The 130,481-nt window shown below is 32.4% G+C and overlaps 7 protein-coding genes, 1 long non-coding RNA gene, 1 other non-coding gene and 1 pseudogene across 18 annotated transcripts; 5 read left to right on the forward strand and 5 right to left on the reverse strand.

The window, feature by feature from the left end:
- The first annotated feature begins 8,473 nt into the window (after positions 1-8,473).
- LOC149493573 (small nucleolar RNA snR60/Z15/Z230/Z193/J17) lies at positions 8,474-8,566 on the forward strand. Its single transcript, XR_016322761.1, has one exon. It is a non-coding gene; the product is annotated as a small nucleolar RNA snR60/Z15/Z230/Z193/J17 (small nucleolar RNA).
- A 761-nt stretch (positions 8,567-9,327) lies between these two features.
- LOC149493574 (uncharacterized) lies at positions 9,328-12,522 on the reverse strand. The gene is made up of 3 exons (XR_016322588.1): positions 12,251-12,522; positions 10,716-10,776; positions 9,328-10,135 (listed from the first exon to the last, which is right to left on the reverse strand). It is a non-coding gene; the product is annotated as an uncharacterized LOC149493574 (long non-coding RNA).
- LOC149493575 (transcription termination factor MTERF15, mitochondrial-like) lies at positions 10,828-12,253 on the reverse strand (annotated as a pseudogene).
- Positions 12,523-14,327: 1,805 nt separating the features above from the next.
- Positions 14,328-23,933, forward strand: LOC105640940 (uncharacterized). Of its 7 annotated transcripts, none has more exons than XM_089726221.1 (14): positions 14,328-14,577; positions 14,660-14,725; positions 15,575-15,640; positions 15,787-15,862; positions 15,975-16,052; positions 17,559-17,621; positions 18,221-18,290; positions 18,879-18,966; positions 19,056-19,213; positions 19,482-19,524; positions 21,910-21,975; positions 22,602-22,679; positions 23,251-23,362; positions 23,675-23,933. In XM_089726221.1, the coding sequence occupies exons 1-13, from the start codon at positions 14,479-14,481 to the stop codon at positions 23,323-23,325; spliced, it is 1,026 nt and encodes a 341-aa protein (XP_089582347.1). In that variant the 5' UTR covers positions 14,328-14,478; the 3' UTR covers positions 23,326-23,362; positions 23,675-23,933. The 7 variants fall into 7 exon arrangements, 6 of the variants coding, with proteins under 6 accessions (XP_089582347.1, XP_089582348.1, XP_089582343.1 ...); XM_089726222.1 differs by having other exon boundaries at positions 15,975-16,046; XR_016322660.1 differs by having other exon boundaries at positions 14,329-14,577; positions 17,524-17,621; positions 18,217-18,290; positions 23,251-23,391.
- Positions 23,934-61,731: 37,798 nt separating this feature from the next.
- On the forward strand, positions 61,732-63,304 carry LOC105640939 (protein ROH1D). Its single transcript, XM_012225358.4, has one exon. The coding sequence runs from the start codon at positions 61,860-61,862 to the stop codon at positions 63,027-63,029; it is 1,170 nt and encodes a 389-aa protein (XP_012080748.1). The 5' UTR covers positions 61,732-61,859; the 3' UTR covers positions 63,030-63,304.
- A 6,991-nt stretch (positions 63,305-70,295) lies between these two features.
- LOC105640949 (uncharacterized) lies at positions 70,296-71,999 on the reverse strand. Its single transcript, XM_012225373.4, has 2 exons — positions 71,763-71,999; positions 70,296-71,498 (listed from the first exon to the last, which is right to left on the reverse strand). The coding sequence occupies exons 1-2, from the start codon at positions 71,908-71,910 to the stop codon at positions 70,429-70,431; spliced, it is 1,218 nt and encodes a 405-aa protein (XP_012080763.1). The 5' UTR covers positions 71,911-71,999; the 3' UTR covers positions 70,296-70,428.
- Positions 72,000-89,836: 17,837 nt separating this feature from the next.
- On the forward strand, positions 89,837-90,710 carry LOC105640946 (protein TRIGALACTOSYLDIACYLGLYCEROL 1, chloroplastic-like). The gene has a single exon (XM_037640251.2). The coding sequence runs from the start codon at positions 89,888-89,890 to the stop codon at positions 90,326-90,328; it is 441 nt and encodes a 146-aa protein (XP_037496179.2). The 5' UTR covers positions 89,837-89,887; the 3' UTR covers positions 90,329-90,710.
- Positions 90,711-94,529: 3,819 nt separating this feature from the next.
- On the forward strand, positions 94,530-97,942 carry LOC149493576 (uncharacterized). The gene is made up of 6 exons (XM_089725943.1): positions 94,530-94,763; positions 94,881-95,573; positions 95,683-95,882; positions 95,967-96,106; positions 96,198-96,286; positions 96,617-97,942. The coding sequence occupies exons 1-6, from the start codon at positions 94,530-94,532 to the stop codon at positions 97,940-97,942; spliced, it is 2,682 nt and encodes an 893-aa protein (XP_089582069.1).
- A 2,965-nt stretch (positions 97,943-100,907) lies between these two features.
- On the reverse strand, positions 100,908-104,654 carry LOC105640938 (Cupredoxin superfamily protein). 2 transcript variants are annotated; one of them, XM_089725911.1, is made up of 4 exons: positions 104,350-104,654; positions 104,088-104,203; positions 103,113-103,430; positions 100,908-101,103 (listed from the first exon to the last, which is right to left on the reverse strand). In XM_089725911.1, exons 1-4 carry the CDS (start codon positions 104,468-104,470, stop codon positions 101,047-101,049), a joined length of 612 nt encoding a protein of 203 aa, XP_089582037.1. In that variant the 5' UTR covers positions 104,471-104,654; the 3' UTR covers positions 100,908-101,046. The 2 variants fall into 2 exon arrangements, with proteins under 2 accessions (XP_089582037.1, XP_089582036.1); XM_089725910.1 differs by having other exon boundaries at positions 103,113-103,523; positions 104,350-104,652.
- A 4,363-nt stretch (positions 104,655-109,017) lies between these two features.
- Positions 109,018-114,635, reverse strand: LOC105640937 (Basic-leucine zipper (bZIP) transcription factor family protein). 3 transcript variants are annotated; one of them, XM_012225354.4, is made up of 5 exons: positions 113,565-114,635; positions 113,377-113,448; positions 112,143-112,172; positions 109,591-109,646; positions 109,018-109,507 (listed from the first exon to the last, which is right to left on the reverse strand). In XM_012225354.4, the coding sequence occupies exons 1-4, from the start codon at positions 114,369-114,371 to the stop codon at positions 109,602-109,604; spliced, it is 954 nt and encodes a 317-aa protein (XP_012080744.1). In that variant the 5' UTR covers positions 114,372-114,635; the 3' UTR covers positions 109,018-109,507; positions 109,591-109,601. The 3 variants fall into 3 exon arrangements, 2 of the variants coding, with proteins under 2 accessions (XP_012080744.1, XP_012080743.1); XR_002285204.3 differs by having other exon boundaries at positions 109,471-109,507; positions 109,591-109,653; XM_012225353.4 differs by lacking the exon at positions 109,591-109,646 and having other exon boundaries at positions 113,565-114,634.
- Positions 114,636-130,481: the final 15,846 nt, after the last annotated feature.

Consider the following 130,481-nt stretch of genomic DNA (forward strand, 5'->3'; position numbering starts at 1 on the left):
TATATGAATATCCTTTTAATTTATTTGAGAGGATGCAAAATCCTAGCATTTGAATCCTTTAAATAAAAATTTTTAACTTTAAATTCTATATAAAAATTTAAACCAAAGTATGGATCCTACCATTATTCATGCCTAATCGAAAATTTTTTAACTTGACTAAATTTACTTTAATTATTGTGTAGCCAAGTGCAACTTTAACTAATTGTTATCTAATCAGGTTTCAATTTGGTTGTCTTAATTTAATTTAGTTCTAAGTATGACTTCATCGATCACTACTTGATTTAATTTCAAGTAAATTGATTTACTTTAATTTAATTCAAATTAGATTGTCTAATTAATTTTATTCAAGTGTGACTACTGAATTGTTACTTCATTTAACTTTAATTTAGATATCTTAATTTAATTTGATTTTTAAATGTGATTTAATAGAGTGTAAATTCCTTTCAAAAAAAAAAAAAAAGAAGAGTTTATATTAACCATTCAAGTTTTATCTTTATCTATATGCATTAAAATTTATATGTAGAGAACGTGTTGTAGACTTATTATAAGAAAATGCATAATAAGTGTCAAAATAATTTGTCAAGGGATTGATCCTGAGATTTTACTTATACTCATGCCAAAATGTGTGCTTAATGTCATTTGAGTTATAACTCTCAAGTGTGACATAATCAATGGTTACTTAGTTTAATTTAATTTTAGGTGTAATTTAATTTAATTTGAATTAGATTATCTAAATTTAATTTCATTAAAGTCTGACCAAGTGTGATTTATTTAATTGTTCCTTCATTAAATTTCAATTTCAATGTACCTTCAAAAAAATTTTGAATGTAATTTAACTTAATTGTTAAATATGACTTCATAAAGTATAAGGTAAACTTAAAAGGTTAGTTTAGTGGAAAGGTTAGTAGTGTGTTAATCACTATTGCTTAGGTCACGAGGTCAATTTTTTATTTGCTCATTTTTTTACAATTTATTCACCATTTTGCCACCCCACCTACAAACAAAATACCTATTTTTGTATTAGGTAGTTAAATTTTCAATATATGTTTAACATACACTTTTTATCACAATAATTCTTAATTCATCTAATTTAACAATCTTTACACACACAAAATTTCATAAAATATTTAGAATTTTTTAATGCATTTCACAACTTAATTATTTTTTAATGCACTTAGCGCAATGAAATTTATATGTAGAACTAGTTTTTAAGTATAACAAATATTACTTATTTAATTGTTACTTAATTTAATTTTAATTTGAATGTCTTAATTCCATTTGATTTCAAATATAACAAAGTGTAGCTTAAAAAAATCAAGTTAAAAGGAAAATTAAGTAGTACTCCCTCTGTCTCAAAATATAAGTCATTTTTGGATGATAATTTTGTCCCAAAATATAAATCGTTTTGAATATTTTAAGGAGTAATAAATTATATTTTTCCAATATTACCCTTTTTTAGATTAATTACAATAAATACTTTAACAAATAACTATTGATTTTGAATAAAAGATAATTTGGTTAAATTATCTTTGAGTTTGTTATAATTTATGAGAATTAATTGTTTCCTTAATCCTTGTCTAATAACCTTAAACGACTTATATTTTGGGACAAAGGGAGTATATGATTATTTATGCCTCATAAATCACTAAGACACTTGGAAGAATATGATTTGTTAATTGATAAGGTAAAAACAAAACAAATGTCATGCATGTGTATTGATAATCTCATCTATTTAATGCTTTGTCTGGAGTCATTAAATAATGAAATAGAAATATTTGAAATTCAAATTTTAAATCTCTCTCCATGTCAAACTTACAAATTTTAAGTGAGGATGAAAGTGACTTTTGATATGCTAAATCTGGATAAAAGTGTCATGGTCTTGGATCACCATGAGCCAAAAAATTTTTCCCTTTTATATATAGGTCTAAGACAAAGTTTAATGCAAAAAATGCCCTTCATCCGTCCAAAATGATAGTCCACTTTCTATTTTCATATAGATTAAAAAATAATAATTATTATGGTTAAAGACAATTTTATTCATATAGCTTTCCTATTCTACTAATCTTAAATAACACATATGCAATTATTATATTAAAATTATAAGTAAAAATTAATAAGAGTTATTGAAAATAAGATAAAATTTAATAAGGCAGTGCTAAACGCCTTATTATGATCCGGATTATAACCACCTTTTGGAAGAAAATCACTTTAGTATTTAGTTAAAAGTACAATTTTATCCTTAAGTTGTTTTGCATTTAATATCATAAAAAAAGAACCTTTTCACACTAGAGAAAAGCACACACGTGCTAATTTTACGCTACAAATAGTCACACTCACGTACGCATATCAAGGCTAATAAATTAATGAAACAAATTAAATTAAATGATTAATTTATTAACATGGACGTTAGATGTGAACGAAGATTTAGTTTACACTTAATTATTTTAATCAAATTTGATTTAAATTAATTTCAATTAATATTATTTTAATTTAATAAAATTTCAAGTGTAACTTAATCAAATGTGATGTAATTTAGTTCTAATTTTAATTTAATTTAGTGTGTGTGCATATATATATATATACATATATATATGTGTGCATATATATGTGTGTGTGTATATGTGTATTACTTAACTTCAATTAGGGTATTGCAATTTAATAAAATTTCAAGTGTCACTTAGTAAAATTGAATTTAATTTAAATTCAATTAGGATATCTTAATTTAATAAAATATCAAATGTAACTTAATCGAGTTTAGTTTCAAGTGTAACTTAATTAATTTTTAATTTAATTTTAAATTTGGGTATCTTAATTTAATTTAATTTAATTTGAAGTTCTATTCAATTTAATAAAATTTCAAATGTGATTTAATTTAATTGATATTATAATGTTTTAAATTAATTTAATTTAATTTCAAATGTGATCAAATATAATTTAATTTAATTTCAAACGAGTGCATTAATTTAGTTTAACTTTAAGTGTGAACAAGTGTGATTTAATCCAATATGACTTAATTTAGTCACATTCAATTGTCTAAATATAATTTGAAATGAAGGATAACTTAATTCAATTCAATTAGCTTGCCTTTATTTAGTTTAATTTCAATTCTGACCAGGTGTGACTTAATTTAATTTCAATTGGGGTGTCCTAATTGATAAGATTCTAACTATATATGACTCAATCAAGTAATTTAATTTAGTTCATATTCAAATATTTTAATTTAAATTAATTTTATATCTAGTTTGACTTAATTTAATTTCAATAAGTATATCTCATTTTAATAACTTTTCATATGTAACTTAATTTAATTCTAATTAAGGTGTCTTGGTTGAATTATAATTTTGTTTCAAACTTGACCAGATGTAACTTAATCAATTATTACTTAATTTAATTTTAATTTGGGTGTCTTAATTTAATTTAATTTCAAATGTGACCAAATGTGGATGAATCAAGGTGACTTATTATCTAAATAGATTTTGAAATCAAGTGTGACTTAATCAATTGTTACTTAATTTAATTTCAGTTTGGGTATCATAAATTAATTTAATTCATAATGTCACTAAATGTGACTTAATCAAGGGTGACTTAATTTAATTCAATTAGAATGTCTTGATTTAATTTATTCTCAAGTATGACTAGGTGTGATTTAATTTAATTTAATTAGGGTATCCCAAATGAATAAAATTCCAAGTTTGGCTAAATCAAACGATTTTATTTAGTTCCAATTAGGGTATTTTAACTTAAATTAATTTTATTTCAAATATGACTAAAGTTAATCTCATCTAAGATATTTCAATTTTATAAATTTTAAAGGGTATCTTAATTTAATTTTAATTAAGGTATCTTAATTTAATTAGTTTAATTTTAAATATGACTATCCAATTAAGGTGTCCTAATTTAATTTAATTTCAAGTGTTACAAGTATAACTCAATAAAAGTAACTTAATTTCATTTCCAAAATAGAACTTAAAAATAAGTATAACTTAATGAATTGTTACTTAATTCAATTTTACTTTCGGTATCTTAACAAATTTCATTTCAAATGTAAGTAAACGTGATATGATCCAAGTTGACTTGATTAAATTTAAATTATAGTGTCTTAATTTAATTCAATTCCAAATACGACTAGGTATGATTTACTTTAATTTCCATTAGGGTGTCACAAGTTATTAAAATTTCAAGTGTAACTTAATCAAGTGACTTAATTTAATTCCAATTAGAATGTTTTAGTTTCAATTGTCTAAACTCAAGTATGACCTAATTTAATTTCAATTAGGATATCTCAATTGAATAAAATTTTGAAGTATAATTTAATAAAATGCGATTTAATTTAGTTCAAATTAGATTATCTTAGTTTAATTTAATTTAATTTCAAGTGCGATCAAGCCTGATTAGACAAGGTACAAGTACAATCATGATATTTTAATTTAGTTTTAAATATAACTAACTATAACTTAATCAATTAAAATTTAATTTAATTTTAAGTAAAGTATCTTAATTTAATTTTTTTTATTTTAAATATCATCAAATGTGATTTAAAGTCTAATATTCACTGTTCTAAATCGTCCTTGTAAATATGAAGATAATACATATTTTTATTTAGCATGGAATTGCCAATAGACTATATGTTTTACTCTTTCCATGGACTAATTTTTCCCACTTCCCGTGGACACTATATAGTCCAAGTATATGTGAAATGAAAATATGAGTTTCAAGACAATTAATGATAATATTTGCATGTTTGACATTTTTCCTATTGCATTTAATGTTATCTAGTCCTATACATTTTACAATGACACTTTAATGTAGTTCTCAATGATATATGAGTAAATATATATTTTAAATTCAAATTTTAATTTTCAGGACACAATATTTAATAATGGTAGTATTGATATTGGACATTCTAAAATCACTCATGACTTGATCAAAACCATTTATTATCCGGATCATTATGAGGTAAAAATCTTTTTCAAATTTAACAAAGATATAATAGATTAGGTAAGGATTAACTATAGAAAGTGGATTATATTTTAGGACAAATTAGAAAAAAAAGATGGACTATTTTTTTGAGACGAAGGGAGTAATAAATGAGATTTAGTGCATTTCTATATTTATTCGTAGGTATATTACAGAGTTAGAGCCACAACCACCTTAATGCCAAGTGGCAACAACTCTCAAAACATTGTACACAATTTAATAGCCCATTAAAAAAATAATCAAAACCCTAGGTCGATTATATTTGGGCCTTCAGGCCCATGAGTCTTTAACCCAGGCCGGGTAGATAATTTCTTTCATTCTATCGAACGACAAGGGTATTTTGGTCACTTCAATACCTCTATATAATCCTAACAAGACTACAGTGAAATCAGTAACCCTAAAAATTTACACAGTTAAGCATTGTCAATTGGTTGAAGAAATAATTGGTAGCCGATTTATCTCTCTTAATTCGCCATTCTTGCTTCTTTCTTTCCCTCCCTTTTGATAGATCTGAGTATTTATTTTCTGTTTTTTTTTTTAATTTTATTTTATTTTTCCCATAATTTGCCCAATGATGCACACATAAATTGTATTGAACGGTTGCAAATGGGTGTTTTAGTTCGTCATTAGCCTTCGCTAGCCGCCATGTTCCCCACCGCCACCATTTCCACCTCTTTCTCCTCCTCCTCCTCCTCCTCCTTATACACACACATATATATACATACAAACGTACACACATGTTGTGGTGGTGTGTGAAGGCTTTTGATGGACGCCATTTGCGCTAAAATCGTAGATGATTGGTTTAAGCTATGAGATCTGAGGGCTTTTTATAAATTGTTTCACTTTTTTCTTTTCTAAGAAAACCCATATCTCCATTTGATTTATGGCAACCTTTTCATGTTAAGAATTTTTGTTGATGGAAGTTGGTTTTTTAGCTAGTTTAGTGATATGAATGATACACACTCATTGTATGTTGGCTATAAATCCAAGGGATTGGTTTGATGGTTTCCTTTCCTGATTCTTGTTGTTGGCGTGTTTGTTGCATTCAGTGTTTTTAATCTTATTAGGGTTGTTGTTTATGCTTCTTCTGTTTAGAGCATGCTATGGCTCTTAACCTGATAGCATGCATTTGTTTATGCTCAATGATTATACCAGATAAAATAGGGCAGTTGCTTTGGTTTTCACTATTTAGCCTCTATCTTCACTTTTAGCCCTCCGGTAGTCTGGAATGCTGGCTGTTGGTGGTGGTTTTTGTTGTTGTTGTTGTTGTTATTTCTTCCTTAGTGAAGATCTACGCCCTGTTTGGAATAAATGAATATTACAGAATTTTGGAAGTGAATATAAACTGGCTTTTAGTGAAAATCTTATGCTTTACTGCGCAAAGATACAAAATATTTTAGCTGAGGGCTTTGTGGGTTCTGAAACTTGTCCAAAATGGCAATTTTTTGAGGTTATATATAGAGAAGCACACTAATTTTCATTGTATTTTTCCTTTAATCTAAATAAAGCTCGACAATATGATACTATTATTGCGGTATGGAATCATCTTTTTTAATATGGAATTTGGGTTGCTGGGTGCATCCGTGCATGGAGCCTATTCTTGGGGTTGGTAACTTTTGTGCATTTTCTTTATTTGTAAAGCAAGGTAGTCATCTATTAGATTAATGTGCCCAATGATGTTAACTCATTACAGAGTGGTACTTTGTTTTTCAATTTGAGCCTCTTATATCTCTGTCTGCCCCACTTGCCACTTCTGTCTTCTTCTTCTTCTTCTTCTTATTGTTATTATTATTATTATTATTATTATCATCATCATCTTTGGTGGTGGTGGTGGTGGTGGTGGTTGTATTGGTGGTTTTAGATGTATGGAGGCTCTAATTGACAAATAGTAGCTTTGCCAACTATGAAAAGTTAGAGTTGTAAGAACTGAGGGCATCATGCCAATGCATCTTTCAAGTTCTTGAACTATAAAAATTTATTTTTGGTAGTGTTTAATTTATTTCAACAATTGCACAAGGTATAGCTGAGTATTTCCCAACTGGACTCTTTTCTGAGGTTATCTTTGTTTCTTCCCTTGGAAAGAACCATTGTGATAAGTTCAAATATACTATTCATGGATTATCATAGATTTTCTATAATGCTTGTTGTACATGTTTTTCTTTTTTTCATTTTTATTTATTATGTAGTTATTGCAGCTTGTTTTCTCATTTTTAGCAGTTGGTATTGTTGCTCTCTATTCTTTTAGCGTTCTTTCTAACGACATAATAATAACTTTTTCTTTTGTCTCTCAAATATTACCACCACTCTGATTATATCATCAATAGTTCATAGGCTTTCAATTGGAATTCACACAATTGATTCCCATTGTGCCCAATGATGGATAAATCAATTCTATTGAGTGGTTGCATTGTTTTTTATCACCAGTGTTTCACTGCCACTTGTGTGTGTGTGTGTGTGTGTGTGTGTGTGTGTGTGTGTGTGTGTGGTGGTGGTGGTGGTGTGGTGAAAAACATTTGCATTTCACCACGTATGATATATTGAAAGCTATGAGATCTGAGGGCCATTGTCTGAAATTCAGCTGTTATGATATTTTCTGAATGTATGTTTTCTTGATTGCTTATGTATTTTAGATGGTGGCCATGTTCTCAGAAAATCAATGCAAATCATACTGCGGTTGTTTTTGGGATGTTATTTTTATTATTACAATTGCTAGTTTTATCTTCCAAGTACTTGCTGAATAATTGATTTTTTGCCTGTTGAGGAAAATATTTATCCTACACAAGTCAGGCTAAGATGTTTCGTTTTGCAGTATTTTTATTAATTTGTCATTAGCACTATGCTGGGAAATACTCACTGGATTTTTAGGATAACATGTTCAATGTGGTTTTGTTTATGGATTTATCTTCATACAAGTGATTGATGTCAATTCTTTAGTGACAAGGATTATTTTTGAGTTTGAAATAAGGCAATGGATAATTTTCATGTGGTTTTTCATTATTGCATAGTTTGATTTTAGATTTGCTGTTGTTGTAATTGGCTATAGAAAGGCCTTGACGATCATCCTGATATATCAGCACAAGTATTCTGAGTTCTTTTTGATTCTTTTAATTATCGTCGCCCTTATTTTCATTAGCTTTGGTTTTTATATTTATTATTATTATATTATGATTGTAGATTGGCCAATGATTAAACAATATTCAAAGACAAGCATATGTCTGAAATTTTCCATGCTGATTAACCTAATCTTCTCTATGAGGCTGATTTTGATCTATCTCTGTTGAATTTTTTTTATCAAATTGTGTTACTAGTTTAATTTAAACTGAGTTTTTGGTTTAATCTATCACTTATTTGGCAAGTAATGAAAAAATTGGTTTTATAGTTGCATGATAAATTTGTGATTATGTACCTACCATTACTGAGGCTTGTTTTAATTTTAATTTTTTTGTTTTTGTTGTGGTTTTTATAACTTAGAAGATCAGCACCTGTCAGATCACAGATGGGTCAAATGATGATTTTAAGCATAGTTCAACTGACAATCCAATGTGATTATTAAACTTTTTTGGTCTTTCGCTCCTATCTGATGACCCTTGTTGCTTATCATTGTGCAAATCAAATTGTTTTTCAATTTGTGCGGCTAATCATTTATATTTTGTAGCTTTTACATGCTTAATTAAAAACGCATTCGTTGTGTGTGTGCTGTCAGACTAAGGATTTTTTGTATTTTTTGGATTGATGAATAGAACTAATGTTTGAACCAATCTACTTTGTTTCTTAGGGCGATGGTTGCTACTGAGATTAGGGGTGTAAATGAACTGAGGCTCATGCTGGCTGCTTGAGAAAAGTTCAAAAAAGTTTTAGCTTGAATTGAGCTCTGCCTAATGAAATTTAGCTTGAAAGACCCTTGAGCTTTCTCAACCACTAACAAGCTTTTTTGTGTATATATATTTTAAATTTATGTGAAGTTTAAAATTTTCAGACTTGAGGTATATTCTATTGAGCTGAGCTTTGATCATTTACACTCCTAGTTGAGATAGGTTGATATATGGTCATTTTTCGGCTGTATTGCTACATTCCTATTAATGAAAGACCTGGTATCGTAGCTTTCAGTTCAAGGATACCTGATATGTCTAATTATCTTTGTAGTGTTGATATATGGCCATAGCGTTACCCTAAACGCCGTAATTAAAGTCAAATTTATTCTTTTCTTTTTTATTAAATAAAAATAAATAAATTTGATTTAAAAAAATACCTATAGTTAAAAACTTCCCTCCAAATTACGAATCCTAATTATTGTTTTCGCTGAACCAAATTTAGTCACGTTAAATTATCTTAGGAAAACACTTATGGCTTTACTAGCTACTAGCTTGAATAATAAAAGAAAAAAAATAAATTTTTACATAAAAATCCTAAAATATTTTTTGAATATAGAAATTATATAATCAAGAAGCACAAGAAATGCATGCTCTCGAGTATCCACAGGAAAAGGTATCAATAACTTCCATGGGTTAATGCAGCAATCCTTCCAACAATGGTATCAATAACGCATATACCTAGCAGAAAATTCAAATCTAAAAGTCTTCACGGTAGAAATGGGAATATAGCACTCGGTAATCCTTATTTACAGATGTTATTCTATTGCTTCTGATGTACATTAGGTGTTCCATTGATCAAGAGGGTTCTTGCCAATTTTGGCTCTCCCAGGATCTGCCTTTGACCCTATTCCAGATATCGTGCTTGAAACCTGTTAAGTCTGAGATTGGTGACTTCAAAATACGATTCCACTCTTTCTTTTTTGTAATTTCTAGTAGTAATCTATTTTGATGCTTTCCTAGAAGTAAACAAAAATAATTTAATATGAGACTTTACCCCAGTAAGTTGTTGATAATAAGAAATATGGCTTTTATCTCAATTTAGGATCCTCTTGAGGTAGTGGACAAGTTTCTCGTACCCATACCATATATTGCAGCTCCGCCCACTTTATTCGCCATCTGTAGCAGATTCAGTTGCTGGAACTATTGGACACTGGAAATTATAGCAGCTGAAAAGAAGTGGTTCATTGCTGAGAAAGTTATGCACCAGCACCAACTATGATGAATTGAATTCACCTTTGCCTTTGATCTTCTTCGATGGCTTTCGGTCACCAAATCACCAAGAACACCTGCAGGAAATCAAAGAAAATTAGCAAACATAAGACACCTGGATGGACAAATGTAAAAGGTGATGCTTCACCTTCATCTATCTCGTGTTGTTTATTAGCAGTCAAATTTTGGGTTTTGTTTAGTTAAAATAAAAGGGGAAAGGCCATTGTTGTACCTTTTGGCTTTAGTCTTTTTATATAAATGGAGTGTGCACATTCTGAGTAATTTTAAGAGAAAAGTTGCTCTTTTGATAATGATGGCCACTAGTATGGTTCTTGAATGATCTGCATAGTGCTTCAAGGTATCAAGCTAAAACGGTTTTCAGCTTTCAGTTATAGAAAAGCATACTAATAGAAGCCTACCCTTTTCTTTTGACCAATCAACCTAAAGAATTGTTAACATGCTATTGAAAGGGGAATTGGATGATTTGCAAGAACATCGAAGACAAAAAATCGAAGCAGCAAAATATTCATGCGCCTCAGTTTTTATTTAATGTGTTCTTTAAATGCCAGAACAAAATTGGCACAAAAAGTGTGCAATTTCATACTAAAACAGAACAGAAATAAGTTGGCAGGTGAATTTTTATGCGTAAACATATACCTTCTCCTCCTATTGTCTTCTTTCCAGGTTGCAGTGTCTCAACTTAACAAACAATTTTCAACTGAATTCCCATAAAATTGATATAGTTTATCAGTAACAAAATTAGAAAAGAAAATAATAGATCTTGAAAAAAGAACAAACATCCCAAATCAATCCTTGACGAATCAGAAAGTTTGTTCAGAAATATAAAATAAGCCTAATCTGATCCTACCATCTGTCCTAAATTCTACCAGCAATAAACACTTCTCAATATAGGGGGGTTAGCAAAAAAACAAGCTTAAGATGCTAAATCAATCTGAGATGCATTAACATTGATTAATTGCTACGTTTTAGAACTATAAACAATTGTTTTCTTTGTGATCACCTCCAGTCTCAACTTGGTATGCCTTGATCAATTCAGGAAATTCCTCCTTCAAGTAACCGAAAAACTTATTCTCAAACTGCTTATTATTCATGATTAAAGCTGATATAATAGCTGTTTTCTTCTTAATCAACTTTTTTGACATTATTATTTCCAAAACAGACCATCTTGGCATAATCCTTCGCTCCAAATTGAACAGAAACAGCTGCGGCCACTTAGCAATATCAGAAGGCTCAAAATGTATTTTGGTTAAATAAAACCCCATTAATTTCTTGATCTTCTCCTCTGAAGTTAGCATTAAATTAGGCTGTCTTCTAAATGCAAAAACAACATCTTTTTCAGACCAGCCAAAGTTTAACAATAGCTTCTTTTTCCTTTCCCAAGTTGATTTGCTCATAACTGACATTTAACGAACAGCATATACAAAAGATTTGCGAATTGGTTCAATTCCGATTTCTTTGACTTCTCCAACTGCTTCTTCAAACAAATCAGCCCTAAGCAATAACGATCGAGGCTCCACTTTTATTAAATCCTAATACAAGATTCTGGCACACCATGAGCCCTTAAAATGCAGATATTGGACGCCATAAGCTCAGTACCAGACGTAAAAACAAAAGGGCATCGTTTAATTGCATAAGCAACATTCTCATCAGTATCAAGAAAACCCCTTAGGAAATCAATAGTGGGCAAAATTCGATTCTTTAAACTAACCTTTAGAATACCTGGACATGCACATAAAATCTGAGGCAGATGTGTATTTCTTAACCCCAGTGACTCCAAAAATTCAATCTTTGGTTTTAGAGTTCTCTCTGGGTCAGCTACAAGACATGATGGGCGGCGTGATATTAAACTAACAATTTGAGATTTAGAAAACCCATGGTCCTTTAAAAGTTGAAGAACCAAATCTGGTTTCTGTGTGCTATAAATATTGACATGCTTAGCGGCTGAAGTAGCTTTCTGTAGAGATAACCCACATGAGTTCATGAGGAAAGAGATTGTTAAAGATGGATTACTTTTTAATTTTGTGACTGAATTTAGAGGTTGTAGCGTTTGGATATAACGAAAGGAACAAGCTTTCAAGTATATAGAGCTATGATTTTCAGTAATTTGGAGGAGACGAAACATTTCTTTGAATTGAAATACGAAAAGGGAGAGTTCAGCAATACCAACTTACCGAATGTGAGAAGCGGATAATGCTGGTCAAGTCTATAAGTGCAAAGCCACTGGAAAAATGGCGGAAAAGAGCTCACTTTTCGGGTTTCTCATTTTGTCATTTTGACAGTGGCCGGTTCGCCAAGCCAAGTATCGTGGGCTTTCCCCAATCTTCTCGACAGTGGGGCATTCAAGTGGCTAAGCTATCAATGTAGGTCACTCCCGAACCTTTCCCCAATCTTCTCGACAGTGGCTGGTTCAGCTCTTACTAGAGGTATGGAAAAGTAATTTGGGCTTCCCGCTTCCAAAATGGTCTAAAATTTTTTTTAAAAAAAAGTAATTTCTTCTTGATTGCCACAAATGATATGGGTAATTTTGACGGAATGAGTAAAATTGCAACATATTTTTTAAAATAGAATAAAACAGTCTGTTTTTGAGAGCTTTACATATAGTTGAAATTTTTCAAAAATTTTAAAACTACGCAGACTGAAATATTTGCAAGAAAAATAAAATTGAGGAAATAATAGGATTTTAGAGATGGAAGCGGGACAGGTATCAGCGAATTTTAAACTACCTGTAACCGTATCTGTATCAATTCTAAATCCGTTTAAATATCCATTTAAGTACTCATATCTGAATCGGTTTAAAATTTTACTATCTGTATCTGTCTCAAACCCGTTGAAAATACCTTTAAACGAAGAGGGTATCCACACATTTTAAACTATTAAAACCCGAACTTATTTAAAATTCATTTTTTACTAATAAGTGGATAGGGTACTCATAGGTGTCCATGGTTAAAATTCATATTCGTCTAAAACTCATTTATAATTATCTATATTCTCATTAAACGGATCGGAGTAGAGTGGTACTCTAAAATACCCGTCTCATTTCCATCTACAAATTAGATTAAGGCTCAATTTGTTCCTTAAACTTCAACGCAACATACAATTTGCCAAAAATTAACTTTTTGTACAATTTGCTTGTTGAGCTTGCCCCAAAAGAACCAAATACCCAATTTTTTAAGAAAACTTTTTTTATATAATTTTAACTAATAAAAATTTAATTAAACAATTTAAAAATTAGAAAACAAAAATATAATAATAATTATAAAAATTTACCGTTTTGATTTAAAAATAAGTTAATAAATATTTTATTCGAAAAAATTATAGAATTAGAAAAATATTTGATTATATTGAACAATTTGATTAGAAAAATATTTATCATTATTTTTTTTATTTTTTTTATTTTTTTTAATTATATTTGATTTCGATCAAATATTTAATTAATTTTTTAATCATATTTATTTATATCAAATAATTTATTTTGGAATTAAGGCTTAATTTGCATCCAAACTCGGACACAACATAAAATTTGTCCAAAATTTAATTTTTTATAATTTGGTCCTTGAACTTGCACCAAAAAATAAAATGTCCATTTTTTTAAGAAAAAACTTTTTTTTATAGCTTTAACTTATAAAAAATACTTCAAATTTTAAAATTAGCAAATAGTAATTATTTAAAAATATAATAATTATTATAAAAATTTACAGTATTTTCATTTAAAAATAATTTAAATATTTGATTTGAAAAAAAATTATTGAATTAAAAATTTTTGATTATATTGAAATATTTAGAAAAATATTTATTATTTTGTTATATGATTATTTTTTAATTATTTTTGATTTAGACAAAATATTTAATTATTTTTTTAATCATATTTGATTTGTATCAAATAATTTATTTTTGAGACAAAATTGAGCATTTTGTATTTTTGGTACCAGTTTAAGGGATAATTGATTAAAAAAGTTAATTTTTAGATAATTGTATATTGTATCTAAATTTAAGGGACAAAACGTGCCTTATTCTTTTATTTTTTGGGACAAAAAGATGAGCAGTTTGTATTTTTGATATAAATTTAAAGGGTAATTTATCAAAAAGTTAAATTTTAGCAAATTGAATGCTGTGTCGAAGTTTAAATGGTAAATTGAGTATTATTTCTAAATTATAATAAAGTTCGGGTGGCATTCCTAAATTATAATAAAGTTACAAATCGAGCTTTATTCCTAAAGTATAATAAGAAGTAGAAACAAATTTGAATAAATAGAAAAATCATCGAACCAAAGAACTAAAGAAGAGCCTAAACCCCTCCCATTCAAACAGCCTTAATAAAATGTCAGCCTTCCGATAGCTGAAAAACCCTCTCCTTCATTTTCCCCGCCACAGCCGATACTCGCCGGAGAACCCAAAAACAATGTTGGAGGCAAGAAGCTTGAGCAAGGCAGTAATTCCATCGACTCTATTTGAGAACCCTTCTCCTGGAAATCTCCAGCCAACTCGCCTTGCCCTCCATGTATCTCCTTTTCCCCTTCTCCATAGCCTTTTTTTTTTTCTTTTATATATAAGTTATTTATAAATTTATTGTTGGCATTCAGGTTAATGAGGATAATTCTTCTTGTTGGGTCTACATGGCTTCTGGGTGTCATGTCTACAAACTGCAGGTTCGACATCAATTTGTTCAATGTAACGCTATTTGAGTTATACTGAGAGGACAAAACCCATTATTTGATTTTTCTTTCTTTCTTTTTTTGTTCTTTTTAATTTTAACCAGCTTAAGGGTTAGAAATTCTAGGTAGTAGGTTGATTGTACTCTTTTTTCTTTAGATGTTTAGTACATTGCTTATAGAGTTGACTTTTTGTTGGGTGTAAACGATTTATTTTTCAAAATATTTGCTTTAGATGGCAATTAAGTTTAATAGTAAGGTTCTGGAAGCATTTCATTATTATTCTGGATTTAATCAGGTTTAGTGATATGATTTTTGAGAAAGAAGAAATGATGGGAATTTCTGTAGATAACATTATGTTTGAGTTTAATTTGGGTGAGATATTTGGTATCCTATGATGACATCTGTAGTTGCAATCCAGCAATATTGTTTTCTAGCGTATTTTATGAATATTCTTGTTGAAACAATAGTGAGAATTTTCATAATCTTTTTTTTTTTTTTTTTTTTTTTTTTTTTTTTTTTTTTTTTACGGATACTTTTGTTTTACAGAACCTATAGCATTTTCTTTCTCCATTATAGTAGTATTTTTCTTAATATCTTTTTGACCTGGGGACACAATTCTTGGAATTCATGTCATTTCTTCTTCTGATTTTTGTAATTTAATCTCCTTAAATATAATTCTTTTTTTTCACATTTTAACTGTCATTGCACAATCAGAAAAGCCAGATTATTATTCAGGCACTGATCTAGACTTGCTAAAAGGTTGTCATGGTTCAGACCTTTTAATGTGTGCCAGTTAAAACTGTTTTTTTTTTTTTTTTTTTTTTATTATTATTCTTTTCATAGATTCCATTGCAAGATTCTTCTATCAGCAAAGGGAAAGAAAGCCTCCTCATCCCCATACAAGCACAGGTATCTGTTGTTATGATTTAAGCAGTTGATTATTTGTCAATTTGTTAAAAGTATGTCTCGCCAGTGCTTGGCTTACCAACTTAGTTGGTTGAATCATTTCAGTAGTAATGTGTTCATGTGGTCATGTAATATTTTACTTTTTAAAGGTCATGGACTCGTCAGTAGTTAACCGCTGCCCTCATCGTGCAGAGATCCAGACCATAGTGCTTTGTGAAACTGAAAGTAAGTGATTTGTTGTTTATATTAACAGCACTTATATACCTTTCTTCTAGACCTTATAACTTTGTATGTATGATATTTTTGAAGTTATATGGTTTCACCAACTTATCTGCAGGTCCTGGTTACTTGGTATTGGGAAGTGTTGATAGTTATGGTCATCTCATAGTCTCTAAACTAGATAGTAGTGGTAAAGGTACTCTTCTCTTTTTTTTAGATTTCCTTATCCATGTTGGAACTTTAAATCATTCAATCCTTTGTTGTTGTTGTTGTTTTTTTTTTTTTTTTTTTTTTTTTTTTTTTTTTTTTGTATATATATTTTTTGTGATAATTTAATTAATAACCAGAGTTTAAGGTTTATTTCTCCTTGAAATTTAAACTCTAGTATAAAGCCCTTCGAAGTAAATCAAGTTATAGTTTTGCTTCTTGGCAGCTTTAGTTGATAGGCTATTGATGGTGAATGCAGGCAGTTGGGACCATGTTGTAGTGATACTCAATGCTTTCAAAATGAAAAGAGTCAAACGAAACAATAATAAATATCTGAGTTAATGACCCAAAAGACCTAGAACCCTGTTCCAAGAATTAATTAGTAACCAATGTTTTCCCCTATCAGTTATATGCACCTGCTTCATTTATCATTATTGGTATCAACTATGGTTGATCGAAAATTATGTGTGTCGAAGTACCCTAAGCATTAACGTATAATAAAATTTATGAATAACATATAAAAGAAGATTAATGACATTACATTTTGAGCGTATTATAATAATTATTCAGAATTTTTCCAATACTACTTAATGTGCAAAAAATTGCTTAGAAAGGAAAAGGAAGTTTTTTTTTTGCACTCTCTGTTTCTCGTGTTATTTCATGCATAAAATAGTCTATTCAGTATCTAGGATGTTTTAGCACATGCTTCCTTTAAATTGGTCATGCTTGACACAAATTTTGAAGTAGGCTTGTATAATTGATACACAAAAAGAAAAAGACCATAATTGATACCTGGACCAAAGTCTTTTAGTTTTTGGGACCATCAGCTCTAAATACAGCCATGAACTTTTGTTACTTTAAAAGTTGTTTCTGGCCTTCCACCCTATTCTGTATCAGAATGAACTAAGGTGTCTGTTGTGTTTACTCATCCTGTGTCTTGTTTTTCATTGCTGTGTTTAAGATAGCATGCTTGGGTAATTTGTGTCTAGTCTATTGGTCACATGCCTAGATTGTTACAAAGCTTGCCATTTTAGGTTTATTGCTTATGTAATCTACAATGATATCGGAAGTTCATGAGAACAGTATATATGTGCTTTTTGTGTTTTAGGCCTTGGAAGATTTGATAATTTCTTTTCCAATAGTGACATCTATTTAATAGATATTTTGGTAGTCTGGCTCTGGGGAACCAACTTGTTGTTTGGTTAGTATATATTCCATAACCGCCCGAAGCTATAGGGCTAAGGCCTATAAAGAAAACGAGCAAAATCTTCCCCCTTCAGGTGTGGCTTAGCATTAGGAAGTTCTTATAGAATGCGTTGTGAGGGAGGGAATATCCTCTCTGCATAGTAACTAAAACTATTAATATACTTATTGTTCTATATTGTTTTGTGTTTCATCTTTTTGCGGTTTTAGTTTCCAATGGTGGAGATGCCTTAGTAACGTGTCTTCTGAAATTTCAGACATTGACAGGCTTACATATTCAGTACTGCCACAGGATTCAGGTGTTGGAGAAGGGAGTTGGGCAGGGCTCTGTTTCAGTCCAACCCAATGGTCAATTGTAAGTAATGTTTTTTTTTCCAAACCAATTTGAACTCATAAGTATTCAGTCTAGTGCTTGCCAATATCTTTCAGATCTAGATAATTGAATTAGCAAGACGCTGTAACTATCGAATGTAAACTAGTGAATCATTAATCGCAGACGAAATGATGAACTTGATGGTAATATCTTTGAGCTGTGCTAGTCAATAACCATCTACAAGTTTCTTTGTTGCTTGTATTACACTGTTTGTGCATTGTTAATGTTCATTTGAAGCAGTGGTAACAGGATCTTCTAAATAGTTTAATGAGCCACCCTTCACAATAAATTTAGTCTAGTTGCACTTAATAATGAAATGCTTGAAGATTTTGGTTGATTGTATGGGTATTGGGGTATGGCTATGAAATTCTTTGCAAATTATGACTGAACTTAATTGGGCCTCTATTTCATCATTTACCAAAGATGCATTTATGGACATCATCGGAAAAATTTTGTTAGTGGCATCTGAAGTGCTTTATCATATCTATTTCTTTCTCTTGAGCCCCTTTTTCATGAATATGAAAATTTTTCCTCTCCTATGCTATTTTTTTTCTTTCTTAAATTTGCTTTGGTCCAGGCAGCTGTAGCACGTAGCTTTTGCAAAAGCATTGATGTTTATGACCAAGATATCCACCTGCAAACTTTACGTACGTAAGTGTTGTGTATGCTTGCTTATTATTTTTTCTCCTTTCTGGTTGCTTCACACACACACACACACACACACACGCACACACGGTTGTGATCTGGGCTGGTAGACACTAGGCATGTGTTGTTATTTCAGGTAAAATGCTGCATTCATTTGCGTGTATACCTCTACGTCAGTATCCACTCCTTACATAAACACCCATGCACACATGCAATTTTATTTTGGAGCTGCAGCCGGTAACAGCTGAAGGCCTGCTGTATGGTCTAATTCTAATCAACTGTCAAAATTCAACTTGACCTAGTGTCAGTCCCAAATTAGCTGCAACAACTTGGATCTTTTGCTCCACCATAATTGGTTAGAGCCAAACTTGCTTAAAATTACCCAGCATATGCTAATAAACTTGCACTTGAACCCTTTGATGTGCCTCCCATTTTTCATTGGTATTATAACCGTAAAGATGTAGCAAGATCTGCAGGAGCTTTACCAGTGTCCTGTTGAATATTTATATGGAGATATCTGTAAAATAGATGGGATGAACTTAATAATTCTGGATTTGATAATTAATTATCTATAATTATGTGTCTCTTTTGCAGACTCTGGTATCCAACATCATTGAGCTTCTTACAAAATTTAAGTCATGGGGATGAAAGTTCAATTTTAGCCATCACTGAGGGCTGCCAGGTAGAAGTTTGTGTACTTCTATATTTGCATAGTTCCTCATTGTTTGCTAAACAAAAATTGTTCCACTTTATCTTGTGGGATCACTGCAGCTGAGTATATGGGATTTGAGAATGAAAGAAAATGGTGGCTGCCTACATCGAATTTGTGGTTCTCTTGGTGATAATTTCTATGCTGTCTGCAGTTCCTCTACTGGTAATATCGCAGTGGGAGGAGCTGATCGTTCTGTGACCATATATGATCCTCGCAGGTTGTTTGCTATTGGTTTGCTATAAACTAAATAGAGGAGATATCAACTAACAAATAGACTGGAAGTTATAGTTTCTGACAAGTATCATCTTTTTGCTTAGTCAAGTTAATTATGTTTTTTGTTTGATTTGTAGAATATGCATGGCTAAGCATACCTCTTTTCCTAGTTAGTGAATTTTGTTGAACATGGATATAAAGCACATGGGACGTCAAATTTTTCCTCCATAAAAAGAATAAAACCTAATTACTAATTTTTTTCTTGACTGTAGATGGGCTACTCTTTCAAGATGGGTGCATTGTTCAAAATATGAGGTTAGTTTGTATTTTAATTGCCACCCACCCAACAATAAAATAGAAGTAAAGTAATTTTTTGGGTGTGTTTCTATATGGAACTGTTTTGAACATTTAGGCTCCATTTGTTTCTGGAAAATAATTTATTTGCAAAATACTTTCCAAATCTTTTTGATGTTTGGAGTGCTCAAAAACGTTAGTCAACAAAAAATATTTTTCTGGTCAAAGGAAAAAAATTAAATCATTTCAAAAGAAAATGATTTTCCTTTTTCAAAACAGGAAAATATTTTTTGGATATTGACAAACTTATTAGAACTTTATAAACACATACACACATATATTAATCTATTGATCATGGTAGTCGCCATTGTCAATCATTGCTAATCGTCATCAGTCATTGACAGCCACTATCAGTCACGGGCCACAACTAGCCACCACCACTGGTCACCAGAAAATATGAAATCTCTATAATTCTAAATATTTTTGTAGTCTTATAAATTTTAGATCTCAATATATTTTTTGCTAATCTTAATATTACAACCAAACAATAGAAAATAAGTTGTTTAGGAATATTTTCCAAGGAAAATGTTTTCCTTGAAAAATACTGGGAAAAATAATCCAAGGTCCTTAAAATTATATTGAGATTTGACACATAAGTTTTGCAATTTGCAAGAATTAATTTTGAGGTCCTCAATTTTTGCTTTCGTTCCTATCTCGTCCAAAAAGTTTATCTTTTCTATCTAAATGTAAGGAAAAATATAAATGGATACCTAAATTATATCGAAGTTAACACTTAAGTCCCACTACTTTCAAAAAATAACTATTTACAATAATTTTTGAATTAAAGTCTATTCTTGATGAATTCTCATAGATTTTAGGGATTTCTTTTATTACCATTTATGTGCTTCACCATTTTTAACCATTTTTTTATTAACTATTTTTTGGGATTCTTGAAGATTTTAGAGATTTTTTTTATTCACTGATAGTAATTTTTTTTTTTTTCAAAGTAGTGAGATTTAAGTGTTAAATTTCAATATATTTTAAGAACCCATATTTATATTTTCCCGTGGCAATTAACAGAAAAAAAACCTTAATTTTTGGATGGAAGGATCTAAGATTGGGACGGAAGCAAAAGTTGTGGACTTCGAAGTTAGTTCTTGAAAGTAGAAAGGCCTATGTGTTAATTTCGATATAATTTAGGGACCCCAAATTATTTTTCACACAAATTTTTTCTAATGGTAAGTTATTTTTCAAAATCAAATAGAGCCTGAAGGCTTAAGGGTTGTTTTAGTTTAGTTTTTAGGCAATTCTTTAGAGATTGTATTCTGTAGTTTTTTATTGTGCCAACAAAAATGTGATTTTTCTACATCATTCTTTTGTTCTCTGTATAAGGTACTCTACAACTACTGAATTCTAGGAGGGAGACAAAATTTTGGTTTACACTGCATTTTGTCTCAATAATTCTAAATATTTTTAGTCTTATAAATTATAAATTTTAGTTTTTTTACTAATTTTAATATATTAACCGAACAGCAGAAGTTGTTCATAAAATATTTTCTAAAAGTTATTTTTGAAAAAATTTACTGTAGTTTAGAGGCATTTTTCAGAAGTTGTTATTTTATAGTTTTTTGATTTTGCCAATGAAAAGCTGATTTTTCTACATCATTCTTTTGTTCTCTGTATGAGGTCCTCTACAACAACAGAATTCTAGGAGCGAATTTTGGTTTTACACTCCATTTAGTCTCCTTTTCTTGAAATTTGGAATGTATTATATATCTGGTTCTTTACTACCATTTTCTAAAATTTTGAATTATGCTTAATGTATTATCTGCATTGCTACATGCTTCCCAAGTTCTACATGGGCAGAGAGTTTGAAATTTGTCGATCGAGTTGATTTTAATACAAAAGAAAACTGAAAAAAGCAATTGAACTGTGCGTTTAATTTAAGTTTGCTTCTTACAAGCCTCTTCCATTTCTTTCCATCACTTAAATTTATCTCCCCGGTTTGAATTTTTATGATTAGGTTATCCTGTATGAGGTGTGTTGTTCTTATCAAAAAAACAATATGATGGGACTGTTAAGATTAAGCCCTTGTTTGGTAATGAATGAATTTCATGAAATTTTGTGGAGTTCATTTGGACTTCTTATTATGAATGAAAATGTTCATTTTACTCTTATGAGTTTAATTTTATAGAATTCAATATAAAGCAAATTTTATCATACAAATGATACAATCTATACTTCAAATTATTTTATACCAAGCAAGGGATAAGAGAGGGTTTGAGAGGTTTTTAGTTATATGTTTTGATCTCTATTAATGTACTACTATGAAATTGACATTTCTTCTTCTGAAGTACCAGGCAACAGTATCTCCTTTGGGTTTAATATTTTAGCTTAATTTTGCAGATAACTGGACTTGCATTCTCATCAATGGACCCTAATTACATCTATATTCAAGGCATTGACTATGAGGTGATACTTCAGAAGCAATCAAAACAAATCTCGTTTTCCTCATTCGTGCATCTCTTGCTTGATAATTACAGATTCAGATTGTCTTCCACTTTCTGTCTTCAAAATTCAATTTGGTTGTTTGGGTCAGTAGAGTGGAGATGTCAATTAATTTTGATCTAGTTCTAATTGCTCTTCTTTCAGTCACTAAACTTACTCTTGAGAAGAAATTTAGATTAAATAAGCTGTTCTAGTAATTTAAATTCTTCTCTCAAATATGACAAGGGGCATTCTTCTCTCAACTGAATGGCATACAGATGTCATGTAGTAACATAAAAGGATGCTTTTTTTAGTTTTGTTTTTCAGTGTCTAGATGTTGAACCATGAAAAGTGCATTTACATTTCAAGTGTTGAGCTATGTTGAACCATGAAAACTACATTTACATTTCAAGTGTTGAGCGATGTTGAACCATTAAAAGCACATTTACATTTCAGTTGTTGAGCATAGTAACTTCATATTATAGACTCTCTGTGATGTTTAGATGCCAAATAATTCAGAGGGATCTTTCTATATTGTCTTAACTTGTATGAATCTCTCGATATATGCTTGCGTTTCAAGACCTATTGGATTAATCAATGTCTATTTTCAGGTATTTTGTGGACAGTGGAGAGAATGTGATAAAGCTTTTTCATTTAGAGGAGACTCAAACTGGCTTGGGTTCAGTAAGGTATTAGTTGTGAAATTCTGTGTAAAACCATGTTGACATGCCCATTGGCAATATGTGCACATACACTAATCTGTTGCAAGCATGAACCCAATACTGTGCCTGGGGTTGTGAATTTGGATTCATTTGGTTGAATAATAATTTCTGTACTTCTTTGCAAGAGGTTGAATAAGTTGATTTAGTAACCAAACCTAGTAAAATAAACATTGGTTCTCAACTGAAGCATTCATGTATTAAACGCGATTCTCTGTTTTAGAAATTGAATTTTGAATTTCTGATGAAGGATGATAAAATGGAAAAGGAAAACACAGCGATTAAAGTGTTTGACATGGAAAGGCCATCACCCAATTATAATTCTGGCAAAGCACTGTCCTGAAATAAAAATCTGGAAAGCCCTGACCTTCTAATAATTTTTACTGCTCATCTAATATGATATAGAATTATAAGTTTTTGCTATTCTGTCAGTTAGGTTGGACTTACATCATATTAACTCTCCATCAGTTGATAGATCCTGTGTTAGTTTTAGTAGAACGTGTCTTTCTCACAGGTTTATAATGTTAGTTCTTTGCTGCAGTGCACAAACAGGGATATACTGGGAGGATGGTGTGATTCTGGCAGTGTATTCCTGACTGATGTTGGAGCGAAATAAACAACCTGAGTAATTTTGCGGATGGATATTCCAAGTGGTGATTTGGCTGCTTTCGCTGTGTTTGAAGTCAGCTTTTACATTTTGCATGCAAGGAATTTTGTTAAAATCAGTAGCCTTTTACTATCATATGTGCAAGTAGTTATTTCAAGCAGCCAATGTTTCCAGTCAAGCCATCATATTAATGAGCCATAACCTATTCAAAAAGAAAAAGTCAAAAAAATATAATCTACTCATATATATGTTTCCTGGAGACCAGCATCCACATCAATTTAGGTTTTACTATCCATGTTGAAGTATGCATATTGAAGACTAAGAATTTTTTACTGGATATTTTCAATGTTCTTTGCAGGTTATCCTTAACAAAATGAGTATGCCGGAGTTTCAGCTGCAAAGGGTCTGAGCTCTAAATTCACACTATCCATTTTGTAAGTTACTCGAGTATAGATGATCCCTGCTGTTTACTTATGAGATATTGTTCAAGAGTTTATCCAAGAAAGATCTCGGATCGATTTGAATAATGTTTTTATTAACTTGACTGAGGCCTATGGCTGCTTAGAAAATTGTTACGTTTATTTGAAATATGATAGTAAAATTTTTATTATTTTTAATTGAATTGCAAGTTGATGCAGCCATTTTGGGTTGGAATGGTAGTTGCTTGATTTCAAGTTTCGCTTATTGCTTGTCAAACAATGAATATAGGTTTTTTGGATTTTAAGCAATTGACCACAGCATAGTTGGGAAGATGGTGACTTGTGACATGATTTTGTAGACCTCTTCCCTCTTTTGAGTAAAATATTCTGATGAATTTTTCAAAGTCAAGGTCTAGAATCAAGATCAAGAACAATTGGTAGATTATGGTTTTTGATGAATTTTGGTTGGTTTTGATTGATAGGGGACCAGAAAATAGGCCCCATTATTTATGAGATCATCAGTCCAATCAAACAGCTTACCAACTGCTATATATTAAAGATATATGTATTTTTTTTCTTTAATAATTTTGCATACCATCTCATATGTGCACCTCATATTTTATTACCAAACAATAACCACCTCCTGACATGGATACATCATTTGAATTCAAAGCAAAATTTGAAGCATTTCATAATTTTCTAAAACAGAAAAATATCATTTTGACAATGAAACAAACGTATCATGTCCATTTTCACATGCTATCATATTTCTTTTTTACCTTAAAGGTAAATCATTATGTATATATATATAATCATTATTTTCATTGATATAGTGGTAGCTTAGTTTATCTTAATCAATATTCATATTAATGAAATTGTACCTTAATCTTTATTAATATTTTTAAATTAGAATGTCTTACCTAAATTTAAAAACACACTTCTTATGTCTTAGGTCTATGGATCCAAGAATTAATTTTAAGTATAATTCATTTTGATATTAAGTATATTTTAATTAAAAAACTATAAATAATATCAACATTAAAGAGAATTTAAAAAAAGGTATTGGAGGGGAACATATGTAATACTAGAAGTTCACTTCAGTCCATTCATTTTGGAGGTGGCTATAGGCCATAAATTAGTGATGTAATAATTTTGACTTGACTGATGAGTGCTGAAATAGCCCCACTCCCCTCTTCAACAATTGCCCAAATAGTACAAAACGAATCCCACTTTTCAAGAAACTACCTCATTTCTGCATTTTCTTTGATGCAAGAAAATGACATGATCTTTATCTTTAGCCTGATGTATAAATTTTCCGCTGAAATATACCAGATTTGTTTTATGGCACTAATTTTTCCGCGAATTTATCATGACTCTATATTTTTAAATTTTAATAATAATTATGTCTTTTATTGAAAAAAAATAATTTTAGAAGAGTTTAATTATGATTCTCCACCTTTATATTTTATTTTGATAAGGGATATAATTATTATTGGAATATGAAATTGTAGGATAATAATAGATCCCCGTAAAATTAAAAGTGTCATAAGATAAATTATGTAAATTTTAGGGACAAATTTATATATTTGGCCCTTTTATCTTTAGCCTCAAGAATCAACTGGGAATAAAGAACTTACTTATATACATGCAAAAGAAAAGTATCTATTCCGTTCCGATTTGTTTCGACTGTCTTTCTTTTTTAGATGTTTCAAAATATTTATATAATTTTTAATTATAAATATAAAAATAATTATTTTTTTATAATAATTTTTATAATTATTTATAAAAAAATTTTATAATATTTTAATAAATTAAAAATAAAAAATAACAAAATAATTTTTATCGTCTAAATTTTTAATATGTGTTGTCGAACCACGGAGTAAAACGGGACAAAAAGATGTTTTCCCCCACTTATTGCATGTGCTAGAAGTTGATGGAAACATTTCTACAACAGAAAATATATAATCTATTAATTAACTGAATGAATAATGGTTTCTTGCTTCTTGGGCTCAGGACATATCCCTAATCTTCTTGATTATTTTATAATTATTATATGATAATTATAAATGAAGAGACTGAGAGACGTGTGAAAAGAGCCCAGACTGTACAATTCACAGTGTCAGCCATGTGTGGCAGTGGGTCCAAAGATAGCATTTTCTAAGGACCACATCTTAAGCCCCAATCAATAAATAAATATATATAGGGACTTCAAGGCTGAGGCTACACTAGATTATAGGTCCACTACTTGTAATGTATATTTTTTTTTCTTTCTTTTTTTATTTTATTATTATTATTATTTTATACTGATAGTTAAGGGTGGTCAGGTTCGGAAATGGTCGGTTCCGTAACTGATGATTCTGGTTTTTAAAAATTTAAAATTAAAATCGAAATAAAATTTGACGATTTTAATTATAATTTGGAATCGAATGATTACGGTTCTAATTTCAGTTCTTTTAGGGTTTTAAATCAACGGTTCCGGTCGATTCTCGTATTAATTTATTGACATTATAAAATCAAAAGTTAGACTATTTTTTTTTTGAAATTTTAAAATTTAAATATTTATGAACTTAAAGAAAAAAATTGAAAAAGGCTTAACTTAATTTATTTATTAAAAAAAAGGTTTGAGCTTTTTTTTAGAAAAAGGGCTTGAATTTAATTTATTTTTTTAAATGCAATGAGGTATTTATAGTAAATCTAAAAAATTAATTTTCCACAACTACCCTTAAAACTAGCTGTTATATAGTTGTTATGAGGGTTAATTTTGAGATTTCACAAAAATATTTGAAAAAATAAAAAAATTATTGAAACCGGGTGGAACCGCCTGTTCGAACCGTCGGAACCTGTGGTTTTTTCGAAACTGTCAATTTTAACCGGTTAGAAAATCCACCGATTTATAATTCCTCAAAAGATAAAACTAGAACCGAACTGCAGATCCCTAATTCCAGTTCTGGCTCAGACCAATTCTAGTTCCTCGCGGTTCTCACTGATTCCGAACTGGCCGTTCCAGTTTCAAAACCCAGAAAATGGCCACATCTGCTGATAGTGATAGTTTAATAACATTGCAGTATCCTTTTCAGTCATTTACATCTTAATTTCTTCTTTTTTTATTTTATATAATGAAAGTTTTTGTAAAAAAGATAATTTGATTTCAATTCTTAGTGAAATAATGATATAATTATAATCTCCTAATTACAATCACAACTCGGGATAATTTAATTTTGTTTCGAAAGTGTAATACATCAATAGTAAAGGTGTTAAAAAGAAAGAAATAGATTTAAAACAATATAAAGAAAATTAGTACGGACTAATAATAACATTTAAAATGAAAAAATAAGAATAATTATAGGATTTAATTAAATCACAAGTTGAGGATAAAATGAAAAAATGACGTTTAAAATTATATATTCAGGTCTTACATAGACGTTTATAGGTAGTGCGATGCATCAATTTTATAAGGTATAAAAATGACAAAATTAGACTTAAAACAACATAAAGAGAAATTATCTCAAAATACCAACAACTTGGCATCACTGCAGACTTAGCTATAAATAAAATGAAAGGTAAATAGAATATCCGTATATTTAAATATAATACTCTCATCTATTTTCAAAATATAAATCGATCTTAATTTATTATTTTGGTCTTAAATATAAGTTAATTTTATATATTTTAAAAAATAATTAATGATATTTTTTTGATATTATCTCTCATACACTAAATATAATAAATAATGTATAAATAACTATTAATTTAAGAAAATATAACTTAATTAAAGTATTTTTGAATTTATTATAATTTAAAAAATTAATTATCTTTTAGGTAAAATCTCAAACTATTTATATTTTGAATTAAAAAGAAAATACTGAGGAACAGAGATGGTACGTCACAATGTGGCTCGCATCGCAATGCCAATTTCTCGGAAGATGAGACCCACAAGTGGGTTTTGTGAGATCTCGGCTTTGCGGCAGATAAAAGCAGCTTTTTCTAATTTTCTTGGAGAACGGAGAGGTAATAGCCAGAGGTGTGTATTTTTAGGTTCTCTGAAATTTGTGTTGTCTGTAAAATTGTGAATTGTGAATTCCAATAAACCATTAAAGCAAGAAAGATACCTAATTCTATTTCGGTCCCATACTTTTCATATTCAGAACTTCGCATCTTTTGAAAAACTACTAAATTTATTTAAATAATAATAAATTATTAAATAAATTAATTATATTATTTTTAATTTAATATTAATTTTTTTAAAAAATTATTAAATTAAAGTAATAATTATCAGTTATATACAAATGATAAATATATAAAAAAATATTTATTACTCTTTAAAATCACAAATGTAACAAATATTTTGAAACAAATTATTTTATCAAATATTTATAAATATTATGGAATGAAAATGATATTATGTTTAGAGTAGTGTTATTTACCTCACAGTGATCCTAGAGCATTGCATTTCAAATGTCAGATATAACCTTGAATGATTTTGCAGTGACATATAGATGAGAAAGAAACTTAATTTTACAAGAAAATGTATACATTAAATACATATTTCCACAATTAATAATTTTACTTCACTTCATGATATAATCAATTATATATGTCTATGAAAATGATAACAATCATTAATTTTTCACTTAAAAATATATTTTTTTGCATCATCATGTTTATTGGTCATGGTTAATTTGATTCAAACTAATCAAAATAATTTATATACTTAATAAAAATTTTAAGCCTATAATAAATTCTATAAGGATCGAACATTACCCAGGTAAGTATAAACTGGACTGGCAACCGAATCGGTATCATGATCTGATCAAGATTGGATCGGGTTGGATTAATTCAACCGGATTCTTAATCTTTAATTTTTAATATTTAATATTTTTATATAAGTGTGTGTATATATATTATATATTTCAACAAAATAATTTTCAACTCAGTTTTTATTAAGAAAATTCGATTTTTTTTTTCAGTTTTATCAAGAAAACATGGTTTTTAATTATCACCGGTTCAACTTGATTTTCTCAAAAAGTTTTTTTTTTTTTTCAAAAATCAGTCCAACTTGATAATTGAACCGAACAACCACTTGATTTCAATTTAACTAGTTCGACTGGTTAATCCGATCTAATTCCAACAGTAGTATATGAATACCCTTTTAATTTATTTGGGAGGATATGAAATCATAACATAAGAATCATTTTAATAAAAATTTTTTAAATCTAAATTCTATATAAAAATTTTAACCAAAATATGGATCCTACCACTGTTCATGCCTAATCGAAAACTTTTATAGTTAAATAAAAATTTTAAATCTAACATCAATATAACCATACTGAAAATCAATAATCGACTGCCTTTTACAATTAATTTAAGCAAAAAAAAAAATCCAAACAATTAATGACCATTGATTAAGAAATTAATTTAATCAATGACTTCAATAATATAATAATACAAAGCTGTTAACTTTCCTCCATTATTGATAAAAATACAAATAAATTGTGGGAATGCATCTAATTTGAAGTGTGACTTAAATTATTAAATATAATTTTTAATAATAACTAATAATATAGTATGAATTAATAGTATGTAACTTAATTTAATTCAACTTAGCTTGTCTAAATTTAATTTGATTTCAAGTTTGATCAATTGTGTGACCGAGTGCAACTTTAACTAATTGTTAGTTAACCTCATTTTCAATTTGGTTATCTTAATGTCATTTAGTTCTAAGTATGACTTAATCAATCACTACTTAATTTAATTTCAATTAGAATATTTTACTTTAACTTAATTTTAGGTGTGACTTAATTTAATTCAAATTAGATTGTCTAATTAATTTGATTCGAGTGTGATTTACTCAATTGTTAGTTCATTTAACTTTAATTTAGATATCTTAATTTAATTTGATTTTTAAATATAATTTAATAGAGTATCAATTAACCATTCAAGTTATTGTTCTTTATCTATATGCATTAAAATTTATATGTAGAAAAGTCTTATAGACTTTACTTATATTCATAAAAAAATGCATAATAAATGTCAAAATGATCTGTACAATGATTGATCATGAAATTTTACTTATATTCATGTCAAAATGTGTGTGCTTATATGTCATTTGAATTATAACAGTCAAGTGTAACATAATCAATGGTTACTTAATTTAATTTAATTGTTACTTAATTTAATTTAATTTCAGGTGTAGTTTAATTTGATTCAAGTGTGACCAAGTGTGATTTATTCAATTGTTACTTCATTTCATTTCGATTTGAAAGTCTTAATTTAACTTCATTTTTAAATGTGACTTAATAAAGTATAAATTGACTATTTAGATAAAATTAACTACTCCAATTCATTGGCTCATTCTTTTACTACTTATTCACCATTTTGCCACTTCACCTATAAACAAAATACTTATTTTCGTGTTTGGTAGTTAAATTATATATTTAACATACACTTCTTGTTATAATAATTCTTATTTTTCTAATTCATGATTAATTTTTAATTCATCTGATTTGACAATCTTTATACACATAAAATTCTAGAAAATATTCACAATTCATTTATGCATTTTACAACTTAATTATTCTTCAATGCACTTATTAGTGCAATAAAATTTATACGTAGAACTAGTTTTCAAGTATAACAAATATGACTTATTTAATTTTAATTTTAATGTCCTAATTTCATTTGATTCCAAATGTAACCAAGTGTAGCTTAACAAAAAAAAAAAAAAAAAAAAATGTCAAGTTAAAGGAAAACGAAGTGGCATATAATTGTTTGTGCCTCATAAATTACTAAGACAATTAGAAGAATACGATTTGTCAGGTAAAAACAAAATAAATGTCATGCATGTGCATTGATAATTTCATCCATTTTGTCTAAAGTTATTAAATTATGAAAGAGAATGTCATGCATGTGCATTGATAATTTCATCCATTTAATGTTTTATCTAAAGTTATTAAATTATGAAAGAAAAGTATTTGAAATTCAAATTTTAAATCTGGATACAAGTGTCATTTTAAGTGCTATGATCTCAGATCACCATGAGCCAAAAACATCTTCCCTCAGTTTGTTTGTGTTGTAATTTACTGTATTCGTTCCAAAATACTTGTCACATTTGAGGTTTTAAAGAATGATAAATTTTTTTCCATGTTTACTTTTGGTATATGAACAATAATTGTCGGTTCAATTCTTCAAAAAAATTTTCTCTCTTTATTTACTGCTACCTTTATGTATTCCCAAAATCTCTCCACCATTGTGGTTGAACAAAATGTGAGAATTGAAGCGTCTAAAATTTAAATTTGGTGTTAAGATATATTAAATTAAGGTAATATAGTTAATTTACTCAATAATTTATTATAATCTAGACAAATTTAATGATTTTCTTAAGGGATGTAAAATTTCAAATGTGATAAGTATTATGGAATAGTGATAGTAATTTAAAATTGATTAAATGTATAAATTTATCTCAGTTATAATTGATTAAATATATAAATTTACCTCTTAGTTATTATAATTTTAATTTAGTAACAGCTTAAATTATGACAAAGTTTATTATGTGCTTGAAATTACTAATTTTTGTAATATATATATTTTTATATTATTAATAATTTTTAATATTTTTATTTTTATATGTAAAATATTGATTTGATATACAGTTTAATATAATGTTAAAATAATAATTTTTTTACTATTTAATATATTTATTCAATCTAATTTAAGTTGAAATATTCAATAGAATGATTTTATAAATTACACTGTTATGCAACTTTATAAGTTGAAATGTTGAATTAAGTCAAACAAAAGTAAAGGGCCGTTAAATTTTTCTTGTTAGTTCAAGTGCCAATTTATTTATTTTTCCATTTATAATTACTAATTTAACATATCTATTTAACTTTAATTATAATATATAAAGGTTTTGCTTAAATAAATTACTATACATGTCATGAAGCCTCAAAGCTTGTAGTAAGCTTAATTTGAACCTATAGCAATTTCTATACACAAACCAACTATAAGGCTCAAACCACAATTCATTATCATATATATTCAAAATATGGGCCTAATTGAAACAATCCTTAAATTTATTTTTAAAACTTTTACAATTAAATTAAAAATAAAAAATTTCAATCTTAATATTTTATTCCCAAATAAAAAAAAATTATAACATTAATTTTATAATGTTATTGTTTGATTTACAAATCTTAAAACAAAAGGATTACACCAAATAAATCGATTGAAACCAACCTAAATCAGTGCAAAACTGATCAAACCATCATACCTGATGTAGAACATTCTAATCAATGGCGAAAAGAGAGAAAATCGATTTCGCTCGATAGAACAACTATTTTCCAATCAAAATCCAGCGAAAGAAACTGGAAACCACTCCTCTCCAACCTCCATTTAAGTTATCTAACTCAAAAAATTTCTACTTTCATGGCCTAAAGTTGCAGAATATATAGAGAAACGAAGCTACAGAAATAACTCCGGCCAAGAATTCTGACTCTAGCGAGCTACAACTAGTGAGATAAGTTGAAAATGGTCTCTCCTCTGCCTTTAAGTGATTTCCCTCGATTAATTTTGAGTTTTATTGAGTTTTTGGGATTAGATTAGTAGAGTTTGGTAAAATTTAATAAAATAAAATATGAATTGCTAATAAAAAAAAAGATAATTAGAGTTTGAAATTGATGCTAAAATGAAATTCCAATCAAATGATTCATTAAAACATCATATTCATAATCCATATAAGATTTTGGTTGATTTGAATATACATGCAGAGTGTATTATAAATTAACGAGCAATTTACATATGTGAACTATATAGTCATTATACTTTATTATTATTATTATTATTGGAATTCATATTGATGTACAAATTATAAATCATATTGTATAAATTATGGAATGTAATTGTAAATAATTTTATTGATGACGACATTGAGTGAATTGAGAAATGGATTTAATATTAAGACATCGTGATGATTGATGAAATTGAAGGATGTGAATTACGCCTATATTTTTACATTTCAACCATAACTGTTCCGGTCAAGCAATTTTTTATTAACATAATGACACCGAGCCCTTATTGGAGTCCGTGTTACTGAATCCGCTGCTTTCGGAGCTCTACCAACTGAGTTATATCCCCCCAGCTAAGTGGAGCATGCATGAAGGAGTCAGATACTTCTTTTATTCTCTTTTTTGGAACAGCTGGGCCATCCTGAACTTGAACCAGAGACTTATTTGTCGAAATAAAATATAGAATGCAAGTTCATGATTGAACTATAGTAAAATTATTTTATTTTAGTGAGAGTTATAATTATTATTTAAATGTGAAAGTGTAGGGTCGCGATGAGTCCTTTATAAGTTGCTTTTCTTTTTTCTTTTTAATTGTGTTACTCACCAAATGAAGATTTGTTGCCTAAAATAATGTAATCTGACAATTGTCTGCTTTTCGTCCAGTTTTGTTGATCTACCATTTGGTTTTCGATTCACTGGTTGTTATCTTTGGGCTGACATGGCAATTTTAAGCATTTTATATTTGATCATTCCACAGTAAGAAAATGGTGACAGAAGTATCAGGGTAGGGGGTGGAATTTCAAAGAGGAAAATTAAATAATTTTAGTTGATTGTTAATGAGGGTAAGAGCGTCTTTTGGGATTAAATAGCATGTGAACCGCATGTGACTGACTGGAAGATGACTATATAAGATGTCATCTGCTGATGTGGCGAAACGAGTCCTATTTTGACCCTCATGTCAACTCCAGCGTGCCACGTATGTAAAATAACATCTAATTAGAAAATTATTGAACATTAAACACCTGATTGAAAAAGTTTATTCCAACACCAAAATAGCAAAAATAAAAAAAAATTCAGAGACTAATTGTATAGTGAAACCTAAAATATTTAATAACCCTGAGGATGATAAAATACTTATTATTTATTTTTTTATGCTTACATTGGCGGGGATGATCAATTTATTCAATTTGATCCGATCTGAATAGTTCAAATAATATCCAATTCAGTTATAAATGAATATATGCTAATCAAATTACATTCTCAAATTAGATTAAATTAATTCATTTTTCCCTATTCTTTTTAAAATAACTTTTTTTTTGTTATTATATTCATATTTAATTTAATATGATATGATTTGAATTTTCGACTGATTAATTGTAGAGTGAATATATATATATATATATATATATATATATATATATTAATTTTTATTATCGAATCCAAATCCAATCCATGATCGGTCTTAGTCTCACGGAAGAGGGTTTGATTCCCACAAATATTGCAAGAAAGTAATAAGAAAATAAAAGCACCATCTGGTGCATTTAACGCATAGAAAACCTAACCAAACATGTTTATAGATTTAATAATTCAAATATTATATGTTTAATTGAAAAAAAACAGAATTTGTGCTGAGAATAATAGTGCCGAACCAAAAGAATATGCCTGAAACAGCGTAAAGAACAATGCTTCCAGATTTTGTCTGTAAAAAGGGAGACTTTATTTCTTCTTCTTTCTTATTTTTAAAACAGTTAATATAAAATACAATAATGATAATAGAATTTGTATATTCTTTTTATTTATGAATCTTGGAGAATTATAAATTCTTCTGCTCAGCTGTTCATTGACTTTGGTTTTGTTAAGTTAAGTAGCACCGTCGATTCATACGTGAACTTATTTTGTAATAAACAATAATATTTAATCAACAATCTAATAACCTTTTTTTTTTTAAAAATACTTTTTCTCTCTTCAACAAAAGAAAAAAGCCAAAATTGAGGAGTGTAAAAATAATTTATCACATGCAACATAAAATTAGCGAATTAATACCGAGTTTTAATGGATTTGTATTATAAACGATTTAATTAAATATCAATTGGTCTAGTCGAGAATGCCTTAGATCCTTTAAGTAACGTCTTGGTTCCAACTCTGGCGTTGTGATTAGAAAAAACTGAATTGGGAAGGTCGCCCCATAATGAGTTACGGTATAATCCAGATTAGTTGGTTGTACTGAATATCGGAAGATTAAAAAAAAAAAAATATATACATAATTTAAAATAGATCATGTAATAATTTGATTCCTGACATTCTAACTTGTTTAATTAAATATATTTTGTGAAATCGGGTACACAATCTAGTATATTGACAATTCATTTAAATTTATTATAATATTAAAATAAAATAATCATTTATTTCTAATATATTTATACATTTTAAGCAAAAGTGTAACAAGGGCAAACAAACAACATGTTACGTATGTATTAATTATTCATTTTTCTTTTCAGTATCAGAGAAAGGGATACGAATCTAATATATTTTTTGGTTGCTGCATGCATTTATCACTATGGTGTACCTTGGTATGCCATTTACTTACTATCCCCTTAAATAAACATGTTATACAATATCGTGTTCATGTAATCCATTAAATTTCTTATCGTATTAAGGTTTTAATATTTTTATACAACTAATAAATAGATAGTATTTTTATTGATCCTACTCGTGTTATTATATCAGGTCAATCCGACATGAATATAATCCATCAATATATTTTGACGGTCCACTAAATCGTCCGTTTCATAACTAATTAGATTTGAGAATGAGACTATGCATGACCATGAGTTAATGAGTTAATTTCAAATCGAAATCAAAATGTTTATGACATTCAATCATATTAATTTAAGGATTCCCAGTTTTAAACTGTACTAAAATCATGTTTCAATAGCTATGGTTTCCGTTATTACTTTTTAGAGTAAAATATGTTGTTCAAGTTTGAAAACAGAGAAAACAGAAAAACAAAAAAGGAAATTTGAAATCAAAGACTTCAAGAAAGATTTTGAAAATTTTGTTTTATAAGTTTAAGACTTTTGTTAAACTAGTTTTTTTTTAAAACTATTATTTATGATATTATTACTATTTTATTTATTTATGCTACAAAATTGAAAAATAATTAAAAAAATTGAAAAAGTTATTTAATTTTGATTCTAAAATGAAACTGGTCAAAATTGACATTTAAAAAAAACCTAAAACTGGTTTGTTTGTAATTCTATCTTTCCTTAGGGTCTGATAAGCAAAATTAGCTGTTTTTAGCAGCTTTTAGTTGTTTTAATAGAGGTACCTGTTAGCTGTTTGAATAGTTTTTCATTAAAAGCTAAAAGCTAAGTGTTACATGGTTAACTTCTCATAAAACGCTACCTTAATTTCTAAAAGTTATTTCAAATACTATGTCAACGAACACTACACAAAATAATATTTAGAGCTATTTAAAAAGTTGTTGCCGAATATAGTCTTAGAATTGAAGTTAAGGGTTTGGAGACCGTAGCCATGCTTATAGGAGATACATTTAGTCTTTTTGATCATAGATCTCCTCCTCTCCTTTCTCTTATAAATAAAAGTTGATGGTGACATAATTACAAAATTTCATAAATTTAAGGCCAACGAATAAATGTACTTTTGTATTTTACGTAAAAAAACTTTGTGACATTCTCAACTTTTACTTTCACATATTAAATACTTTCATTTATAAAATTGTAACAATTAAATACTTCAACTTATAAAAATTATTCTATTGAATATTCAATTTTTTAAAGTTAAATTGATTAAATATTTATTAGATGGTCGAAATAAAAGGATATAAAATTTACAAAAATAGGTATTTATGGAAAAAGAAATGTGTATGAGAAGTAAAACAGAAACACATGAAAAGTAATGATGAAATTAACAAGATAATATATTTTTTATATGTAATAATATATCACATGCAATGAAAAGAGTTTGTAGGTGTGGACAAATGTGGAGTGAGAAACCCTCTTTTTGTTATTTTTTATATACTTTATTTGTTTCGTATACGTACAAAATACGTTATGTTAATAAACTTTTAATGCAAGCATAAATTAATCTATTCAATTATTTCAACTCCAAAATAAATTTTTTCTATTAATTTATCATTCAAAAAGGGCACTCATTCATGGACTTCGACCAAAAATTAATATAGGGTTTCATATAATTATGAAGTTATAGATCTTGTCAATGCTGACCTAAGATTTAAAGTTTAGAGAGTAAAAGAATTTCAAAAACTGAATAATAAAATAAAAAATTTTATTAATAAGCCACCGTTACTTGCCACTCTTTAATCTCGCCATATGCCATGTTTGGTATTTTAATTAGGAACGGATCCAGAATATTTGAAAATGGGGTAATGGATAAGATTAATAATTTAGAGGAGATAAAAGAAAAATTAATGAAAAAGAAAAAAAAACACATTTCGACACCGATATGCACTAAAATGCAAAAAGGAAAAAAAAAAAGTTTTACCTCACTATCCCTATTAGGCATCCATTACCGAGGTCCATTTAATCTGACTTGGAGTTTAGTTCTTTGTTCCACTTTGTAAATACGTTTAGTGGGGATCGAATCCAAGAGCTTTTTACACATGTTCAATTTATATTGCCAATTGAACCACAATTTGTAGGTAATATATAATTAGGATTTTAATCATTTAAACTCGAGTTGAATATTTTAATAATTATATTTATTTGAATATGATTTAAATACAGTAATCTCAACTTTTAGCATTTACCACAAAAAAAAAACAATTTATTGATATTTTTATGATTATATCCCTATAAATGGTTAAGCACGCCTTCTTGAATTTGGGCGGAAAATGGTGCATTGTAGGAGAGAAAAATAGCAATGATTTCTTGCATTTGGATAACATGAATGTAGATTTTTCACTTATTATATATAAAAATAGTGTAGACTACATGCTACACACATGGCATGAGGATAAAGGTACTTACTTTCTACCTCCGATGTGACATTATTTCTTCTACACCGGCTCTAAACCTTTTTTCCACGGCTTTCAAATTTAAAAACCCATTTGTTACTCTTCTTTTGTTCCTTTTCACTTTCGATATAATCCATGCTAATAATTTCTTTTTGCTCAAAATTTATACTTTGGCTGCTAATTTTTAGCTTGACTTCAAAAATATTTATTTATATGTGTTAGCCGCCTTTGTTGAAAACAGATAAAAAAAAAAATAGTTTAGCTCAATTCCACATCGGGGAGATTGAGATTTGAGGGTAGGTGGATTGGCTATAAAAAGGAGCCAATGTTTAGGTTTCAAAACACACCAAAAATACTTGAATGTGTTTTATATTAGGGATTTAGAGCAAGTCTCTTGGAGTATAAAATATTTGGGGTGTTTTGAGGGTGTCGGGTAGAAAAATATTTTGTAATTGTGGTTGTAACAATTTGCCGCATAGTAAATATTTTTCTTGGTTGTCGTTTGGCAACGATCGTGGTTTTTCTCCACTTAGGGAGTTTTCCACGTTAAACTATCGTGTTCTCTTTAATTTCTCAGTCATTATTTTATTTTCTCATTTATTCCTGCTTGAAGCCAATCCGAAGGGCGGGAAAATAGCGATTTTCCCAACAAGTGGTATCAGAGCCTAGTTTGTTAGGCGGAGCTTTTAGTGTTAAAATAATTTCTTGTAATTTAAATTATAAGTATGCACTGTGGTGCGGTTTAGTCTGATCTTCCACATCAGAAATACTGTTGTTAGAAATTATTTTATTTTAAAAGCAGGTGGAGTTTTGGAAGTCTTGAAGCGGGTGGAGCTTTGCTTTGGCGTGCTTGAGTACCGGTGGTAAAGGTCCTGACGATAATTATTGAAGTTATTCTGGTACGAAAGTTCTAATAATATACCGTACATGTAACTTCTGTCTAGAAGGCCAGATTTTAAGTGGAACCACTTGTGACCCCTCCGCCCAACTGGGATTTTACGTGGAATGGTAATATTGTTTATGAGATCATTGTGGTCTTTCCTGAGTATTGCCGAATCGGTTTACTTCACTAATTATTGTGTTCACTGATATAAGCACAAGTAAGCATGTCGGCTATGAGATGTGAGATTGAGAAATTTGACGGGAGAATGAATTTTGCACTGTGGCAAGTGCAAGTCAAAGACGTGTTGATTCAATTTGGACTGCATAAGGTTTTGCAGGGTAAACCAGTCAGCGGAAAGAATTCAGGAAAAGACAGTGGCAGTAGAGACTCAGAAAAATCCAAGATTAGCGATGAAGAATGGGAGGAGCTGGATATCAAAGCGGCAAATCAAATTCGTATGTGTTTAGCAAAAAATGTTCTTGCTAATGTGCTTGGATTGTCCACGACAAAGGAGCTGTGGGAGAAACTGGAAGAATTGTACCAGGGAAAAAATATATCCAACAGGTTATATTTGAAGGAGTAATTTCATATGTTGAAAATGGCGGAAGGTACAAAGCTGTCAGATCACCTGAGTGTTCTTAACAGCATCGTCTCTGAATTGGAAACTCTTGGAGTGCAAACCGAAGATGAAGATAAAGCTCTCCGACTCATCCTGTCACTTCCTTCGATATATGAGAGCACATGAAACCTGTTCTGAAATATGGTAGTAAGGAAGTGGTGTATGCGGATGTGGTTAGTAAGCTCCTTACTGAGGAGAGAAAACTGAATGAAATGAAAAATAAATCATATGAGAATTCAGCTTTATTTGTCGGTACCAAGAAAAAGAATAAAAGCTCCAGAAAGAGGAAGGTTGTCTGCTGGGTTTGTGGTCAAACTGGACACGTGAGGAAGGATTGCCCGAACGGTGGAGCTGATTCGGCTAGAAGCTCTAACGTTGTTGCTGCCAATGTGATCTCCTGTGGCGAAGGAGATGATGTGTTCTCTCTGTAATTGAGAGATGTGTGTCCTCATGGCATGATTGCTACCCGTTAGGATGCCATGGAAGAGGACGGATTATTGGTAGCTGGTTCACGGAAATGCGCATGGCATTGGTTGACAGTTGATGCAAAGTGTGTGGTGGAAAAAAATATGTCGATAGCTAATGAACTCTCGGAAAAGTCAACAGGAGGGTTGCACCATAAATTATTAGCGGGATCTGACATGGCCGATGGAAAATTCTTGGAGTCGGTAAATTGGTTCCAAGTGGCGATACTCTTTTATGGTGGAGTATGATAATTCTTGATGATAAGAATTATGATTGTCGGTAGCAGACAATATTGTGTTTTTTTTAAATTGTATTTTCAAGGTGGAGATTGTTAGCCACCTTTGTTGAAAACAAATTAAAAAAAAAAAAAAGTTTAGCTCAATCCCACATCGGGGAGATTGAGATTTGAGGGTAGGTGGATTGGCTATAAAAAGGAGCCAATGTTTAGGTTCCTAAACACACCAAAACACACCAAAAACACTTGAATGTGTTTTATATTAGGGATTTAGAGCAAGTCTCTTGGAGTATAAAATATTTGGGGTGTTTTGAGGGTGTCGGGTAGAAAAATATTTTGTAATTGTGGTTGTAACAATTTGCCGCATAGTGAATATTTTTCTTGGTTGTCGTTTGGCAACGACCGTGGTTTTTCTCCACTTCGGGAGTTTTCTACGTTAAACTATCGTGTTCTCTTTAATTTCTCAGTCATTATTTTATTTTCTCATTTATTCCTGCTTGAAGTCGATCCGAAGGGCGAGAAAATAGTGATTTTCCCAACAATATGTATATTTTTCATTAAGCAATTATAAACAAAGTCTGAGGACATCTTTGGTTATCAACTGAAGCTCTATCTTAAAACATCACTTGACATCCTACTTCATGTTCTGTTGTCCAACAACTTTGGCCGATTCAGAAATGATAAAATGACCTGTTTAGTAGCTAATTAATGAAGAATAGCTTTTATCATTACCAAAGAAGAGGGAAAAATAAGACCAATCCACCTTGTTGATTTTTGGTTGGCAAAATTTCAAGCGGGAATTTCTCTTCTACATATATAAGAAAATGATCGCATAATATTTCTTTTGTTGTTAAAGAATCAACCTGAATTCAGAGTTGTAAAGTTTCCAGTGCATACGCAGATGTATTCATATTCCAGAAAAAAAAGAAAGAAAAAATGAAAAAAAAAGAGAAAAGAATTGAACATAACTCTACAAAAGGAATTATTCTAATAGCATTATTTGTACATTTTAATCAATAGCTATCTGATCTTGTTAACCAGAAGATTTTAGATACCGTCTTTCATGAAGAACTCGAGTACCATCTTTCAGGTCGTGCTACAATAGCATTTCACAATTGCATATATTTCTCTAGCCAATCCTATAGAATACAGATTTTTGGTGAGTTACAAGTACATTTTAATCAATAGCCATCTGATCGTGTTGACCAGAAGATTTTAGATACCGTCTTTCATGAAGAACTCGAGTAGCATCTTTCAGGTCGTGCTATAATAGCATTTCACAGTTGCATATATTTCTCTAGCCAATCTTATAGAATATAAATTTTTGGTAAGTTAAAAGTAGAACGTTGTGAATTTTTTTAAAAAATAATGAACCCAAAAATTGTTTGATTTTATCACCATCTGAAGTCCCGTTGGAAAAGTCACGGCAACTTTAGATAGATTGAACGACTTAGAAACCGCAAAATAAAATGATGAATTTCTCAAAAAAGCAGGACATATGAAATAAGATGAGATTTTTATTGTGTCAGGTTTAACATGAACCATTTAATATTGCTCCGGAAATAAATTAAAATTTATTTATTCCTTATTACGTATGGTTCTTTTTTTGATCTTTTGGCCATTTTCCTGAAATCTGACATGAAATGATGTTGAAACTGAACTAGTACCTGAAATTCGGCAAACCATAATGCTTATCACATGTTTAGTATTTTTCTTAAAGTTAGGATTTCTTTTATATATTAAAATAATGTTTGACTTTTTTCTGTCGTTTCAAAAAATTTTCACGCAGTGAGGTAATTATGAAAATAAAATTCTTATTCTATTATCTGTTTATATAAATGTGAAAAATAATATTTATTTATTACAGGGTAAGAAACTATTTTATAATTGCACATATTAGAATTTTAATCCTTAAGAAGTTTTCATCTCTTTTCAATAGTTTGATATAATAATTTTGTGTAAAAAAATTATTTTTATATTAATTGAAACAATAGAAACTATTTTAAAAACAAAAAAAATATTATATCACTATAGATTTTTTTTATTTATTAAAGTAATTAAATCGAAATAATATTTAAAGTTAGATAATAAAAATTTCCTAATATTGACAGAAATTGCAAACATAAAATAAATCTCAAATTCAATATGATTAAAAAATTAAATCTGAAACTTTTACATTTAGAATCTCGGTATTAAATTTAAATATTTGAATTAAGTCTGGTTAGTATATTTTATTATTATTATTATTATTATTATTATTTTCAGATGCTCTATTTTATATATATATAAAAGAAGGAAAATAATGTTTTATCCACTAACTTAAGAACGAAATTGAAGTGGTTGATATAAATTAAAAAATTGTTGAGAGAGACTGTTGAACTCTCGAACAATAATAAGAAAATAGGCACCGTCGTGCATGCATGCCAAACATCTCCTTATCTTTAATTAATTATATTTCATTAAAAATAAATAAATGGAGAATAAATATTATTATACATTTAATGCAGCCCATTATACCACAACACAAGCATGTCCCACGTTTACCTCACCTTGATAATTAAGTGAAAAATAGATAAACATTTAATTTTTATTTTTATTTTTAAAAAAATATAAGTTCATGATTATTTTAAAACATTATGCTCCAGAGAAGTATAATCTCTTTTTTTTTTTTTTTTTAAATTTTGGTACTTCAATCATTTAAGTCACCATATGAATACTCCTATAAAATATTTGGATTTATTATCTATAAAAAGTTAAAGAATAAAAAAAATCCAATACAGTTTGGTTAGAGTTGCAATTTCTCCATTTATAAAGTTTTTCAATAATTAATGCTCAGTTTGCTGTAAAAGAATTTTTCATATTTGAAATAAATTTAAAATTTAAAAATTTATTTACTTTTGTTCTTAAAATACTCTTGGCAAAAGATTTTAGAAGACTAGAGGATCGAGAGTTTATTTATAAAATTTTGGGTTATTTTGAAATTTATTTAAAATTCCATCTTTTCTGTTAGAATTTTGGTTTTGTTATATTTAAATTTATAGAACTGAATTCGAAAAATTAAAATTTTCATTTTTTTCATACTAAACACAAAAATTTAGATTGATAAATGAATTTTATAAAATTTTGTGAAATTTATTTAAAGATTGCTTTTAGTGGACAACTAGGCTGTTTGGGAAGAAGGAACAGTTCGAGATTTGCAAACAGGGGGTTACAGAGACATTAAAACATGAGCATTGTCTTATATTGTTGTTTCCATCATATATTGGACTATTTATGTTCACCCACGTTCTGTAAAATATGAAATTTTATTATAGTGATTTAGGAATAAAATAACATTGTGTGACTCCCTTCCATTAATTTTAATACTTTTTGACTTTTTTTTTTTTTAATTTTTGGAAGGAGCATGTTGAAGCGCTGCATAAAGGAAACTAGCCTTTCATTCCACTTTGTTGATTGTTGTAGAAAGAACAAAATATAAAATACTTGAGGCTGGGAATGTAACATCCTCTTGAGTTGAGTCGGGTTGAACCAAACCTGGTTGGGGTAGAATGGATGATAAGTGGACTTATTTGCATGGAAAGTTTAGGACTTGTTTGCCTCCAAACATATAGCTTGGGTAGTAAGTTGCAGCCTTTGTATACTTGAGGTACCAATTAGAGAGTTTACACAGCCAAATCACTTCTTCTAGAGTCTACCCGTTCCTATCATTTTCACTTTCCTATTTTCACGTTTTTCATTTTCTTCTTACGTTTCCCTTCCATTTCCTTGCACTTTTCATGCAAGTTACGCAGTAAGTCCACTCCAAGTAAGTAGAATTCCTTGAAGTTATATGTTATTCACTCTTTAATTGAGTTATATTGGAGATGAGTTATGAGAATTCTTGTGTATAGGAGAAGAAAGTTCAAAAGTTGCAGAAAAGAGAAGCTAAAACAGAGGTCAAGCCTTTTGACGTCAAGGTTTGATATATCATGCTGTCTACTATTTTCTTTGCATGTAAATTGTGTGGTGTGTTGCCAATGAGATGATATGTTGCTTGTTGTTGGGTGGAAGTACTGGAAATGATGTGAAAACAGGGGATGAATATATGAAGCGGAAACAGAGTTTGCTGGAAATGTTACCAGCAACTTCATCTTGATTTTGAACCCATATAATGATGGAATTAGGAATTGTCATAGAAGAGTTATTTGTTCCTTTCTGTGTTAGCTTTACATGGGCTTTTGAATCATTCAATTTGGAGTTAGCTATTGAGAGTTATGGCCAAAAGAACACAGACTGCACAGAATCACGTCGCGCGCTCGCGCATACTGGAAAGCAAGTCGCGCTCGCGATTTCCTATTGCGCGCTCACGACTTGAGTCAGGTAGCTCTCTGACTCTCAATTGCACAACTCGCGCTCGCGAGGATCACATGCGCGGTCGCGACTTTGGCCAGAAGCTCTCTGACTCTCAGTGTGCGCATCTCGCGCTCGCGAATCACACAAGCGCGCTCGCGACTTCATCTCGCGCTCGCGACTTGTGCTGCGCGGTCGCAACTTCAGCTAGAAACACACTGACTCTTAGGATGCACAAGTCGCGCTCGCGACTTTCACATACGCGGTCGCGACTTGTGCTGTGACACTCTTTTGCCTTTCATTTGCTATGTAATCACATTCCTTTGCTCAACATGCATGCATCCAATCATTTTACAACAAAAATACAACATAAGAACATGGATTAAAACAACATGTAAGCATTTATATGGTGTGAAATCAAATCAATATGATGAACTATGACGTTGTGGAACCATTTATGTGCTATTGTGTTACATTGTTGACATGCTAATCTTAAGCTCCATTGAGGTTAGGTAGAAACCATGTAGATAAGGCTATGTCGCGACATAGAATAGCAGATCTGCGCCCCATACAGTTTGGAACTCCGGCTACAGGCCGTTGAGTGGATATGATTAAACCGTGCGGTGCGAATCCGGTTAGGGGCACCAAAACGGACAATATTGGCATAGGCGAATCCGGTTCGGGGCCTATAGCATACAGTTTCACCCAGTTTCATACAGTTTATCTTATCACTTCGGTTTCACTATAACCTTATGGAGCCATTCAGATATCTTGACATAACATTTCATGTATTATACAGGATTATAAACAGTACAAAAGATAATCAAGATATCATGAAAGTATCATAATGTGTGAGCTTATATGTGCCATATATGTTTCCATGGTTCTTTCTATATATGTATGTGTTTAATTGTTTCTTTATTATTGAGATATCCACTGAGCATTATTTGCTCAGCGAGTTACCTGTTTAACTCGCAGGTTTTGAGACTGGTCCATAGAGAGTCCGCGTACAACTGCTGCAGTTCATCTGTAGAAGACTCGGTCTTCAGGGTAGAAACTCATTTTGTTTTTCTTTTTATGGCATGTACAGGGCACACAGTTGGGCCCATTTCATTTTGTAAACTTGTATCATGTTTTGTAAATTACATTATTTTTGGAAACAGTACCAGCATGTTATTATATTCAATATACAGTATGTTTTCAGCATGTCAGACCATACAGTCAACCAGTTTGTAGCATCTCGACTCGGTGCATTCGGGTTTACGGGTGGACCGGGAAGGGGTGTTACAAATTTTGGTATCAGAGCCCTAGGTTTAATTTCCCCGGGCTTGAATGCATAAGTCAGTATATGTACATGCCATGACTACCCTGATGAACTAAGCAGTTGTTATTATTTTAGGAGGATGTCTCAGGAAGGTGAAAGTGAGTCACACGCCTCCAGAGCAGTGGAGGGTGAGGCTCCAGCAGCACCAGGTCAAGCTAGAACAGTGGAGGGTGAGGCTTCAAGAGCACTAGGTCAAGAGGTGCTGTTAAAGCAACTTGCAGACACTTTTAGACAAATTGCAGGAGTGATGCCTCAAGCACCCGTAATAGTAGAAAGAGAGAGAAAGCCCCCACTGGAGAAGCTTAGAAAATATGGTGCAAAGGAATTTAAAGCTAGTAAAGATGATAGTCCCGAAGTAGCTGAGTATTGGTTAGATGGGACATCGAGAGTCCTAGAACAATTGCAGTGTACAGCAGAAGACAAGTTGGTTTGTGCCACTTCATTGCTGATAGAGGAGGCATATACATGGTGGACCACTGTGCAACAGAGAGTAACAGCAGATCAGCGTACTTGGCAATTCTTCTTGGATGAATTCAAGAAGAAGTTCATTACCGAGGCTTACCTAGATGCGAGAAGGAAAGAATTCTTATACCTGCGACAGAACAGAATGTCTGTAGCTGAATACGAAAGAGAATTTACTAGACTCAGCAGGTATGGTAAGCAGATAGTGGCTACAGAAGCCGAAAGGTGTAAGAAGTTTCAAGAAGGCTTGAATGATGAGATTCAGATGGGAGTGGTAGCTTCCAGATTCAGAGAATTCTCAGCCTTGGTAGAGGCAGCTCAAGAGATAGAGCGAATACAGGCCAATCAGCGTTCTAGACGCCAGCGGTCTCAGCAGAGAAGAGACCAGACTCAGAGTGCACCCAGTACACATCAGCCGGAGAGCAAGAAATTCAGAGGTGCAAGTAGTTCATCTGGTTCTAGACCTTCTTTTAGCCAAGGCATAGCTAGGGGTGTTCATGCACCAGCAGCATCAGTTGTGGCTAGTTCTGCCGGTGGTATTCGAGGTTCAGGCAGAGGAACTGGTAGAGGCACCGGTAGAGGTGCAGAGTCAGCCGGTTATCCGTATCCACCTTGTGAGCATTGTGGTAGACGACATGGTGGAGATTGTTGGTTGGTGACCGGTAAATGTTGGACATGCGGAGCATCAGACCATCAGAAGAAAGACTGTCCGAAGAAGGCAAGAGTTCCTACCCAGTTCATAGCAGGTAGAGGTAGAGGTGAGCCTTCCGGAGTGCAGAGACAGCAATCAGAGACTGTGGACAGACCCGATACTAGGGGTCCAGCCAGGGTTTATGCTATGCGAGCCAGAGAAGAGGAGGAAGCCCCAGATGTTATAGTTGGTGAGTTTTCTTTATTTGAGCATGTAGTTTATGCTTTGATTGATCCTGGCTCATCTCATTCATACATTAGTGTACCTAAACCTTGGGTTAAAGGGTTAGCGGTTGCACATGTGGGTCAGGGTATGTTGGTTACCAATCCATTAGGAGATGTAGTAACAACTCATACAATGATCAAAGACTGTCCAATTGTTATTCATGGAAAGGCGTTTCCAGGAGATCTTATGGAGTTGCCATTTAGGGAATTTGATGTTATTCTGGGCATGGATTGGCTATCTAGACATAATGCTCTAGTTGATTGTGCAAAGAAAAGGGTGACGTTATCTACACCAGCAGGGGAAGAGATTACAGTAGTCGGGAAGCGGCGAGATTTTTTGAGTAATATGATATCAGCCATGGCAGCAAAGAGATTAATTCAGAAGGGTTGTGAAGCCTACTTGGTATGTGCATTACACGCAGAGAAAGAAAAGTCGAAAGTGGAAGACATACCAACAGTGTGTGATTATCCAGATATATTTCCAGATGAGTTACCAGGGTTACCACCAAGGAGGGAAGTGGAGTTTACCATAGATGTCTATCCTGGAGCAGCACCAGTATCTATTGCACCTTACAGAATGGCACCAGCAGAGTTAAAAGAGTTAAAGATTCAGCTGCAGGAGTTATTAGACAAAGGCTTTATCAGACCCAGTGTATCACCTTGGGGAGCACCGGTATTATTTGTAAAGAAGAAAGATGGATCACTCAGACTGTGCATTGATTACAGACAGCTGAATAAACTGACAATCAAGAATAAGTATCCATTGCCTCGAACCGACGATTTGTTTGATCAGTTAAAAGGTGCAGGTATGTTTTCTAAGATCGACCTCCGATCAGGACACCACCAGTTGCGGATAAAGGAAGAAGATATCTCCAAGACTGCATTCAGGACCCGATATGGTCACTTTGAATTTTTTAGTAATGCCATTCGGTCTCACAAATGCACCAGCGGTTTTCATGGATCTTATGAACCGCGTGTTTCATTCATACCTGGATCAGTTTGTGGTGGTGTTTATAGATGACATTTTGGTCTACTCCAGAGACAGGGCAGAACATGATAAGCATTTACGGATTGTACTTCAGACTTTGAGAGAGAAACAGCTGTATGCTAAGCTCAGTAAGTGTGAGTTTTGGCTAGAAGAAGTTTCTTTCTTAGGACATGTGGTGTCATCAGAGGGTATCAGAGTGGATCCTAAGAAGATTGAGGCTATTGTTGATTGGAGACCACCCAGGAATGTCACAGAAGTTCGAAGTTTTCTGGGTTTAGCCGGTTATTACAGAAGGTTTGTAAAGGGATTCTCCATCATTGCATCACCTTTAACAAGATTATTGAAGAAAGAGGTTGTATTCCATTGGGATAATAGATGTCAGCAGAGTTTTGACACTTTGAAGAGAACGTTGACTGAAGCACCAGTGTTAACTCAGCCAGTGTCAGGTAAAGACTTTGAGATTTACAGTGATGCCTCTCATATTGGGTTAGGATGTGTGCTCATGCAAGATAAGAAAGTGGTCGCCTATATCTCCAGACAATTGAAACCACATGAGTTGAATTATCCAACCCATGATTTAGAACTGGCAGCCATTGTTCTAGCATTCAAAGTATGGCGGCATTATCTGTATGGTGAAAAGTGTTACATTTACACAGATCATCAGAGTTTAAAGTACTTACCAACACAGAAGGACTTGAATTCAAGACAACGGAAGTGGATGCAAATTCTGGCTAATTATGATTATGTCATTAATTACCATCCGGGCAAAGCTAATGTAGTAGCTGATGCCCTTAGCCGAAAATCCTTGTATGCTTTGAGCTTAATGAGAATCAGCATGGAGTTGCAACAGCAAGGAGCTATTCTCGCACAGATGCAAGTACAACCATCTTGGCTTCAGGAAGTTGCAGAAGCACAAAAGAAAGATGCACAAATAGCACTATGGGTTAAACAAGTACAGGAAGATCATGGTGGGAAATTCAGATTGGATAATAGTGGAGTCTTATTCTATGAAGACAGAGTTGTTGTTCCACGGACAGGGGAGATCAGACAAAAGATTTTGCATGAAGCTCATAACGGTCTATATACAATGCATCCAGGTAGCACCAAGATGTATCAAGATTTGAAGAAAGGCTACTGGTGGTCAGGCATGAAAAGAGACATCGGAGATGTTGTAACAAGATGTTTAACATGTCAACAAGTAAAAGCAGAACATCAACTGCCATCCGGGTTACTTCATCCAATAACAGTGCCAACATGGAAATGGGATCAGATCACGATGGATTTTGTTACTGGCTTACCTCAGACACAGCGGAAGCATGATGCAGTATGGGTAATTGTGGACAGATTAACCAAGTCAGCTCACTTTCTACCAGTCAAGACGGACTATTCTCTCGACAAGTTAGCAGAAATTTATGTTAGTGAGATAGTTCGACTACATGGAGTTCCATCATCCATTATCTCTGATCGTGATCCAAGGTTTACATCGAAGTTCTGGGGTAAACTTCAAGAGGCATTAGGAACGAAACTGCATTTCAGCACTGCATTTCATCCGCAGACAGATGGGCAATCAGAGAGAGTGATTCAAATCCTGGAAGACATGTTGAGATCATGTGTTATTGAATTTGAAGGCAGTTGGGACAAATATGTATCTCTCATGGAGTTTGCCTACAACAACAGCTATCAAGCGAGCATCAAGATGGCACCCTATGAAGCATTGTATGGTAGAAGATGCAGAACACCTGTATGTTGGACAGAACTTAGTGAGAAGAAGATTTTGGGTCCAGATTTGGTGAGAGACACAGAAGAGAAAGTAGAAATCATCAGAAGACGGCTAAAGGAAGCAAGTGATCGACAGAAATCCTATGCGGATTTAAAGAGAAAAGACATTGAGTATTCAGTTGGGGATAAAGTATTTTTGAAGGTTTCACCATGGAAGAAGATCCTAAGATTTGGACAAAAGGGTAAGCTAAGTCCTAGGTTCATTGGTCCATACGAGATTGTTGAACGCGTAGGACCATTAGCCTATCGCCTAGCATTACCTCCAACCTTAGATCGAATCCATAATGTATTTCATGTATCCATGTTGAGAAGATACAGATCAGACCCCTCACATGTGTTATCAGCAGACGAGATTGAAATTCAGCCGGATCTCACGTATGAAGAAGAACCAGTTCAGATCCTAGCCAAAGAAACTAAAGAATTGCGGAACAAGAAAATAGCATTGGTGAAAGTTCTTTGGAGGAATCATAAGACAGAAGAAGCAACTTGGGAATCAGAAGACACCATGCGACAACAATATCCGCATTTGTTTACAACAGGTAAACTTCGGGACGAAGTTTTTATTTAGAAGGGGAGAACTGTAACATCCTCTTGAGTTGAGTCGGGTTGAACCAAACCTGATTGGGGTAGAATGGATGATAAGTGGACTTCTTTGCATGGAAAGTTTAGGACTTGTTTGCCTCCAAACATATAGCTTGGGTAGTAAGTTGTAGCCTTTGTATACTTGAGGTACCAATTAGAGAGTTTACACAGCCAAATCACTTCTTCTAGAGTCTACTCGTTCCTATCATTTTCACTTTCCTATTTTCACGTTTTTCATTTTCTTCTTACGTTTCCCTTCCATTTCCTTGCACTTTTCATGCAAGTTACGCAGTAAGTCCACTCCAAGTAAGTAGAATTCCTTGAAGTTATATGTTATTCACTCTTTAATTGAGTTATATTGGAGATGAGTTATGAGAATTCTTGTGTATAGGAGAAGAAAGTTCAAAAGTTGCAGAAAAGAGAAGCTAAAACAGAGGTCAAGCCTTTTGACGTCAAGGTTTGATATCTCATGCTGTCTACTATTTTCTTTGCATGTAAATTGTGTGGTGTGTTGCCAATGAGATGATATGTTGCTTGTTGTTGGGTGGAAGTACTGGAAATGATGTGAAAATAGGGGATGAATATATGAAGCGGAAACAGAGTTTGCTGGAAATGTTACCAGCAACTTCATCTTGATTTTGAACCCATATAATGATGGAATTAGGAATTGTCATAGAAGAGTTATTTGTTCCTTTCTGTGTTAGCTTTACATGGGCTTTTGAATCATTCAATTTGGAGTTAGCTATAGAGAGTTATGGCCAAAAGAACACAGACTGCACAGAATCACGTCGCGCGCTCGCGCATACTGGAAAGCAAGTCGCGCTCGCGATTTCCTATTGCGCGCTCACAACTTGAGTCAGGTAGCTCTCTGACTCTCAATTGCACAACTCGCGCTCGCGAGGATCACATGCGCGGTCGCGACTTTGGCCAGAAGCTCTCTGACTCTCAGTGTGCGCATCTCGCGCTCGCGAATCACACAAGCGCGCTCGCGACTTCATCTCGCGCTCGCGACTTGTGCTGCGCGGTCGCAACTTCAGCCAGAAACACACTGACTCTTAGGATGCACAAGTCGCGCTCGCGACTTTCACATACGCGGTCGCGACTTGTGCTGTGACACTCTTTTGCCTTTCATTTGCTATGTAATCACATTCCTTTGCTCAACATGCATGCATCCAATCATTTTACAACAAAAATACAACATAAGAACATGGATTAAAACAACATGTAAGCATTTATATGGTGTGAAATCAAATCAATATGATGAACTATGACGTTGTGGAACCATTTATGTGCTATTGTGTTACATTGTTGACATGCTAATCTTAAGCTCCATTGAGGTTAGGTAGAAACCATGTAGATAAGGCTATGTCGCGACATAGAATAGCAGATCTGCGCCCCATACAGTTTGGAACTCCGGCTATAGGCCGTTGAGTGGATATGATTAAACCGTGCGGTGCGAATCCGGTTAGGGGCACCAAAACGGACAATATTGGCATAGGCGAATCCGGTTCGGGGCCTATAGCATACAGTTTCACCCAGTTTCATACAGTTTATCTTATCACTTCGGTTTTACTATAACCTTATGGAGCCATTCAGATATCTTGACATAACATTTCATGTATTATACAGGATTATAAACAGTACAAAAGATAATCAAGATATCATGAAAGTATCATAATGTGTGAGCTTATATGTGCCATATATGTTTCCATGGTTCTTTCTATATATGTATGTGTTTAATTGTTTCTTTATTATTGAGATATCCACTGAGCATTATTTGCTCAGCGAGTTACCTGTTTAACTCGCAGGTTTTGAGACTGGTCCATAGAGAGTCCGCGTACAACTGCTGCAGTTCATCTGTAGAAGACTCGGTCTTCAGGGTAGAAACTCATTTTGTTTTTCTTTTTATGGCATGTACAGGGCACACAGTTGGGCCCATTTTATTTTGTAAACTTGTATCATGTTTTGTAAATTACATTATTTTTGGAAACAGTACCAGCATGTTATTATATTCAATATACAGTATGTTTTCAGCATGTCAGACCATACAGTCAACCAGTTTGTAGCATCTCGACTCGGTGCATTCGGGTTTACGGGTGGACCGGGAAGGGGTGTTACAAATTTATTGTCAGGGTCCTTGACATGGCTGAATATTGTCCGCTTTGGGCCCTTCCGTACGAGGTCACCCTCACGGTTTTGTTCTTGGGGGAAATGGGAAACTTCCCAGGAGGTCACCCATCCTAGGATTTCCATTAAGCGAGCACGCTTAACCCTGGAGTTCTTCCAACTCTCCAGCCATTTCACCACCAAAACGCGTCCAACCATTCAAGGCATCACCCCTCTTATGTACTGTCTGAACACCCTGTGCGTAGCCGATGTGGGATTCGCCTAAGGTGTAGTGCCCCAAACCTGGGATGTCACATACACCCCCCCTTAGGGACTCAGCGTCCTCGCTGAGGTTTGCCCCACCATCGGCCAGAGGGACAAGGCTCTGGCTCTGATACCAATTGTCAGGGTCCTTGACATGGCTGAATATTGTCCGCTTTGGGCCCTTCCGTACGAGGTCACCCTCACGGTTTTGTTCTTGGGGGAAATGGGAAACTTCCCAGGAGGTCACCCATCCTAGGATTTCCATTAAGCGAGCACGCTTAACCCTGGAGTTCTTCCAACTCTCCAGCCATTTCACCACCAAAACGCGTCCAACCATTCAAGGCATCACCCCTCTTATGTACTGTCTGAACACCCTGTGCGTAGCCGATGTGGGATTCGCCTAAGGTGTAGTGCCCCAAACCTGGGATGTCACAGGGAAAACCCTACTGAGAATTAAGAGGTGAGAGGGCACAAAAGCTACCACCAGACTAGCGAAAGACTTCCCGATGAGAAGAAGGATGAGTGAATGACATTATGTATGAAATTACCAACCCATTGATTTCGAAAATCAACTCCTTGCTACCAAAGCAGAAATGCTAGTAAGTTCAAGGGCCTTTATTATACCCAAAGGTGGAAGCAACAATGAAGACCCATTAAATAAAGATCTTCATTGTGATCCTAGCTATAGGTCAAAGGCTAAAGACGAATTAGGCACCGGTTAGGTCAGAACAGGGGACGATGAGTTTCTAATTTGTTGATGAATCTGTTCTAGACTTATAAACCATCAACTATTCATTTTCTTTAGTTTGTTTCAACTTTGTAACTTTATGATATGCCTATGGATTGACCAATTCCTATTTGGAAGGCTATAACTTCTTAATTGCCACTGTCTCTACTCCTCTACTACAAATAGTTTAGCACATTCTTTGTTATTTTTATGGGGTCCTAAAGCACAAGGAAATTTTACTTGCTATTGTTAATTAAGTGGTTTGTGGACTTTTGCTGCTTTTGGACTAATAGGTTTTGTTTTATGTTTAACTCTCGATCTATACAATTTGCAACCTTATAATTATTAGCATAGTAACAGGATATTTACTGGCCAAAAGGATTAGGCCTTATATTAACAGAATTATATTTCAAATATTCTTTGTATTTGAACTTAGTCTTTCAGTTTAAGGTGCAGCCTAGTACATAGTAATTTTAGTTGTAATTCTTATATAAATTCTCTATTTCTGCTGTATATGAAATACAGAAAAAATACAACAGCATTTGGGAGTTCTTTCATGGTATTGGAGCTTAAACCATTCATTAGTTATCAATTATGTCTTCCTCTAACACTACATCTACCATTAACATCCCTTTCAATTCTATGTCCTCTTCTCATACCTCTTCACATTCATTCTCTATCAAATTAAACACCAAAAACTATCTTGCATGGAAAATGCAATTCACTCCTTTGCTTAATTACCAGAAACTTCATGGCTACATTGATGGTTCTAAACCAGCACCACCAAAAAATATCACCAATGTTGGGTCTGCTATTTCTGTTCCTAATCCTGAATATGATTTATGGTTCAAAAAGGATCAAATGCTTCTATCTTGGATTCTCTCATCTTTAACTACAGAAATTTTTCATATATTTCTAGTTTAACTTCATCTTTTGATGTATGGAAAGCATTATCTCATGCCTTTGGTTCCGTTTCTCAAAATCGGCAACTTCAAATACACATTGAATTGCAAGAATTGAAAAAGAATGATCTATTCGTATCTGATTATCTCCATAAAGCAAAAACTTTGGTTGATGAGTTACAAGCAGCTGGTCACCCCATTTCTTCTGCAGAATTCAATGCGATTATTTATCGCAATATTGGTTTCGAGTATCATTCAATCATTAGCTCCATGATTCTCAAATCTAAACCTGTTTCCTTCTATGAATTGTATGGGCAATTGGTTGCACATGAAATTTTAATCAAGAGTTCACAAGAGCCACCTTTAGCCAACATTGTCATGAAACAAAATAATACTACGCCTATTCTTCCTACTCCAAATAGCCTACCTATCTTTTACAATTATCGGCGTCAATCCAATGGAGTTAGACCTAAAGTATCATGCCAAATTTGTGGTCTTACAAATCATACTGCTGACCGTTGTCGTCGTAGATATAACTCTAATAATTCCCGGCCTCGTCCTAATTTCTATCCACAAGCTAATTATCACTCTCATGGGCAACCACCAGCTCCTATGAATCCCTCTGTGCCTAACAATCTGCCCGTTTCATGGTTCCCTGACACTGCAGCAAATTATCATGTCACTCCTGATCTTTCTGCTCTAAGTACTGCAGATGAATATAAAGGAACTGATCAACTTCATGTGGGTAATGTTAAAGGTTTGCCAATAACATATACTGGTATAGCATCTATTCCATCTCCTTTAGGTTCTTTAAAGCTCAAAATATTCTTCGTGTTCCATTTGTTATTAAAAATTTATTATCTGTCCAAAAATTCACAAATGACAATTCCTGCTTTTTTAAATTTTGGCCTTCTTTTTTTGTTGTTAAGGATCAAGTTACCAAGAAGGTTCTACTTCAGGGACCCAGTGAAAATGGTGTGTACAAATTTTCAAGTCCAATAAAGCAAGCCTGTGTTGTGAATCGGTTAAACATGGATGAATGGCATTCACGTCTAGGTCACCCCCATACTAGGACTGTTTCTAAGATTGTCAATAATTTTCAACTTCCAGTTTCATCTTCTTCAATGTCACCATGGTCTTCATGTTTGCTAGGCAAACTATCTAAGATTCCATTAGCTCCAGCTCCACATAAAAGCAAATCTCCTTTTGATCTTGTGTATGCTGATGTTTGGGGTCCAGCTCCAATGCTATCTTGTTTAGGACACCGTTACATGTTTCTTCTTATTGATGATTTCACTCGTTTTTGTTGGATATTTTTCATGAAAAATAAAAGTAATGTCTTTCAATTATTTCTTAATTTTGAGAAATATGTTGAGCGTCAATTCAATTCCAAAATTAAGTCCTTTCATTCAGATTGGGGTGGTGAGTTTCAAAAGCTTCACAAATATTTCCAAACTTGTGGCATACAACATCGTATTGCATGTCCTTATACACATGAACAAAATGGCACAGTAGAAAGAAAAATTCGACATGTAGTTGACACTGGACTCACTCTTTTATCTCATGCCTCAATTCCTTTTAAATATTGGCACTATGCTTTTGAGACAAGTGTTCAATTAATTAATCTTATGCCTTCTCCTATCACCAATCAAAGATCCTTATATTCCATATTATTTCAAAAACATCCAAACTACTTAGAATTAAAACCTTTTGGCTGTACCATTTTTCTTCTACTTTGGCCATATAACAAAAATAAATTTAATTTTCGTACTCAATAGTGTGTTTATCTTGGTCAGAGTCCTAATCATGCTGCTTATCGTTGTCTTGATCCTAATTCGGGTAAAATTTATTTCACTCGTCATGCCAAATTTCATGATAAGCATTTTTTGTTCCATCATATTTCTCCCGTGTACAATTCACCCAAGGACAATGGTTCCACACCATGGCTTACTTTACTTGGAACACACGCTATTTCCGGTGGTCCTCAAGTAGCACTAGGTACGTTTTCTTTTGAAAATAATGGTAACATTTCTAATGCTTTTCCTGCAAATTTCAATTCCAATCTTCCACCACCCACTCCTAGTTCAATTCTATTTAATCCAAATGTGTCCACCTCTACTTTACCTAGTCCCATTAAGACTAATCAACCAACGCCACCTATCATATCTTCTCCACCACAAAATCTTGATATTGTTACTTATGTTTCGAATCCTTCCTCTTTTACTGACATTCCACCAATCCTTCTTTAAGTTGCTTTATCAAATTATGCTTCCACCACCGGTCAATCCAATCAAATTACTTCTTCACAACCTTGTCCTCAAACTCATCCCATGACCCTACGTCCTTCCACTATGCATAAGAGACAAGATAATTCTATTATTCGAAAAATTGATTTTCTTCAAAATGCATTTAATCAAGCCAAACCTTTTTCTCAATGGTGTGATGCTATGACCAAAGAGTTCAATGCACTCCTTGAAAACAATACATGGACTTTAGTTCCCAAACCTGCAGGTACAAATATTATTGGCAATAAGTGGATTTTTTTGTATCAAAAGACATTCTGATGGCACAATAGATCGATATAAAGCCCGTCTACTGGCCAAGGGATTCACACAACAAGATGGCATTGATTTTACAAAAACATTCAGTCCAGTAGTCAAGATGACTACCATTCGTACTGTTTTATTATTGTCTGTAATACGTAATTGGCCTACTAGACAACTTGATATTTCAAATGCATTTCTTCATGGTTTTTTGGAGCATGAAATATATATGTCTCAACCACAAGGATTTGTTGATAGTACTCACCCAGATTATGTTTGTAGATTGTAGTGATCCTTATATGGTTTAAAGCAGGCTCCAAGGGCATGGTTTCATCGATTGGCTACGTTTTTTCTTGAACTTGGTTTTCAATCTTCAAAGGCAGATCCATCATTATTTGTTCTTTGTATTGGTTCTCATACAATTTACATACTGATGTACATTGATGACATATTAGTTACTACATCTTATGACTCTTAATTACAATAGTTTCTTGGTCATATACAAAAGGTATTTCCTATTCGTGATTTAGGCCACCTTCATTATTTTCTTGGCATTGAAGTTAAGACGTTAGCCACTGGAATATTGTTGTCTCAGCATAAGTATATTCTTGACATTTTAAAGATTGCTAACATGGATACTTGTAAGACTTGCTTCACTCCTATGGCCACTAGTCCTCCTTTGGCCAAGTTGAATGGTCTTGCTTTTGATAATCCCACCTTGTACAGACAGATTGCCAGCAGTCTCCAATATTTGACATTAACACGACCCGATATTACATTCTCTGTAAATAATCTTTGTCAATTTATGCATTGTCCTACAGAGGATCACTGGAAAGCCATGAAATGACTTCTTCAATACTTGCAATATACCTCTTCGAATGGTTTGTTTCTTACTAAGGACTCTAATTTATAATTGCAATGTTATTTTGATAGTGATTGGGGTGCTGATCCCAATGATCGACGATCCACAGGTGGTTTTGCAATTTTCATGGGTAGAAATCTAATTTCGTGGATGGCCAAGAAACAACCAACAATTGCTCGGTCTTCTACAGAAAGTGAGTATAAAGCTATTGCGAATACCGTGACTGAAATTTTATGGCTCAATAGTTTATTAACTGAACTTGGTTTACCTCTCACATCACCAGCTGTTTTATAGTGTGACAATGTTGGTGCAATTTATCTTAGTGCAAATCCAGTGTTCCATGCTCGAACCAAGCATATCGAGCTTGATTACCATTTTGTCAAGGAGCAGGTTGCAAGCAAAGCTATAATAATTCGATTTATTAGCTCTGCTGATTAAATTACAGATCTCTTTACGAAACCATTATCACGTTCTTTGTTTGAGCAACATCGTGACAAGCTTCGGCTTCGTTCCTCTGCACCATTATCTCCTGGGGGAGTATTAGCGCAGTAACAGGATATTTACTGGCCAAGAGGATTAGGCCATATATTAACAGAATTATATTTCAAATATACTTTGTATTTGAACTTAGTCTTTGATTTTGTAATTTTCAGTTTAAGGTGCAACCTAGTACGTAGGAATTTCAGTTGTAATTCTTGTATAAATTCTCTGTTTCTGCTGTATATGAAATACAGAAAAAAATACAACAGCATTTGAGAGTTCTTTCAATAATACAATCGGATTTTTGACTCCAATTAATTTTCTTTTTTTTTTTTTATATTCTTGATTTATCCATTATGCTAATTTGGTTGATTTTTTATGCTTTCCTTTTGTGTAGCAACTATATTTCGATTCATCTTCTTTTTCCAAGAGTTTTATAACTAGATGTTGAACCCATTTCATATGACGGGAGTTGCCGGCATATTGTATTGGGCACTGCTCTGCTATGCACTATTCATAGTGTTATTGTAGAAAAGACTTTATCTGAAGATGGTGATGGTGTAAACACTTTGCATACCTTTAAACCAACTCAATCTGAAGAAACTTATTCAGTCGTCACTGCCAACCACTTTTGGTCTCAAATCTTTGGATTGCTTTTTCTAATAAATGTTGATTATATTTCTTTATGTTATCTATACCAGTAATCGATTTATAGATGAGTGCTCTTAGAATAGTCGATTTGACTTTCAATCTATGTGCCTATGACTTTGCTTCTCAAGAAATCTATAAGAGGAAAATCCTGAATTCAGACTTTCTACACTAAAAATATTCTCTTACTTAGCTCTCATAGTTGGGTAGTGAGAGAGCAATACTAGAGTTAGGAAAGATATGTTAGGTAGTTACAAGGTAAGACCACTAAGGACGCTAATCAAGCATATGTTTTTGACGATCAATAAAAAAAGGGGTTGCTAATGATGAAATATTATAAAGTCAAGGTAAAAGGCCTCCTTTCTTTGTATGAAATACTAAAAAGGGGTTACTAGAAAGACCTCTACTACAGTGGAAAGTAGCATGAGAAAGTATGAAATACCTATTTGCTAGTTAAGTAAATCCTTTGTAAAGTGTATTCCTTGGCAGTACGGAGAGTTGTATTTATAAGGAAGTCTCAAGGCTCCCAAGTACATGATTGTTTAGGTGCATGCAAAATGAGCTTTTTTTTAATGCTAGCCTGTATGTGAACTCCTTTCCATATCTTGGAGAAGGTATGCAAGCAAGTCATTTGTGCTAAAAAGTTCTTGCCTTTTATTTAATAGGTAAGATACGAGGCAAGAAATTGACAGAGAAGCAATAGTCTAAAAGACATTTTTTCAATTAAAAGTTCTCCTCTTGCTTTTCTTGGATTGTGTGATTGCCTCGCTAAGAATCCATCTTTTGATTTTGAGGTTCCTACTTTCACCATTCCCCTAGCATTTAATTAATTAACTCTTGTTCTGTAACAGACTGATTTTCTTTTAGTATCGGTAATAGTGATTTACCGGTCTGTGAATAGTACCATCGGTCCGGGACTTGGTATTATTTTAGTCCGAAAAAATTACTATGCCTCCTTATGAAAATCTAACCACTTCTAATTTGTGATCTAGCTTTAATAAGTGACATAAGACGGTGCTCCGGCACCGACTGTGGCATCTGCCATCTGGTTCTCGGGGATTGGCCCGTGGGTGTTGCATGTTCAAATCAAATAAGGACCAATTCCTTACTCTAACAAGTAAGCAAGTATACTACATTTGCCCTTCTCCTTTTTATAAGGATAAGGAGAGGAAGAAGAGAGTGTCTTGACTTGCTCTCTGTGTCTTTGACCAATTCCCGTAGTCTTATAATAAATCCCTTTTCATCTAGTCGCACTTTGTGGCTAAGTCGATCATTGCAAGCCTTCAAACTCTTCTAGTCTTTCTAGTTGCATCTGAATCAACATCCTTATCCATATTTTTATGCGTAGGGGCACCTAGATTCGAATTAGTAGAATTAATTGGAGAATCCCCATCCGCACCCAAATTGGCTAAATCTAGTATAGTAGGTGTTGTTCCGATGCGGGAATAAACTATTTTTTTAAAGAGATAAGGCTGCAACCTAGAGAGGAGGCATGACTGAAAGAAGAAGAAAGAAAGCTCAAGTTTGTGAAAATGTTTTAAGAGGGAGGAATGACGAAAACTTAGAAAAAAAAGAAGATTGAATGAATTATCCCGAACCTGCCTCCGCCGCCGTCGCACGAACCATTTATGATGGCCGCGTCTAGGTGGATTGTGGTGCTACCATTCCTTTAGGATACCTTTCGGCTTCAGTAAAAACTCTTCCCCCTTAGTTTTTATAGATATTGAGTTTGTACGGTAACTCAACTTTGAGTATGGAATTTACTTTGTTGGTTGAGTGGAGTTACGGTAGTTCAATCTATAAAGGAAGGACAATTGACCGCAAAACCACCGTTAGGTGGCTCTTTACTCCCTAAAGACTTGCTTCTTATTTTTCTTTCACCCTTTATCCCCTTTTATATCAATAGGGAGCTACGAGCAAGTCTGCTCCAGAAAGAAAAGAAGCCAGCAGGTCCTTTTCCGCTTGATCGCTAACTCATGGGCAAAGCCGTCTTTTGCCGCCCCTCATGCAGCATATGAGCGGATCTTCACTAAAACCGGCTCTATTGGCGGATGGATAGCACCCCTCACTCTGCCATGAGAAAAAAAAAAAAAAAAAAAAAAAAAAGAGAGCCATACTATCTCCTTTAATGGAACCATGGCCAAATAAGCATGCAACAGAGTTGAATGCTTTTGGATTAGCCATTACATCTTTAATCAAATAAAGAGGGACAATAACGGCAAAATAAGAGAAATTTCAATCAAATCTAAAATGTGTTTAACGTGTATGGTTTTATCTCTTTATTCCTTAATTACATAGGGATTTTTAATTTTTAATAAAAATTAAAATCGAAGAATTAAATATGAATAAATAAAAATTAAGAGGTTTAATAGATAAACTCAACAATTTCAAGTGCAAGATATTTTATGGGAATCACATTAATCATCCCTGAATTCAAAACTACAGTCAAACCCAGCTTTATCCTGCTGGGTTTGACTGAACAATTACCAACTGCCCTAAATAATTGAACAGAACATGCCCTCTAAATTTATCTTTCTCATTAAATTATAAAAAAAAGATAAGTTAACAAAAGAAAAAAGAAAAATATAAAATTCGAAGGGGCAATTTCGTAAACCTGGACAAACAAACCATACACGTCATCGTTTCTCGTAATTCTAGTTCTAGAAATAGTTTTTTTTTTTTTTTTTCTTTTTGAAATTAGTTCTAGAAATAGTATCAGTAAACCGTAGTATCAGACCATTTCTTCTACGCGCCAACCAAGACCAAGCTGTACCCTCCACGTGTACACCCCGAAAGAATGACCGTGTCTTCCAAAATCACAGCCGCGTAACGGTAACCAACAACCCACCCTTGTTCATAGATAACGACAGTATATTCCCATCCAACGGTTCTCATCTAAATCAATCCAACGGCGCATATTGATTACTGCTACTCGTACAACGTAATTCGTGTTCGCTGCGTGTTCACTTCGCGTAATATGAAGTGTTTTACTAAAAACAATTGAAGCTGTTAAGTAAGAAACATTAAATTAATCGTCTAATTATGGTAATTAATTTTACCTTTTCTTTTAGAACCGAAATATCAACATTATATAATCCCCTTCGCTTCCATTAGGGTTTCTCATCTTCTTCTTCGTTTCTCTCTTTCCAATCGACTCCTCCTCTGATATGCTACTGTTGAAAACTTAATCACTTCAAATTGGACTTAAATAAACGAAATTAGGGTTTTGAGAATGCCAGCTACGGATTATCAAGGGTCATCTGCTTCCTTTGGCCGTGCAATTTTGAGTCTCCGCCGTGACCAGGTTCATTCGATGGAGGCTACTCATGAGATCTCCGGTCATGAAATGGAACTTGAAGCTTTTCAAAGGAAAGTAGCAGAAAGGTTTATGGATCTATCTGCAGTCGGATCGGATGATTTGCTTTCTTTATCTTGGATCCGAAAGTTGCTTGAGTGTTTCCTTTCTTGTCAAGAGGAGTTTAGAGTTATTTTATCGAACAACAAATCGCTTGTTTTAAAGTCTCCGTTGGATCGGATGATTCATGAGTATTTTGAGCGGAGTGTTAAGGCTTTGGATCTTTGTAATGCGATTAGGGATGGGATTGAACAGATCAGAGAGTGGAAAAAGTTGATTGAGATTGTTCTTTGTGCTTTGGATAATCAGAGAATGTTGGGAGAAGGTCAGTTTCGTCGAGCTAAGAAAGCTTTGATTGATTTATCTCTTTCCATGCTTGATGAGAGAGATACTGCTGTCTTAGCTCACCGTAACCGCTCTTTTGGCCGGCAAAATGCTGCGTCGTCTAAAGACCAACATCACAGGAATCTTGGCCATTTTAGATCATTGTCATGGAGTGTGTCGCGGTCCTGGTCGGCAGCCAGGCAGTTACAGGCGATTGGGAATAATTTATTAGCACCCAAAGGAAATGAAATTGTAGCTACTAATGGTATTGCAGTTGTTATTTATACTATGAATTCAATTTTGCTGTTTGTAATGTGGGCTTTAGTGGCTGCAATTCCTTGCCAAGATAGAGGATTGCAAGTGCATTTTTCAATTCCTAGGAATTTTACATGGGGTGCAGCTATACTGTCTTTGCACGAGAGGGTGCAGGAAGAGTCGAGAAAGAGGGATAGAAGAAATGCTTGTGGTTTGTTAAGGGAGATTTATCAGATGGATAAGTGTACTAAAGGGTTGACTGAATTAGCTGATTCAGTTCAATTCCCTTTGACAGAGGAAAGAGAAGCAGAGGTGAGACTAAGAGTGCAAGAGCTGGGAAGGATCTGCGAAGCAATGAAGGAAGGATTAGACCCATTGGAAAGACAAGTTCGAGAAGTGTTTCATCGGATTGTTCATAGCCGTACTGAAGGGCTAGATTCTCTTGGTAGAACCAATCACAATGATTGATTAATATCATCGTTTGTTGTAAGTATTGGATGGATGCCATGATTTTGAGGTGCAAAAGAGGCTGATTTGAGGCATGCTTTCACAATAAGAAGGGTAAGGGGGAAAAAAAAAAAAAAGAAAAAAACAATCTTGTATTTATCAACAAATATATTGTGTAAAGGAAATTTGTAGGATATGAAAATTGAGACTCTTTGTGGTCCATGGGGCTGATCTCCAGCTAGCTGTTGCGATTGTATAATCAAAAATTTCTTAGTAAATTGCTTCTTGGTGTGGTAGCTGACTTTGCATTTGCTATGTTTGATTCTTTTCGTTTTTGTTTGTTAATGGCATCCATGCTTCTTGTTTTCATTGCAATGACCAGTTATGTTTGTTAGTCTCGATTAAACAATTAGATGGTTGAAGGATGATATAAACATAAAGTTTTTTCAATTTTTAATGTGATCAAATCTTCTGTTTCATTTCTTGTTTGTTGAGCTTGCAGGTCATCAAATTTGTCATTTGTTTAGCTTGTGCTCATCCTTCCATTTGTTCTACAAAGAAATGGTGGCTGGCCTCTATTTTATACGAGCCATATCATTTAGAGGTGATTGCCTGCACCAGAAATCCAGCTGCTGCTTTCTAAAATATTTCAGGATTATTTAACTGGGGAATGCTGCATCCATTAACTGGTTTTGTAAGGCATTCGCCTAATTTCTTTATGTATGCTCTTATCCTCTCTTACCTTTGTTGTCTCCGCAGGAGATGACAGAGCTAGATCTTGTTTGTCCTCTCATATATTCTTTATATATATATATATATATATATATATAATTCCAATAATTCGACTTTTCCCTTTCTTTTAGCAATTTAGGAGTAAAGAATTAAATTTTGAATCTTTCCTTCAATTTCTTAAGGTTCTGACCGTGGAAAAATTTCTGCTTGCATTTTCGCAATGCTGTCACTCATCTATTGCATTCAAAGCTCCAGCTTTCCTTTGGTAGACAGGTTCATTTGTGATTGATTTGCTGGCATATTGAAGTTCATTGATCTTATCATGTTCTTTTTTATGTTAATACAAAAAAACAAAAAAAAGGTCCAATTTCATAATATAATATCGTTGAGCTGGAGTCTATTACATCTTTTATTATAGTTGACTTTGATTCAGTCTCAATTGATGTCCCTGAAAATTGCATCTAGAATAGAAGTTCTGCAGTGATTGCATCTAGAATAGAATTCTAGTTTTGGTGGGATAAATTTTTTATTCCTTTTTTGTGCATCCTTTTCTTGACAAGAACATAGTAGTAGTACACTTAAAAATGCAATTGAATCTATTCTGTTTGGAAAAGATTACATGAGCTAAGTTCTTGATTTTGAGTGAAAGGTATACCTGAAGCAACACTCTGCTGCTTACCCATGCTTTCGCAGAAAAGACGACTGTTATGAACATCACTGAACTACATCAGATTAACAGTTTCTGTTAATTACCAAGAAGAATAGCCATATGAAACCATTGAGAAATCTAATATTAATGAATGGATTTTTCACTTGGATTGCAAGGAGAAACATTATTGAAGTGGTAAGAATGTTGGATTAAGATGTCGGTACAGTAGATAGAGTCCAAATTTATTCTGATTTTTACATGTCAACTAGCATTCACAAAACTGTCTTGACCTCTAGTTTTATGATACTTCGCTTCAATGTAAGGATTCTAAAGCTTCTGTCACACATTTCTCTACCCCATTTCTCTTTTTGTCTATTATGATCTGTGGTCAGTCTTTACTTTATCTTTGCATTATTCTTTTCCATCACCATCTAATATGCCCTTCCCTTTTCATAAGCGAAATTAGTTATCTTTTCTGCTGAAATTACTAGAACAAGAACACTTGACAAATGGGTTAGGTACCTTTATAAAGGAAGAAATGCTTTGTTGATGCTTGTAGTTTAATAGGTTGAAGTAATTTCTTGCTGGAGCAATCTACAAAAGTGACGGTGCTCTTTAATCTTCGGGCAGGATTTTGATATTAAAACTTTTACCTTTCATGTGAAAAAAGTGGGCATAATAACAGATCCAGATAGGTCGTTGAGGTATATTTAGTTATAGTGGTTCTGAAGATTTGTGCTGTTGCTTTCAACCAGGCAGCAAAATGTTACTAATTATTAATTGGCACTTGACATTCTGGCCACCAAGAGACCTATTCGTTTTGGGTCAGCGGTAGAATTGACTATAAGGGTAGTACTAGCTTTGTCCAGGAGTTTTGAGACTTTGAGTCAAGAGTCAAATAGTACAGGAGTCATGAAGAACTGTAAAATTGCAAACTATTTGTGCTTGATCCCACCTGTGTAAGCTTTCACTTTAGATTGTCGGCAAGCTCATTTATCTACTGAAAAAAAACACAAGTACGGATGTGAGTAATTGATGGGAGCGGGTATAAAGCGGAAACAACCCTTAACGAAACCATATGAGGCAAATTAAAAACATTATCGAACAAATCAATAAACTGACCTCTTGAAGCGCAGAATCGCTCACCGGTCTTCTTTCCAGAGATCTTGGAGTCACCCACGATCTTCTGCAGTAATCCCTAACTATCTCTCTTTTGGAACTCTCTGAGTGGTAGAGAATAGAATAACGTGCGTCTCTCTATTCTTAGGGTTTTCCAATCTTATATTAAAAAAACTTCTCTTCGATAGGAAGATATTTTTTTAATATAAAATAAATTAAATAAAAAATTATTTAATTAAAATAATTATCAATTATTTTAAAACTAAATAATTTATCTATGATTTAATACACCCTTAACTTTCCAAATAATTAGGGCACTACAGGGACCGCAGGAATAAAATAAATCAGGCTACTAATTATAATAAGAACCTATGTAGACCAACATATTCTTATTATAATTAATCATGAATTATTCCACTAAAAACTCATGACTGAACTCCTTATTTATTTTACAATTCCACAACATAATAAAATAATGTTCCCCACGTTAAGATTACAGATGCTGTCATTTAAATAATTTACTGACAATTTATTTAAATCACAATATAACTTTAAGATTGTCGCTCAACTTATTTCATGTGTCGGATTCAATATCCACCTGCAGGGTTTACACTATGAAACCTTATAAGCTTACTTAAAGTGCATCATCAATCTCTAAACCGAGACATGAATTCTATCATTAATTAATATTTCACAAACACAAAATATCTTTGCCCAATTCACCGAGAATATTATTCCAATAATAAAACTCACCCTTTAATGAATCAAAGCACAAGACAATCAATGTTTGCTCATATTAAAATAAATCAAGATTAAGAACAATAATCATTATTTCTAATGTCCTAGAGAATATGTTTAACAGTCAGTACTAAACATCCATTCTCTACTTGGTCCAATTAAATACATACAAAATGTACTAATCACAATTATTGTTCATATGCTAATAACATTTATTTAATGCAAATTTCCAATTAAATACAAAGAAATAATTGTCAATAGAAAATCATTCATAGCTATACTATTACATATGCATGGTTAATAGTATATCTCTATCAGTAATATGGGTGAGTTAAGCTACTCGTAGGTTACTTGCACTTGGATCGTAATATTTACGGTTACACTTGATTTTAATAATATTAGTCGAGCTCATTGAGTAGTTTGCTTGATTTATCAAGTATTTTAAATACAACTTTTGTCATGTATAATTTCTCAGTGATAATTTACTCATTCAAGCTTGAACTTGAACTTTTTTTTTTTTTTTTTTTTTTTTTAATATTGGAGGAGTGTAATTCGAACTTACATCTATTGTCAGGTTATGATATACTTATTATTAGGTTATGTCTTGGTATGCAGTTTAAATTTGAACTTATTGAAGCATTATATTAACATTAATATTAAGTTTTTATCTATGTAATGGACTTGACTCAAATGAATAGTAGAGTCATCAATTTTGTAGCTTTGATGTTGTAAATTTGAGTGATGAATTAACAAAATAAAATAAAAAGCATGACACTAAACTACTATGGAGGACACCTTAGATTGCCCGTGTCCTACAGTTGGTCCAAAAGACCAGACTTGGAAGTCTTAGAACCAATTATTCTCTCTCAAATATCAAACTAATAGCATCAAATTTATGGTGCAGTACAGGAATGGTTGGTGAAAAATAACATCCTCTATACAGAGATAGAGGGAGAGAGAAAGCAGGTTTGGTCACTTGCATACCTACCAAAGAAATTGGAGAGGCTGCTACCTGCTAGTACTGGGTACTGGCTGGTCCTTACAACATCAAAAATTAGCTGTCGTAACTCCTAAGCTTTAATTACCAAAAGGTGTTAGACTTGGTACATGCACATAACAGTTGTAAGAATTTATTTTAGATTCCATGTGGTCAATTTCTATTAGCCTTTCTAATCTGCATGTGAAAATGATAGGCCATTATTGCATTACATTTCTATGCATTTTCCCTTTTCCCTCCTAAGTTTTAACCATATTTTTCATTGAAAAAGTCCTTTGTGGTCCGAAATTTTCTTTTCTTTTGCCTTTAATTTATATGCTTCATCCATTTGGCAATGTATTTATATTGGATTTATCAGCTTTTTTTATGAAACCCTCTTATCTTTCAAGTGGGTTCGACAGTGCAGCTGCTGGCCTGGCCCCCCCTAACCTGTCATATATGCATATAAGGGTTTTGCTTAACTTTCTTTTCAAGTGCTCCAGCTAATTATGCAGGTTATTGCCAGCTATATTAGCTGTACAAACCCTATAAATAACATATTTTTCATTTTTGGTTTTAGCTACAGATACCCGGTCCATTGGGCTATTACTAAATTCTGCTTTGAATAAAGTGCTTTCAGAGAGAGTATTTACTCAATTATGGGGAATGAAACCGTCGAACTCACTTAAAGAGAGAAGAGAAGAATACAGAATCACCGCTGATGGTTTGTTATACATAGTATTAGTGTATGGCTGGACTGTACATGGGCCTAACTCAACATATAGAGCTATGCAGACTCCTCTTTAACCCACTTTTTAGCATCTCAGGTGTTGTTAAAAGAAGGTCCAACATTCACTCGCAGGATTAGTATTACAATATTTAATTATATATTCTCTTAGTTTTGCATTAAATACACTATTTGATCTTTATATTTATTTTTCAATTAATTACTAGTAAAATGTCATTATTTATCTCTAATAAATGTAAATGCTGCTTATCTGACGTTTAAATTCGTCTAAAAAGTGAATTATTATTTTGTATCGTACTTATGTTCAAATACACTAATCAAGGTTGATAATGTATCTATAGGATTGTTTTTGTAATTTACTATTTTATTCCTATTTAATATGAATCTTTATCAATAAATATATTGCTACTATCAAGTTTTAAAATAAAGAAAGTTCATATTATTGCCATTTATATTAGTCAATTTTGTAATTTTGATTTCTTTGATTCCTTGATTATATTAATATTAATATTAATACAAGGGTATATTAGAAAAAAATTAAATAAAAATTATAATTTAACCACATTAACTATATTTCTTTAATTTACATTGATTCTTAAGTTTTAGAAAAAAAATAAATAAAAATTGTAATTTAATCATATTAATTATATTTTCTTAATAGCCTTGATTTTGAATTATATTAGTACTAATGTAAGGACATATTAGGAAAAAAATTAGACGAAATTATAATTTAACTATAATAATTGTATTTCCTTCACCTGTGTGAAACAAAGTCAAAGATGACATATTATTTTGCCATAGAGGGACTATAACGAAAAATAAACTGAATTACTATATAATTAAATTCTAAAAATATGAGTCCTGAATTACTATATTGAATATGAATTTTTCAATTTTTTATAATGCTTTTATGTATGATCAAATGCGAGATTTAGTGTGTATTAACCACCGGACTATCCTGTTTTGGATAAAAATATCTACATTTTTTTTTCAATGCAAGACAATGTAAAAATACATGTTTTGGATAAAAATATTTGACTCATCTAGTATGCATTTTTTTAAAAAAAAAAATTAAAGAAGTTAAAAGTTAAAAGAGAGAAAATAAATTTTGTTTGGATCTTTTTGAAATTTATTTCAAGTACAAATATATTATATAATAGTAGTAATATATATCTTAAAAATTTTATTTTACACACTTAGTTTAATGTCGATAGTATGCCAATGAAATTTATTCATTTTCTGAATTTTGATTCCTTCACTTACGATAATACTATCATCACTGCTTTTGTGTTTTTTTTTTAAATATAATTCATTAATAATAAAATCAAGTTTCCAAATAGAACTTATTCGTTTATCCTTCAACAACAAAAGAATTATTTATATTTTTTAAATAATAAAACTAAAACTAAAAGAAACAATATTAGATTTTTCCGCTTGAAGATAACCTTAATCTATATAAATCTTCATAGTAGCAATTGGTCCTTTAATTGATTTGGATGACAAAATAACTTCTCCGGATTTTCTATGCTTGGATTGCTTTTCCAAAAACAAAAAAATTATCTATATTTTTTTAAATAATAAAACTAAAACTAAAAGAAACAATATTAGATTTTTCCGCTTGAAGATAACCTTAACCTATATAAATCTTCATAGTAGCAATTGGTCATTTAATTGATTTGGATGAAAAAATAACTTCTCCGGATTTTCTATGCTTGGATTGCTTTTCCAAAAACTTGTTGCATATGATGTACACGGATGAGTTTAATCCATTATGTGTTAATAGTATCAATAGAGGAACACGCCGCACTGCTAGGCTCCATTGATCGAAGATACACATGATTAAAAAAAAATCTAAATTTTCTAACTAAATAAAATCAAATATCATACCTTTTAAGAACAAACATTCACAAAGAATGAATTAAACTCTTATGGAAGAAGGGACAAAAGAACTCTAAATATGGAGATAAAGTAAGAATAACAAAAAAACAAAGAAAAACAGATTTATTAAAAGAAAATAAATCTGAAATTTATTAAAAACTAATAAAAGATTAAGAGCGAGATGGAAAAAGAAAAGTACGGGGTTACCGCTGATTAACCATAGCATCACCAAACAAAAGCTACTGCTTTTGTGTTTTTAACATAAGTACCGGAATGTAAAATTAAATATTATGACAATTTAAATAAACATTTATATTGTATTCATCAAATCTCTCCGTTTGAAAAAAAAAAAGAGTTATATATTTTTTTTTTATATCTGATTTGTCAATTTTATATTTGAAGCTGGCGAGAAATACACAATTCTGATGCGAAAAAATAGAGTACCTGGATCAAAAACCACTCAAGCTTATGCATTGCTGAGAGTTTTAATATCAAAATAAAGGTTTTATTGTTTCCAATAATAGTAAAGAAATAGATAATAATAATAATAATAATAATAATAATAATAAGAATAATAAATTTATCTTCTTTTAGCTCTAATAAAACGAATGACAAGCACAATAAGAGAAACAAGGATAGCTGAGCCTGCAACAACAAGCGGTTGGCGTAGCTTAGATCCTTTTGTAACGACTTTCTCTATTGTAGTTATTCTGTCAATCACCTCTTTTTCTTTCTTCACTTCTGGTGATTCGTCCTCCTCGTCGACTTGTTTTTCTTGGTCGGTTCTTTCTTCTTCAATCTCATTTCCTATTTCTTGCCCTTGCATATCAGGCTCACTTTTTTTGGGTTCTTCAACTGTTTCCTCAGGTTCTTGATTTCCTGATTCTGTTGCTTTTTCTAGTTCAGATTGTTCTGGTTTTTTGAATTTTTCTTCTTCTACAATCTTTACCTTTTTCTTGGGTTTGATTTTCTTAGATTCTTGAATTTTAGTTCGTGCACCTGTTGTTATAGCAGGAAGGGCTTCTTCTGATTCTTTTTGGCTTATTTCATTTTCTGGTTTCTTTTGTGATTCCATGTTTACAGATTCTTTACTCAAATCTTCCATTTTCTTGAATTCTCCTTCATCAACATCGTTTTCTACAATTCTTTCAGTGTCTAAATTGTTTTCAGGTTTTTCCTGTACCTTCCCTTTGTCTCTTTCAGGAAACATTTCTGACTCCTGAATCTTATCTTGTGGGATTTCATGTTCCCTTCTCTCAATCTCCTTTTCCACAGCTTGTTCAATTTCTTCCTTTTCCTTGTTCTTGGAATCTCTATATTTTTCTTCTGGACTCTCAATGGGTTGATCATTTTGCATATCAATCTCTTGTTCTTCCTTCACTTCTTCAATCTCAATCCCTTGTATTCCTTGCACCAATTTAGGCATAACAATTCTCAAGCTTGATTCTTCGTCGACAAACTTAGCCTTTATTCGATCCAAAATGATCCCATCAGGAATACGAAAAACTTTCCTGAAAGCCCTTAATTCCACATCCTTCTTGTGCATAATCCATCCTGATAACACCATTTCCTGAACTGCCTTCGTCCCACTAATCGCAATTTGATTTCCATCTTTATTGATCTTTATATCAATATTTTCTCTTTTAAAACCTGCAATTACACCATCTTATTATAAGAGTCTGTTTAACATTGAGGTTTAAATTTCTTTTTAGAAAATATCAATTTAGCTATATATATATATAGTAGCAGCTTAGATAGCAATATCAAACGAACTCGAAGAACATAAACACTAAAGAGTTTTGATTCAGAGGTATTAAAGTAATTTCCAGAACAAGAAGTTAAGAATTCATACTTCAAGCATAGCTTAATTGCTAAAAATGAAAAAAGAAGAACAAGAAAATTAAGAACCATAACCTTTGAGGTATGCAATAAGGATGAACATAGTTTCAGTTTCTCTAGACAAGAAGAGAGGACCAGTATGATCTTTGGCGATCCGAAGATTGGTATGAGAAGTGATATCATCTCTATTGTGAGTGATCTTGAGTCCCAATTCTAGCTCCATTTCTCTCTTCACTTCTTTTTTGTTTTTCTGAAAGACAAAGGAATGGGTTAATGATGGTGAGAAGCAAAATAAGGCATTATAAGAAAGGAAAAAAATAATCAAAAACAAAAAAAAAAAAAAACAAAAAAAGAAAGAAAGAAAGGAAAGAGAAAGAACAATTTATTAGTGGCTGGCTTTAGTGTGTGCAGATGAGAAAGGCACATATACATTGCTTCTGAACACAATATTGTAGCCGTGAAGAAGACAATTTAAAAGTCAGTTGCTTCTTTTGCCTTGGCGGGAAGCTAACGGCTCTTATTGATACTGCAAAGCTGGAACATGGTGTTCACGTTTTATAAGATATAATATTTTCCTTAAAAGGGATATAATAAAGAATCATCTATTAATTTTAAGTGATACTTACTCGTAATTTTCCTTTTTCATTCTTTTTCAATTTGGTTCGAATTCAGGTTCCACCCTAATATTACTATCGTGAAAATAATTCAAGTCAAAATTATGTAAATCTCATATTCCTTACCCACTTGTAAAGAACTTGCTTTTTGGGTTTAGACTTTGATACTTGACAATATCTACATTCCATTCTAAATCAGGACTCGGATAAATTTCATTGATACCATCTTTTGCTTTTAGTATTATTTGCTTTCCCTTCTATGTTCATTACTATTTTAAAAAGATTTTCAAACACATTAAGTTGTGTCTTATTAAAAGATTACTCCAATAAGGGAAATCCTAAAAGGTATTGCTTTTTTTTTTTTTTCCATTCACTAATCTTAGCATTGTGTTCCTCAGAGCCCATTTCAGTTACTCTCAAGCCCCAAAGATTCAATTTCTTAAAACTTTAACTCTAGACCTTAAAGGTGAAGGCATATCCAAGACAACCTTATTCTTTCAAAACCAATTTCAATTTTGTATCTGTAGATCATCAGATGGTAGGAATTTGCAAGGATTATCAAACTACAACTGTATGCCACCATTTAGAAGAGTAAATGCATCGGTGTACTCCATGTAATACGGACAACATGCATGGTAAAGGCAGAGAAATTACTTGCAGTCTATTGAAAATTAGCTTTTATTGAGAAATTCTATTTCGTTGAAACATCAAATATTTGAACACCCTTCTTCCGTAATTGTTTCTAATTCTGCAATCAGTTAAAGGTTGATGGCAAACATCAATCTTGTACTTTAGATTGTTTGGAAATCAAAACCATTACGCAAAGAAACATGTGTTGTTCTTCCATACACATATATAAGGCAAATTATATGGTGTAATAATGATAAAAGATGAATATGAAACTCCAACACGGGGTTTAAGCTCTTCATAACTTATTTTCAGAAACATTACAACTTATTGTCATTATACCAATTCATAGTAGATAATGGAGGTAGAAAGAGGGTTGGAAGTGAGATAGGTGATAGCTAGTTTAAGGGTAACGTCACGACCCGAAATCATAGACCGGACCGGCACTAGGGTCCAGGTAAGCATAAGCCCCCGAGGCTTGAGCAGCTTTAGATAAAGAAAAATGGAGAATAAATTATGTTTTGTAATTCTCATTCTCGAGAGTAAAATGATGAGTACAGGGGAATATATATACAGCAAAAGAATATTCTAGATTTAGCCTTGCTGGCTATTTCTTGTAGGCTACTAAATATTTACAAGATAAGACTAAATTGTGGTGAGACATTTGTTTAACTGAAAAGAAGCCAAGTGTAGGGTGAAGGATGGGTAAATAATGATTGTATGATGATTGGTGATGATTGATAATGATTGGAGATGATGAATATTCTTACAACCCCTCTTCAAGCTGGAGATTGGGATAGTAATGCCAATCCAAGCTTGAAAAAAAGGTTGGAAATGAATGGGTTGGTAAAGGTTTAGTGAATATATCGGCAAGTTGTTGTTTGGATGGGAGATGCGGTGTAGTAATGAAACCTGTTGTGAGCTTGGATCGGACCACATAACAATCAATATCAATGCGCTTTGTTCTTTCATGGAAAACAGGATTTGAGGCAATGTGTATGGCGGCTTTGTTGTCACAATGAAGGGGTATTGGTAATTTGAGTGGTAGTTGAAATTCTTTGAGTAGGTCAGAAAGCCATTGTAATTCACATACTGTTGAGGCCATGCTTCTGTATTCAGACTCAACAGAAGACCTACTGATTGTTTGTTGTTTCTTCGATTTCCATGAGACAAGTGAAGAACCAAGAAAAATGCAAAATCCGGTTACTGATTTTCTGGTTTCTGCACAGGATTCCCAATCAGCATAGGCAAAAGCTGTAAGTTGAAAATTATTGTTGCAGGGGAAGAATAAACCAGCAGAGATTGCGCCTTGAAGATACTTGACCAGATGTAAGGCTGCTTTGTGGTGAAAAGAACAAGGAGCTTGCATATATTGGCTTAGTTGTTGCACGGCAAATGAGATGTCTGGTCTTATAATTGATAAATAAAGTAGACGACCAAGTAATCTTCGATAAGGTTTTGGATCAGGCAAAAGAGAATCCATATTGGCAGTCAATTTGGTTCCTTGAATATATGGTGTTGGTGTTGGTTTAGCTTCTGTCAGACCAGTGTCTAGGATGATATCAGAAATGAATTTTCTTTGAGACAGAAACATGCCTTCTGAATTTCTAGCAATTTCGATTCCAAGAAAATATTTTGCTTCACCAAGGTCTTTGATTGTGAATTTAGAGTGCAGCAATTGCTTTAGATCAAAAATATCAAGAGGTCTTGAACCCATTATTAAACAGTCATCAACATAAACAAGCAAAGCTAAAAAATCTGCACCTGAAATCTTTGTAAACAAGCAATGATCAGTTTGTGATTGTACAAAGCCAAGAGATAGAAGATAGGAAGTGAGCTCTTTGTTCCATTGTCTCCCCGCTTGTTTAAGACCGTAAAGAGATTTGAGTAATTTGCAAACTTTGCCTCTTGGAACATTTGGGTAACCTTGTGGAGGTATCATATAAAGGTCTTCATCAATTTCTCCATGAAGATTAGCATTGTTTATGTGCAATTGATGGACTGGCCATGATTTAGCTGCTGCTACAAAAAGAAGGACCCTCATTGTTGCAAGCTTAGTTACAGGAGAAAAGGTGTCAGTATAATCAATGCCAGGAATTTGGCTATAGCCCTTAGCTACAAGCCTTGCCTTGTATTTATCAATGCTACCATCAGAGTTGTATTTGGTTCTATAAATCCATTTGCTACCAATTGGTTTTTTTCCTTTTGGTAAGTCTGTAATGATCCATGTATGATTTTTTTCTAATGCATTAAGTTCAGTTTCCATGGTAGCAATCCACTTGCTGTCATGTTAAGCATGATTGTAAGAACTAGGTTCTTGAATTTTTGAAACTTGAGCAACAAAATTTAAATAAGATAATGGAGGATTAAAAGAGTATTGAGATATGGTGGTACCTGTAATTGGGCAAGCTGAGACGTTGTCATCGCTGTTGGTAACGGTTGTGGCAACAAAATCTTGGAACCAGCTGGGTTTGGAGTGCACTCTAGTGCTTCATCGAAGCACTGGTTCTATTATTTGCTGTTCAGGTTGTGATTCATTGGTGGTTGTTTCTGTGATGGGTAGGGATGAGGAAGGGGTAGGTACACTGTGATTTTGAGGAGTGGGATTAGGAGAGAAGCAAGGTTGTAGATCATAGTCATCAAGACATTTAGGAAGGGAGAAGGAAGTAACAGATTTTGGTTTGGAGCTGGAAAAAGGAAAAATTATTTCATGAAAAATTGTATCTTTAGAGTGGAAGATTTTTTTGGTTTTTATGTTGTATAGCCTGTAGCCCTTATGTTGACTAGAATACCCCAAAAGAATAGAATGTATGGCTCTACTCTGGAATTTGGTTTTATAGGGAGTGACATTGGTGGCGTAGCATAAGCATCCTATTGTTTTAAAGTAGGAAAGATGAGAAGGTTTTTTATTTAATTTTTCATAGGGAGACAGCCAGTTTAGTGGTTCATAAGGTAATCGATTGGTGATATGTGTTGTGGCTAAAAGCAATTCTGACCAAAAAATTTTGGGAAGGTTGGATTGGTACATTAAAGATCTGTCAACTTGAATGAGGGTTTTGTGTTTTCTTTCAACACGGCCGTTTTGCTGAGGGGAGTATATGTCATGGCCCAGCCCATGGTAAGTATTGTCCGCTTTGGGCCCTTCCGTACGAGGTCACCCTCACGGTTTTGTCCCCTTGGAGTTGCCCCCAAAAGGCACCTACCATGTTCTGAGACCACCCCTCTTATGTACTGAACAGATTCCTCGTGCTTAACCGATGTGGGATTTGCCTAGGTGCACTGTAGGCTTAGATCCCTCACAGTCACCCCCCGTAGGGACTCAGCGTCCACGCCGAGGTTTGCCCCACCACCGGTCAGAGGGACGAGGCAACGGCTCTGATACCAAATGTCATGGCTTCGCCCTGGTTAGTATTGTCCGCTTTGGGCCCTTCCGTACGAGGTCACCCTCACGGCTTTGTCCCTTGAGCCATGGAGACAGATCCATGCACCCAAAAGCGCGCTAACCAGTTCAGAGACCACCCCTCTTATGTACTGAACAGATTCCTCGTGCTTAACCAATGTGGGATTTGCCTAGGTGCACTGTAGGCTTAGATCCCTCATAGTCACCCCCCGTAGGGACTCAGCGTCCACGCTGAGGTTTGCCCCACCACCGGTCAGAGGGACGAGGCAACGGCTCTGATACCAAATGTCATGGCTCCGCCCTGGTTAGTATTGTCCGCTTTGGGCCCTTCCATACGAGGTCACCCTCACGGCTTTGTCCCTTGAGCCATGGAGACAGATCCATGCACCCAAAAGCGCGCTAACCAGTTCAGAGACCACCCCTCTTATGTACTGAACAGATTCCTCGTGCTTAACCGATGTGGGATTTGCCTAGGGTCACTGTAGGCTTAGATCCCTCATCGGTTAAGCACGAGGAATCTGTTCAGTACATAAGAGGGGTGGTCTCTGAACTGGTTAGCGCGCTTTTGGGTGCATGGATCTGTCTCCATGGCTCAAGGGACAAAGCCGTGAGGGTGACCTCGTACGGAAGGGCCCAAAGCGGACAATACTAACCAGGGCGGAGCCATGACATTTGGTATCAGAGCCGTTGCCTCGTCCCTCTGACCGGTGGTGGGGCAAACCTCAGCATGGACGCTGAGTCCCTACGGGGGGTGACTGTGAGGGATCTAAGCCTACAGTGCACCTAGGCAAATCCCACATCGGTTAAGCACAAGGAATCTGTTCAGTACATAAGAGGGGTGGTCTCAGAACATGGTAGGCGCCTTTTGGGGGCAACTCCAAGGGGACAAAACCGTGAGGGTGACCTCGTACGGAAGGGCCCAAAGCGGACAATACCTAGGCAAATCCCACATCGGTTAAGCACGAGGAATCTGTTCAGTACATAAGAGGGGTGGTCTCTGAACTAGTTAGCGAGCTTTTGGGTGCATGGATCTGTCTCCATGGCTCAAGGGACAAAGCCGTGAGGGTGACCTCGTACGGAAGGGCCCAAAGCGGACAATACTAACCAGGGCGGATCCATGACATTTGGTATCAGAGCCGTTGCCTCGTCCCTCTGACCGGTGGTGGGGCAAACCTCAGCGTGGACTCTGAGTCCCTACGGGGGGTGACTGTGAGGGATCTAAGCCTACAGTGCACCTAGGCAAATCCCACATCGGTTAAGCACGAGGAATCTGTTCAGTACATAAGAGGGGTGGTCTCAGAACATGGTAGGCGCCTTTTGGGGGCAACTCCAAGGGGACAAAGCCGTGAGGGTGACCTCGTACGGAAGGGCCCAAAGCGGACAATACCTAGGCAAATCCCACATCGGTTAAGCACGAGGAATCTGTTCAGTACATAAGAGGGGTGGTCTCTGAACTAGTTAGCGAGCTTTTGGGTGCATGGATCTGTCTCCATGGCTCAAGGGACAAAGCCGTGAGGGTGACCTCGTACGGAAGGGCCCAAAGCGGACAATACTAACCAGGGCGGATCCATGACATTTGGTATCAGAGCCGTTGCCTCGTCCCTCTGACCGGTGGTGGGGCAAACCTCAGCGTGGACTCTGAGTCCCTACGGGGGGTGACTGTGAGGGATCTAAGCCTACAGTGCACCTAGGCAAATCCCACATCGGTTAAGCACGAGGAATCTGTTCAGTACATAAGAGGGGTGGTCTCAGAACATGGTAGGCGCCTTTTGGGGGCAACTCCAAGGGGACAAAGCCGTGAGGGTGACCTCGTACGGAAGGGCCCAAAGCGGACAATACTAACCAGGGCGGAGCCATGACATTTGGTATCAGAGCCAAGCCTTGTTCCTCTGGCCGGTGGTGGGGCAAACCTCAGCGAGGACGCTGAGTCCCCAAGGGGGGGTGAGCAGTGGCTCAATAAAGGGGTGCACTGTAACACCCCTTCCCGGTCCACCCGTTAACCCGAATGAACCGAGCCGAGACGCTACAATCTGGTTGCACTTATATCTTGTCATGCTGATAGCATACTGTATGCAAAATATGAATATAAACACTCCCAATTACACTCTAAACTTTCAACATCTCCAAGAAGCATCATAACACAATAACCCTTTATATAAATATCTTTACATAATTGTATAAATCCTCAAAAGTATTTAATATCTAGCAAGTAATTGCATTCAGAATCTATATCAAGTTTTCATGACCTAATCATACCAACTATAGTAAACTATTTCATCTTCAATCATTTCATAAATATTATTCTTATCTCCAACTACTTACACCAAAATAATTACATGTTTCACTTATATTTACAATCACATAAGCTCTAACAATAAAAGAATTATACATGCCATAACTCTTAATACATGCCATAAATCTTAATTCTACATCTCTCAATCTACTATGACCAAATTAAGCACTTCTGCTTTGATAGTACTCCTCAAGTCTTCAAGTAACACCCACGATCTTCAACCTGCGCGTGATAAAAATCGACGCGCTGAGTATAAAACTCAGTGGTTCTTATACTTTACATACTAAACAAAGTGCGATGGCAACTAACTTCAAATACCAATTTCATAAAGCATTGATACTCATAAACATAATTAATCTACTTCTCTCATAACTCCTTTACATGAACCTTATATTACACATTATGATACCATCATGGTCTTACCTGCTGTTCATTGTGTTGTCTGCATGAAATCAATAAATATGTAAGAATACATAACAGTATATGTTCATTGTCTTACTTGCTATTCATTATGCTGTATGACTTATGCCCTTTTAGTCACATCATATAAGTTATGATTAATAACAACTCATGACTGTATGGCTTCTTAAGAATTTAATAAATAAACTTGTGAGCATATATAACATTATACTTTCATGATCTTACCTGATGTTCTTTATGCTGTATGAACTCTGCAACTTTGATTAAACTCAGTGAATATCACAATGAATGAAGAAACGTATAAGCACATACATATGTGGACATAAATACACATTTACTCGCATATGGAATGTAAGCACACATATCATGATACTGTCATGTTTCACTTGATGATCTTTCTTGCTGTATAGTATACTGTATGATTCATGCAATGTTATGTCAAGATATCTGTATGGCTCCATAAGGTTATAGTGAAACCGAAGTGATAAGATAAACTGTATGAATACTGTAGGCTATAGGCCCCGAACCGGATTCGCCTATGCCACTGTATGATCTAGTGAGATACTGTCCGCTTTGGTGCCCCTAACCGGATTTGCACCGCACGGTTTAATCATATCCACTCAACGGCCTATAGCCGGAGTTCCAAACTGTATGAGGCGCAGATCTGCTATTCTATGTCGCGACATAGCCTTATCTACATGGTTTCTACCTAACCTCAATGGAGCTTAAGATTAGCATGTCAACAATGTAACACAATAGCACATAAATGGTTTCACAACGTCATCGTTCATCATATTGATTTGATTTCACATCATATGAATGCTTGTATGTTGTTTTAATCCATGTTCTTATGTTGTATTTTTGTTGTAAAATGATTGGATGCATGCATGTTGAGCAAAGGAATGTGATTACATAGCAAATGAAAGGCAAAAGAGGGTCACAGCACAAGTCGCGACCGCGTATGTGAAAGTCGCGAGCGCGACTTGTGCATCTTGAGAGTCAGTGTGTTTCTGGCTGAAGTCGCGACCGCGCAGCACAAGTCGCGAGCGCGAGATGAAGTCGCGAGCGCGAGATGAAGTCGCGAGCGCGCTTGTGTGATTCGCGAGCGCGAGATGCGCACACTGAGAGTCAGAGAGCTTCTGGCCAAAGTCGCGACCGCGCATGTGAAAGTCGCGAGCGCGAGTTGTGCCATTTGAGAGTCAGAGAGTTTTTGGCCAAAGTCGCGACCGCGCATGTGAAAGTCGCGAGCGCGACTTGCTTTCCAGACCGCGCGGGCGCGCGACGTGTTTCCAGATTGTGCAGTCTGTGTTCTTTTGGCCATAACTCTCAATATACAACTTCAAATTGAATGATTCAAAAGCCCATGTAAAGCTAACACAGAAAGGAACAAATAACTCTTCTATGACAATTCCTAATTCCATCATTATATGGGTTCAAAATCAAGATGAAGTTGCTGGTAACATTTCCAGCAAACTCTGTTTCCGCTTCATATATTCATCCCCTGTTTTCACATCATTTCCAGTACTTCCACCCAACAACAAGCAACATATCATCTCATGAGCAACACTCCACACAATTTTTCATGCAAAGAAGATGGGAAATAACAAGAGATATCAAACCTTGGTTTCAAAAAGCTGGGACTCTGTTTTAGCTTCTCTTTTCTGCAACTTTTGAACTTTCTTCTCCTATACACAAGAATTCTCATAACTCATCTCCAATATAACTCAATTAAAGAGTGAATAACATATAACTTCAAGGAATTTTACTTACTTGCAGTTGACTTAATGCTTAACTATGTTGACAATGGAAAGAAAATGGGCGGGACAAGTAAGAAGAGAATGATAAACATGAAAATAGGAAGTGAACTGATAAGAACGGGTAGTCTCTAGAAGAAGTGAGTTGGCTGTGTAACATATCTAATTGGTACCTCAAGTGTACAAAGGCTACAACTTCATACCCAAGCTGTATGTTTTAATGCAAGCAAGTCCTAACTTTACATTCACATAAGTCCACTTATACTCTCATTCTACCCCAACAAGGTTTGATTCAACCCAACTCAACTTACCTCTATGAAATGACTCAACTCAACTCACTAGGATGTTACATGCACTCACCTTAGGCGAATCCCATATCGGCTACGCACAAGGTTCACGATCAGTACATAAGAGGGGTGGTCTCAGAACATGGTAGGCGCCTTTTGGGGGCAACTCCAAGGGGACAAAACCGTGAGGGTGACCTCGTACGGAAGGGCCCAAAGCAGACAATACTTACCATGGGCTGGGCCATGACAGTATACACATGATTTTTGGTGTATAATGCCTAACTTGGTAAACAAGGATGTGCAATTTGAATTTATAAATTCACTCCCATTATCAGTTCTTTTTTTTTTTTGGCCAAAAATTGTGTTTGAACAAGATTGAAAAAGGTGTTCAAGGCTTAATAAACTTGAGCTTTGGAATGTAACATAAAGGTCCAGGTGTATCTAGACATATCATCAACGATGGTGAGCATATAAAATGCGTTTGTAATAGATTTTACCCCATAGGGGCCCCAAAGATCAATATGCAATAATTCAAATAAGCTTTGTGAAACAGAATAGCTAGGTGAAAAGGGTAGTTTTGATTGCTTTGAAAGTGGACAAACAGGGCATACAATTGAAGATAAATCACATTTTGGTGAGCCATGAACATGATTTAATCTCTTATTTGATAAGTGGCCTAATCTAGAGTGCCATAGATAGGCAAGATGACTGGGGTGTGTAGAATCTGCTAGGTAGATGGCATTGTGACTTTGAAGAGAAAAGGAGTCTTTGGTGAGGTAGCACAATCCTGCCACAACTGTACGAGAAGCAACGATAGTCTCAGTCTGCATATCCTGGAAGAAACAAGAATTTGGGTATAAGTGCACTGAAAGTTTACAGGTATTTGATAAAATGGAAACACTAATGATACTGCACTTTAACGAAGGCACATATAAAACATTGTATAATGTTATTTTATTAACAACGATGTTGCCGCATTAATTAACAACTTTTATAGTGCCATCTGGTAACTTGAGAAATTTGGGTTTGGGTAAATCTTTTAAAGAAATAAAGAATTTGGATTGGAAAGTTATATGATCTGTTGCTCCAGAATCAATAACCCAATTACCTTTATCATTAAAATCAATGCCAGACATAACAAAGAGTAAAGTGCTACCTGAAAAATGGATAAAATTAGTCGATGCATCAGAAATACCAGAGTTAGAGGTTGAAGCTTTTCCCTTTATAGCTCTGCTTACTTCTTACTGAATAAATTTGCTCAGATGGGGACTGATTGTGTCTTGAGGTAGACTTGAGATAGAAATATCAAAAGGAGACTCTGATGTAGCCATGTTATGAACAGTAGTGTTGTTTCCCTTTTGTTGCTTGTTCTTCCGCTTTTCAAGAAACCAATCAGGGTATCCAATTAATTTGAAACAATTTGCTTTGGTGTGACCGAGATTTTTACAGTAGGTGCAATATCTGTCATCTTTGGAATCTTTAGATTTGTTCTGGTAATGATTCTCTCTTTGATTGCCTATGTAAAAGGAGTTGGTTGTGGATGGTCAAGTTTGAGAAAGCATGATAGCAGTGGATTCAGTTGATTCAATAGGTTGATGGTGGATCTCTCTCCATTTTTTCAACACTTAAAGCCATGCTGAAAGCTTGGTTTAGGGCAGGTAAAGGATTCATTATGAGAATGTTGTTCCTAGTATTGTCATACTCATCGTTAAGACCCATAAAAAATTGCATCAATTTGTCCTTTTGATCAAGATCTGAAAAACTATGGGCATCATCACAAGTGCAAACAGGTAGGACTCTAATGGTTGAAAGTTCATCCCATTTTCTTTTCAAACATGTGTAATATTCATTAATGGATTTTGTGCCTTGGGTAACATTAGCTAAATCCCTAAGAATCTGAAATTCCAAAGGACCATTGGTTTGACCATATCTGTGGGTAACCTCATCCCATAAATTTTTAGTAGTAGGGCAAAAAATAAAGTTTTCTGCAATATCTGAAGACATAGAGTTTAAGAGCCAAGAAATTACCATACTGTCAATTCTGGCCCAGGTGTTGTAAGTAGCAGCAGTAAGCTCAGGTCTTGCAACGGTTCCATCGATAAAACCAAGCTTATTTTTAGCCCTCAAAGCAATCTTGATAGATCTGCTCCATGATAAGAAGTTATTGGTATTCAATCGAATACTAACAAGGGATTGTTCAGGTGAATCAGATTTAATAAGGGATATAGGATCTGGATCTGAAATCTTAGAGCTAGATGTGATAGCACTCACAAGTTCTTCAGGCATCATAATAGAAACATAAAGGGGAAAATCAAAAATAGAAAAACAAAATTTTGATGACAAAGATGGAAAGGGGTCAAGCCAATGGCTCTGATACCATGAGCAGCTTTAGATAAAGAAAAATGGAGAATAAATTCTGTTTTGTAATTCTCATTCTCGAGAGTAAAATGATGAGTACAAAGGAATATATATACATCAAAAGAATATTCTAGATTTAGCCTTGTTGGCTATTTCTTGTAGGCTACTAAATATTTACAAGATAAGACTAAATTGTGGTGAGACATTTGTTTAACTGAAAAGATGCCAAGTGTAGGGTGAAGGATGGGTAAATAATGATTGGTGATGATTGATAATGATTGGAGATGATGAATATTCTATACAAGGATCATAGTAAACCTGGATCACATTAGCCCACTTAAAGGGTTAAATTGGTATTTACACTTTTTATGAGATGGAATAATTTGATTTATTAACAACTAAATTTTTAAATGAATAATTTTTGAAAATAAATTTTTAGGTCGTTTCAAGTAAAAAGTCTTGTTCTTAGAGGTAAGAATGTCAATATACTAGTGAATATATTGCTCAATAGCTGCTCAAATTTCCAAACAAAAATCTTTCCTTAAAGTAAACCAACAATTTTGAGAGCTATCAAGAGCTGTTGAAATGCCCAACATGCTCAGAAGATTAATGTTGTGGAGATTCGAATTCCGAGATGGATATGTGGTCGCACAAAGTTGACAAGATTCAAAATATCACATTAGATAAAAAGTACAAGTAGCAGAAGTTAGAAATAAAATAGAATAAGAATGTTTGAAAATGGTACTATCATATATTAAGTAGACTCTAAAATGAGTTTATTCATAAATATGATACTTTGGTAATAGAGGGTGCTGAAAAGGAAAGAGGTCGACCTAAAATTAGTAGGAAGATATTACAAACCTTTAGATAGAGCTATAAAAAGAAAATAAATTGAGACAATAGATTCATATAAGAGATCCTAGTCAGTTGGTATTGCCTATCTTATACTTAATATATTACATGATTTAAAATTCCCTTCTTAGAAATTTTTTCTCGAAAAGTATTTCAAAGTTTTTCTAACTTTTACTTTTCTTTGCATTACTATTAATTTGATAAGAGTGGATATTGAAAATAGATGATTCATATAAACTGGCTCCAACTAATTTGGAACTGAGACTTAGTTGGTATTATTATTATTACTATTATTATTATTATTATTATTATTATTTGAAAGATTTTCTGCCATATTTCTCTCTCTACACAAGCCAACTTTGTAAGATAATAAAAGAGAAGGTCTTTATCTCCTTTAAAGAAGATAATCCATCTCCTTTAAAGATTTCAAGTACTGAGAAAAAGGATTTTGCAAACTGATGCAAGTGATGAATACTGGAGTGGAGAATCATCTTAATTGAAGAGTTCAATAGAACAAAGCATACTTATAGACATGCAAATAGACAATTCAAGGAAGTAGAAAATCACTACCATACATTATAAAAAGAAACTTTAGCAGCATTAAGAAATTTGAATTCACTTCAATAAGACATCACTTTTTGGTGCAATTGAACAATATCCTTCCCCAGAATTCTTAAATTTAAAAACAAGTCCTTGCCAGAAAAGCAATTCTCAGACTTAAGGAGTGGTTTACTAAATATGACTTTTTTAGTTCAGGGTATAAAAAGGTGACCACAAACTTATCCAAATCTCTTATCAAGACCAACTCAATCCTCTAAACCCATTCATTTCTTACCTTCAATTTTCATGGCTAGTAGTGGTGAAAAACCCTTAACTTGGCCCACAACCTCAAAGGTCCGCTTTCCCTCCTTACACTAATTTCAATAACCTTAAAAATGTTCAAACCTATGCAAAAAATGCATCCATTACGACCTAACTCTCACTCACCAAAGAAAAATCTTCTTCAAGATGTTTCTGTTTATTTCTACGATTATCCTTTCTTTGATTGGTTATTATTTGGATACTAATTCAAATTAATTCTTGAAGATCTATGGTTTCTTGCTGCCTCATTACTCTTTTATCATATTCCTCTCTAAGTGTTTTATATATTTAATGATGTTATGAGAGTTTTTTGATCTTAGAAATAATATTATGTTAGTTTTGTGGAACTTATTTCAAATTCCATCAATCTAAAGAGAATTTTATTTTAGTTATAATCAATTTCACGTATTTAAATTTTTTAAATTGAACTCTATATTTTTTTTTTAAAAAAAGTCTTCACAATTGGAACATCAGAATAAAATATTCTGGACCAAAATCCATGCATTGAAATCTGCACCAAGCATTATATTGTAGGTCTTCACATCTTTGTGAATGATTTGTCTCTTGCATTCTTCGTAACAATACATAAGAGCAGAAGCAATCCCCCAATTTTATTTTATATTCAAAAATTGCTTTCATGATAGGACAACTGTAGAATTTAAACTAAAGTGCATCATTTTTTTTTAGGCTCCCATTGATTGAGTAGGAATTAAAAAAACTAGGACTAGCTGAACCAAGTTCTTGTGTCTTGAGCAATCCACCATTGTTGGAAACTCGGTGGTGAAAGGATTGCACAAACAGTCTATAACATTGACCCTCCCGAATGTTTTCACTACCGCATCTCCTCTAGACTCTATAAACCTTTGTTATTGCCCCTTTCCGAACGAGTCTATTTCCTAACAAGTCTATCTCTATTAACCCCATTGTGGCTGATTTTATCTCAAAAAGTGACAATCTTATAGCGACTTTTGTCGTTGGAACTCTATAATTCTAACCTTCTTTGGTCAACAATCAAAACATGGTATTGAACAAATTTGTGTAATTCAATTTTATTCTAAGTTTTGCTTGTTTAGTTTAAAAAAAAAAATTAGAATTCATTTTTTGAGGAATTTAAAACCTATGGAATTGGTTATAACTAAAACCAAATTATTTTTAGATAGATAGAATTTAAAATGAATTACATAAACTAATATAATATTATTTTTAGGACTAAAATATATATAGTAACATTTTTTTATAATTATTAATAATTTAGCTTCTAATTTTAAGAAAGCCACGTTCCTTCAAATTCTTGAGCATTCAATTATAAAACAATGTAGCATATTATTTGTTTCAAAAAAAAAAAAAAAAAAAAAAAAAAGCAAAAGACTGTAAAATCTTGCCGCATTTCCTGTGATAAATGAATCCTTAATTCCATTTAACATGTCCAGATAATTATAGTGTACCATATTTCACTTTTTCTATCCATAATTAAAAGTTGTTTTAGACTAGTTTTTCAGCCCTATGCATAAATTCACCTCGTATTATATGTGAAAAAAACTTCACGACACTCTCAAATTTTTACTTTAACCTATCGAATACATCAACTTATAAAATTGCACCAATTAAATATTTCAACTTATAAAATTATTTTATTCCATATTCAAATTTAGAAAATTAGATCGATTAAATACTTATTAGATAGTTGAAAAATGTGAAAATTATTGTTCCAAAAATTATATTAAAAGTGAATATTTTTTTATATAAATGCCAAAATAATAAAAAAAATGTTATTGTTAGTATGAAGAAGGGTACAAATTCACAACTTTAGGGCATAACAGATCTCTTATAAAATTTAGGGCACCAAGGTTTTTTCATAAAATACATGAGTGAGTTGATTTTCGCCATAGTTTTTTTTTTCCGCAAATATAAGTTGTTTGGGAATATTATGAAGTAATTAATGAACTTTTCTTAATTTTACCTTATATATACCTCTCTGTTCACAAATATAAATCATTTTAGGACTATTTTTTTGTCTATAAATGTAAGTCGTTTTGAGAATATATATGAGTAATTAATAAATTTTTTTATTGACCTTTATTTATATTAAATGAATAACTATCTTTATAATTTTCTAAAAGATAATTTACTCAAATTAGTAAACATTTTATTAAAATTTATGAGAACCAATTGTTTCCTTAATCACTATGCAACAACTTAAATGACTTATATTTGTGAACATGGGAGTATTACACACATTAATGTAAATAATGTGGGATAAAAGTAATTTAGTCAAATTAATGAACTTTTTGTTTTAATATTGGAGAATTAGTTGCTTTCTTAATCACTATACAAAAACTTTAAACGATTTATATTTGTAAGAGATTATATTTTGGCATAAATTTTTTAGTATGTAAATTTATTACAAATTTTATTTATGGTATTAATTGGTTTATATAATTGTTAATTATTATAAATTCATTATATATATTTTTGGTTTATATCACACGTAAATTCTGCTCACGTTGCATCAGGCCTGAGCAATTAGATTTTTGTATTGAGTTAAAAATTATTATTTCTAAATTTATATTAAAGAATAAATGAACCAAATATTTACTGTGCAGATTCAATTAAATTCTACATTTTAAATTATATGAAAATTCATCAATAAATCCATTATATTTCATTTACTACTGATCTAATTTCTTGTAACTTAATCTTACTCTTGTAAAACCTGCTTTGATTTATTTATTTTGAGTGAAAACTGAATTTTTCATTTCAAAATCTACTTACTTCTCCTTTTCTCAGTTTTGATATGTTATGATTTGATTTTGTTCTCTTCGATTTTCATATATTAGTTCTTAAAACTGAAACATTCAATTGCTCTTAAAACGAATATCTTCTCTCAGTTTTGTTATTACTGATTTTAAGGCATTATTTTCTGGTATCACCAAAGCCGATTTCAATAAAATGACCTCTTGTTCTCTGTGTTTAGTTTTGCTTCTTCTCTTTTTTCTTTTTTCTTTTTTTTTTTTTTAATTCTGAGATTGTGATCAAACCGATAGCTCTTCTTGCATTTTCTTAAGAATTTGCTACTAATAAAAAAAAAATCTGCAATATTCTAAAATTCTGGATTGAAATTGTATTTGCATTGATATTTGCTTATGCCTTTTTTTAATATGGGTCTTTGTCTCTGATGAATGTGAATATTACTGCTGCACTGTGATTTTAATTGTTCATAATCATGGCTGATTATCGTTTATCACTGTGACTATTGTTGCTCTTTGCTGCTGGTTTTGTGTTGGTTGCTGGTGGTGGTTGTGCTTATTATGGTGGATGGGTTATTGAGTGGTTTATTTGTGGTGGCTGTGAACTGTTGTTGGCGGGATGGGCTTTGTCTTGACTGTTTGTGGCAGAGGGGATAAAAATGGTCTGAAAATTTGTTAAAGAATGGTTCCTCTCTGTGATGTGTAGGGATTATGGCTCTCTCTTTGTGATTTGAGATTTGTGGATTTGGTTATTGGATAATCGTTATACTTGATTCATGGATTGATATTTATGATATTTGGTTAATGGAAAATGGCTCTCTCTTTGTGATTTGAGATTTATGGACTGATTTTTTGTGCATTTGGTTATTGGATTAATCATGATATTGCTTATGTATTGATATTTGATTATTGATTGATAGTGGTTAATGGATAATGGTTCTTTCTTCGTGATTTGAGATTTATGGGTTGATTATTCGGTTAGTAATGATATTTGATTATTCGATTAGTCATGATATTTGATTATTGATTCACGGATTGATATTCGGTTAGTCATGATATTTGATTATTGATTCACAGATTGATATTCGGTTAGTCATGATATTTGATTATTGATTCACGGATTGATATTTATGATGTATTGGATTATTGGATTGGTCATGATATTTGATTATGGATTGATATTTTGTTATATAACTGGTTTATTGAGTTTTTTGTCTTTCAATTTTAAATGCTTAAGTAGTTAGATGTTATAAATTTTGGTAGATGTTCTGCATAAATGTGAAGCTTCTTTTTTTTTTTTTTTTTTTTTTTTTTAATGTTATATGGAGTGGAAGAATTTAGAAGGCAATATAAAAAGATAACATAAACTTTAGGACCTTTCATGTGGCATTTAATGATTCCACAATTGGTTTCTCATTTATATCATCATGGAGCTACATCAAGCAAAATGGGCGGATGGAGATTAAAACCTTGAATTCCAGTCAACTCCGCTTCACTGTTAGAGCACCCATTTATAAGTTTCTATTACATGAGCGGCAAACCAAATTGTTTGTGACCCCTAACACAAATGATGGTCACCCATAATTCTCTCTGTTAGATGAAGAAACAAATACTAATCACGCACCTGACTCTGAAGTACCGACATTCTTGAGCAAATGGTCACCTCCTGGGTACCTTTGTGGGGGACTGTCTGTTCTTGTCTTGGCAGGATAGGTAATCATCAGGCCTTTAAAGGGCAAAATTCACTGGAGAAATACTCTTCAACAGCTAGAGATAGTTGGACCAAAATCAGTTGGGGTTTGTCTTTTGACCTCTGCATTTGTCGGCATGGCTTTCACCATTCAGTTAGAGAATTTATCAGACTGGGACTGCAATGATCTGTTGGCGGTGTTTTAGTACTAGCCTTTTCAAGGGAATCGAGCCCTGTGGTCACATCAATTGTTGTCGCGGGCGGATTGGGAGTGCCTTTGCAGCAGAGTTGGGAACAATGCAAGTTTCTAGGCAAACCGACACACTGAGAGTTCTCGGCACAAATCCTGTTGATTATTTCGTGACGCCTAGAGTTATTGCTTCCTGTCTTGCTCTGCCATTGTTGACTTTGATGTGTTTCACAGTAGAGTTGGCATCTAGTGCTTTGCTAGCTGATGGTGTTTTTGGAGTAAGAATTAACATTATACTAGATTCAGCAAAGAGAGTACTTAGATTGTGGGATCTAATAAGTGCGATGATCAAATCACAAGTTTTGGGTGCAATCATATCAATCGTGAGTTGTGCTTGGGGAGTAACTACTTCAGGAGGCGCCAAAGGCCTCGGAGAATCGACAACTTCAGCCGTGGTTATTTCACTCGTTGGTATCTTTATTGCTGATTTTGCAGTATCATATTGCTTCTTCCGGGGAATTGGAGATTCTCTGAAAAATGCTATGTGATCAAATTGAATTACTGTTGTTGGTTTAGATCGCAGGTCCTGTTTCCAATCAACAGTGTGAAAAGAAAAGAAATACCAATGGTCCTAGTTGTGAAATTTGCATACTTCATCAGCTATTCAGTGGTTTCACTTTTTTATCTCGTATTAATCCCATAAAAACAAGGAGCTTGGACTTAGGTAAAACATTAGTTCCTGGTATAAATAGGGAAAATTAAAGTATGACACTGTCTTTTATGAAATACTATTAGTCAGTTTTTATATTTTTGGAAATATATTAAAATCCTCTTATAATTCACTTCCTGTGGGAGTATAAGGTTTTGTTCAGTTTTTGTATCTTTTATATTAAGTGCTTTATAAAATAACGAAAATATTGTTTTTCTCTCTTCACTTTTGGTATATTTTTAAAGCATATAGACAGATTAATTATATTTCTCAAACAGTAGAAACTTTAATGTAATTCTTCTTGTCTAAAATTTTAATCTCTCTCCTTTGATCTCTTTGTTTTCTTATTGGCTTAACGGAAAAGATACAAAAATCGAACAGAAAGATCTAAAAATATAATGAAAGCAAAACATATGGACAAATAGAAAGACCTAAAAACGTAATAAAAGCAAAACATAGAGATAAATTAATATATTTTTTAAAAAATATAGACAAACTAATTATATTTTAAAAACCATACGGACCGCATTGTAATTTTTCTGGATAAAAATTAGTTGGGGTCAGTCGAATATCACTAATATAAATGATAAGGTGTTAAATTTGCATAAATCTCTTGTTTGGTTTGGGTGAAAATAATAAGGACCCTTTCTATTCTATTTTCGCTCCATTTTAAGAGGAAAATAAATAGTAATTTTACACTCTTATCTTACTTTCACCCTTATTACTTCCCCTCGTCGTGGCATAAGTCTTTAACCCAAATGGGTTGAGTGGTCATCACCGGTTCATCACTAACCAGTGGCAATAATTATTGACTTGCAATAATTAAATGTCAGTCACAATAATTCCCATGCTCCAAAAGTGCTCAATCTCCATTTTCATCGACCTTTTAGAGTCGTTTGGTTGCCGGGTTAGCCAAGACCTCCCATGTGATCCCTCTGCTCTATGCTCCTTTTCTTCTCCACTTAGAGCATTGATGTTCTCCCTAAAGGATTTTTTTTACCAGTTGATTCCTCCATTTTTTGATGGCTTTGACAAAATAGTTATACTTCCTTTTTATAGTGTTGTCTAATTTCGATGTTCCTGAATCACTGAACATGCATGAATTCTGGGGATAACATCAAAACATATATTATATATATTTTGCCTATAATATGTGGCATCTTTATCGACTTATACTAATGGAATTAATTTATGCTTGAATTGTGCATAATCTTCGAATAAATTTCTTTTAATAGTGATGATTGCAGATCTCAAACTCATAATATTGCAGATAAAGTTCATTTGATAATACAATTTACTTTCGCTTATCCAATCATCTATTAATACGATGATTTACCTACATTTAGTGAATGACCCATTGATATACCAAATTAATCCAATAAAATTAATTGATGTACATGCAAGTATTATTATCTTTTCACAAGAAAATAAAAAATATATAAATTAATAAAAATTATGAGAATCTTTCAAATGCCAATTCACAATTGGTTTGAGTATGGTGGTCTCCTACACCAGATATGGTACAAGTAATCTTACATCTCCATTTTTTTTAATTTTAGTTTTCCCAAATGTGTTCCTCTCTATATTAAAAATTACATAAATTTATTTATTAAATTATAAAATCTAATTACAAGATCAAGTAAAAATATGGTTGAATTTTTTCACTGTGCTCAACAGATTTTTACATAGTTCATTCTAAATTAAAGAAAAAAAAATTATCTCAAACATTAAAAAAAAAAGGAAAAGGAAAAGGAAAAAGCAGAGAGAATTTCAATATATTATTTTTCTATGAATTAGAGTTATTCATACATAAAAGAAATCTCATTCCAAATCAAACCAAAAAAAAAAAAAAAAATTTACATCAATTGTTGGACCATATTTAAAACTTTGGGCAATCCATTCTTGCTCACCATTTGTTTATTTAATTTGAGTTGAAATTAAGTTAAAAGCCATGACAATGTAAAGGACATGTTAATTAAATTATTGGGAGCTATGGAATAATATGGGAAAGATTTATCTACATTCAGTATATGGAGTCTATTTTGATTCTCGATGCACTAAATTAATTAAAAATAAATTTTTAGTTTAATAAAGATATTTTTTATCATTATCACATGTAGAAAATACTTATCTACATTCAATACATGGACTTACGCTACAACCAAATCAATTAAAAATATACTTTAAATTTAACGAGAGTATTCGCTTGGTGTACGAGACCATTCATACTCCAGGTGTAGCAAGTTTTATCCATCTTATATACTGCAGGAGAGGGAGTCATCGTCCTTTAAGTTTTTTAAAATTTAATTTTCTCCATTGAAAAATGTATGTGTTTACGTTCATTCATATTGATCCCTGACAACACAAACAACAGTACCATTACATAGGGACAATCGGTTCTGTCGTTTTCACTGACAAAGGCCAATCAATATAAAAGATATGTAGTCCTTAAGTGAGAGCATTCTACTTCGATTTTCCGAGGGATGTGAACCACTTTGGTACGAGTACAATTAATTCTGTCGTTTTATTGACCGGCGGGGACCTAAGTAAAAGGCTGGTCATTTTCATTATTTTACTCGAATTTGCCAACATGTCTTGTTAAGGGATAGTTTGTATTTAATGATAGATCGTTTTCGTGTTATGTACGGCTTGTCGTTCCGTTGGACAAAAGGAATAATACTGTGTCCAAAGTTTCCTTTTGTTTCATTTAATCTTTCAGATCATAGTCCATTAAAATTTGAGGTATCAGTTATTATCATGTATGTTCATATTAAATTAGGGATTTATATTTATTCCAAGTCTTAACATCAAAGATTATACATAATTATAGTCTATTTTAACAACTTGTTTTTTCCTTTTCTATGATGCATGCTCTTGGTTGTACACTTGTACTGGATTTTATTCCCTTTTGTGCTCTTATTTTTATGATATAATATAATTTCTGTCTGTACAAAGAAAAAGATAAAAATGTTATTTGTTTTTTAATTAATATAATTTCAAATATAAAAAGGTTCTTTGATAAAGTCAATTCATGATATTATGAAATACTAATTATTTTAATTAAGCATATTGTTATCTTATGCTTAATGGAGAATCCTTTTTTTTTTATTATTAGAAAAATCTAATATATTCAAGTACTAACTCCAATCGATAGGCCTCTTCTCTTCTTCCACGGGCCGCTACCAGTGTGCTCTCACTGGTGGTCACCCCTTTTCCTTTTTTTTTTTTTTTTTTTTAATTTTTTGCAAATAATCTTCAGATCTAATTATATATTTGAGTTATTGTCACTTATATATTGGGATTTATTATTGCCCATATATACGGATTTTGTCCTCAGATCTATTTCTGAGTTATTGTTATCACCATTATGGTGATTTTTTCTAACGTCTTTTATTATTTAGGTAGTTATGTAGAAAGAAGTGTAGATTTACTCTCCAATAGAAGGAATAAATTTGAAGGTAATCAGATCGGACTTGTAGAAAAATCATGGAGTCAACCAGTGGCCATGAATAGCCATAAAGTGGAGCAAGCGATCGCCTATGGTATAAATATTATGCTCTGTCAATTCAATCAGATACTTCAAATCAAGATTATATTTTTTTATTCTTTATATAAGTGATTTATTATTAGGTTTCCTATACAAAAATATAAAAATATATTGATCCGTATCTCAGTTTCCAATTAATGAATTGATTTTTCTAAAAAAAGAAAATCATGTCGATAGGGTCCCTATTTAAAGCTAATCTGGTTATATTAGGTAAAAAAAATATGATGAAGACCTCTTAAATGAAACAAGAAACATTAATGGAAAAATCCTACTTGATCAAATTATTAACATTAAATAATTAGGGGCTATATATTTAATTTAATTATTTCACATTGCTTATTGTTTTTAATAATATTACTCATATTATCAATTATACTTATTTCAACTTAGTCAATTCACGTTTGTATATGGGTTCCCTGAACAGCATAGGAAGCCAGACACCTGGACTCTCCTTAAAACTCTAGCTAGTCAGCACAACCTTCCTTGGCTTCTAATGGGCGACTTTAATAATCTACTTGCAGATGACGAGAAGATAGGGGGCCACCCTTATGAGCTACGTAATCTTGAGGGGTTTCGGGAAGCGCTGGAGGTGTGTCGGGTCTCCGATCTTGGTATGGTAGGGTATCCGTTTACATCGCGGTCTGGTAGGGGACGTAATAAAATTGAGGAAAGACTGGACCGAATGGTGGCTTCAGATACATGGTCTCGCTTTTTCCCAAATGCTTCGGTTCACAACTTAATTAGTGGCACATCGGACCATTCTCCATTATTGCTTTTAGTGGGCACTGACCTAAGGACTAAAAGACAAGTTAGCTTCAGGTTTGAAAATGCATGGATTGGGTAGCCTAACCTTGATGAGACTGTTATTCATAATTGGGCTCGAGGAGCCCACAGGGATGTGATGGGTAAACTGCAAGCATACAGAGCTGGGTTGCAAATTTGGGGACGTGACTTACGTAGCATGTTCCTTAAAGAAATTAAATTGCTTAAAACCCGACTTAATGGCTTTCGAGTCCACCAGCGCAATGACAGTTCAAAGGAGTACTTTTTAATACAAAAGCAGCTTGGTGATTTGCTTCTTAAAGAAGAGCAGCATTGGAAACAGCGATCAAAAATATTCTGGCTTGCCCATGGGGACAAAAATACCAGGTACTTTCACTCCTCAGCTTCTTCACGTAAAAAATTAAACTATCTTCCAGGTATCCGAGACTCAAGAGGTGACTGGAAGGAAGAACCGAGGGATATGCATACTGTGCTTCTAGAATACTTCACTAAACTATTTACGGCCACACCTGTTCAGTCTAGTCCTGTTCTTGAGCATGTTAATTCTCGGGTCACTGAATCTGATAATGACAGTCTTATGGCCCCTTTTCTTGATGAGGAGTTTCGATCGGCGGTATTTCAAATGCACCCGGACAAAAGTCCTGGCCCTGATGGGTTCAATCCGTGTTTCTTTCAGAAATTTTGGTCAGTTGTGGGTTCAGATGTTACTACTAGCTGTAAACGGTGGATTGCACAGGGCTCTTTTCCTAATCTGGTGAATGAGACCACCATTGTGCTAATTCCAAAAATTGATAAAACCTGAATTTGTTAAAGATCTGCGGCCAATTTCCCTATGTAATGTCTTATATAAGATTGTGGCAAAGGTCTTAGCTAATCGGATGAAGCATGTCCTGAGGAAAATTGTCTCTCCATCTCAGTCCACTTTTGTACCTGGGAGGCTAATTACGGACAATGTAATTCTTGCTTTTGAAACAATACATTCTATGAAAAGCCGTGGGAGGAGTCAAGAACAAACAGCGGCTTTGAAGATTGATATTAGTAAGGCATATGATCGAGTTGACTGGTCTTACCTAGAAGCTATAATGATAAGACTCGGGTTCTGTTCTGAGTTTATTCAGCTGATTATGATGTGTGTTACATCAGTCAGGTATCATGTGCTTGTTAATGGTGAAAGTGTTGGTCCTATTACTCCATCTTGTGGGTTGAGACAGGGGGTGCCCTCTATCTCCATACTTGTTTCTGCTATGTTCAGAGGGGCTTTCGACTCCATTTATGCATGCAGAGGCTGTAGGGTCAATCCATGGGGGTCGTATTTGTCGAGCTGCTCCGAGGTTGTCTCATCTCTTATTTGCTAACGATAATCTGTTTTTCTTTAAAGCTAAAGCAGAAGAAGCTACAGCGGTTGCAAATATCTTAAAACAGTACGAAGCAGCATCAGGACAGGGTGTGAACTTGCAAAAATCGAGGGTTTTTTTTGGCTCTAATGTGGAAGTCTCGGTTAAAGAGCAGATTATCAATATTTTACAAGTCTCTTAACCCTTAAACCATGGCATATACCTAGGACTCCCTTCCCTAGTTGGACGAAACAAGAAGGCGGTCTTCTCCTTTCTTCGAGATAGATTGAGAAAGATCATTTCTCGATGGAGCCACAGACTCCTTTCTAAGGCGGGAAAGGAAGTAATGATTAAAACTGTAGCTCAGGCGATTCCATCCTACTGCATGAGTACTTTCCTTCTCCCTATTTCCCTCTGTGGCGAACTGCAAAGAATTATGAATTCTTTTTGGTGGGGTACACAGGGTCCAAGCGGTAAAGGAATTCCTTGGCTCTGTTGGGACCGAATGTGTGTGGGAAAGACTATGGGCGGCCTTGGCTTCAGACATCTCTATTCCTTTAACATTGCCCTAGTTGGTAAACAGATTTGGCGACTTGTCACCGAGCCGAATACTCTTCTATATTCCGTTCTCAGAGCAAAATATTTTCCGAGGGAGAATGTTTTGGATGCGCCCCTAGGGCATAATCCCAGCCTTATATGGAGGAGCATGGTCTCGGCTAAGTCACTTCTCAAAAGAGGGTATAGATGGAGAATTGGCAACGGTTCAAGCGTTAACATTTGGCATGACCCGTGGTTACCAAATGATAATGATTTCTACCCACGTAGCCCTATTGTCCCTGGTTCTGAGAACATATCAGTTGGGAATCTAAGGATGTTTAATGGTTGGAATGTGGATTTAATTGCCGGACTGTTCCTTCCAGAGGAGGTGTCACAGGTTCTATCCATCCCGTTTACTCGGGCTACACAGGCAGATACACTAATATGGAACTTCTCTACTTCAGGGGAATATCTTGTTAAATCAGGCTACAAACTTGTCCTGCCTAATTTTATGGAACCTGAAGCACTTGCATCTTCGCCAATTTGGGCTAAATTATGGCAATTAGATTCCCCACCGAAGGTTAAGCACTGGTTGTGGCGAGCGTGTCGTAATATTTTACCAACGAAATCTATACTTTTTGGCAAGCGGATTACGGAGGATGACCATTGCCCTTTTTGCGGCGAAACCGAGACAACAATGCACATGCTATTCCTTTGTGAAAAAGCTCGACTGTGTTGGACTTTGACAAGGATTCCGTTGGATGGATTAGCCACTAGTTTTAGTGATACTCTATTGGGCTTTATCAATCGGAGCAGTGATGATCACTGCTTGTTATTTGGAGTGTTGTGCTACTTTATCTGGTTTGACAGAAACCGGCGTGTTTGGCAACAAACTAATATTGCTCCTTACAACATTGTCATGGCAGCTACCAGCTTTCTTAGAGAATGGAAGAACGCGCAGATTGATCGAAGCAATTCCTCTATATCGTCGGCTTCAATTCCGACACGGGCTCCTCCTCCGACTGGGGTTGTAAAGTGTAACTTTGATGCAACTGTCCATATGACTGAGGGTCGTTCATTGTATGATGGCCTTGTTCGAAATGCAGCTGGACAGTTCTTGGTAGCTTGCACGGGTCATTTTGCGGGGGTGCTAAAACCTCACATTGCAGAGGCCATCGGCCTTAGGGAGGTTCTATCTTGGTTGCTCACGAGATCTATTGGTAGGATTCTGGTGGAAACTGATTGTCTGTGACTCTTTCAAGCCGTAACTACTAGTTTTGATTCTTATTCCGACTGGGCACCAGTGCTAGAAGAGATTAAACAACTGCTTTTTCAAGTACCAACTAGTGAATTGGTTTGGGTTAGGAGGCAAGGTAACAAGCTTGCACATGCTCTTGCTCGTGTGGCATGTTTACATCCTTGTTTCCGTCTATGTGACTCGACTCCCCAATGTATTACAGATCTTATTTCTCATGATTTATTATAAATATATGATCTTATTTACCTTCAAAAAAAAAAAAAAAACTTAGTCAATTCACTACATAAGGGATTTATAATTAATTCGATTAGTTCTATTAGGATTTAAAATGATTTTAATTTCTTTAAGTGTTAATATTTTTTCTTAATTTCCATTCACTTATATAAGAAATATACACTTATTCAATTTATGACATTAGAATTTCTACTTAATACGTAATGTTAATATTGCGGATTTAAAATAATTTTAACTATATATTTCACCATTAGAATTCTTGATCCAATTACTCAGAGCATCTCTAATGCTAATGTAAATTATGGTTGATTTGTCATATGGAATAAAATGTGTGAATAGTGATTTTGCTGAATATCTATTTATAGACATTAAATTTTAAAAATCTCTTCAATGAACTACTTCCAGATCATCTTGCATCCTCTTTCTTCTTTTCTTCTCTAGATCCATAATTTAATATATATACAACCAATCACTATAGACCAATAAATGTTCATATTATCTAAGAGGCCCTCTAGAAATAGAAGGTATGGTAGAAAATGTTTTTTTTTTTTTTTTTGACACCTCAATTTGACATATCGAATAGACATTAGCATTAGAATGTAGTTTTGAAAAACCTTTCTATTTTTATAATGTGGCAATTAATCTCTATTAATTTCTATTACCATATAATGAATTATCATTTAAGTAAGTTTCTTAAGATAAGATTTTATCACTGTAATCTAGGTGAAATTAAAATTGGAGACAAAATGAATAAAGGAAAAAGAATCCAAGATAATGTAAGAGCAAGGCTTGTGCTTTTCCTCTTTAAATATATAGAGCCAGCCAGAAGTGAGAAGGGAGACCCCAGAGAGACAGCACCTTTGAACCCAATGCATGCATGTCCCTTTTGTCCAAATCCACCAATCAAAATTTCATCAGCCTAATGCATAAATTTATCCTTAAATTTTATCTCGGTGAAAAGAGCTATAATATTATGATAAACCAAATATATAAAAATGCCCTCGAACTTCAAAAAAAAAACCTATGATACACTAAAATTTGTGAATAACCTATTATGCCCCTACAGTTATAAAAATTGATAACTTTACACACCTCACACAACAATCCTAGAATAACTAAAAGAGCGTATATACACGCTCGTCAAACGACATCATTTCTTTTTCTTCATCTTCTTCTATCATCTGTCTTTTATCTTTACAATCCTAGAATAACTAAAAGCGTATATACACGCTCATCAAACGACATCGTTTCTTTTTCTTCATCTTCTTCTATCATCTGTCTTTTATCTTTTTGTGATTTTTTTTTTTTTTTTTTGTCTCTCTCTTGCTCTCTGTCCCTCTCTTGTTCCTCTCTTTCTCTTTAGTTATCATTGCGGAATCCAGATGGTCGATGATTCATGCAATGCCAAATCGAGATGGAGAAGGACTCATATAAGGGCATTTGTGTATAAATTGTAGTCGATTGATAAAATAGAGAAGGCAAGCAAGATGAGTTAAATTTCAACAACAGTTTGTTTGTTATTTTCATCAATTTGTGTTTGTTTTGTTTTTATTTTCTTAATTTTTTATGATTTTTCCATTTACATCTCATCTCTTGAATCCTTTTATGACTGTGTTTTTGAATCCGGGAGAGTTTTTCTTCGATTTGGGGTTATTTTTTTATTTTATTATTTGTAAAATATTAATGTTTGAATTTTTTTTTTAAATGATTTTGGAAGAAGGTGGACAAAATAAAATCCTACATTCTTATTTTATGAGTTTTTCTTTTTTGTGTATCTGTAGTTATAAGAAGCTTCTTCCTCCTCCTATGAGTTTCTGCCATTGAAGCATAGTACTATAACTTTTTATAATACAGTTTATTCTTTTCAATGGGAACTTGCAAATTTAGAGAAAATTTTCAACCTTAACGTCAATTTTCATATTAAGATTGAATGAATAGTAAATAAATTAGCATTTTTTATTTGGATTCACTTATTTAATTCAAAATTAAAAACTTTATACTTTTGATTTATTTTGAAGTTTTGGTGAAGAAAATATATTCGCAAAGAACGGTGAAAGATACGGTGGTGGTGAGTGGATTAGAGAAGGAAAAGACATTAAAGTACAAAAAGGCCCACTAATTTTTTTTATTAGTTAAATGCCATCTAAACCCCCTTTTTTTTTAAGGCTTATCAGGAGAATGATTTTCACATCGGGCTTTGAGGTATTTAAATAAAATAAAATTGATAACTATAGAGACATAATAGATCACTCATAAATTTTAAAATATTGTAGAATCTTTTTTTAAAAAAAGTTTAGACGCATTTTTATGTATTTGGTCTATTATAATAATTCCCTCGCAAACTCAAATTTGCACTTAATGATAACATGTCATCAATTGGCATTATCACAAGTTTGCAATCATGCAAAACAGTTAATATAGTCAATATCCAATTAAGTAAAATGGGTCAAAAGAAGGAGGAGAAACATAAAAAGGGAAAATTACTTTACCTAAAAGCATTGGTGTTGGGATTTCAAATTTCATTTCAAATCTATAAAATAAAGAAAAGAGGAAGAATTTTTTTTAAAATTTTTTTTTAGAAAAAAGAAAGGCCCAAAAAGAAAAAGTAGCTAGTAATCAATTGCATGGCTAAATAAAAGATCAAAAAGTGATAATGATTCCAAAGTAGGATCCACATAGCAAATAATAATCATCATACTTAAAAAAAAAAAAAAAAAAAAGCTACTTTGAACTCTTTAACCATAATAATACTAATTAAGTGCATATTTAACCTAGCTAGCTAAGCTATTCATCAAATCAAATCTCTTTTAGCTTTTTACACCAAATTGCTTTGACTCTTTCTCTCTCTTTCTGCTCTTTTTACATTACACTAATAGTGGCAAAACCACACAAATTGTAATCATGTGAGCTCCCACTGCCACCTGCATTTCCACACAAAAATCACACCCGATCAACGTGCCTATCAAACCCAACTCATCATATCATATGCTTCAATTATGTGTATAACTTTAGGGGAAAATTCCGATTTTTTTTTATTAAAATATAATTTTTTTTAAGGAGTGATAAGTTGGTGAAAACTGATTATTGATAGAGTAAATATGTAATGAATGGAGTGTATACGTATAATAACGTAAATGCATGTCAAGATATATAGTTTAGTGATAAGTGCACATACGATCTGACAATAGATTTATGTTCAAATTTATCTCCTAATAATGTAAATATTTAACATTTGAATCTTAGCACTTTTATTAAAAAATTGAAAGAGAAAAATGCCTTTAGGGAGTTATGCTATATAATATGACTAAGGCAAATGAAATAATTTTACAAATAATTTGAGTAACAAAAGTTAATATTTTTCTTTTTAATTAAATCTATCACAACAGTATTTGATTACTGAAATTCGATATTATTATGAAAAATTATTATTTTAAAAAAAATTCGATATTATTATGAAATTCAATGAATTTATGGAAAAAAATATATAAATCATAATAGTATCCATAGTTTATGAATATTTTATTTAATGACTAAATGCGTAGACTCACATCTGTATTTTATGCAAAAAATCTTATGGTCCTCTCAATTTTTATTTTAACCTATTAAATATTTTAATTTATAAATTTATACATATTTGAACAATTTAATTTACAAAATTTTTTTTATTGAACATTACATGTTGTAAAGTTAAATCAATTAAACAATTACTAGATAGTTAAAAATATAAATATTATTATTTCAAAAAATTGCTGCAACTCTTCTAAAAAACTTGCTAAATAGTATTTTTCATATAGAAGCAGCAATAAAGAAAAAAAAAATTATAGCCAGCATGGAAATGTATGCGATCTTTTCAAAATTTATTATGAATTTAGGAAAACAGTAAGTCTTTCCAAATTTGAAATGCCATAATTTTTCATTTAGAGTATGAGTGAATTTATATATTAGGTCTTTCTTTAATTGATATCTCGAAACATAGATGTTATTTCAAAAATAATTAATAAATACAACAAAACGATGACTTAAATGAATATAAAAAAATAAGTTTAAAATATTTTGGTCAAAATTAATTAATGAGATGTTTATATAATTAAGAGTGATAATATTCCATCTTTTTCCCTTTTTTTATGAAATAAACATAATGTTCCGATTTTTTTTTTTTTTTTTTTACGTGAGAATTTAACTTTCTTTCATCCTTAGAAGAGAATGTACTTTTTCGATAATGTTTAATGTATTAACCAAATGCTGTAATCGAACCTCGTCAGTATTCTCAAATCAATTTAAAAGAATTAAGTATTTTTCTCGTAATTTATGAATTTAAAAATTATTCTTTTGATATACTCTATATATTTAACTTTAGTTAATAATTTTAAAATTTTTTGATATTTATTCTATATATTGATTTTTTAAAAAATATATAAGTTTTTTTAAAAAGGAAAAATTATGATATTATTCAAATATTTTACCTAAACATTGCGATTGCATTTTTAGAAATACATAGTTTTATCTTGTATTTTTTGTCTCATTGATGTTAACTCTTTGTATTTTTTTTCCATTAATAAATTAATTATTTATTCTGTTAGTAAATTAATTATTTATCTTTATATTTTTTTTGTCAAAATTAACTAATTTATTCTTAGATTTATTGAATATATTTTGTCCCTATATTAAAATTAAATAATATGTTTTTCTATTTAATTAAAAAATAAAAATTGAGAGAAGGATATAAGAGTACACCGGAAGAAATGTATTTCTAAAAAATAGAGATGTGAACTCCTGTATTGTAAATAATAATATTCCCTTTAAAAAATCAACCAATAAAACTCATATAAATTGGACATGTATTATTTATTTTTTAAATTAAAAGAAATTTCTTTCTTTCGTTTTTTTTTTCCCCTCTTTTTTCACAATGTGTGTGATAGGAGAGCGGTACCTGTTGATGGTGGCCAGAGGCGGGCAAGGGGCGTATGGTGGCGGAGTCAACTTCACCAGTGGGCAAGGGAACAGCAGGATTACTATTTATAAACGGCATGCTGCTGCCGCCACCTTTATCAGATGGAATCACGGTTGGCACTGTCATCGGAGAGCTTGCGCCAACGCTACTGGGTACCGGAGCAGGTGAAGAAGCTTCTTCACGAGGACGGAATGGCCATGGATAAGCTGGAGAAGATGACACTTCACCACCGGAAATGGGTGCTGGAATTGGAGCTGCCGCTGGACTCAGTTCTACTGGTGGTTGCGGTGGAGAGACCTTTATTGACAGTTTTAGAGAGTCTTGATTACAAGATTTCAAAGAGCCATTGTTGAATGTGAAGTAGTAGAAACCAGTGCGTGATGGATGCCACTTTATTTACATTATGACAAAAAAAAACTAAAACTTATTAGCTATTTTATAAAAAGTTCAAAAACTATTCTTTGCATTGTAAAAGAAAATTGATTAGGACCAAAGATTTCAAGAAACTTAGAGAGAAAATTTTCAAGAAATAAAGACAATGCATGAGAGTACAAAGAAAATAAAGAAACTGGAGCCAAAATTTTCAAGAACTTAGAAAAGTTAATCAATGAAGTGAGATTAATTAATTAATTACTTTTTAAAAAGGAATCTAAATTTTGGTAATATTGATACTTGAACTTTCATTATTTTAATTAAATTAACAGTGTCTATGATAATAAATTAAAAATTTTGATTCCATCAATGACATTGTGTGGTCTTTGACTTATAAATCTTTTTTCTAATCCTGCAATTTCATTAAACATAACAAAAAAAAGAAACCAGGAAATTTGAGCCAATTTTCCAAGAACCCAAACAATGCATAGGAGCACAAGAAAAGAAAAACAAGAACCTGGAAAACGTATAAAAAAAATGATTTTTGAGCTGTATTCAGTAAAGAGAGAAAGAGAGAGATACCGTATAGGAGATGGAGTTGGGCTTGGTGAGGAGTGAGGCTTGAGTGAAGTTGCAGAGATTGAAAGCTCTTTGGTTCTGGAAAATGTAGAGGTTGTAGTGATACTTATGTTTAAAAACTGAAAAAAAAAAAAAAAAAAAAAAAAAAGGACATGAACATGAAAATGGAAAAAAAGACAAAAGAGAAGGAACGTTAGTAGGTAGCCAAGAAAGAAACAAGAAACTAAAATCTTTATGGGTTATTACTATTATTTTAAGTACTTACTTATTGAATCACCAACATGAACAGTAGGATTTTTCCATTCTGAAACACCATCTACTAATATTGTTGTGGAATTACAAATTTGAAAGATTAGGGAAAGGAGAAGAGAGAGAAGCAGAAGCATAGTGGAGAAAGAAAATGAAATTTTCAGGGAATCTAATGTTTTTGTAAGTAATAGTTAGAAGGATTTAATTTGAGTAATTATAAGGAAGAAGGAGAAGAAGTTTTTGAAAAATGTGAATTGACTGTTAAAATGTCAGATGTGTTTGGCCTTTGGTGGGAGGAGAAATATGGATGACAGACATAATAGACATTGAAGATTGTGTTTTGTGTCTGTATATATTATTATTATTATTAGTATTATTTTACACAGTAAAAGTTGAAATGATTTTGTTTGTGGAACATCTTACCCACGTCATTAAAAATTTAAAAAAAAAAAAGGGGAAGGGAATAATTAATCTATTAATTAATTAAATGAAGAAAGAAAATTTGGGTGATGAAAAATGATGGGGATTATTATTCTTAAATGATTAGTCCTTTGCCTAGAAAGCCTATAATCACTTCTTCATGTTGTTCTTTTTTTTATTACTATTATTTTCTTGGGAGGAGATGAGGAATCTAATTTTTACTTTCTTCTATGAAATCTCTTCCTTTTCTTTTAGGAATTATTTTAGTGCTTTAATTCTTTAATTTGTACAATGTAATGATGCTTATGGTTTGATGGTTGAGGGAATAAGAAAGTCTGTAAATGTAAAGAAGAGTGCTTTTATGAGTGGAGACGGGTGAGCAAATTGAACCGAACCAAACCAAGGCCATAAAATACAAATCAAACTTTTGAACTGAACCAATCGGTTTTGGTCAATTTTGATCAGTTTTTGCCCTTTTGATTCGGTTTTAAGTTCAACTGAAGAATTTACATGAAAATGACTCAAGCTAAACAATAAATTTGGTTTAAACCGGTTAACCAAACCTCTCAAACACCTAATCAAACCGAACCAAAATGGATTGGGGTTTTTTTTTTTTTTTTTTTGTTCTAGTTGACTTACTCTTATAGTAAGCAAATCTTATCTCTTCTTCAAAAGAAAAAATACAAAGAAGAAAATTAAAGACCAAGATTGGAGCCTCATTCTTTAGTACGATGATCTTCTTAAATAGTGTGTTTTTTTCAACAAATAGTTAATCTGAAACAAAAATTTATGATCATAATAACTTAATATATATCCTAAAAAACAATTTTATTGATTATCTCATCATTTTTTTTAAATCACTATTTGCAAATTACAGCACACGTTCTTGTAGGAATATTATGAGGCTCATATGCATAATTTGATAACAAATACATTATAAAATCTCAATGATTATGTGTAATTGTATGTTTCTTTGAATTAATAAAAAAAGTCTGAAAAAACCTGCGGTTGTCGCTCAATTGGCAATGCAGGCGGGACATGCAGGAAGAGTTCTTGGATTCTATTCCTACTAAACACACTTGTATGGAGAGACAAAGAGTCGAATTAGGCGATCCTTGGTAATAAGATCCGAGTACCAGTGATTTATACTAAAAAAAAGTCTAAAAAGAATTTAGTAATGATTTGTATATTTGCATATTACTCCCTATGTTATATTCAGATAGAGAAAACTAACTTTTTACACAAATTAAAAAATTAGTTTAATTGTAATTTTTGTTCATTTCTTTCCTTATTTTCCCCAAATCAGCATTAACTCCCTCTCAACTTTCTTTGCTAAGCCATATATGTAGGAGAGAGAATTTTAGTGCATTTAAGGTGAGATTAAAGATTTCATTTAGTTCTAGGATGTAATTAAGTAAAAAAAAAAAAAAAAAAAAAAACAGAAAATGGAAAGTTCAAAGTGATTGAAAACAGATTTGGAAATAAAAATCAAAATTTTCAAAATTAAATTTGGCTCTAAAACAAATTTGAAGTTGTGAATGAAAATTTAGGCGTAATTTTTCGCGTTTGAAGCAAATTTTTTATTTTTCAAGAGTAAAAGTCTCTTCAAATTCCACAAATTTGCCTTATATAAATGGACAATATCTCACAACTAAAACGAATCCATCTAGAGATTCAATATGAACCCACCAAATCAGTTTGATCTTAACCAGGTCCCAGCAAACTGACATGCAAGTGAAGAAGATGTCCGCATTTTCACAAACTTGTTTATAGATCTCAAGTTTGTTCCCACTGAAGAAGAATATGGTTTTGCAGGTAATCCGATCGTACAACCATCAAAAACAGTGTTACACAAATGCCAAGAAGAGGAAACAAACGAAAAAATATTTCTCAAGAAGTAAAAAATTATGTTCATAAAATATTGCTTGCTGATATGGAAAAGGGTGTGGAATATGCACGCAGTATTGAACAAGTTGCAAACATATTTTCAATTTTTGTGAAGTCAGTCTACAAAATTTGGCACAATGCTAAAGATGAGTTAGAACATACTGTTGGAGTGAAACGTCCTTAGAATAGAGGCAAGAAACGAGTTGAAATCCCTCCTGAAAAGATAAAACAAATCCCTATGAGAAGAAGAACCACCATTCGTTCTCTCTCTCATAAACTAGGTCATTCATTGTTATGTGTGGATAGACTCATAAAAAAGGGCAATATCAAAGCACACTCTAATGCAATCAAGCCACTTCTGAAGGATGAGAACAAAAGCAACGGAGTTCAAATTTGTCTTTCGATGCTCGATGTAGGTACAATTAACAACAAAATTTCATTCCTCAACATGGAAAATGTTATTCACATTGACGAAAAGAAACGCAAAAGTTTTATCTTGCAAATGATGAGGATAAGCCTTTGCGCAGATGCAAAAGCGAGTGCTTCATTCCTAAAATTATGTTTCTAGCAGCAGTTGCTAGACCTAGGTTTGACACAAATGGATAACTTATTTTCGATGGTAAAATTGGAATTCAGCCTTTTGTTAACAAAAAGCCAGCTAGAAGGAATAGCAAAAATCGGGTAGGAAGAATGGAATCAAAGCCAATCATGTCGATCACCAAAGATGTAATAACAGAAATTTTAATTGGCAAGATGTTACCTGTAATCAAAGAAAAATGGCCACAATTGGGTTCAAGTTTAGGTGATTAAATTTTTAATTGTATATAATGCAAATTTGAAACTAATTTTAACTTATTTAAAACTTTTAAATAATTTTTAAAATAAATAATGTTAAATAATTTAAAATTAACATGCATTAAAAAATTTTAATTTTAAGTGAATCAAGTGTAGTCGAATTAGTCTTTTTATTAATAATGAAAATGGAAGGTTTTAAGTTCGAGACCTTTTGACAAATGAGGAGTTAGGACAATTATTTTGGAGGAGTCAACAAAAGTTTTTAAAATTTTTAAGAGGTCAAATATAATTTTTTATAAGAATTTTTTTTTAGTTTCTTGGGAGGTTAGGCCTCCTTTAGTCTCTATAGAGCTCTTCTCTCGGTCTTGATCATAAGAGTCTTGCTCTTAATCATAAGAGTCTTCATTAATTTAGTGAATCAGAGAGGGTTATGCTTTCATTACAGTTCTAATGTTATTTAATGAATTTTTAAAAATAAAATTTTAATTTTAAATATTAAATAATGTGATAGAACACTGGTCAAGTTTTCCTCTGTTCAAGTTGTTTTCGAAAGCAGAAATGTAATAGAATGAGGGTCCACTATCTTCATTCTTTTATCTAGTATAGGTACATCCAACACAAGTGGTTAAACATAACGACAAAAGAGACCCTTGTCTGTAGTGAAGATAGCTTGCATGCTTAGCTCCTAAGACCAACCCACTTCAACTAAATTAATATTGTGAAGATAGGTTGACTGAAATAACATTTTAGGACTACACGGTGAAGGTTTGCAATGGATAAGACTCAGATTCGGACTTTTCACTGCCTACAAGAGATATAAAATTTAATATTGGAATGAAATGAATATGAATTCCAAACGAATTACATAAAAATTTATAAAATTCACTCCTGTTAGACATAAATTTTCATTAACAACTTAGTGTTAAATATCAAAATTTTCAATTTCTTTTTAATCAGGATTTAAAATTATTTGGACTGAAAAAACAAGTTAACCTAAATTCAAAATTAAAGAAGAAATTTAATTTGATGTGCATAAATTAACTCGAGAGTGGCACTTAATAAACTTATTAAAGCAAAAAATTTTCAAAAGTAGCCCTAGAATGAGCTAGATAAGGGCAATTGCTTTTCTTTGCGAATTTCGAAGTGGGCCAAGTCTGCCAACAATAAGAGGGCTAGTTCATACAGAGACAAAGACAAAAAGACCAAAAAAAAAAAAACAAAAAAAAAAAAAAAAAAACAAACAAAAACAAAAGAAAGCTCAGTAACACAAAGTACTTTTCAAAAGAGAAATATCGAAGACCATAAAATATTTGTTGAAACTTAAAAGCAATTTGCACATAATGAGAAATGAGACATCCAATTCTTATTAATAACAATAAAATGTTTTGGACTTGATAATTTTTCCAACATTCAGCCACAAGAACACTGACCAAACAATCATCATGGTAGCAAGAAACTTTCAAAAATGCCATAGCGAATGGGAATTTCTCACACCATTATGACAGTATCATCAGTAGACATCAGACATATGTAGCCAATTTCCACGAAAATAATGCAAATATAGAAATAATTACCATCCATATCCACCAAATCTATATATTTTTCTTTTTTTCACAAAGAGCTATCATAAGTTGCCAACACATAAATATAGTGAACCTTGTCCAGAATCCCTTCTTTCCCTCGTACAACAGCCAATGCATTACTACACCTGCTAGCTACATAAAATAACAAAAGCCTTCTGTCATTTGTCTTTCTATCATGGACCTTCCCATAATTTAGTTAACAAGGAATTTCCTTTCATGATTCAGGTTGAAGTGTGCTATTTTTTTTTTTTTTTTGTCTTTGTCCCCATTTTTTTTCACATAATTTATATCAGAAACCGTGATTGCTCCAGACAACAATCGGGTTCAAATACCTAATCCAAAAGAAAATTAACTTTTTAACATCAATGCTGCTTTTCCTTTCCATACTACCCCTTGAGCACATATAATCTACCACTGCAAGGAGTGAACTCTACGGAGTTTACGAGGTGGTCTTCTCTTTTCCACAACAGGCACCACTTTCTCCATAAGCTGTAGGGACAAAAAAAAAGGGACGTACATGAGTTAACGGTGAAAACAAAAATGTATAAGCTAATGGTTTATGCTTTACTAACCCTATTTTTCCTTATCTCCTTCCCATCAATATCATATGATCTTGCTTGCACAAATGCTCAAATCCATGGAATCAAGATCAAAGACGATGAAGAAATAAGTTATCATCTTCAAGCAATGATTTCTTTTCTTCAAAGTTTATAGCATATTATATTATCATATATGGAGAAGTTTTCCACACAAAATGAAACAAATAAATAGACAATTTACCCTTGTTCTTAAAACTCACTTCCAGTTCAGTTCATCTCTACAACTTTATTCTTGAAACTTTTGAAGAGAAAAACAACATAGCTATTCCATTTATGATATAGAGAGTTGGAGTAGGCAATTTCAGATAATCTTATAGAGAAACGAAGACCTTCATGCTAACATATTTACCTATGATTCTTTTTTTATTATTATTTTGTATTCCTTTTTCTTTGAGGGGAAGGTTTAGCCTTGAACTTCAACCGATGACAAATGTAACAGTTAAGCCCCTCTTAACTGTTTACTTTATCTATGATTCTAGAAGATAATGTTTATCACAGATAAAAACAAACATAATACCAAAAATTCCCTTTCATATCTACAGATACAATAATAGGGGGGCTTCATGGAAAACGGGCTCAATATATCAACGAATTTTGTGAGCAAACAGGGGTGAAACTAGACTTTTTTTTTTTTTTTTGGGGGGGGGGGGGGGGGGGGGGGGTTGTTAAAGAGGAAAAGAAATTGAAAGCAAAATTAGGGGCCTACACGGATATTTTTTAAAAATTAAATATAAAATTTTTGGGAGAAAATATAATTTTGAAACATGTTGGTAAGGCCAATAAGGACATTTTAAAAATACATATAAACTTTAAGAGGGAAAAAGATTAAATTTTGAAAAATCTTGAGGAGGCCAAGGCTTAAGGTGGTTTTCCCCTGAGCAATTATGATTCTGACTTCTTGCATTTTATGCATTATGACTCTGCTTTCTAGGCTTCCATATCCATGTTATGCAGCAACGCTCTGCTAAAAGATTAATTTTTCTCTTTAAAATTCTTATAACAATGTTTTTTTTTTTTTTTTCCTACTTCCCTCAATATCAAAAGCTCTAAAACTCTATGAAACAGCTATGGAACTTCTACATTTCAGACATTTCTCATCCTTTTATGAGACAAAGCTTATGAACCAACAAGTTGCTTTCAGATGTGATCAAACTCCCTCATGACCTACTCAGTATAATGGAATAACATTTGAAAGACAAATCGACACTAATTCCATTTTGTAGCAGTAAATTTTAGCAATGTGTGGTTTGCTAGACTACTCTATTTCCTTCAGTCTTTAAGTTCAGAATCAACATGAGAATCAAAAGATAGTTGCATCGTCCCTTTTTGCTCTAGGCCAATTTCAATGAGAAAAACTAAGAAGTGGCACCTGTAGCTCAACCAAAACTATTATATTTGGAAGGAAATAATCCTACAGTGCTGTTAGGAACACAAGATATATATACTACTACATATTTTATCCGGTAATCAGTCACATGTAGGATGCCAACGAGCTGCAAATGATGAGTGTAGAATAATTACAGAAATCCATTCTTGCTTTTTCTCAATTCTCTTTCTCTCTTCTTTCCCTTTCCCCTCCAATTTTCCTTCTCTTTCTCAACTTGTCCCACTGTTTCTCACCCTCAAATCACCATTTTAGGACGGATCCTAATAACTACTTTATGACTAATTTATATTTGATAAAAAATGAAGTATGGGGGGGAAAGGAAAAATTTTATTATTATTATTATTTTTAAATAGTAGTTACCGTATGCTTCTATTTTCACTTTAAAAATCATCAGTATGAAAGATTCAAAAAATGTACATGTAGGACTACAATTTAAAAGGAATTTCAGGTTGGCTGACATGCTTTAGAAAAAAGGATTGATCACTTTCAAAAGCAAGACACAGGATTGGGAAAGAACATCCTAGATGCAGTTCAAATTGCAAAAGACTTGTCATCCAATTTTGCAAAAAAAAGAAGAGACAGAGTAGATAGATAGTCTAAACTTCTGGGTATTAACCATGAGCCCTGTCCTTGTCATACAATATTGGAAACTAGAAAGATCACACAGTATCCCTGAGGAATCCATAGACTTTCAGTACTTCAAAAATAAGATATTGCCATTTGTGCCTCTTCTTTTGAAATTTAGAAAATTTTTAAATATGTTGATGAATATTTATTCCTATCATCCACACACATGTGCATACATACCCGACCTTTTGCATATGTGTCAGTCCCAAGCCCACACCATTGCAAGGAAAATCATAAACAAAATCATTTTTGTTTGGCATTAACTTAGAAACAAGATGTCTAGCACCTCTCATGAAAAAAAACAAAATCTACGTTGAGAAAAAAAACTCTCCAAAAGTTTATACTCGGCTTCTTTCTCCCTCTCTCATCCATCTCTATTAGTTTTTGGGTCAACTTAGCTGGTCCTCTACCATAGTTCATAGTTTTCAACTTTTTGAAAATTTCTAACTTAATCAAATGCAAGCATCTCCATATTTCCAAAACAGTAACAACATCAACATAAAATTCATACCTGCTTGAACCTTTCTCTAGTCCTCTCTTCCTGAAAATCAAATATCTTTGGTTAGACATGAGAAAATGAACAAAATAATTGTTGAGGAATGTGGAAGCAGAGAAAACCCAACACAAAGGTCAAAAAGATCAAAAAAATAATCTCAAATAAAATATTGATGCTCTCTTTCACCATTACCCATTTACAACTAACAAACATAAGAATAAGATTATAAAACAAACACAGAAGAAGAAACCCAAGAGTATATAATTGCATTGGCTTGAAGCAAGCAATTTCTCAATATGCATAGGACCATGAATGAACTTGGCTGTAAATTTAAGAACCACAAGGCAACTGCTGTATGCCATAACATTAAATAATCACATGTGCATTAACAAAGTTGATATGCTCTATGTTCCATGACCACTCTCACATACAGAAACAAATTTATTCCAACAGCACAGGGTGGAATTCTAACAATTTTATGATTCAGTTGTAAATTTAAACTAGCTATGAGTTGCACCAACTACAACTAACAAAACCAAGAAAAAAAGAACAAGCAGCATAACAAAAACTTAACCAGAATGAAATAAATATGCAAATGCAAAGAACAAATAAGTCAGATTTTTGATGCTGCAGAGATTTTTAATATACTTTCTTTTTCTCATTAATGGCTTCATACTCTAGGAAAGTCGGTCACATACTACAACGCTTGTTTATTTACTCTAACGAATGAGATGAGAACAAATTAGAAGCATTGCTTCAGGAATCAGTAACCTGAAATCAGCATCACCAATTAATAGAAAACCTAATAACTTATATTAATGGTACGATATACTTCACCATTGAGCACCCAAACTAATCGCGTCTTTTTTCTTATACCTGCCTACAAGTAGTTCAGTCAGTAATGAGATATCACTAGTTAAAGCCATTTCTTGGATTCAGAGTAAGTCCATTCACATTAAACATGCCCAAAGAACCATACTATCAGAAAATAGCTTAATCGACAGACAATTTACCAACAATAACAGAATTTTAAAGCACTGAAGAAGTGTAAGGGCGCTAACTTCAAATAGCAAGCTTAGATAGCTCGGAAAATATGGAAGTTACTATTTTAAAACCTATGGATTAGCTACAAATAGTACCTAATCTGAATAATCTATCTGCAACGTGAGTATATGTTGAACTATCTCCATATGCAAACTTACAATTCCAATTTTTTTTTTTTTTTTCTAAAATAACAACAATAATTTACCTTCTCTTTGAGCAACCGCTCATTCTCCGCCTCTAGCCTTACTGCCATAGACTCCAATTCCACTTGATAAGCCTAAACCCAGAATGCCCACATTTAGAAAGAGATACACCTTAACCAAATTTAACCAAAGGACACACATACAAGCAAAGAATTTAAGCAAAAACCCATAAAAATTTCTACTTACTGACCTGTTTCCTCTCTCTAGACCTGGCAGCTGACTCTCTATTCTTGATCATCCTCCTTTGTCTTTGCTGTGCGGCCTTATCTAATGGTTCCATTACCGCTGCCCTCCCTCTTTTCCCTCTGCCTAAGACAGTCCCTTCGCTACCAGCAACCACCTCCACTCCATTCCCAAACCCCACAATTGACCCCTCAACTTTATCCAACATCTGGAACGCGCTAGGTGGAACAGGATCAAACGCATAAACTCCTCCACTTGGCATCTTGACCTCATCATCTTGTTCGACATCCGCCGCCCCAGCTTTAGCCAGAAAGTCCTCCAACGTCATCATCTCATCAGGCTCCTCCTTCATCTCCTTCCTCCCTGCCACAATTTCCCTCCATACATCATCCACGGTTTTATTACTCTGAGGAAGAACAACACTATTCATTTCTTGATTACTGCTATTACTAGCATGATTTGTCGTTTCAATTATTGTCGCCGTCTGCAGCGTAGGAGGCGGTGATGTTGGGAGAACGGGCGTAGGTGTATCTATAAGTGTAATTTGGGCATCAAGGAGAGTAGACTCAGCGGATGGAGTAGAATAGACATCACGTAAAATTCCGTCGACAGTCATTGTAGACGCCAACGATGACGACGACGTAAGATTACGATAGAAGCTTTTTATTCGATTAGATTGTGGTTTCGTAGAAGCAGAAGCAAGACCAGCAGAAGAAGAAGAAGCAGAAGCGCGTCGAGATCGAGTAGCTGCTGATGATGATGTCAGATCCGAATTTTTCGGTTTCGACGACGCCATCACCTTCGACGACGCCATTTTAGGAGTTTTCTCCTTTTCTGCTCCGATATTTCCTATCTCTCTCTAGGATTTACAGTTCACGGAATTCTCACTTTTTTTTCGTTTTTAAGTTTTCTAAATTACACTCTATACAGTGTGTATTTGAATTCCCATTCCACCTCTAAAACATATTGAAGAATTGATTTTGATTTTCACTTTTCAGTATAGGGTTTGGGGATTTTGGGTTTTGGGCTGTTAGTCTGTTGGGATCAAGGAAACTATCGTAAGGGAGCGTGTGCGCGTGAATGTTGTTTTGCATTGTTTTTTAATTTTCTTTTAGGAGAATTATTTTATTAATATTACCGGCAAATTATTTAATTTATTTTTTAAATTTAATTTCTTGAACTATTTTTACCTTTATATAAAAAAAATTAACTATTTAACTTTTCACACTTAATATAATTATTATTGTTTTATGTTTCATATTTTTTATTGTTCGACATTTAACAGTTAAATTTTTTTTTTCAAAATAAATAATAGGATTGAATTAACTTGGTTAAATTTAAAGGATTAAACAATAATTTTATTTGTTTATTTTTTTATTTTTTTGACTCCGTCTTGTTTTTATTTCTTTTTTAGGGAAAAGGCTAGGGTGACAAGACGGCATCTGGTGGCTGTGACATAACTTTTAATGGTAATTGGAGGCATCTACCAGAAATGGGAAGTAGGAACAGTAGATGATGCTTCACGGACGGTACGATAGTCCGGCTTTTTGTTTGATTGATGTAATTGATGTGTGTGGTTTTAATTGGTAGGTGGATCAGTGTACCTACTATATGTTGGGACATTGTGGGCCCGTTTCAGTGCTACATGGGCTCTATATCACTAGACAGCCCATTTTCCTAATTAAGCCCGTTTCATTATCATCTATTTGTATAGGGATAATTACTATGTAGTCCGTAGGTTTTGTTCAAATACACGCGGTAAAGATCTCAGTTTTTAAAATTATACTACCATTTAAGGAAAAATAATTATTTCATTCCTGAGTTTTCTATAATTATTTAAATAGTTCCCGATATTTATACAAATATTTATAACATCTCTTAGATTTACTTCCGTCTTATTAATTGGTCCTTTTATCCAAAAAATATATTTTTTCCGTTAATTTTAAGAGAAAAAGACGAAATTATCTTTTATAAGTTTTCATTATTTCGTCCTTGATGTTTGCCATAATTATTTAAATAGTCCCTAACATTTATATAAATATTTATAACATCCCTGAGGTTCACTTCCATCATATTATTTGATCCATCATATTATTTGATCCTTCTGTCCAAAAAACACACATGTTTCCTTCTCATTCGCTCACAAAAATGGTATAAACAAATTCCATAAAGCTCAAAGTAGAATGAATAACATCTACTTGAGCATCAAACATGTTCATATACTTAATCTTTGTATTTGCATCCAATGCATTATTTTGCTCAATAACCTTAACAATTAATCCCAGAAAGGCAGAAACAGTAACCATATGCAAAATCTGCCAAAAAGAAGACCAATATAGCAAAACAAAAATTTACACAGCACATTTAGCTTACTCTTGTTCACTTGAAACCCGACACCACCATTAACAAATGCCCATGTAAAATTTAAATCATAAATTGTAAACTAAATTTAAAGTAATCACCTAGTTTAATTTAAACTCAAAATTGAACAAGCAAATTAGAAATTTAGAAATTTACCCAAAATTTAGATTAAAATTTCTAAATTTTGGGGTAAATTTAAAGGATTTAGGGTAGTTGAAAGGGAGGATATGTTAATTAGAGGATTTAGGGTAGTTTGGTCATTCTATTAAAAATTAACAGAAAAATGTGTGTTTTTTAGACGGAAGGATCAAATAATATTACGGAAGTGAACCTCAGGGATGTTATAAATATTTATATAAATGTCAGGGACTACTTAAATAATTATGGCAAACCTTAGAGACGAAATAATGAAAACTTATAAAGGATAATTTCGTCTTTTCCTCTCAAAAATTAATGAAAAAAGTGTGTTTTTTTGGACAGAATGACCAATTAATAAGACGGAAGTAAACATCAGGAATGTTATAAATATTTATATAAATGTCGAGCACTACTTAAATAATTATGGCAAACTTCAGGGACTAAATAATTATTTTCCCATTATTTAATTCTTCATTATAAATCCGTTATGCTATAAAGTTCAACAGTTAGTTTTTCATTAAATGATTGCAAAATATAAAAAATATCCCTAAAGATAATAAGTTTAGTGTCATTAGTTAAGTGAAATATACAATTGATCTTAATTTTCATAAATTTACACTATTTAGTTATATATAGTAACTTTTTTAAGGGTGTTTTTGATATTTCACAACCACCTAACGGAAAAAGCTAATTGTTTGACTTAATAGTATAATAAAATTATAATGCAGGATTAAATAGTGTAATTTTAAAAATTGAGATCATTATTAGTGATTTGATAAAAATATAGGGACTATATAAAGTAATTCTCATATTTCTTTACCCAATGTGAGATGCAAATGGAAATGAACTTTAACCTTTTCTTTTACTCATTAAATATCTTAATTTATAAAATTATAAACGATAGACATTTTAAGTGGTCTATGAAAACTTTGATTGATTTCCTTAATTTGAATTTTTATTTTAGTTTGTTTTTTTTTATTTTTCAAATAATTCTCTTAATTACCGTTAAATAATAATAACTTAAAATAATTTTGATATTTAGATATATAATTCTCGTGTGAACGATACGTTATTCACTATTTTATTATTTGTTACAATTTTGTACACTTGCAAAATCAATCATCACTTGTTATTTCAAATCACTTGTAGAACTGAACACACCACTTGAAGATCAAACAGAGAGAGAACCATAAACATTTTGTTAAAAGTCAATCAAAGACCGAGACATCATTCTGCAGATGAAAAATGTCTGACAAGCCATGAATAGTATGGGACCAACACTCACAAGCAAAATTACAGTCAAGAAAAAGGTGTTGTAATGTCTCAACACTTAAAGCACACACAAGGCATCGTAAATCCATATCGATGCCCCGAGCTTGCAAAAGGGATCTTACAGGCAAGGAGGAATCACAAATACACCAAAGTAAATTCTTCTACACTGGCAAATTGAAAGTTTTCATAATCTAACCAAAAAAAAAAAAAAAAAAAAAAAAGTTGCATATTATTAGGTTTTAAAGAGGAAGTGTCATAAGCTTGGATTTGAACCTATCCTACCTCTAATAAAGAACTAAAAGGAAAGTATTGAGCTTGGAGTCACCAAAGCATTTGGATGGGTTAAAATACATCATACTTGCTTGCCCAAGGGATCGAGATTAAACTTGTGTAAACTCCTAAAATTCAGACCTCCCTCCCATTTGGAACAAAATATATGTTCCCATCATTTGCAACGAATACCATTATCCTCCTTCATGCATATGTTATATCATTATGACATTTTTATAAGGTCAAATCATTAGGAAGACATATTTAACATCGACAATTTTATACTTTCAACCAATTTTTTAAATTTTATTAATTGACATTTTGTATTTATTTTATTTTGTAACGATTATGACCTCTGATGATTATAATCTAAAATTAGTTGACGTCAAAGATGATAGAGTTAGAATAATTATTTTAGGAAGTCAAATAAAATTTTTTAAACTTTTAAGGCAAGATATAATATTTTTATATTTTAAAGGATTAAAATGTAATTTTTTATTTTTTTTTAAAAGAATTTCTTAGGGGCCGATTAGCCCTTTAGGCTCCCAAATAGTTGTGCCGCCTAATTGACATGACTTAAAAATTGACAGTGCAGTAACAAATTATTAACAAATCATCTCAGGAAAAAATAGTTTTATTTAATTAAATCGGTATTATTAATGAATCATCGAATGTTATTTATAGTCGTTACTATGTATTAATTTTTTTCAAATAATAAATATATGAAAAATTATTAATAAAATATAATATTTAAAAAATTCGCTACAGTAAAAGGATAAATATTTTATTAATAATTTTCTAAATATAAATTTTTTTTGGTTAGTTTTTCTTAATGAAGGTCAAAATAAGTAAAGGAAAAAGAGGAGAAATTATACTTTCTATTGTGAATAATTGTACAAAATACAATAAGAACCATGAAACAAAAGCATCCAAAATAAAATATTAAATACTATTCTTTAATTTGTAATTTATAAATAAATAAATAGTTACAAAACTGAAAAAGAAATTATATTTGATAATAAGTTTAATTTAAAAAGTAAGGATTGCAAATGCAAAAAAAAAAAAAAAAGAAAGAAAACTAAAAAGCTTTACATGTTTGCTAACAAAGCTACAAAGATTATAAAAAGAGACCACAGGGAGACAAAATTTTGTACCTTGTTGATAAATTTTTCTATGACGTGCGTTGCATGTCGAATATACTTGTTGTAATGTCATTTTTTTTTACTCTTTTAATTTTTTTTATCTATATAATATTAAAGCATAAATTTTTGTTTAGATTAAAATAAATACAATTAGTTAATTTGTATTAGATTTTGTCATACAAACTATTTGTAATGCTACTTTTTATATTCTTAATTCTATTTTTATATAATGAATTGATCTAAAAATAAATTTTAACCAAATCTCTAAATTTAATCCTTCACTCCCTAATTTATAAATGCAGATTCTTAAAACTTTGATAGATGCCTAAAAAGAAAATCAAGTCAATTCCTTACGCTCAACTCCAAATCAATATCTATATACAACTATAATAAAAAATAATAATAATTTACTTTTTACTGCTAGGTAAAAGAAAAAAATTGAGAAGGCAATATGAAACAGTAATCATTTTGACTATAGTGACATTATTATTACTCAATGTATTAAAGAAAGAAATATATGAACATACACACAAATTCTTGAAACCTAAAAAGTAATTCAAAATAGAAATATATAGTTATAATTTTTTCCAATTTCACAAACATTTTTTTCTTTCAAGTCAAATAGATTTAAGATATAAGAGAAAAAATATTAAGAAAATTAAAAATACTTGATCATCAATAGGCTATCTAGGATCCAATATTAGTGAATTAATAGATTTATTCAAATATTTTGTTTTCTATTGTTCTAAGTTGAAAAAAATTAATTAATTAATAAAATAAAATAAATGTTTTATACTTTTCAAATAAATTCTCAAGTTTTCATACAATCATACAATAAATATATATATAATTTTTATCTTTCTCCTAAATAAAATATTATGCATATTCTATTTGAAAATTTATTTTTTAAAAAACATATCCAATCAAGTTTCAAAAAAAAAAAAAAAAAAACATATCCAGTGAAATCATACAAACATAAAAAATATATATTAATTAAAATTTTTTTCTTTTTTTATCTCACTCCTAAATAAAATATTTTAAATTATAATAAAAATATAATAAAATAATAAAATATAAAATATAAAAAACTTTTAAATAGCTCATTATCATATATATTTATTAAAATTAATTAATTAATTAATTAATAAAAAAATTACATAAAAGAAACATTCTATCATCTCCAAATAATTCTCAATTTTCCATATAACCATACAAAAAATATATATATATTTTTTCTTATTTTATCTCATTCCTAAATAAAATATTATGTATATTCTATTTAGAAATTTATTTTTTTTAAAATATATCCAATAAAATCCTAGAAATATAAAAAAATATTAATAAAAAAATATACTTTTTCTTTTTTTTATCTCACTCCTAAATAAAATATTTTAAATTATAATCAAAATAGAATCAAATACTTAAAATATAAAATATAAAATTTTTAAATATCTCATTATCATATATATTTATTAAAATAAATAAATAAGTTAATTAATTAATAAAAAACATTACATAAGAGAAACATTCTATCCTCTCCAAATAAATCCTCAATTACCTACAACCATAAGAAATTTTTATTTTTTTATCTCTCTCCTAAATAAAATAATATGTATATTCTATTTGAAAATTTATTTTTTAAAAATATATACAAACAAATCATATAAATATAGAGAAAAAAGAATATTAATAAAAAATTATACTTTTTCTTTTTTCTTTTTTATCTAACTCCTAAATAAAATATTTTCAATTATAATCAAAATAGAATAAAATCGTATCTGAAACTCTTCCCAATAAAAGTCTCTCGCCTCTTATAGTACGGCATCCCATGTGTATCTATCTTTATCTAGATGTAGCTCGATTATCCTCATAATTTGCCTTGATGCTCGAGAGAATGGATATACGATGAGAAAAAATACATAAGTGAAATATAAGTAGACGAAAGCATTAAAATTTGAACAAAACCAAGTTCAAAGGAAAAAGTAAATAAGTACATACTGTCCTGCTATCAAACTGAGCTTGTTACGTGGCTCTGATGAAACTGCAAAAGAAGTGACAAATAACAGTAAATGACATTTATGATTACCTGGTGCAGTAGGTGACTGTGAAGCTAGTGAAGACTATGTTGGTCCAAGAAGTGGGGTAGAAGAGGAAAGAACAAAAGGAAGTGATGGCTGCACCGGAGGCTGAGCAAAGGATGAAGCCCTAGATGTACCTGAAAAAGAAGGAGGGATAGTCCCTCCTCATCCACGTGTATTGCGCCTCGGCCACGACCACTGCCGGACGCATTTGAATTAAACGCCCTGCCTCTAGCCATCTGTACTACAGATAACAGAACATACATATGTATGTATATAATTATATGTTCTTGTAGAACATGTGGTAAATATGTATAAAGAAAATGAATAACATTAAAATTTCTCATTAATAATATTATATATACATCTATTAATTTATTATCCATAATACATAATGCATTAAGTATTTCTGTCTTCATCATCATCTACTTCCTCTTCTTCTTCTTGCTCTTCCTCTTCTTGATCTTTGTCTTCTGAGGCACCCATGATGATTTGATCTTCTTCCTTTTCATCATCTGATGCTCCTATTTCAACATAAGTTCCGCTTTCATCATCCAGTTTATCTGTTAAATCTTCAACAACTTGCATTGGTTGTGTATCAACTGCAACTTCTTGAAATGGCTTACATATTGCGAGTAAAGTAGATTGTTTGGTTTCAACTGCATGAACAACTGCTCTAGGCTTGATTTTACATACTGTCATCCAATCGCAACGATCTCGTTTCAATGATGGATATGGAACATAGTACACCTGCGCAACTTGCATCGCTAACACAAAAGGTCTGTACTTTGTACATCTTCTTCTATGATTAATATCCAGAAGATTATACTTAGCACGAACCTTCATCCCGACATTTGGCGAAGGATCAAACCATTCACATTTGAATAAGATTGTGCACTTGATTGGTAGGGAAGGATATTCTAACTCCAAAACTTTAACCAATTTGCCATAAAAATCATTTGACTCGTTACTATAGTTTGATCCCTTTATGCAAACACCACTGTTCATTGTCTTTCTGTTTGTCCCATAACCTTCAGTGTGAAACTTGTAAAAAGTTCACTGTTTGTTACACTTAGCATGTCAAACAATTGTTGTGCTGCATAGTTTGGCGATTCCTCCATATTGTCCCAATGGAATTCTGCTCTACCAGCATCAATTACCATATCATTGCATCAATTACCATACTAAAATTACAAAAGCTAACCTTTTGAACTTACAGAAATAGAGTGGCTTAACCCACTAGAAACTCGAGGTTCACCATGATGTATCCATTCGTAATAATTTTCCACGAACCCATTTTTACATAAATGAAGTTTAATTGTATCGATATCTAAGAAGACTCTATTTTGACATTTCATGTGATTACATGGACACCTCAACTTATTACCATCCATACAACTGGGATTACTAACTGCAAACTCTATAAACGATTCCAATCCTTGCAAGAATTCATTTCTTAATATCCCATTGACCTCGTACCTCCAGTACATCAAATCTCGATTAGTCCGCATTTTTTTACGTAATTAACACTCTGTTTATAAAGGGCAAATTATATGTAATTGCATAAATCATCCTTAAAACAGACCAAAAGTAATGTTCCATTTACATTTCTAACCTACTAAGGCTATTTCTATAATAAGGGTAACTATATATGTTGTAAACTCACTAAGGTTATTATTTCTAACTAACGGTGTATATATATATATATATATATCAGTAAGTGTACGATTTCTAATATTTAGTTTTTAAAAAAATTTCGGCAGCACTTAGGTATAACATAATCAAATCTCAAGTCAAAACACACTCACATAAATACTTCTATATAATCCCAACATTCTCCAAAGTCAAAAGGCCACTACTAGGCCTCCAACTCAAACGCATTTATGTGATTTCCACTCAAATGAAAACACAAATCAACATAAAGTAATTTCAAATAATAATTTCAATACATCAACTCAAACACATTTATGTGATTTCCACTCAAATGAAAACACAAATCAACATAAAGTAATTTCAAATAATAATTTCAATACATCATCGCAAATTAGGTTTTTTAAATTTGATTAGTATAAATTTCGATTACTATTAAATTACACTCATTAATTTTTTTTAGTTACAAATTACAATTATTTCAATACTATAACTAGTGTTATAAATTACAGTCATTAATTTATTTTGTTACAATTTACAATTATTTCAATACTATAACTTATAAAATCTATGCTTTTCTCATTACTAATTTCCTTGATTTCAAGACATGATGTGTGTATTTTGACAATCTATTGATACACGATTCTCGGTATAAAATCAAAGTTAAAATTTTTTATTTATTATACGGTGCTGTATCAAACAACTTGAAATTAAAATTAATAATTATTGAAATTTTAATTTAATAATTATTTGAGTTTGAATGATGTAAATCAAATACACTTTAGCTTAAAATTGGTCATGTTAGTGATAATAGGCAAATAATGGTTAGTGAGGTAGGATAGATGTAACAGCCCAGCCCATGGTAGATATTGTCCGCTTTGGGTGCCAAACCTGGCCTGAACCCTCACGGTTTTGTTTTTGGGCCAGGGAAAACCTCCGCTCTGCCAGCCCAAAACGCGTCTACCATGTTCAAGGTTGCCACCCTTTATGTATAGGACTTCCACCTTGTGCGTAGCCGATGTGGGATTCGCCTAAGGTGTTGTGCCCCAAACCTGGGATGTCACATACACCCCCCCTTAGGGACTCAGCGTCCTCGCTGAGGTTTGCCCCACCACCGGCCAGAGGGACAAGGCTTGGCTCTGATACCAAATTGTAACAGCCCAGCCCATGGTAGATATTGTCCGCTTTGGGTGCCAAACCTGGCCTGAACCCTCACGGTTTTGTTTTTGGGCCAGGGAAAACCTCCGCTCTGCCAGCCCAAAATGCGTCACACTAGTTCAAGGTTGCCACCCTTTATGTATAGGACTTCCACCTTGTGCGTAGCCGATGTGGGATTCGCCTAAGGTGTTGTGCCCCAAACCTGGGATGTCACAATAGAACCATGGGTTTGACAGTAAAAAAAAATTAGTACAATTTGAATATAATACATTTCTCAAAAAAAAAAAAAAAACGAACAAAAAACCAAAAAAATATCAACAGCTGTGTATCAAAGGGAAAAAGAAAATCTTACATTGGTTTTACTAAACACAGTTAAAATTCATTACTCCAATTCTCACATCAAATTCAAATGACAGGCCAAACATGATAATATCAAAAGGTTAAGCAAAATTATTTCTACACATATCCAATATAGAACACTCTCTCAAATCTATGTGCAGAAGAAAGTGTTTTCAATAACTTATTACTATTTTTTTTTGTTACAAATTACATAGGTTAAGGTGACCTACCTAACTAGGCGAATGAAGGTGTAATCTTCGACGAGAGGGGCTTCTCCGGTGACCGGCGCTGCAATAGAGAGGAGGAGGCGGTTGGAAACAGCACTGCAATAGAGAGGAGAAGGAGAAGAAGCTGCTGCGCTCGTGCAAGGCGACTAAGGGGTTATAAAGCCCTATTTTTTTGCGACCGACAATTCATTAAAAAATTGGTCGCAATTTTTAATCCTGCAATGTCGTTTTGTTGTCAGACAAATTGCGACCGACTTGTGACCAAACCGACTTGCGATCAAAACCATCGGTCGTAAATCGGTCACTAATCCCTTGCAAATAGGAAACTAAATTTGGCGCTGAACTATAACGCGCAATTTTGCGACGGACTGTGAAACGGTGGCAAATCCGTCATAAATTCGATTGCAAATTAGTCGCAATGGGGTCGCAAAATGGAAACCAAACTGGCGGGAGTTATTAGCCCTAGAATTAGCGACGGATCTGCTCGCGGTCGCAAGTCCGTCGCAAATTCTGTCGCCGTTTGGTCTCAAATCCGTCGGCGGATATTCAATCTCCCAATCATCGCAATTGGTCACAATATCATCGCAATATTGCGACCGACGTAAATCGGTCGCAAAAGCATGTTTTTTTGTAATGATATCAAGTTGATATTTAACAGATAAAAGCAAAAATCCTAAAAATTATTACTACCTCTATTGCATAATACTTGTCACATTTGAAAAAATAGTTTATTTCAAAATACTTATTACATTTGTAGTTTCAAGGAGTAATAAATATTTTTTTTCCATATTTACCCTTTGTATATGATTAATAATTATTACTTCAATTTAATGGTTTTCTTAGAGAATTAGTATTACATGAAGGGTAATATAGTGATTTATTCAATAATTTATTATAACTTAGACAAATTTAACGGTTTTCTTAAGGAATGTGAAATTCCAAATGTGACAAGTATTATGGAACAAAGATAGTAATATTAGTGTGGAAAAATGTATAATATTATCAAAATTTATAAGTTCAAGTGCATGATAGGTCATCTGTAAAATTTAGAATGCGATAAGATTAAAGTTGTAAAATTTAAGGATAAATTTATATATTCAACCCAATTTTTAACTAAATTTTAAGGATAAATTTATGTATTCAACCCAATTTTTAAGTAGTGATGGGACAAAGCATAACGACGTGCTTTAATTTGCAAGATGTATCCTTTTAAATGAACAATGTGTTCTAAGTTTCCAACCAAACCGAAACTAGGATAGATACATAGGACAAAACACCAAATTTAGGGAAGCAGGAGTTGAAAGATTCTTGGACGTTACAAACTATACAATAAAAAAAAAAAACCTATATGCCTATCGTAACTGTATCTATAACGAACTCATATTTAAAAAAAAAAAAAAAAAAAAAAAAGCATATTTTTGGATTTCTCAAATTAACAACTCATCACTTAATATATTTCTTTGTGTACAAGTTACGATAAAGCTATGGCAATATAGTGATGATTTGTATGTGCCACATTTTAGTTACTCTACTACTTAATTACTTCTTGCATGGTGCCTTATATACTTGATTATATTCACGTTATTTTCACATCTAATTGGGAATTATTTATTCCATAAACAATAATTATATATTGTTATCTACCATATATTTTTCAAGAGATTTGATGAAATTATATAGAAGAGTTTTTTTTTTTTTTTTTTTTTTTTGAAAATTATAGAAGAGTTTAAGAAATACGGAATAAAATATAATTGCTCTATCCATCATAAGAGCTTTTGATTTTGAATAAATCAAAATAAAACAATTAGAATAATTATTTACATAGTAATTATTGAAATTACTTCTCTACATTTGGTGTATAAACTCAATTTTATACGAACCAATGAATAATTACTATTTCGAAAAAAAAAATTTTGTGTTTTTTTTCTCAGTAACACAATATACCCTCATTTATCCTATGTAATTTATTAAATTGCTTAGTGTAGGGGTAAATTCACACATTTAGTGCAGGTAAGAACCCGTTTGGAATAAATGGATTCTATAAAATTTTGAGAAATTCATTTGAAAATCCAAAATGTTGTGTTTGAAATGAAAAAAAAAAATACAGATTTGAATTCTACGAATTGAATTATAGTAGAATTGAGTATGCCTAACTCAAATTCTATTAAAATTGATGGAATTTGTAAATGAATTCAACAAATTTGACCATTAAAATGCTTATTAGCAAAATTACCATCTACTATAAACTCAACTACTTTCACTTTTTTTTTCTTTTTTGTTTATTTTCTTTGGAAAATTTCAAACTATAACAACGTTATTTTTTTTAATCCAATAATGACGTTAGTCCATATTTTTTATTTTTTTTTCCTTTTTTTTGGAAAATTTCAAACCAGTAATGACGTTTTTTTTTCTTTTTAAAGTCTAGTAATGATATTAGTTATTAGTACTGTGAAATTATAAAAACTGAATATCAACAATTGTTTTCAAATACAATTAAAAATAATAATAACATTTTTAATATTTTTTTAGTTTCCTAATTAATTACTTAAATCAACAAATTTTTTTACGTCAATTAAAAATAATTATTATGCTGAATGTTACTGTTTAAATAATTAATTAATTAGCATGAAATATTAATTTACTTATTTATATGAAATTTATCAATTTTTTTCTCAGTAACACAATATGTAATTTTTTTCTCTCACATAATACATGCTTGAACAGAAGAAGGTTTTGAAATTGTTTTTTTTTTTTTTTTTTTTTTCGGGTTTTATTGAAAGTTAAATGGACCCGAATATTATTATGGAGATAGCACTTGGGCGATATACTGGTACTGTGGATACTTCATTAGTATGTGTTGTTTTGTTATTGGCACCACTACTGACTATCCTATTGAATTTTAGTATAGTTAGTTAATAGCATAGTTATAAAACCCGACCTCATCCCGATGGATCAACCTAAAAAACCGATGAACCTGACCTCAAGATTGAGCCAATTTTGATTTTGAACCATTTAAGATAGAGAATCCGATAGAATTGATTAACCCATGGTTGAACCGCTCGATTCGCACGTACTCGATTGATCCCAACTGATTTTTTAGTATTTTTAATTATTCCCTCCGTCTCATTTTGTTCACTTGTTATTCCTTTTTTGGATATCCCAAAACGTTTGCAAGATTTCTAAATTTATATATTGATAGCGTTATTTTTATAGTATTTTTAATATAGTTCATATTAGGATTTTTAGCATTTTTATTTCCAATTTTATTTATATTTTTGGGTAAAGCTTCCTTGAATCATAATCCACTTGATCTTAAGGAAATTTGTAGGGTTTTGGTACAGAAAAGAGCAAAATAAAGCAAAACACTTAGGCTCTAGCACGCCCTGCCCGTGCTGGACTCGAGGAAAATCAAGTGGAGACTCAGACTCTAGCACGCTCAGACAGTGCTATCTGGCACGCCCGTGCCTAAAGTGGACATCAAAATAAAGACGTGCTTGCCTAAGCACGCCCGTGATGCATTTCATCCTGGAGACTTAGAGCCTAGCACGCCCTAGCCGTGCTATGGGGCACGCCCGTGATGCATTTCATCCTGGAGACTTAGAGCCTAGCACGCCCTAGCCGTGCTATGGGGCACGCCCGTGCCATAGATTCTTCTCTGGACGTGCCACTGAGCACGGCCCGTGCTAAACCATCCTTAGAACTCAGGCTCTGGCACGCCCCGACCGTGCTGCACAGCACGCCTGTGTTACGAATTAAGTACTGTCTTAAGTCGAGAACGCCAGCTAGTCTCTATCACTTGCATGGGCCCACCTCAGATACTTTCCTGACGTACAAATCAAGATTTAATCCTATTTAGGTAGATGGAAGAGTCCTAATTAAGAAGAAATCCAAAGCCTAAACAGTTTCCTATCTCCAAAAAAGATTTCTTACTTAATGATGATTCTATTTTCTAAATGAAGTCGGATTTTCTCCCAATAAGTCTATATAAAGAGAGGAGTCATTCATTATACAAATATCTCTAGTTTTGATAGTTTTTGTTCTATTATTTCTCTCTCTTTCCAAGACTTCAAGCATTCAAAATCTGTGCAAGGATTCAAGGAAGCCGTCCAGAAGTAATTATTGACTAGTTTTTATCTCTAAACTCTTAATCTTGTTTTACTTTTCATTATTCACATTGATTATGAAATTTTTATTAAGTATTATTGAGTTTTATTTAATTACTATGTCGAACTAAACTCTCATACTAGGGATTTGATGTAGCTTAATTTCTTTTCCAATTTATAATATCAGATTTGTTTTTTTTTTTTTTTTTTTGGTTCAAAGTATAATTTGTTATTAAACTTAATGCTACCGAGCAGAGTTTCTTCTCTGGATTGATTTATTTCATTAATCATTATCAGGAGAAGGGTTTTGATATGAAAAGGGTAATAAATTACATGAGAATAATAACTTGATGCGAAAGCTGTATGGTTTGACTCATGGGGGTTTTCATAAGTTAATGACCTTAGGTTATAAATTCACAAAATAAACCGTGAAACCTAATGATTTAATTCATGTTTGATTGCGCTATTGGAAGATATGTAATTAAATCGGATTAAAATAGCTGACAATGCATAGAGAGAGCTTGTTAGTGAATTTAGGGATATTTTCCCTATTTTGAACAATTAAAATTGATTAACGAATTAATAAAATAAATTGCATAGAATTAAGTGAAGTCAAAATCTCTAGTAGCTTTTAATCCTTGATTCTTTTAATTAAAAATTGCATTGCTTGATTTCTTTTTATTCTCTTTTATTTACTAAAGTTAGTTCTTAAATATAATTCCTTTTATTGTCGTTTAAATAATAATAGGTTAACATAATTTTAGTGCTTGGTATACAATCCCTGTGAATACGATACTCTTCTCATTCTACATTATTTGTTGCGATTTCGTAACTTGTGAAAACCACTGTCATATATGTAAACAATTATTTTTTCCTATGATAACATTTATGATTGTTTATTAAATGAATGACTTTTATTAATATATCTTAATAAGTTAAGGGCAAAAAATGACAAAATAACTTTTGTTTGACTAAATTCTTAATATGTATATTTTATCAAATCATGCAAATAAAATGTAACGGAGGGAGTATTTTTTATTATATAGTAATTATTTAATGAATATATATTATTAATATTTTATTGACCCATAATGGGTTAAACCAATAATCTATCCACCCGATTCTTTACTCGGTGAGTATCCAGGCCGAGTGTAATAACATTGGTTAATAGGATGAACAAGTTTGGCCCCTCCTGAAATACTAATGCACTTAATATATCACTAGTTAGGCAAGATGAGAAAGATTTTTCTTTTTTTTTTTTTTTTTTTTTGTTTTTTGTTTTTTTTTTTTTGGTTCTTCTTTTTTCTTTTGGGTAACACGGTTTTAATACCAGAAAATTTTATTGAAAATTAATATACATGTGAGAAAGAATGGGAATTGGGAAAGAAATGGATAACCCTAACTGTAATTCAACTTTCGACGCATACACAAAAACACAAATGCTCTTTTCTTATTAATGGGTTGAGTATCTTATTAGGTTTTCTTATACAATATCCACTCACTCCAGTTCAAATACAGCAACAAGCCAACAATTCCTATTAGGGATATTATCTAAAGTATAAGTTTATATATTTATATTATATTTATGTCATAGAGGATATAACGGTAATTGATCATATATTTATATAAAACTTGTATAAGAAGAGTGTTTCATACTATTTTCATGGTTTTTAGATACAATTTTCCGGGCACATATGATGAAAAAACTGTGGGCAAACTGACAAACTGTTGGAACAATATAAGGACAAGCATACAAGCTAATATATATATATATGTATAAATTATAAGTATATAACAATAAAAAGACAAAATTATAAAGGCAAAAAGGAAGAAACAAGGCCTACCATATGCGATAAAGGTCCTGAAGAAGAGGAGATCTCTTCAGCAATTTTTGGTCTTAAAGCTAATTGCAAACAAATTGGAAGAAGTAAATCTCTCTCCCCTTTTTTCTTTCTTTCTTTGTTAGATTAGATAAGAACTATATATCAGAAAGATATAACGTGAAATACAATACACTAAATGCCCTTTTATAGAGGCTTTTTTATACAATTTAAATTTATAAATATATAAAGCAAGAACGAAATAGAGAAATCTATATAAGAAGTTGTATAGCCCTTCACTGCTCTTCAATTCTTGAAAAATAAACCTAATTAAGTTGTTGAGTTTTGGAAAATTCTATTTGCATA

The sequence above is a fragment of the Jatropha curcas genome, chromosome 9 (genome assembly GCF_041381405.1).
Source record: "Jatropha curcas cultivar XTBG-Jc1 chromosome 9, XTBG_Jcur_1.0, whole genome shotgun sequence".
Classification (NCBI taxonomy): domain Eukaryota; kingdom Viridiplantae; phylum Streptophyta; class Magnoliopsida; order Malpighiales; family Euphorbiaceae; genus Jatropha; species Jatropha curcas.

Excerpts from the sequence above, each read along its gene's own strand:
- LOC105640940 (XM_089726217.1), top strand. The coding sequence starts at position 14,479 with ATGTTGGAGGCAAGAAGCTTGAGCAAGGCAGTAATTCCATCGACTCTA. Across the intron at positions 17,622-18,216 it reads GTCCAACCCAATGGTCAATT|GCAGCTGTAGCACGTAGCTT; the intron begins GTAAGTAATGTT and ends GCTTTGGTCCAG. Across the intron at positions 19,214-19,481 it reads ACCATATATGATCCTCGCAG|ATGGGCTACTCTTTCAAGAT; the intron begins GTTGTTTGCTAT and ends TCTTGACTGTAG.
- LOC105640939 (XM_012225358.4), top strand. The coding sequence starts at position 61,860 with ATGCCAGCTACGGATTATCAAGGGTCATCTGCTTCCTTTGGCCGTGCA.
- LOC105640949 (XM_012225373.4), bottom strand. The coding sequence starts at position 71,910 with ATGGAGCTAGAATTGGGACTCAAGATCACTCACAATAGAGATGATATC. Across the intron at positions 71,499-71,762 it reads CCTTATTGCATACCTCAAAG|GTTTTAAAAGAGAAAATATT; the intron begins GTTATGGTTCTT and ends GTGTAATTGCAG.
- LOC105640946 (XM_037640251.2), top strand. The coding sequence starts at position 89,888 with ATGCAAGTTTCTAGGCAAACCGACACACTGAGAGTTCTCGGCACAAAT.
- LOC149493576 (XM_089725943.1), top strand. The coding sequence starts at position 94,530 with ATGGGCGACTTTAATAATCTACTTGCAGATGACGAGAAGATAGGGGGC. Across the intron at positions 94,764-94,880 it reads GCTTTTTCCCAAATGCTTCG|CCTAACCTTGATGAGACTGT; the intron begins GTTCACAACTTA and ends TGGATTGGGTAG. Across the intron at positions 95,883-95,966 it reads GCATATGATCGAGTTGACTG|GTATCATGTGCTTGTTAATG; the intron begins GTCTTACCTAGA and ends TACATCAGTCAG.
- LOC105640938 (XM_089725910.1), bottom strand. The coding sequence starts at position 104,470 with ATGCTTCTGCTTCTCTCTCTTCTCCTTTCCCTAATCTTTCAAATTTGT. Across the intron at positions 104,204-104,349 it reads TCATGTTGGTGATTCAATAA|TTTTTAAACATAAGTATCAC; the intron begins GTAAGTACTTAA and ends TTTTTTTTTCAG. Across the intron at positions 101,104-103,112 it reads CCTCTGGCCACCATCAACAG|GTGGCAGTGGGAGCTCACAT; the intron begins GTACCGCTCTCC and ends GTGGAAATGCAG.
- LOC105640937 (XM_012225353.4), bottom strand. The coding sequence starts at position 114,371 with ATGGCGTCGTCGAAGGTGATGGCGTCGTCGAAACCGAAAAATTCGGAT. Across the intron at positions 112,173-113,376 it reads AGCGGTTGCTCAAAGAGAAG|GAAGAGAGGACTAGAGAAAG; the intron begins GTAAATTATTGT and ends TTTGATTTTCAG. Across the intron at positions 109,508-112,142 it reads CTAGAGAAAGGTTCAAGCAG|CTTATGGAGAAAGTGGTGCC; the intron begins GTATGAATTTTA and ends TTGTCCCTACAG.